Source organism: Pelophylax lessonae (genome assembly GCF_965119305.1).
Source record: "Pelophylax lessonae genome assembly, chromosome: 12".
NCBI lineage: Eukaryota > Metazoa > Chordata > Amphibia > Anura > Ranidae > Pelophylax > Pelophylax lessonae.
In genome coordinates, this window is record NC_138779.1 from 225,982,123 (window position 1) to 226,126,301 (window position 144,179).

Sequence of the window (144,179 nt, forward strand, 5' to 3'; positions counted from 1 at the left end):
CCTCTCAGGTAGGTACTCTCTGTCCTCTCAGGTAGGTACTCCCTGTCCTCTCAGGTAGGTAGTCTCTGTCCTCTCAGGTAGGAGCTCTCTGTCCTCTCAGGTAGGTGCTCTCTGTCCTCTCAGGTAGGTACTCTCTGTCCTCTCAGGTAGGAGCTCTCTGTCCTCTCAGGTAGGAGCTCTCTGTCCTCTCAGGTAGGTACTCTCTGTCCTCTCAGGTAGGTACTCCCTGTCCTCTCAGGTAGGTAGTCTCTGTCCTCTCTGGTAGGTGCTCTCTGTCCTCTCAGGTAGGTACTCCCTGTCCTCTCAGGTAGGAGCTCTCTGTCCTCTCAGGTAGGTACTCTCTGTCCTCTCAGGTAGGTGTTCTCTGTCCTCTCAGGTAGGTGCTCTCTGTCCTCTCAGGTAGGTGCTCTCTGTCCTCTCAGGTAGGTACTCTCTGTCCTCTCAGGTAGGTACTCTCTGTCCTCTCAGGTAGGTACTCTCTGTCCTCTCAGGTAGGTGCTCTCTGTCCTCTCAGGTAGGTACTCTCTGTCCTCTCAGGTAGGTAGTCTCTGTCCTCTCAGGTAGGTAGTCTCTGTCCTCTCAGGTAGGTGCTCTCTGTCCTCTCAGGTAGGAGCTCTCTGTCCTCTCAGGTAGGTACTCTCTGTCCTCTCAGGTAGGTACTCTCTGTCCTCTCAGGTAGGTGCTCTCTGTCCTCTCAGGTAGGTACTCTCTGTCCTCTCAGGTAGGTGCTCTCTGTCCTCTCAGGTAGGTGCTCTCTGTCCTCTCAGGTAGGTACTCTCTGTCCTCTCAGGTAGGTAGTCTCTGTCCTCTCAGGTAGGTCCTCTGTCTTCTCAGGTAGGTGCTCTCTGTCCTCTCAGGTAGGTACTCCCTGTCCTCTCAGGTAGGTGCTCTCTGTCCTCTCAGGTAGGTGCTCTCTGTCCTCTCAGGTAGGTACTCTCTGTCCTCTCAGGTAGGTACTCTCTGTCCTCTCAGGTAGGTACTCTCTGTCCTCTCAGGTAGGTGCTCTCTGTCCTCTCAGGTAGGTGGTCTCTGTCCTCTCAGGTAGGTGTTCCCTGTCCTCTCAGGTAGGTAGTCTCTGTCCTCTCAGGTAGGTACTCTCTGTCCTCTCAGGTAGGTACTCTCTGTCCTCTCAGGTAGGTGCTCTCTGTCCTCTCAGGTAGGTGCTCTCTGTCCTCTCAGGTAGGAGCTCTCTGTCCTCTCAGGTAGGTGCTCTCTGTCCTCTCAGGTAGGTACTTTCTGTCCTCTCAGGTAGGTACTCCCTGTCCTCTCAGGTAGGAGCTCTCTGTCCTCTCAGGTAGGAGCTCTCTGTCCTCTCAGGTAGGTGCTCTCTGTCCTCTCAGGTAGGTACTCTCTGTCCTCTCAGGTAGGAGCTCTCTGTCCTCTCAGGTAGGTACTCTCTGTCCTCTCAGGTAGGTGCTCCCTGTCCTCTCAGGTAGGAGCTCTCTGTCCTCTCAGGTAGGAGCTCTCTGTCCTCTCAGGTAGGTGCTCTCTGTCCTCTCAGGTAGGTGCTCTCTGTCCTCTCAGGTAGGTACTCTCTGTCCTCTCAGGTAGGAGCTCTCTGTCCTCTCAGGTAGGTACTCTCTGTCCTCTCAGGTAGGTGCTCTCTGTCCTCTCAGGTAGGTGCTCTCTGTCCTCTCAGGTAGGTGCTCTCTGTCCTCTCAAGTAGGAGCTCTCTGTCCTCTCAGGTAGGAGCTCTCTGTCCTCTCAGGTAGGTGCTCTCTGTCCTCTCAGGTAGGTACTCTCTGTCCTCTCAGGTAGGTGCTCTCTGTCCTCTCAGGTAGGAGCTCTCTGTCCTCTCAGGTAGGTGCTCTCTGTCCTCTCAGGTAGGTACTCTCTGTCCTCTCAGGTAGGTAGTCTCTGTCCTCTCAGGTAGGAGCTCTCTGTCCTCTCAGGTAGGTGCTCTCTGTCCTCTCAGGTAGGTACTCTCTGTCCTCTCAGGTAGGAGCTCTCTGTCCTCTCAGGTAGGTACTCTCTGTCCTCTCAGGTAGGTACTCTCTGTCCTCTCAGGTAGGTACTCTCTGTCCTCTCAGGTAGGTACTCCCTGTCCTCTCAGGTAGGTAGTCTCTGTCCTCTCAGGTAGGTGCTCTCTGTCCTCTCAGGTAGGTACTCCCTGTCCTCTCAGGTAGGAGCTCTCTGTCCTCTCAGGTAGGTGCTCTCTGTCCTCTCAGGTAGGTGTTCTCTGTCCTCTCAGGTAGGTGCTCTCTGTCCTCTCAGGTAGGTGCTCTCTGTCCTCTCAGGTAGGAGCTCTCTGTCCTCTCAGGTAGGTACTCTCTGTCCTCTCAGGTAGGTACTCTCTGTCCTCTCAGGTAGGTACTCTCTGTCCTCTCAGGTAGGTGCTCTCTGTCCTCTCAGGTATGTACTCTCTGTCCTCTCAGGTAGGTGCTCTCTGTCCTCTCAGGTAGGTGCTCTCTGTCCTCTCAGGTAGGAGCTCTCTGTCCTCTCAGGTAGGTACTCTCTGTCCTCTCAGGTAGGTACTCTCTGTCCTCTCAGGTAGGTGCTCTCTGTCCTCTCAGGTAGGTACTCTCTGTCCTCTCAGGTAGGTGCTCTCTGTCCTCTCAGGTAGGTGCTCTCTGTCCTCTCAGGTAGGTGCTCTCTGTCCTCTCAGGTAGGTAGTCTCTGTCCTCTCAGGTAGGTCCTCTCTGTCTTCTCAGGTAGGTGCTCTCTGTCCTCTCAGGTAGGTACTCCCTGTCCTCTCAGGTAGGTGCTCTCTGTCCTCTCAGGTAGGTGTTCTCTGTCCTCTCAGGTAGGTGCTCTCTGTCCTCTCAGGTAGGTGCTCTCTGTCCTCTCAGGTAGGTACTCTCTGTCCTCTCAGGTAGGTACTCTCTGTCCTCTCAGGTAGGTGCTCTCTGTCCTCTCAGGTAGGTGGTCCCTGTCCTCTCAGGTAGGTGTTCCCTGTCCTCTCAGGTAGGTAGCCTCTGTCCTCTCAGGTAGGTACTCTCTGTCCTCTCAGGTAGGTACTCTCTGTCCTCTCAGGTAGGAGCTCTCTGTCCTCTCAGGTAGGTGCTCTCTGTCCTCTCAGGTAGGTACTCTCTGTCCTCTCAGGTAGGTACTCTCTGTCCTCTCAGGTAGGTAGTCTCTGTCCTCTCAGGTAGGTACTCCCTGTCCTCTCAGGTAGGTAGTCTCTGTCCTCTCAGGTAGGAGCTCTCTGTCCTCTCAGGTAGGTGCTCTCTGTCCTCTCAGGTAGGTACTCTCTGTCCTCTCAGGTAGGAGCTCTCTGTCCTCTCAGGTAGGTACTCTCTGTCCTCTCAGGTAGGTGCTCTCTGTCCTCTCAGGTAGGTGCTCTCTGTCCTCTCAGGTAGGTGCTCTCTGTCCTCTCAGGTAGGTGCTCTCTGTCCTCTCAGGTAGGTGCTCTCTGTCCTCTCAGGTAGGTAGTCTCTGTCCTCTCAGGTAGGTGCTCCCTGTCCTCTCAGGTAGGTGCTCTCTGTCCTCTCAGGTAGGTGTTCTCTGTCCTCTCAGGTAGGTGTTCTCTGTCCTCTCAGGTAGGTGCTCTCTGTCCTCTCAGGTAGGTAGTCTCTGTCCTCTCAGGTAGGAGCTCTCTGTCCTCTCAGGTAGGTGCTCTCTGTCCTCTCAGGTAGGTACTCTCTGTCCTCTCAGGTAGGAGCTCTCTGTCCTCTCAGGTAGGTACTCTCTGTCCTCTCAGGTAGGTACTCTCTGTCCTCTCAGGTAGGTACTCTCTGTCCTCTCAGGTAGGTGCTCTCTGTCCTCTCAGGTAGGTGGTCTCTGTCCTCTCAGGTAGGTGTTCCCTGTCCTCTCAGGTAGGTACTCTCTGTCCTCTCAGGTAGGAGCTCTCTGTCCTCTCAGGTAGGAGCTCTCTGTCCTCTCAGGTAGGTGCTCTCTGTCCTCTCAGGTAGGTACTCTCTGTCCTCTCAGGTAGGTACTCTCTGTCCTCTCAGGTAGGTAGTCTCTGTCCTCTCAGGTAGGTACTCTCTGTCCTCTCAGGTAGGTACTCCCTGTCCTCTCAGGTAGGTAGTCTCTGTCCTCTCAGGTAGGAGCTCTCTGTCCTCTCAGGTAGGTGCTCTCTGTCCTCTCAGGTAGGTGCTCTCTGTCCTCTCAGGTAGGTGCTCTCTGTCCTCTCAGGTAGGTAGTCTCTGTCCTCTCAGGTAGGTGCTCCCTGTCCTCTCAGGTAGGTGCTCCTCTGTCCTCTCAGGTAGGTGTTCTCTGTCCTCTCAGGTAGGTGCTCTCTGTCCTCTCAGGTAGGTACTCTCTGTCCTCTCAGGTAGGTGCTCTCTGTCCTCTCAGGTAGGTGCTCTCTGTCCTCTCAGGTAGGTGCTCTCTGTCCTCTCAGGTAGGTAGTCTCTGTCCTCTCAGGTAGGTGCTCCCTGTCCTCTCAGGTAGGTGCTCTCTGTCCTCTCAGGTAGGAGTTCTCTGTCCTCTCAGGTAGGTGTTCTCTGTCCTCTCAGGTAGGTGTTCTCTGTCCTCTCAGGTAGGTGCTCTCTGTCCTCTCAGGTAGGTAGTCTCTGTCCTCTCAGGTAGGAGCTCTCTGTCCTCTCAGGTAGGTGCTCTCTGTCCTCTCAGGTAGGTGCTCTCTGTCCTCTCAGGTAGGTACTCCCTGTCCTCTCAGGTAGGTACTCTCTGTCCTCTCAGGTAGGTACTCTCTGTCCTCTCAGGTAGGTGCTCTCTGTCCTCTCAGGTAGGTACTCCCTGTCCTCTCAGGTAGGTACTCTCTGTCCTCTCAGGTAGGTGCTCCCTGTCCTCTCAGGTAGGTGCTCTCTGTCCTCTCAGGTAGGTGTTCTCTGTCCTCTCAGGTAGGTGTTCTCTGTCCTCTCAGGTAGGTGCTCTCTGTCCTCTCAGGTAGGAGCTCTCTGTCCTCTCAGGTAGGAGCTCTCTGTCCTCTCAGGTAGGTGCTCTCTGTCCTCTCAGGTAGGTACTCCCTGTCCTCTCAGGTAGGAGCTCTCTGTCCTCTCAGGTAGGTACTCTCTGTCCTCTCAGGTAGGTACTCTCTGTCCTCTCAGGTAGGTACTCTCTGTCCTCTCAGGTAGGTGCTCTCTGTCCTCTCAGGTAGGTACTCCCTGTCCTCTCAGGTAGGTGCTCTCTGTCCTCTCAGGTAGGAGCTCTCTGTCCTCTCAGGTAGGTACTCTCTGTCCTCTCAGGTAGGTACTCTCTGTCCTCTCAGGTAGGTACTCTCTGTCCTCTCAGGTAGGTACTCTCTGTCCTCTCAGGTAGGAGCTCTCTGTCCTCTCAGGTAGGTACTCTCTGTCCTCTCAGGTAGGTGCTCTCTGTCCTCTCAGGTAGGTAGTCTCTGTCCTCTCAGGTAGGTACTCTCTGTCCTCTCAGGTAGGTGTTCTCTGTCCTCTCAGGTAGGTACTCTCTGTCCTCTCAGGTAGGTGTTCTCTGTCCTCTCAGGTAGGTACTCTCTGTCCTCTCAGGTAGGTACTCTCTGTCCTCTCAGGTAGGTACTCTCTGTCCTCTCAGGTAGGTGCTCTCTGTCCTCTCAGGTAGGTGCTCTCTGTCCTCTCAGGTAGGTGTTCTCTGTCCTCTCAGGTAGGAGCTCTCTGTCCTCTCAGGTAGGTGCTCTCTGTCCTCTCAGGTAGGAGCTCTCTGTCCTCTCAGGTAGGTGCTCTCTGTCCTCTCAGGTAGGAGCTCTCTGTCCTCTCAGGTAGGTACTCTCTGTCCTCTCAGGTAGGTGTTCTCTGTCCTCTCAGGTAGGAGCTCTCTGTCCTCTCAGGTAGGTACTCTCTGTCCTCTCAGGTAGGTGCTCTCTGTCCTCTCAGGTAGGAGCTCTCTGTCCTCTCAGGTAGGTACTCTCTGTCCTCTCAGGTAGGTACTCTCTGTCCTCTCAGGTAGGTACTCTCTGTCCTCTCAGGTAGGTGTTCTCTGTCCTCTCAGGTAGGTGCTCTCTGTCCTCTCAGGTAGGTACTCTCTGTCCTCTCAGGTAGGTGCTCTCTGTCCTCTCAGGTAGGAGCTCTCTGTCCTCTCAGGTAGGTACTCTCTGTCCTCTCAGGTAGGTGCTCTCTGTCCTCTCAGGTAGGAGCTCTCTGTCCTCTCAGGTAGGTACTCTCTGTCCTCTCAGGTAGGTACTCTCTGTCCTCTCAGGTAGGTGCTCTCTGTCCTCTCAGGTAGGTGCTCTCTGTCCTCTCAGGTAGGTACTATACTCGGCACTGTACCCTCCCCCCTCACACACAGAAGAAGATGGCGGCGTTACCTCAGTCTCGGGCTCCTCGCTCCCGGTCCTCCCGCCAATTCCTCCGCCTGCTATTGGCTCCTGAAGTCACGTGCCGGGCTGCAGTAGATCCGCACCGAGCGGGCTGACGCTGCACGGATTCCTGTATCCAATCAGCGCCGGCAGAACAGAGGCCCCGCCCTCCCTACGTCCCAATCTTACGCCCAGCAACCCCTCAGGCTCAGTGAAAATGACCTCTGACCCCGGTGGTGGGGGATGTGATCACCTGAGAGAGGTAAGTGACACCCTGATGAGGGGAGAGCTGTATTCTACATGGGGGGATATATAATACATGGGGGGGGGATATATAATACATGGGGGGATATATAATACATGGGGGGGGGATATATAATACATGGGGGGATATATAATACATGGGGGGGGGGGGATATATAATACATGGGGGGATATATAATACATGGGGGATATATAATACATGGGGGGATATATAATACATGGGGGGGGGATATATAATACATGGGGGGGATATATAATACATGGGGGGATATATAATACATGGGGGGGGGGATATATAATACATGGGGGATATATAATACATGGGGGGGGGATATATAATACATGGGGGGGATATATAATACATGGGGGGATATATAATACATGGGGGGGATATAATACATGGGGGATATATAATACATGGGGGGGGGATATATAATACATGGGTGGGGGGATATATAATACATGGGGGATATATAATACATGGGGGTGGGATATATAATACATGGGGGGGGATATATAATACATGGGGGGATATATAATACATGGGGGGGGGATATATAATACATGGGGGGGATATAATACATGGGGGATATATAATACATGGGGGGGATATATAATACATGGGGGGATATATAATACATGGGGGGATATATAATACATGGGGGATATATAATACATGGGGGGGATATATAATACATGGGGGATATATAATACATGGGGGATATATAATACATGGGGGGGATATATAATACATGGGGGGATATATAATACATGGGGGGATATATAATACATGGGGGATATATAATACATGGGGGGATATATAATACATGGGGGGGATATATAATACATGGGGGGGATATATAATACATGGGGGGATATATAATACATGGGGGGGGGATATATAATACATGGGGGGGATATATAATACATGGGGGATATATAATACATGGGGGATATATAATACATGGGGGGATATATAATACATGGGGGGGATATATAATACATGGGGGGATATATAATACATGGGGGGATATATAATACATGGGGGGATATATAATACATGGGGGGGATATATAATACATGGGGGGGATATATAATACATGGGGGATATATAATACATGGGGGGATATATAATACATGGGGGGGGATATATAATACATGGGGGATATATAATACATGGGGGGATATATAATACATTGGGGGGGATACATAATACATGGGGGGGATATATAATACATGGGGGGGATATATAATACATGGGGGATATATAATACATGGGGGGATATATAATACATGGGGGGGGATATATAATACATGGGGGATATATAATACATGGGGGGATATATAATACATTGGGGGGGATATATAATACATGGGGGGGATATATAATACATGGGGGATATATAATACATTGGGGGGATATATAATACATGGGGGGGATATATAATACATGGGGGGATATATAATACATGGGGGGGATATATAATACATGGGGGATATATAATACATGGGGGGGATATATAATACATGGGGGGATATATAATACATGGGGGGATATATAATACATGGGGGATATATAATACATGGGGGGGATATATAATACATGGGGGGATATATAATACATGGGGGGGATATATAATACATGGGGGATATATAATACATGGGGGGATATATAATACATGGGGGGGGATATATAATACATGGGGGGATATATAATACATGGGGGGGATTTATAATACATGGGGGGGATTTATAATACATGGGGGGGATATATAATACATGGGGGGGATATATAATACATGGGGGATATATAATACATGGGGGGATATATAATACATGGGGGGAAATATAATACATGGGGGGGATATATAATACATGGGGGGATATATAATACATGGGGGATATATAATACATGGGGGGAAATATAATACATGGGGGGGATATATAATACATGGGGGGATATATAATACATGGGGGATATATAATACATGGGGGATATATAATACATGGGGGGATATATAATACATGGGGGATATATAATACATGGGGGGATATATAATACATGGGAGGATATATAATACATGGGGGGGATATATAATACATGGGGGATATATAATACATGGGGGGGGATATATAATACATGGGGGATATATAATACATGGGGGGGATATATAATACATGGGGGATATATAATACATGGGGGGGGATATATAATACATGGGGGGATATATAATACATGGGGGGGATTTATAATACATGGGGGGGATATATAATACATGGGGGGGATATATAATACATGGGGGGGATATATAATACATGGGGGATATATAATACATGGGGGATATATAATACATGGGGGGATATATAATACATGGGGGGATATATAATACATGGGGGATATATAATACATGGGGGATATATAATACATGGGGGGATATATAATACATGGGGGGATATATAATACATGGGGGGGGGATATATAATACATGGGGGGGGATATATAATACATGGGGGATATATAATACATGGGGGGATATATAATACATGGGGGGGGATATATAATACATGGGGGGGATATATAAAACATGGGGGATATATAATATTTGGGGGGATATATAATACATGGGGGAGGTTTGTGATTGTGGGGATAATTGGGGGGGGGGGTAGTGGTTTTAGATGGGGGACTTGTGCTGCGAGAGGGGGAAAAGGTTGGAGGGATTTGTGCTGCCAGAGGGATTCATGGGAGGGGGGTTGAGATGGGGGCATTTGTGCTGGGGGGGTTCGGGATGGGGGTGGTGATTGGCGATGGGGGGATTTGTATTGGGAGGGGGGAGATCTGTAAGGAAATGATTTTCCCTCTGGGGTTAGGGGGGGGGGGATTTTGTGCTGGGAGCGATATGTGGGGATTCACGATGGGGGTGGTAATTTGCGATGGGGTTTTTTGTGCTTGGAGGGGGGATATCAGGAATAAAAGGATTTTACCTCTGGGATGCGGGGGGAGGATTAATACTGGGAGGGGGAATGGGGGGAGATTTTTGCTGGGAGGGGAGATTTGTGCTGGGGGGCTCTCAGTGGCTCTCTGCTCTTCCCCTCCAGCACTCAGTGGGGCGCTGAGCTGTGGAGGGGGTGGGAGTGGCTGGCTCAGGCTCTCAGCTGCGCTCTGCTCTGCCCCTCCAGCACTCAGTGGGGCGCTGAGCTGTGGAGAGGGGTGGAGTGGCTGGCTCAGGCTCTCAGTGGCTCTCTGCTCTGCCCCTCCAGCACTCATTGGGGCGCTGAGCTGTGGAGAGGGGGGAGTGGCTGGCTCAGGCTCTCAGCAGCTCTTTGCTCTTCCCCTCCAGCACTCAGTGGGGTTCTGAGCTGTGGAGGGGGTGGGAGTGGCCGGCTCAGGCTCTCAGCAGCTCTCTGCTCTTCCCCTCCAGCACTCAGTGGGGCGCTGAGCTGTGGAGAGGGGTGGAGTGGCTGGCTCAGGCTCTCAGCGGCTCTCTGCTCTGCCCCTCCAGCACTCAGTGGGGCGCTGGGCTGTGGAGAGGGGTGGAGTGGCTGGCTCAGGCTCTCAGCGGCTCTCTGCTCTGCCCCTCCAGCACTCAGTGGGGCGCTGGGCTGTAGAGGGGGTGGGAGTGGCCGGCTCAGGCTCTCAGTGGCTCTCTGCTCTGCCCCTCCAGCACTCAGTGGGGCGCTGGGCTGTAGAGAGGGTGGGAGTGGCCGGCTCAGGCTCTCAGCGTCTCTCTGCTCTACCCCTCCAGCACTCAGTGGGGCGCTGAGCTGTGGAGAGGGGTGGAGTGGCTGGCTCAGGCTCTCAGCGGCTCTCTGCTCTGCCCCTCCAGCACTCAGTTGAGCGCTGCGCTGTGGAGGGGGTGGGAGTGGCTGGCTCAGGCTCTCAGCGGCTCTCTGCTCTGCCCCTCCAGCACTCAGTGGGGCGCTGGGCTGTAGAGGGGGTGGGAGTGGCCGGCTCAGGCTCTCAGCGGCTCTCTGCTCTGCCCCTCCAGCACTCAGTGGGGCGCTGGGCTGTAGAGGGGGTGGGAGTGGCCGGCTCAGGCTCTCAGTGGCTCTCTGCTCTGCCCCTCCAGCACTCAGTGGGGCGCTGGGCTGTAGAGGGGGTGGGAGTGGCCGGCTCAGGCTCTCAGCGGCTCTCTGCTCTACCCCTCCAGCACTCAGTGGGGCGCTGAGCTGTGGAGAGGGGTGGAGTGGCTGGCTCAGGCTCTCAGCGGCTCTCTGCTCTGCCCCTCCAGCACTCAGTGGGGCGCTGGGCTGTGGAGAGGGGTGGAGTGGCTGGCTCAGGCTCTCAGCGGCTCTCTGCTCTGCCCCTCCAGCACTCAGTGGGGCGCTGGGCTGTAGAGGGGGTGGGAGTGGCCGGCTCAGGCTCTCAGTGGCTCTCTGCTCTGCCCCTCCAGCATTCAGTGGGGCGCTGGGCTGTAGAGGGGGTGGGAGTGGCCGGCTCAGGCTCTCAGCGGCTCTCTGCTCTACCCCTCCAGCACTCAGTGGGGCGCTGAGCTGTGGAGAGGGGTGGAGTGGCTGGCTCAGGCTCTCAGCGGCTCTCTGCTCTGCCCCTCCAGCACTCAGTTGAGCGCTGCGCTGTGGAGGGGGTGGGAGTGGCTGGCTCAGGCTCTCAGCGGCTCACTCAGAGGCTGAGTCGGGCGCCAGTCCAGGGTTGTAGGTGGATCCTGACCATATTGTTGTGATTCTACCCCAGCCTGGACCGTCTCTGTGACATCAGCCTGCTGAAAAGGGGGTCACAGGAGTGCGGAAAGTACAGAAGAAGCACCGCCAAACAAACTTTTCCCGCACTTCTCATTTAACCCCCTCAATCACCCCTAGATGTTAACCCCTTCCCAGCCATTGTCATTAGTACAGTGTATAGTATTAGCACTGATCACTGTATTAGTGTCACTGGTAATGGCAATTAGCCAATCTACCCCCCCCCCCCCCCGTCAGTTAGTGTCAGATTGTTCGCCGCACTATCGTAGATTATAAGTCGCCGATCGCTGCTAATAGTACAGTAACCAATAAATAATCATTCCAGTATACATCCCATGTGACGTTCACACAAACCAATCAATACACACTTATTGAGATTTATTATTTTCAACATTTCCAGTCATTTTCTGTGTTTATAATAATAAATAACCCCCCAGAGGGGATCAAATACCAGCAAAGGAAAGCTCAATACAATACAAGTATAATGTGTGTACAGCGCTTCATGACTGCGCAATTACCAGTTAAAGTAACGCAGTGCCCAATAGCAAAAAAATGGCCTGGACACGAAGGGGGGTAAAATCCTTCCAGGGGTCAAGTGACATTGAGCCTCCTGTCTCCCAATATCACCGCTCTGACCTCTGGCCAGGGGACCACCTGTCTCCCGGTATCGCCGTTCTGACCTCTGGCCAGGGGACCTCCTGTCTCCAGGTATCACCGCTCTGACCTCTGGCCAGGGGACCACCTGTCTCCCGGTATCGCCGTTCTGACCTCTGGCCAGGGGACCTCCGGCCTCCCGGTATCACCGCTCTGACCAGTGGACCTCCTGTCTCCCGGTATCACCGCTCTGGCCAGGGGACCTCCTGTCTCCTGGTATCGCCGCTCTGACCTTTTGACTAGGGGACCTCCTGTCTCCTGGTATCACCGCTCTGACCTTTGGCTAGGGGACCTCCTGTCTCCCGGTATCGCCGCTCTGACCTTTGGCTAGGGGACCTCCTGTCTCCTGGTATCACTGCTCTGACCTCGGGCCAGGGGACCTCCTGTCTCCCGGTATCACCGCTCTGACCTCTGGCTAGGGGACCTCATGTCTCCCGGTATCACTGTTCTGACCTCTGGCCAGGGGACCTCCTGTCTCCTGGTGTCACCGCTCTGACCTCTGGCCAGGGGACCTCATATCTCCCGGTATCACCGCTCTGACCTCTGGCTAGGGGACCTCATGTCTCCCGGTATCACCGCTCTGACCTCGGGCCAGGGGACCTCCTGTCTCCCGGTATCACCGCTCTGACCTCTGGCCAGGGGATCTCCTGTCTCCCGGTATCGCCGCTCTGACCTTTGGCTAGGGGACCTCCTGTCTCCTGGTATCACTGCTCTGACCTCGGGCCAGGGGACCTCCTGTCTCCCGGTATCACCGCTCTGACCTCTGGCTAGGGGACCTCATGTCTCCCGGTATCACTGTTCTGACCTCTGGCCAGGGGACCTCCTGTCTCCTGGTGTCACCGCTCTGACCTCTGGCCAGGGGACCTCATATCTCCCGGTATCACCGCTCTGACCTCTGGCTAGGGGACCTCATGTCTCCCGGTATCACCGCTCTGACCTCGGGCCAGGGGACCTCCTGTCTCCCGGTATCACCGCTCTGACCTCTGGCCAGGGGATCTCCTGTCTCCCGGTATCACCGCTCTGACCTCTGGCCAGGGGATCTCCTGTCTCCCGGTATCGCCGTTCTGACCTCTGGCCAGGGGACCTCCTGTCTCCAGGTATCACCGCTCTGACCTCTGGCCAGGGGACCACCTGTCTCCCGGTATCGCCGTTCTGACCTCTGGCCAGGGGACCTCCGGCCTCCCGGTATCACCGCTCTGACCAGTGGACCTCCTGTCTCCCGGTATCACCGCTCTGGCCAGGGGACCTCCTGTCTCCTGGTATCGCCGCTCTGACCTTTTGACTAGGGGACCTCCTGTCTCCTGGTATCACCGCTCTGACCTCGGGGTAGGGGACCTCTTGTCTCCTGGTATCACCGCTCTGACCTTTGGCTAGGGGACCTCCTGTCTCCCGGTATCGCCGCTCTGACCTTTGGCTAGGGGACCTCCTGTCTCCTGGTATCACTGCTCTGACCTCGGGCCAGGGGACCTCCTGTCTCCCGGTATCACCGCTCTGACCTCTGGCCAGGGGATCTCCTGTCTCCCGGTATCACCGCTCTGACCTCTGGCTAGGGGACCTCATGTCTCCCGGTATCACTGTTCTGACCTCTGGCCAGGGGACCTCCTGTCTCCTGGTGTCACCGCTCTGACCTCTGGCCAGGGGACCTCATATCTCCCGGTATCACCGCTCTGACCTCTGGCTAGGGGACCTCATGTCTCCCGGTATCACCGCTCTGACCTCGGGCCAGGGGACCTCCTGTCTCCCGGTATCACCGCTCTGACCTCTGTCCAGGGGATCTCCTGTCTCCTGGTATCACCGCTCTGACCTCTGGCTAGGGGACCTCATGTCTCCCGGTATCACTGTTCTGACCTCTGGCCAGGGGACCTCCTGTCTCCTGGTGTCACCGCTCTGACCTCTGGCCAGGGGACCTCATATCTCCCGGTATCACCGCTCTGACCTCTGGCTAGGGGATCTCCTGTCTCCCGGTATCCCTGTTCTGACCTCTGGCCAGGGGACCTCCAGGCTCCCGGTATCACCGCTCTGACCTCTGGCCAGGGGACCTCATGTCTCCCGGTATCACCGCTCTGACCTCTGGCCAGGGGACCTCCTGTGTCCCGAATGGAGCCCTGAATCACTGCCGGCCCCTTGATTAAAAAGGCTGTGCAACCTGTAGAGTCCGGCTGCTGGTCTCCAGTAAGACCTGACAGAAGAGAGAGGCTTTATCCCTCCCAAGACTCTTCGAAAACTCTGAACTCCAGAACCCAATCCAGGAGTTACCAGTCCTGAAGAAAAGTGTAAAACCGGGTTCCTCCATTTTAGAGTAGCCATCCTTCTTCAGCGAGATATTATCACACAGCGTTAGGGCAGAAAAGTACTGCTGATGTGCGGCGCCTCTTTGCATACACTTACAGTCTCCATACAAATCCAGCATTGACTAGACTGCATGCCTCAGGGTGGGTTTCCTGATGGTGGACCTTGTCCATGTAATGTGTGCTGGGACTGTTTGACAACACAGGCAAACAATTGGGAGACAAGTCAGAGCGTTGTCATCCTATAACAGGAAGTGCCCAGACAAGAACCTTCCTGGCAGGATCACCAAGGATTATTATAACTAAAGCTGCAGATTAATGTGATGAAAAATTATTCACCTACGTTACCATCCCAACTACAGGAACCCGGAACCTTCTCCCTGTGACCTGTCCCATGTACACAGCCTGATATGGGACCCCGGGGTTACCAGCTGATCTGTGGAACTTTTCCAGTCAGGAGCAGCTGCCAATCAGTGAAGGGGAGGGAGGGAAGTTGTGCCGGGGTTCTGACTAAAGTCCGTGGGATCTCTGTGGTCAGGAACAGCTGCCAATCAGCTGTGCAGCGGGGGCTTGTGACAGAGTTCTGAATAAAGCTGGAAAACTTTTAAAAGTGAACCGGGACTTATTTTAGATGGAAACTTAGAAACATTATACTGGCTTTAACCATTTCCATTCCTTATTCACCACTCTCATCTCCGTGCTTTGCCCACCGCACTCATCTCCATCCCTAGTCTACCACACTCCTTTCCATCCTTCTTCCACCACACTCATCTCCATTCTTTGTATACCACACTCATCTCCATTCTTTGTATACCACACTCATCTCTGTCTGTTGTCCACCACTCTCATCTCTGTTTCTTTTCTGCCATACTCTTTTCCGTCCAATCATCTCCATCCCTAGTCCACCATACTCACCTTCGTCCCTTGTCTGCCACTCTCATCTTTGTCCACTCCTCTCCATCCCTAGTCCACCACCCTCAACTTCGTCGCTTGTCTACCACACTCATGTTCATTCCTTGTCCGCCACTCTCATCTCTCCATCCACTCTTCTCCATCCCTAGTCCACTACACTCCTCTTCGTCCTTTGCCTGCCACTCCACTCTCATCTCTGTCCACTCATTTCCATCCCTAGTCCACCACACTCATCTTCGTCCCTTGTCTACCACACTTATCTTCGTCCCTTGTCCACATTCTAATCTCTGTCCACTCATCTCCATCCCTAGTCTTCCACCCTCATCTTCGTCCCTTGTCCGCCACCTTCATCTCCGTCCACTCATCTCCATCCCTAGTCCACCAGCCTCATCTTCGTCTTTTGTCCGCCACTCTCATCTCCGTCCACTCATCTTTATCCCTAGTCCACTACACTCCTCTTCGTCCTTTGCCTGCCACTCCACTCTCATCTCTGTCCACTCATTTCCATCCCTAGTCCACCACACTCATCTTCGTCCCTTGTCTACCACACTTATCTTCGTCCCTTGTCCACACTCTAATCTCTGTCCACTCCTCTCCATCCCTAGTCCACCACCCTCATCTTCGTCCCTTGTCTACCACTCTCATCTTCATCCCTTGTCTACCACTCTCATCTTCGTCCCTTGTCTACCACTCTCATCTTCGTCCCTTGTCCGCCACTCTCATCTTGGTCCACTCTTCTCCATCCCTAGTCCACCACACTCATCTTTGTCTTTTTTCCGCCACTCTCATCACTGTCCACTCTTCTCCATCCCTAGTCCACCACACTCCTCTTCGTCCTTTGTCTGCCACTCTCATCTCTGTCCACTCCTCTCCATCCCTAGTCCACCGCCCTCATCTTCGTCCCTTGTCTACCACTCTCATCTCTGTCCCTTGTCCACCACTCTCATCTCTGTCCCTTGTCCACCACTTTCATCTCCGTCCCTTGTCCACCACTCTCATCTCCGTCCCTTGTCCACCACTCTCATCTCTGTCTCTTGTCCACCACTCTCATCTCTGTCTCTTGTCCACCACTCTCATCTCTGTCCCTTTTCCACCACTCTCATCTCTGTCCCTTTTCCACCACTCTCATCTCTGTCCCTTTTCCACCACTCTCATCTCTGTCCCTTTTCCACCTCTCTCATCTCTGTCCCTTGTCCACCACTCTCATCTCTGTCCCTTGTCCACCACTCTCATCTCTGTCCCTTGTCCACCATTCTCATCTCTGTCCCTTCCCTTGTCCACCACTCTCATCTCTGTCCCTTGTCCACCACTCTCATCTCTGTCCCTTGTCCACCACTCTCATCTCTGTCCCTTTTCCACCACTCTCATCTCTGTCCCTTTTCCACCACTCTCATCTCTGTCCCTTGTCCACCACTCTCATCTCCGTCCCTTGTCCACCACTCTCATCTCCGTCCCTTTTCCACCACTCTCATCTCTGTCCCTTTTCCACCACTCTCATCTCTGTCCCTTTTCCACCACTCTCATCTCTGTCCCTTTTCCACCACTCTCATCTCTGTCCCTTTTCCACCACTCTCATCTCTGTCCCTTTTCCACCACTCTCATCTCTGTCCCTTTTCCACCACTCTCATCTCTGTCCCTTTTCCACCACTCTCATCTCCGTCCCTTGTCCACCACTCTCATCTCCGTCCCTTGTCCACCACTCTCATCTCCGTCCCTTGTCCACCACTCTCATCTCTATCCCACCGTACTTTTCCCCGTCCCTTGGTGCCATGTGCTGAGCCGCTACTATGTTTAGAGATGCTGGCACTGCAGTGTTTGTGGGAGAGCTCAGATTTTTCTCTGAGGAGGGTTAGACTGTGCCCTGTGAACCGTGTTATCGGCCGCTTTGATCTTTCTGTCCTTGGGGGGGGGTTAGATATGACAGTGTGGGTGACAGGCGCTCCCTGTTCTGATTCCACTCTTATCACTGACAAAGGAATTTTGTCTCATCCTCCTTCCTGGAGACATCAGAAGATCTTCAAGGCTCTGAGGAACCTGGAAAGGGTTAACCAGTTTATAATTAAGCTGAAAGTTGGAAAAAAAACCAGAGCGCAGGTAAGACACCGATCTACAACCTATAGAGGACAGACCTGTGCGGCAGACACACCGATCCACAACCGATAGAGGACAGAGCCGAGTGGCAGACACACCGATCTACAACCTATAGAGGACAGAGCCGAGTGGCAGACACACCGATCTACAACCTATAGAGGACAGACCTGTGCGGCAGACACACCGATCCACAACCTATAGAGGACAGAGCCGAGTGGCAGACACACCGATCTACAACCTATAGAGGACAGAGCCGAGCGGCAGACACACCGATCTACAACCTATAGAGGACAGAGCCGAGCGGCAGACACACCGATCCACAACCGATAGAGGACAGAGCCGAACGGCAGACACACCGATCCACAACCGATAGAGGATAGAGCCGAGTGGCAGACACACCGATCTACAACCTATAGAGGACAGAGCCGAGCGGCAGACACACCGATCTACAACCTATAGAGGACAGAGCCGAGCGGCAGACACACCGATCTACAACCTATAGAGGACAGAGCCGAGCGGCAGACACACAGATCTACAACCTATAGAGAACAGACCTGTGCGGCAGACATACCGATCTACAACCTATAGAGGACAGAGCCGATCTACAACCTATAGAGGACAGAGCCGATCTACAACCTATAGAGGACAAAGCCGAGCGGCAGACACACCGATCTACAACCTATAGAGGACAGAGCCGAGCGGCAGACACACAGCTCTACAACCTATAGAGGACAGAGCCGATCTACAACCTATAGAGGACAAAGCCGAGCGGCAGACATACTGATCTACAACCTATAGAGGACAGAGCCGATCTACAACCTATAGAGGACAGAGCCGAGCGGCAGACACACTGATCTACAACCTATAGAGGACAGAGCCGAGCAGCAGACACACCGATCTACAACCTATAGAGGACAGAGCCGAACGGTAGACATACCGATCCACAACCTATAGAGGACAGAGCCGAGCGGCAGACACACCGAGCTACAACCTATAGAGGACAGAGCCGAGCGGTCAGGACTGGTTCCCATAGAAGACATGAGGTCCTACATCTGGCTGTTCCTCCTCCTCCTGTCACTTCCCGGATCCGCAGCAAAAAAAATACAGGTGAGCGATTAATCACCGTTCCATCACTGGAGGGTAAAAATTGGGGAATAAACCTCACTTATGGAGAGAGCAAAGTCTCCCCCTTTCCCATGGTGAGTCTTAGGGGCCCCAGCTATACAGATTCACTGGTTTATAGAAGTTGGAAAGGTGGTGAATTTGGTAAAAAAAAGGCAGATTTGTCAAACATTAAAATTCCTTCACAGACAAGATTCCTTCATCCATCTACGGGGGGAAATAATGATTTGATCCCTGCAGATTGTGTAAGTTTGCCCACTTACAAAGAAATGGCGGGTGTATAATTTTTATCATAGGTGTATTTTATATGATGGAGACAGAATATCAACCAAAAATCCAGAAAAACACACAATACAAATGTTATAAATGGAGTTTCAGTTCAGTGAGTAAAATAAGTATTTGATCCCCTACCAACCAACAATAATTCTGCCTCCTACAGACTGGCTACAGTAGGTGCTCATGTGGTACACAGATTAGTCCTGTCAGTGTAGGAAGGTGCTCCTTATGACAACTCTCTTCCGCAAACAGTCGTATCAGCAGGGAACATCGATAGTTTCAAAAAACTATTAGATGGGCACCTTAAAGACCACAACATACAGGGGGTATACAATGTACAACATACAGGGGTATACAATGTACAACATACAGGGGGTATACAATGTACAACATACAGGGGGTATACAATGTACAACATACAGGGGGTATACAATGTACAACATACAGGGGGTATACAATGTACAACATACAGGGGGTATACAATGTACAACATACAGGGGGTATACAATGTACACCATACAGGGGTATACAATGTACAACATACAGGGGGTATACAATGTACAACATACAGGGGTATACAATGTACAACATACAGGGGTATACAATGTACAACATACAGGGGTATACAATGTACAACATACAGGGGTATACAATGTACAACATACAGGGGGTATACAATGTAGAACATACAGGGGGTATACAATGTAGAACATACAGGGGGTATACAATGTAGAACATACAGGGGGTATACAATGTACAACATACAGGGGGTATACAATGTACAACATACAGGAGTATACAATGTACAATATACAGGGGGTATACAATGTACAATATACAGGGGTATACAATGTACACCATACAGGGGTATACAATGTACACCATACAGGGGGTATACAATGTACAACATACAGGGGGTATACAATGTACAACATACAGGGGGTATACAATGTACAACATACAGGGGGTATACAATGTACACCATACAGGGGTATACAATGTACACCATACAGGGGTATACAATGTACAACATACAGGGGGTATACAATGTACAACATACAGGGGTATACAATGTACAACATACAGGGGTATACAATGTACAACATACAGGGGTATACAATGTACAACATACAGGGGTATACAATGTACAACATACAGGGGGTATACAATGTACAACATACAGGGGGTATACAATGTACAACATACAGGGGTATACAATGTACAACATACAGGGGTATACAATGTACGGTTAACAGTAAACACACACATCATAGGTTGAACTGGATGGACTGATGTCTTTTTTCAACCTCACTAACTATGTAACTCGTTATGTGTATAGAAGACTCCCGTCCACAGAATCTCTTTCCTCCAATCACACCTCACCATCATGGGAAGACCAAAGAGCTGTCAGAGGAGGTCAGGGAAAAGATTGTAGACCTCACCACAAGGCTGGAATGGCTACAAGACCATCATCAAGAAGATTGGTGAGAGGAGACAACTGTTGGAGCGATTATTCGCCAATGGAAGAAATACAAAATAACCATCAATCTCCCTCAGTGTGGAGCTCCATGCAAGATTTCACCTCATAGGGCGAGGATGACCATGAGAAAAGTGAGGGATCCGCCCAGAACTACACAGGAGGAGCTTGTGAATGATCTCAAGGCAGTTGGGACCACAGTCGCCAAACAAACCATTGGTAACACAATACGCCTTCATGAATTGAAATCCTGCAGCGCCCACAAGGTCCCCCTCCTCAGGAAGGCACATGTACAATCATGCCAATGAACATCTAAATGATTCAGAGAAGGATTGGGAGAAAATGCTGTGGTCAGATGAGACCAAAATTGAGCTCTTTAGCATTAACTCAACTCATCATGTTTGGAGGAAGAAAAATGCTGACTATGACCCTAAGAACGCCATCCCTACAGTCGCCGTCCCCTACAATCACCGTCCCCTACAGTCACCATCCCTACGGTCACCACCTCTACGGTCACCCTCCCTACAGTCACCCTCCCTACAGTCACCCTCCCTACAGTCACCCTCTCTACAGTCACCTTCCCTACAGTCACCGTCCCTACAGTCACCATCCCTACAGTCACCCTCCCTACAGTCACCCTCTCTACAGTCACTGTCCTATACAGTCACCGTCCCTACAGTCACCGTCCCTACAGTCAAGCACAGAGGTGGATACATGATACTTTTGTGCCGTTTCTCTGCTAAAGGTACAGGCCAACTTTGCCGCATTGAGGGGCCAATGGACGGGGCCATGTATTATAAAATCTTGGATGAGAACCTTCTTCCCTCAGCCAGAACACTAAAGATGGGTCATGGATGGATCTTCCAGCATGACAATGACCCAAAACATACCGCCAAGGCATCAAAGGGGCAGCTCAAGAAGAAGCACATTAAGGTCATGGAGTGGCCAAGTCAATCTCCAGACCTTAATTCTATAGAAAATTTATAGAGGGAATCTTCGAGTTGCCAAGCGACAGCCAAGAAACATTAAGGATTTAGAGAAGATCTGTAAAGAAGAGTGGACCAAAATCCCTCCTGAGATGTGTGGAAACCTGGTCACCAACTACAAGAAACGTCTGACCTCTGTGCTTCCAACAAGGGTTTCTCCACCAACTACTAAGTCCTGTTTTGCTTGGGGATCAAATACTTATTTTACTCACTGACATGCAACTCCCTTTATAACATTTGTATCCTGTGTTTTTCTGGATTTTTGGTTGATATTCTGACTCTATCATATAAAATACACCTATGATAAAAATTATACACCCCCCATTTCTTTGTAAGTGGGCAAACGTACACAATCTGCAGGGGATCAAATCATTATTTTCCCAGACTGTATTTTTAATTCTCCTAACATAATTCTCATATCAGACACTGACAAGGTGCAGGTTTTCACTGTACAAGCTTCTCCAACTCCTCTGATAATGAGCAGGGAGGTGCCATAGGGGTATACTGTAATATAGTACATGTATTGGGAGATACCATAGAGGTGGAAGGTAGCATGGTGCATGTATTGGGAGATACCATAGAGGTGGAAGGTAGCATGGTGCATGTATTGGGAGATACCATAGAGGTGGAAGGTAGCATGGTGCATGTACTGGGAGATACCATAGAGGTGGAAGGTAGCATGGTGCATGTACTGGGAGATACCATAGAGGTGGAAGGTAGCATGGTACATGTACTGAGAAATACCATAGGGGTAGAAGGTAGCATGTTGCATGTACTGGGAGATACCATAGGGCTGGAAGGTAACATGGTATATGCACTGAGAGATACCATAGAGGTGGAAGGTAGCATGATATATGTACTGGGAGATACCTTAGAGGTGGAAGATAGCATTGTGCATGTACTGGGAGATACCTTAGGGGTGGAAGGTAGCATGGTGCATGTACTGGGAGATACCATAGGGGTGGAAGGTAGCATGGTGCATGTATTGGGAGATACCATAGGGGTGGAAGGTAGCATGGTGCATGTACTGAGAGACACCATAGAGGTGGAAGGTAGCATGGTACATGTACTGGGAGATACCATAGGGGTGGAAGGTAGCATGGTGCATGTACTGGGAGATACCATAGGGGTGGAAGGTAGCATGGTGCATGTATTGGGAGATACCATAGGGGTGGAAGGTAGCATGGTGCATGTATTGGGAGACACCATAGGGGTATAAAGTAACATGGTGCATGTATTGGGAGACACCATAAGGGTGGAAGGTAGCATGGTGCATGTATTGGGAGACCCCATAGGGGTGGAAGGTAGCATGGTGCATGTATTGGGAGACACCATAGGGGTGGAAGGTAGCATGGTGCATGTATTGGGAGACCCCATAGAGGTGGAAGGTAGCATGGTGCATGTATTGGGAGACACCATAGAGGTGGAAGGTAGCATGGTGCATGTATTGGGAGATACCATAGGGGTAGAAGGTAGCATGGTGCATGTATTGGGAGACACCATAGGGGTGGAAGGTAGCATGGTGCATGTATTGGGAGACACCATAGGGGTGGAAGGTAGCATGGTGCATGTACTGGGAGACACCATGGGGTGGAAGGTAGCATGGTGCATGTATTGGGAGACACCATAGGGGTGGAAGGTAGCATGGTGCATGTACTGGGAGACACCATAGGGGTGGAAGGTAGCATGGTGCATGTATTGGGAGATACCATAGGGGTGGAAGGTAGCATGGTGCATGTATTGGGAGACACCATAGGGGTATAAAGTAACATGGTGCATGTATTGGGAGACACCATAGGGGTGGAAGGTAGCATGGTGCATGTACTGGGAGACCCCCTAGGGGTGGAAGGTAGCATGGTGCATGTACTGGGAGACCCCATAGGGGTGGAAGGTAGCATGGTGCATGTATTGGGAGACACCATAGGGGTATAAAGTAACATGGTGCATGTATTGGGAGACACCATAGGGGTGGAAGGTAGCATGGTGCATGTACTGGGAGACCCCATAGGGGTTGAAGGTAGCATGGTGCATGTATTGGGAGACACCATAGGGGTGGAAGGTAGCATGGTGCATGTATTGGGAGACCCCATAGGGGTGGAAGGTAGCATGGTGCATGTATTGGGAGACCCCATAGAGGTGGAAGGTAGCATGGTGCATGTATTGGGAGATACCATAGGGGTAGAAGGTAGCATGGTGCATGTATTGGGAGACCCCATAGGGGTGGAAGGTAGCATGGTGCATGTACTGGGAGACACCATAGGGGTGGAAGGTAGCATGGTGCATGTACTGGGAGACCCCATAGTGGTGGAAGGTAGCATGGTGCATGTATTGGGAGACACCATAGAGGTGGAAGGTAGCATGGTGCATGTACTGGGAGACCCCATAGTGGTGGAAGGTAGCATGGTGCATGTATTGGGAGACACCATAGGGGTATAAAGTTACATGGTGCATGTATTGGGAGACACCATAGGGGTGGAAGGTAGCATGGTGCATGTATTGGGAGATACCTTAGGGGTTGAAGGTAGCATGGTGCATGTATTGGGAGACCCCATAGAGGTGGAAGGTAGCATGGTGCATGTATTGGGAGACACCATAGAGGTGGAAGGTAGCATGGTGCATGTACTGGGAGACCCCATAGGGGTGGAAGGTAGCATGGTGCATGTATTGGGAGACCCCATAGGGGTGGAAGGTAGCATGGTGCATGTATTGGGAGACACCATAGGGGTGGAAGGTAGCATGGTGCATGTATTGGGAGACCCCATAGAGGTGGAAGGTAGCATGGTGCATGTATTGGGAGATACCATAGGGGTGGAAGGTAGCATGGTGCATGTACTGGGAGACCCCATAGTGGTGGAAGGTAGCATGGTGCATGTATTGGGAGACACCATAGGGGTATAAAGTTACATGGTGCATGTATTGGGAGACACCATAGGGGTGGAAGGTAGCATGGTGCATGTATTGGGAGATACCTTAGGGGTGGAAGGTAGCATGGTGCATGTATTGGGAGACACCATAGGGGTGGAAGGTAGCATGGTGCATGTACTGGGAGACCCCATAGGGGTGGAAGGTAGCATGGTGCATGTATTGGGAGACCCCATAGGGGTGGAAGGTAGCATGGTGCATGTATTGGAAGATACCTTAGGGGTGGAAGGTAGCATGGTGCATGTACTGGGAGATACCATAGGGGTGGAAGGTAGCATGGTGCATGTACTGGGAGACCCCATAGGGGTTGAAGGTAGCATGGTGCATGTATTGGGAGACACCATAGGGGTGGAAGGTAGCATGGTGCATGTATTGGGAGACCCCATAGGGGTGGAAGGTAGCATGGTGCATGTATTGGGAGATACCATAGAGGTGGAAGGTAGCATGGTGCATGTATTGGGAGACCCCATAGAGGTGGAAGGTAGCATGGTGCATGTATTGGGAGACCCCATAGAGGTGGAAGGTAGCATGGTGCATGTACTGGGAGACCCCATAGGGGTGGAAGGTAGCATGGTGCATGTATTGGGAGACCCCATAGGGGTGGAAGGTAGCATGGTGCATGTATTGGGAGACACCATAGGGGTGGAAGGTAGCATGGTGCATGTATTGGGAGACCCCATAGAGGTGGAAGGTAGCATGGTGCATGTATTGGGAGATACCATAGGGGTGGAAGGTAGCATGGTGCATGTACTGGGAGACCCCATAGTGGTGGAAGGTAGCATGGTGCATGTATTGGGAGACACCATAGGGGTATAAAGTTACATGGTGCATGTATTGGGAGACACCATAGGGGTGGAAGGTAGCATGGTGCATGTATTGGGAGATACCTTAGGGGTGGAAGGTAGCATGGTGCATGTACTGGGAGATACCATAGGGGTGGAAGGTAGCATGGTGCATGTACTGGGAGACCCCATAGGGGTTGAAGGTAGCATGGTGCATGTATTGGGAGACACCATAGGGGTGGAAGGTAGCATGGTGCATGTATTGGGAGACCCCATAGGGGTGGAAGGTAGCATGGTGCATGTATTGGGAGATACCATAGAGGTGGAAGGTAGCATGGTGCATGTATTGGGAGACCCCATAGAGGTGGAAGGTAGCATGGTGCATGTATTGGGAGATACCATAGGGGTAGAAGGTAGCATGGTGCATGTATTGGGAGACCCCATAGGGGTGGAAGGTAGCATGGTGCATGTACTGGGAGACACCATAGGGGTGGAAGGTAGCATGGTGCATGTACTGGGAGACCCCATAGTGGTGGAAGGTAGCATGGTGCATGTATTGGGAGACACCATAGGGGTATAAAGTTACATGGTGCATGTATTGGGAGACACCATAGGGGTGGAAGGTAGCATGGTGCATGTATTGGGAGATACCTTAGGGGTGGAAGGTAGCATGGTGCATGTATTGGGAGACACCATAGGGGTGGAAGGTAGCATGGTGCATGTACTGGGAGACCCCATAGGGGTTGAAGGTAGCATGGTGCATGTATTGGGAGACACCATAGGGGTGGAAGGTAGCATGGTGCATGTATTGGGAGACCCCATAGGGGTGGAAGGTAGCATGGTGCATGTATTGGGAGATACCATAGAGGTGGAAGGTAGCATGGTGCATGTATTGGGAGACCCCATAGAGGTGGAAGGTAGCATGGTGCATGTATTGGGAGACACCATAGAGGTGGAAGGTAGCATGGTGCATGTACTGGGAGACCCCATAGTGGTGGAAGGTAGCATGGTGCATGTATTGGGAGACACCATAGGGGTATAAAGTTACATGGTGCATGTATTGGGAGACACCATAGGGGTGGAAGGTAGCATGGTGCATGTATTGGGAGATACCTTAGGGGTGGAAGGTAGCATGGTGCATGTATTGGGAGACACCATAGGGGTGGAAGGTAGCATGGTGCATGTACTGGGAGACCCCATAGGGGTTGAAGGTAGCATGGTGCATGTATTGGGAGACCCCATAGAGGTGGAAGGTAGCATGGTGCATGTATTGGGAGACACCATAGAGGTGGAAGGTAGCATGGTGCATGTACTGGGAGACCCCATAGGGGTGGAAGGTAGCATGGTGCATGTATTGGGAGACCCCATAGGGGTGGAAGGTAGCATGGTGCATGTATTGGGAGACACCATAGGGGTGGAAGGTAGCATGGTGCATGTATTGGGAGACCCCATAGAGGTGGAAGGTAGCATGGTGCATGTATTGGGAGATACCATAGGGGTGGAAGGTAGCATGGTGCATGTATTGGGAGACACCATAGGGGTGGAAGGTAGCATGGTGCATGTATTGGGAGATACCATAGGGGTGGAAGGTAGCATGGTGCATGTACTGGGAGACCCCATAGGGGTGGAAGGTAGCATGGTGCATGTATTGGGAGACCCCATAGGGGTGGAAGGTAGCATGGTGCATGTACTGGGAGATACCATAGGGGTGGAAGATAGCATGGTTCATGTACTGGGAGACACCATAGGGGTGGAAGGTAGCATGGTGCATGTATTGGGAGACCCCATAGGGGTGGAAGGTAGCATGGTGCATGTATTGGGAGACACCATAGGGGTGGAAGGTAGCATGGTGCATGTATTGGGAGACCCCATAGGGGTGGAAGGTAGCATGGTGCATGTACTGGGAGACACCATAGGGGTGGAAGGTAGCATGGTGCATGTATTGGGAGACCCCATAGGGGTGGAAGGTAGCATGGTGCATGTACTGGGAGACACCATAGGGGTGGAAGGTAGCATGGTGCATGTATTGGGAGACACCATAGGGGTGGAAGGTAGCATGGTGCATGTATTGGGAGACCCCATAGGGGTGGAAGGTAGCATGGTGCATGTATTGGGAGACACCATAGAGGTGGAAGGTAGCATGGTGCATGTACTGGGAGATACCATAGGGGTGGAAGATAGCATGGTTTATGTACTGGGAGACCCCATAGAGGTGGAAGGTAGCATGGTGCATGTACTGGGAGACACCATAGGGGTGGAAGGTAGCATGGTGCATGTATTGGGAGACACCATAGGGGTGGAAGGTAGCATGGTGCATGTATTGGGAGACACCATAGAGGTGGAAGGTAGCATGGTGCATGTACTGGGAGACACCATAGGGGTGGAAGGTAGCATGGTGCATGTACTGGTAGACACCATAGAGGTGGAAGGTAGCATGGTGCATGTATTGGGAGACCCCATAGAGGTGGAAGGTAGCATGGTGCATGTATTGGGAGACACCATAGGGGTGGAAGGTAGCATGGTGCATGTATTGGGAGACACCATAGAGGTGGAAGGTAGCATGGTGCATGTACTGGGAGACACCATAGGGGTGGAAGGTAGCATGGTGCATGTACTGGTAGACACCATAGAGGTGGAAGGTAGCATGGTGCATGTATTGGGAGACCCCATAGAGGTGGAAGGTAGCATGGTGCATGTACTGGGAGACACCATAGGGGTGTAAAGTAACATGGTGCTTGTGCTAGGCACTGGTACTTGTCATAGAAAATGCTGAGTGTACTAATTCCTCAGCTTTTCATTTCTTATATAGTGTGAATGATAAAGGGACAGACTCATGACCTCCAGAAAGATAAAACCTGATTGGTCAATGTTGAAGGCAATCTGACTTTTGCTCTGGTTTTGGTAAAACCATAGAGAGTACATTGATAACAGGACAGCAGATGATACATCCATAGAGAACCGGCGTGGACAGTGGTGTAATATTCTGGTAAATTGACCATTTTTCAGGTGGGGAAATTCATCTTCTTGGTGGAATCCGTTGTGAAACTGAAGCATTTTCTAGAAGAAGAAGGGAAGGATCCCACAGTTTCAGCCTCGGAAGCCTGCCATGACCCCAGTCTTCCCAAAGAATTCAATCCGGTGTGTGAGGAGGCGGATGCCCCAGACATCTTCATGAAACTGAGTATGTACACTCGGGTGGATAGAAGCTTGCTGGGGGTATTGATCAGTCAGAGCTCTACATAGCAGAGGAGGAAGGGGAGAGAGAGCACAGCCGTACCATGGTGTCACTGCAGGAAGGCAGTTTTCTGGTCTTAGGGAGACCCATATACATTTCTTGTGTGGTGAATCCGGTCTGTCCAGCACCATCACCAAGCACAGACATGACACCTTGGCTAAGCCTTGTGTTTGTGGTTGGGTAGGAGGTTGTTTTTAAGCTTTCAACATTGTGGTGCCACTTGGCCTGTGATGGATGGGTTGTGGTGTGTGGTCTGTGATGGACGGGTTGTGGTGTATGGTCTGTGGTGGGTGGTCTATGATGGACGGGTTGTGGTGGGTGGTCTGTCAAGGATGGTCTGTGGTGGGTGGTCTGTGATCGGTGGTCTGTGGTGGGTTGTCTGTGATGGATGGTTTGTGATAGATGGTCCATGGTGGATGGCCTGTGATCGGTGGTCTGTGGTGGGTTGTCTGTGATGGATAGTCTGTGATGGATGGTCCGTTAAGGGTGGTCCATGGTGGATGGCCTGTAATTGGTAGTTTGCGGTTGGTTGTCTGTGATGGATAGTCTGTGATGGATGGTCCATGGTGGATGGCCTGTGATCGGTGGTCTGTGGTGGGTTGTCTGTGATGGATAGTCTGTGATGGATGGTCCATGGTGGATGGCCTGTGATCGGTGGTCTGTGGTGGGTTGTCTGTGATGGATAGTCTGTGATGGATGGTCCATGGTGGATGGCCTGTGATCGGTGGTCTGTGGTGGGTTGTCTGTGATGGATGGTCCGTTAAGGGTGGTCCATGGTGGATGGCCTGTAATTGGTAGTTTGCGGTTGGTGGTCTGTGATGGATAGTCTGTGATGGGTAGTCCATGGTGAATGGTCTGTGGCGGGCGGTCTGTGTTGGGTGGTCTGTGATGAATGGTCTGTGGTGGGTGGTCTGTGAAGGATGGTCTGTGGCAGGCGGTCTGTGGCCGATATCCTTCGGGTCTGTGGTGGGTGGTATTTGACGGACCGTCTGTGGTGGGCGGTCTGTGGCAGATATTCTTCTGGTCTGTGGCAGGCCGTCTTTGGTGGCTGGTTTGTGGTAGGCATCCTTCTGGTCTGTGGTGGGCGGTCTGTGGCCGGTATCCTTCGGGTCTGTGGTGGGTGGTATTTGACTGACCGTCTGTGGTGGGCGGTCTGTGGCAGATATTCTTCTGGTCTGTGGCAGGCCGTCTTTGGTGGCTGGTTTGTGGTAGGCATCCTTCTGGTCTGTGGTGGGCGGTCTGTGGCCGGTATCCTTCGGGTCTGTGGTGGGTGGTCTTTGACGGACCGTCTGTGGTGGGCGGTCTGTTGCAGATATTCTTCTGGTCTGTGGCAGGCCGTCTTTGGTGGCTGGTTTGTGGTAGGCATCCTTCTGGTCTGTGGTGGGCGGTCTGTGGCCGGTATCCTTCGGGTCTGTGGTGGGTGGTCTTTGACGGACCGTCTGTGGTGGGCGGTCTGTTGCAGATATTCTTCTGGTCTGTGGCAGGCAGTCTTTGGTGGATGGTCTGTGGTAGACAGTCTGTGGCAGATATCCTTCTAGTCTATGGTGGGTGGTCTGTGGCGGATATCCTTCTAGTCTGTGGTGTATGTCCTTCTAGCCTGTTATGGCCGGGGATTCGATGGTTCTCCCTGTTACAGTCAGACCTGGCTCTGATTAAACTCTATTTCACAGCAGCCAAATGTAATTGGAGTATTTTCCTTTTTTATTTCAGTAGGAGCCTTAAAGGACTATGATGAATGTGAGATCTGCGCTAATCCGGCCTGTCCCGGGTGTTGATAACCAAGAACATATCACCTCAGTGCCTGACAATTCTTCAGCCTCTACTACCGTAAAGCAAGGTGCTCATCCTTCTCATCTCCCGCTGTGCTGAGTCCTCTTCCCTGACATTCTACTTATTACCAGCACTATGGAATGTTGTCTGGTTTATTAGAACAAGGCTCATCTATGCCTGAGTCTATTACCGGTCATCCAAGCGGTTCCTCTCACCCTCTCTGATTTATAATATCTCATAAGATCTATCTCTTCTGCCTATGACAGGGTCCAGACTGAAGCTCTGGTTCCTGATGGATGGTTTTCTGTTTACCCTGGGATTCACTTACCTCACCGATAGATCTCCATTTACATTATCGTTTTGATCCCTGGTGGGTCCAAGTTAGAACTCTGATTCCTGGCTGATGGACCTCTCTTCATACTGGAGTTTTGATTCCTGACAGATGTATCTCTATCCAGGCTGTAACTCTGATTCCTGCCCTTTTGGATCTCCTATCAGACAGAAGATTCACTTCCTGAATGAATACCTCTGCCCGGAACTGAAGTCTTTCATCCTTGACCGATGGATCTCTGCAAGGACTGAGATTTCTATCTTTACCGCAGACTGGAGCTCCAATTCCTGACTGATGGACCCCCTTCCAGGCTGGACCTCTAATCCTTCACTAATAGATCTCTGTGCAGTCTAGAGCACCAATACCTAACTGAAGGACTTTTGTCGAGGCCGAAACTTAATTCCCAGACTGATGGAACTCTGTAGTTTTGAGCTCCGATCCTTGACTGGTGGAACTCTCTACAGTCTGGAGCTGATAAAGATAGATCTTTAACGAAACCAAAGCCTCCTAATTATGACCAATTGATCTCTGTCCAGACTGTAGCTTTGTTCCCTGACTGATGGACTTCTGTCCAGCTTGGAACTCCAATCCCTGGCCAATAGGCTTGTTGGGACCGGAGCACTTATCCCTGACAGATGAACCTCTATCCGTCATGGAGCTCTCATGCCTGGATGATGAACCTCTCTGCAGTTTGGAGCTTCAATTCCTGACTGTTGGGGCCTCTGCCCAGACTGGAGCTCCGATCCCTGACCGATGGAGCCCTTGTCCTTGGCTGATGGATATTTGTCTAGGCTGGAGTTCCTGTCCATGACCAGTGGATCTCTGTCCAGACTGGATCATTGACCTTTAACCAGTGGACAGGACCTCTGTCCATACTGGGGCTCAAATCCCTGACCAATGGACCTCTGTTCAGTCCGGAGCCCTGGTCCCTGACTGATGTATCTTTTTATGACTGGAGTTCCTATCCATAACTAATTGATCTCTGTGTAAACTGGAGCAGTTACCCCTAACCAGTGGGCATCTATCCATTCTGGAGCTCCAACCCCTGACCAGTGGACCTCTGTCTAGACTGGGGCTCCGACCCCTGACCAGTGGGCATCTATCCATTCTGGAGCTCCAACCCCTGACCAGTGGACCTCTGTCTAGACTGGGGCTCCGACCCCTGACCAGTGGGCATCTATCCATTCTGGAGCTCCAACCCCTGACCAGTGGACCTCTGTCTAGACTGGGGCTCCGACCCCTGACCAACTTGCCTCTATTCAGGCTTGGGACTTCTTCCTCTTAAAATCCAGCAATCTTTCTCTATATTTTCTTTGCTTTATTGATGTGAATTTGGAGGGAAATGCTAAAACTGAACTAAAGAAGCGATAAATATCAATCACCTTATCTGTAGACTAGAGCCAACTGGATAACATAAAATAACAATAGCAAATAAAAGCACAGATCTGATTGGCTGTGATTTCATACCCAGGGAAACAATTTCATCTTTTGTATTTCTATTCCTGTACTTGTATTGATCACCAATCTCTTTCTGAAGGATAATCAGTGTGTCAGGCAATTCATGTACAGAAAAGTATTGATCACCTTCAACAGACTCTTCCAGCATCTTTCATCTCTGAAGTAAAATGAGATGGAAGGTTGGTATTCTGTAATCTTATGATTGTATGACTAGATTGCTGCATCATTTCCCGACAATATTATACGGAAGTAATAATGTGTGTGCAAATGTATCCTGTATCTACAGAGATTAAAAGACAGAAAGAACCAATGAGCGTGTCTATTTCCTGTGTTCGGTACGGGACATGTATCTTTCTTTTTGCTGTATCATATTAATGAAGAATAGGCGCTGAATAACTAAACCTGGAGCACTCAGAATCTGGTGCAGCTGTGCATGGCAGCCAATCAGCTTCTAACTTCATCTTCTTCAATGAAGCTTTGACAATAAAACCTTGAAGCTGATTGGTTTCTATGCAGAGCTGCTCCAGATTGTGCACTCTCCAGTCTTGCTAAATCTCCCCCCACTGTGTCTACTGTCTTTAGTTTCATCTAACAATTAACTCCATTCCTAAGTTCCCCCAATGCAAAAAACACAATCACACTGGAATCCGAACATCCCATCATCTCACACCTGGGGGTCTCCTCATCTCACACCTGGGGGTCTTCTCATCTCACACCTGGGGGTCTCCTCATCTCACACCTGGGGGTCTTCTCATCTCACACCTGGGGGTCTTCTCATCTCACACCTGGGGGTCTCCTCATCTCACACCTGGGGGTCTTCTCATCTCACACCTGGGGGTCTTCTCATCTCACACCTGGGGGTCTCCTCATCTCACACCTGGGGGTCTTCTCATCTCACACCTGGGGGTCTCCTCATCTCACACCTGGGGGTCTCCTCATCTCACACCTGGGGGTCTTCTCATCTCACACCTGGGGGTCTCCTCATCTCACACCTGGGGGTCTTCTCATCTCACACCTGGGGGTCTTCTCATCTCACACCTGGGGGTCTCCTCATCTCACACCTGGGGGTCTCCTCATCTCACACCTGGGGGTCTTCTCATCTCACATCTGGGGGTCTTCTCATCACACATGGAGATCTCATCACACACAAGGGGCTCCTCATCACACACGGAGGCCTCCTTCCTCATCACACACGGAGGTCTCCTTCCTCATCACACACGGAGATCTCATCACACACGGAGGCCTCCTTCCTCATCACACACGGAGATCGCATCACACACGGAGGCCTCCTTCCTCATCACACACGGAGGTCTCCTTCCTCATCACACATGGGAATTTCCTCATCCTACACAGGGATCACTGGATTGCCACCCTTTCCCTTACCCATGGAGAAACAAGAAGGGTGGCATAAGCTGTTACCCCACATCCCCTGAGTTGCATAGATTTTGACAGTGGGGTTTGGGGGGGGGGGGGGGTAATGGTTGGACAGATGTCTTGGTGCCCACCAGGAGACAGTTGAGGTTGGCACTCCATCTCTGCATAGCCCGTTCCAATCCCAGTCTGATCTCTGCCCCCACACTTTCTCCCAGAAACTATCTGTATCCTTTGGGTGAAGACTTTCTAATATGTTGTCAGATATTTCTATGGGACACACCCAGAACTAATAATCAGTCCATTGGGTCACTTGCCTGTTCGCAGATTGTAAATTGTCCCATGTTAGGAAAAGAAGGTGAACTTTATGGCCGGTGTGTAGAATGTTGATGGGCTCTATAAAATGTGTGACACAGCGATGCCAACTCACAGCATAGTGACTCCGTGCCACAGAAGTCAGGAAAATAAGTGAATAGGATCTTCACAAAGTTTACCAATTTCAAGAATAATAAGAGCAGGCAGGAAATAATTGGAATACAATGTAGTAATGAATATAGGATTTTACATTTTAGATACAACGGCAGGCACACAGTGTTCATTAGAAATTAACATATTTAGCATTCAGAGGCTCCATTGGATTTGATATAATCTCTTCTTCATTTGATAGATGGAAGCTGCAGACTAGGATGGTGCATCAATCTGGGGTATGAAGGGTCATAGCAGATCCAGACCTCCACCTCTACCAACAACCTGTGCAGGCTGCATTGGCACAGATCTCACACTCGTCCATACTGCCGCAGATTCTAGCTGAAGGTCAAAAACACAAGATGTCACAGTTAGGAGTGCCACAGATAATAGAGAATAATGACAATGTAATGTAAGCTGCCCTGGTTACCCCAACTGCCATTGAGTGGAATGAGGAGAAAGCAGAGTGAGAGAAGAGTACAAGACTGAGGTGGTAAAACACAAATGGTTTGGGGTGGGAGAAAAGAAGAGGGTGCAGGAATGGTGAGAAGCAGAGAGGAGGGTGAAGAAATGGGGATGAAGAGGGCAGAATGCAGGAATAGGGTGGCAGTAGAAAGAAGTAAGGGGGCTGTAGAGAGAAGGATGCAGTAATGGAATGACAGTAAAATTAAGAGTAAAGTAGGTGTGGTGGTGGGGACGGTAGAGAGGAGGGCAAGGGTGTGGTTGTGGGGACAGTAGAGTGAAGGGTAAGGATGTGGTGGTTGGAAAAGTAGAGAGGAGGGTGCAGAGATGCTGGGGGCAACAGAGAGGAGGGTGCGTGTTGGTAGTGGGGACAGCAGTAAGGAGGGTATGGTGAGGGCCCTAGAGAGGAGACTGCGGGTATAGTGGTGAGGACAGTAGAGAGGAGGGTGCGGGCCTGGTGAGGGCCATAGAGAGAAGGATCCAGGTATGGTGGTGGGGACAGTAGAGAGGAGGGCGCTCACAAATTGGGGACAGCAGAGAGGAGGATGTGGATACTGTAGGGACAGCAGAGAGGAGGGTGCAGGTACAGTGTGGGGGCAGCAGAGAGGAGGGTGCGGGTATTGTGGGGACAGCAAAGAGGAGGATGTGGGTACAGTGTGGGGGCAGCAGAGAGGAGGGTGCGGATACAGTGGGGGCAGCAGAGAGGAGGGTGTGGGGACAGCAGAGAGAAGAGTGCGAGTAAGGTGGGGACAGCAGAGAGGAGGATGCGGGTACAGTGTGGGTACAGCAGACAGGAGGGTGTGGATACAGTGAGGGCAGCAGAGAGGAGGGTGTTGATACAGTGGTGGAAGCAGAGAGGAGGGTGCAGGTACGGTGGGAGCAGCAGAGAGGAGGGTGTGGGTACAGTGGTGGAAGCAGAGAGGAGGGTGTGGGGGAAGCAGAAAAGTGGGTGCGGGGATGGTGGGGCAGTAGAGAGGGTGTGGCTATGATGGGGACAGCAGAGCGCAGGGTGCGGATACGGTGGGGGCAGCAGAGAGAAGAGTGCAAGTACAGTGGGGACAGCAGAGAGGAGGATGCAGTTACAGTGTGGGGAAAGCAGAGAGGAGGGTGCGGGTACAGTGTGGGGGCAGTAGAGAGGAGGGTGTGGCTATGGTGGGGGCAGTAGAGAGGACAGTGCGGGTACGGTGGGGGCAGTAGAGAGGATACTGTGGGTACGGTGGGGGCAGTAGAGAGGAGAGTGTGGTGGTGAGGGCAGCAGAGAGGAAGGTGCTGGTATGGTGGGGGCAGTAGGGAGGAGAGTGCGGGTATGGTGGGGAAATAGTAGAGAGGAGGGTGCGGGTATGGTGGGGGGGAAACAGATAGGAAGGTGCAGGTATGGTGGGGGCAGCAGAGAGGGAGGTGCGAGAATGGTGGGGGCAGCAGAGAGGAAGGTGTGGGTAGGTTGGGGGCAGCAGAGACGAAGGTGCGGGTATGGTGGGGCAGCAGAGAGGAAGGTGCGGGTACAGTGGGGAAACAGTAGCGAGGAAGGGGGGGCAGCAGAGAGGAAGGTGCGGGTATGATGGGGGCAGCAGAGAGGAAGGTGCGGGTACAGCGGGGGAACAGTATAGAGGAAGGTGCGGGTATGGTGGGGGCAGTAGAGAGGAAGGTGTGGGTACGGTGAGGGCAGCAGAGAGGAAGGTACTGGTATGGTGGGGGCAGCAGAGAGGAAGGAGCGGGTAAGGTGGGGGCAGTAGAGAGGAAGGTGCTGGTATGGTGGGGGCAGCAGAGAGGAAGGTGTGGTTACGGAGGGGGCAGCAGAGAGGAAGGTGCTGGTACGGTGGGGGCAGCAGAGAGGAAGGTGCGGGTACGGTGGGGGCAGCAGAGAGGACAGTGTGGGTACAGTGGGGGCAGAAGAGAGGAAGGTGCTGGTACTGTGGGGGCAGCAGAGAGGAAGGTGGGGGCAGAAGAGAGAAAGGTGCTTGTATGCTGGGGGCAGCAGAGAGAAAGGTGCAGGTATGGTGGGGGCAGCAAAGAGGAAGGTGCGGGTATGGTGGGGGCAGCAGAGAGGAAGGTGCGGGTATGGTGGGGCAGCAGAGAGGAAGGTGCTGGTATGGTGGGGGCAGCAGAGAGGTAGGTGCGGGTACGGTGGGGGCAGCAGAGAGGAAGGTGCGGGTACGGTGGGGCAGCAGAGAGGAAGGTGCTGGTACGGTGGGGGCAGCAGAGAGGAGGGTACGGTGGGGGCAGCAGAGAGGAAGGTGCTGGTACGGTGGGGGCAGCAGAGAGGAATGTGCGGGTACGGTGGGGGCAGCAGAGAGGAAAGTGCTGGTACGGTGGGGGCAGCAGAGAGGAAGGTGGGGGCAGCAGAGAGGAAAGTGCTGGTACGGTGGGGGCAGCAGAGAGGACAGTGCTGGTACGGTGGGGGAACAGTAGAGAACATGGTGCAGTTATGGTGGGGGCAGTAGAGGAGTGACTCTGTACAAGCAGTGTTTCTAGTCTCTGTATAGCTGCCTTTGGTGTGAATGTGCTGGATCTTCTGACCCGGACTATCCACAGGTGCAAGGAATGTCTTATGAAATGTAGACAGAGCTCTCTCTGCGCTCCCCGTCCTGCCCCCTATACATACACATAGAGTCGTTGTCTGCCCTTCCTGCCCCCCCCCCCCCCCATCATTCTCAGGTCATATATTTGTCAGTGTGTGGTCCAGGACTCAGGAGTGACCCATAGACTGGGCACCAAGAGCCATACCACTGCTGTTCATTATTCACTAGAGAGAATGACCACATTACCGAGTTCTCCAAATGTCTTTGTGATCTCCTTGGCGTCGGTGCCGTGGCACACTTCCTGTAATTCACTCGGCAGCTCCTTGTTCTCGCACATTTGCTCTTCAGTTTGGTGAGTTGGATCAGCCGCAACGTGACTCTTCTCCATCATCTGTTTGTACTGCTTAACAGCCTCCAGAGAGAAGGTGTGACTTCCTACCTACAATATAGAGAGCCATCATTACCAAGTGACCTCCGACCTACAATTTAGAGAGCCATCATTACCGAGTGACCTCCGATCTACAATATAGAGCCATCATCAGGGCTGCCGCTAGAAATCCTGGGGCCCCATACAGCCTACCTGACAGGGCCCCCCCCCCCATCCACCAAAAATATCAAAATTATATTATCACCCCCTCCCCCAATCCCTCTTCCTAGCAGAAATCCCTCCTCATCACCCCTAACAGCGCAACCCCCCAAATCCCTCCACAAATTCACAACCCCATCCCCGTACAGAGTGCGGGGGTCAGGAATGCATTATGTACAGAGTGCAGGGGTCAGGAATACGTTCAGGAGAATGCTAGATACAGAATGCAGGGTTCTGGAGTGCATTATGCACAGGGTTCAGGAGAGTGCTAGATAGGTAGTAGTGCCTTACTAAGCTGACCAAGATTTCCCATAGATGTAAATGTTAGAAAGGGAGCAGTGCCATACCAAGTTGACCAAGATTCTCCATTGAGGCCAATATTAAAAATCGGGAGTAGTGCTATACCAAGGTGACCGAGATTCTCCATTGAGGACAATGTTAAAAATTGGGAGTAGTGCCATACCAAGGTGACCAAGATTCTCCATTGAGGCCAATATTAAAAATCGGGAGTAGTGCTATACCAAGGTGACCGAGATTCTCCATTGAGGACAATGTTAAAAATCGGGAGTAGTGCTATACCAAGGTGACCGAGATTCTCCATTGAGGACAATGTTAAAAATCGGGAGTAGTGCTATACCAAGGTGACCGAGATTCTCCATTGAGGCCAATGTTAAAAATCGGGAGTAGTGCCATACCAAGCTGTACATAGAAGCGAATGTACATAAATGCCTCTGTACTGCACCTCTTCCCAGCTGCTACAACCTCTGCAACACACACACCTCTCCTCTGCCCTTATCTTCCCCAAAGGTCCCCCATCTTCCACATGATTACCTTTCAAAAATACCTTTCTGTTGCTGGCTGCCATATCTTCCTTTTGCTTCTTCCCTATGCACGTGTTGCTTGACACAGGGGGCTGGTCTGAGTAGCAGTCCTGCCCATTACCGACATCACAGCATGAATTTGACAGGTGCAGTCTCTCATTGTGGCTGCATAGTGCACACCCAGCTGGTTTGTTAGCCAATCCCTGGCTGTTCTAAATGTTCCCACTGCTGCAGGTCCTTCTGAGCTAGAAGGTAACATTTATCACCAGAATTATGCCGGACAAAGCCTCTGTACACGGGGGCAGCGGGAAAGTCCTGCCCAGGTTGGGAGGTATGCTGTCATCCTAGCGATCTTCCTGCTGTCCGGGCCCCCCTATGTGCCGGGGCCCCATACAGGAGTACTGGCTGTACCCCCCTGATGGCAGCCCTGGCCATCATTACCGAGTGACCTCCGATCTACAATATAGAGCCATCATTACCGAGTGACCTCCGATCTACAATATAGAGCCATCATTACCGAGTGACCTCCGATCTACAATATAGAGAGCCATCATTACCAAGTGACCTCCGATCTACAATATAGAGCCATCATTACCAAGTGACCTCCGATCTACAATATAGAGCCATCATTACCAAGTGACCTCCGACCTACAATATAGAGAGCCATTATTACCAAGTGACCTCTGACCTACAATATAAAGAGCCATCATTACCGAGTGACCTCCGATCTACATAATAGGAAGCCATCATTACTGAGTGACCTCCGATCTACAATATAGAGAGCCATCATGACCGAGTGACCAACGACCTACAATATAGAGAGCCATCATTACCGAGTGACCTCCGATCTACATAATAGGAAGCCATCATTACCGAGTGACCTCCGATCTACATAATATGAAGCCATCATTACCGAGTGACCTCCAATCTACAATATAGAGAGCCATCATTACCGAGTGATCTCCGACCTACAATATAGAGAGCCATTATTACCGAGTGACCTCCGACCTACAATATACGGAGCCATCATTACCAAGTGACCGCCAATCTACAATATAGAGAGCCATCATTACCAAGTGACCTCCGACCTACAATATAGAGAGCCATCATTACCGAGTGACCTCCAATCTACATTATACGGAGCCATCATTACCAAGTGACCGCCAATCTACAATATAGAGAGCCATCATTACCGAGTGATCTCCGACCTACAATATAGAGAGCCATTATTACCGAGTGACCTCCGACCTACAATATACGGAGCCATCATTACCAAGTGACCGCCAATCTACAATATAGAGAGCCATCATTACCAAGTGACCTCCGACCTACAATATAGAGAGCCATCATTACCGAGTGACCTCCGACCTACATTATACGGAGCCATCATTACCAAGTGACCGCCAATCTACAATATAGAGAGCCATCATTACCGAGTGATCTCCGACCTACAATATAGAGAGCCATTATTACCGAGTGACCTCCGACCTACAATATACGGAGCCATAATTACCAAGTGACCGCCAATCTACAATATAGAGAGCCATCATTACCAAGTGACCTCTGACCTACAATATAGGGAGCCATCATTACCAAGTGACCGCCAATCTACAATACAGAGAGCCATCATTACCGAGTGACCTCCGACCTACAATTTAGAGAGCCAGCATTACCAAGTGACCGCCAATCTACAATATAGAGAGCCATCATTACTGAGTGACCACTGACATAAAATATAGAGAGCCATCCTTACCAAGGGACCTCTGATCTACATAATAGCGAGCCATCATTACTGAGTGATCTCTTATCTACAATATAGGGAGCCATCATTACTGAGTGACCCCTGACCTACAATTTAGGAAGCCATCATTACCAATTGACCTCCGAGCTACAATATAGAGAGCCACCATTACCAAGTGACCTCCGACCTACAATATAGAGAGCCATTTTTTTTTTCTAAAAAAAGGAACACAATATAGAGAGCCATATCAACTGAGGGACCTCCGACCTACAATATAGAGAGCCATCATTACCGAGTGACCTCCGATCTAAAATATAGAGAGATATTACAGAGTGACCTCCGAGCTACAATATAGAGAGCCATATCTACTGAGTGACCTCTGACCTACAATATAGAGAGCCATCACTACCAAGTGACCTCCAATCTGCATAATAGTAAGCAATCATTACTGAGTGACCTCAGATCTACAGTATAGAGAGCCCTCATTACGGAGTGACCTCTGATCTACATAATAAGGAGCCATCATTACCGAGTATGGTAGGAACGAACATTATATGGGGTCTGAGGTAGTAGGAGCGGACATTATATAGGGATATGAGGTGATAGGACCAGGCGTTATATAGGGATCTGAGGTGAGGGGAACTGGCATTATATAGGAATCTTAGTTGGCGGGATTGGGCTTTATATAGGGATCTGAGGTGCTAGGACCAGGCGTTATATAGGGATCTGAGGTGATAGGACCAGTCATTATATAGGGATCTGAGGTGATAGGACCAGTCGTTATATAGGGATCTGAGGTGATAGGACCAGGCGTTATATAGGGATCTGAGGTGATGGGAACTGGCATTATATAGGAATCTTAGTTGGCAGGATTGGGCTTTATTTAGGGATCTGAGGTGATAGGACCAGTCGTTATATAGGGATCTGAGGTGATAGGACCAGTGGTTATATAGGGATCTGAGGTGATAGGACCAGTCGTTATATAGGGATCTGAGGTGATAGGACCAGGCGTTATATAGGGATTTGAGGTGATGGGAACTGGCATTATATAGGAATCTTAGTTGGCGGGATTGGGCTTTATATAGGGATCTGAGGTGGCAGGGGCAGATGATATATAGAGATCTAAGGATATTATAAAGGAATCTGAGGTGGTGTAAGCGGACATTATATAAGGATTTGTGGTGGAAGGAGCAGATGTTGCTACAAGAAATGGTCAAAGGCTACAGGCATATTATAGGAGATGGTCATAGACTGTGGACTTGTCATAGGAGATAGTCAGAGACTGGGGACATGCCATTGGAGATGTTCAAGGACTTGGTGCATGATATAGGAGACAATTAGAGACTGCAGTTATACCATAGAAGATGGTAATAACTATTGACATGATATAGGAGATAATCAGAGACTGTGGACATGCCATAGAAGATGGGTCAGAGACTATTGGCATGATATAGGAGATGGTCAGTGACTGCGGACGTACCATAGGAGATAGTGAGAGACTATGGGCATGCTATAGGAGATTTTAGAGATTATCCCCCGATATCAGTGCCCACACACAACCTGTACCCCTAATCTTCATATAACCACCCCCCTCCTCTGATATTAGTGCCCAGATACAACCTGTACCCCTAATCTTCATATAACCGTCCCCCCTCCCCCGATATCAGTGCCCGGATACAACCTGTACCCCTAATCTTCATATAACCGCCCCCCCTCCCCCGATTTACTTCCAGATACAACCTGTACCCCTAATCTTCATATAACTGTCCTCCCTCCCCCAATATTACTTCCAGATACAACCTGTACCCCTAATCTTCATTTAACCGTCCCCCAATATCAGTGCCCATATTCAACCTGTACCCCTAATCTTCATATAACCGCCCCCCCCCCCCCGATATTACTTCCAGATACAACCTGTACCCCTAATCTTCATATAACCATCCCCCCTCCCCCGATATTTCTTCCAGATACAACCTGCACCCCTAATCTTCATTTAACCGTCCCCCCTCCCCTGATATTTCTTCCAGATACAACCTGTACCCCTAATCTTCATATAACCGTCCCCCCTCCCCCGATATTTCTTCCAGATACAACCTGTACCCCTAATATTCATATAACCGTCCCCCTCCCCCGATATCAGTGCCCAGATACAACCTGTACCCCTAATCTTCATATAACCGTCTTCCCTCCCCCGATATCAGTGCCCACATACAACCTGTACCCCTAATCTTCATATAACCGTCCCCCCTCCCCCCATATAGCTTCCAGAAACAACCTGTACCCCTAATCTTCATATAACCGTTCCCCCCTCCCCCGATATTACTTCCAGTTACAACCTGCACCCCTAATCTTCATATAACCGTTCCCCCCTCCCCCGATATTACTTCCAGTTACAACCTATACCCCAAATCTTCATATAACCGTGCCCCCTCCCCGATATTACTTCCAGTTACAACCTGCACCCCTAATCTTCATATAACCGTGCCCCCTCCCCCGATATTACTTCCAGATACAACCTGTACCCCTAATCTTCATATAACCGTTCCCCCCTCCCCCGATATTACTTCCAGTTACAACCTATACCCCAAATCTTCATATAACCGTGCCCCCTCCCCGATATTACTTCCAGTTACAACCTGCACCCCTAATCTTCATATAACCGTGCCCCCCCCCCCCCGATATTACTTCCAGATACAACCTGTACCCCTAATCTTCATATAACCGTTCCCCCCTCCCCCGATATTACTTCCAGATACAACCTGTACCCCTAATCTTCATATAACCGTTCCCCCCTCCCCCGATATTACTTCCAGTTACAACCTGCACCCCTAATCTTCATATAACCGTGCCCCCTCCCCCGATATTACTTCCCGATACAACCAGTACCCCTAATCTTCATATAACTGTTCCCCCCTCCCCCATTATCAGTGCCCAGATACAACCTGTACCCCTAATCTTCATATAACCGTCCTCCCTCCCCCGATATTACTTCCAGTTACAACCTGCACCCCTAATCTTCATATAACCGTTCCCCCCTCCCCCGATATTACTTCCAGTTACAACCTATACCCCAAATCTTCAAATAACCGTGCCCCCTCCCCGATATTACTTCCAGATACAACCTGTACCCCTAATCTTCATATAACCGTTCCCCCCTCCCCCGATATTACTTCCAGATACAACCTGTACCCCTAATCTTCATATAACCGTTCCCCCCTCCCCCGATATTACTTCCAGTTACAACCTGCACCCCTAATCTTCATATAACCGTGCCCCCTCCCCCGATATTACTTCCAGATACAACCTGTACCCCTAATCTTCATATAACCGTTCCCCCCTCCCCCGATATTACTTCCAGTTACAACTTGCACCCCTAATCTTCATAAAACCGTCTTCCCTCTCCTATTATTTCTTCCAGATGCAACCTGCATCCCTGCACCCCAAATCTTCATATAACCATCCTCCCTCCCCTGATATTACTTCCAGTTACAACCTGTACCCCTAATCTTCATATAACTTTCCCCCCTTCCCCGATATTTCTTCCAGATGCAACCTGCACCCCTAATCTTCATAAAACCATCTTCCCTCCCCCGATATTACTTCCAGATACAACCTGTACCCCTAATCTTAATTTAACCGTCCTCCCTCTAATCTCTGGGTTTCGTACAGATCGCTCAGGGTCTTGCCTTCATAGTTCCTTACCGCCCAGCTGGGTGTCTGTACAATATAAAATGGGGTAAAGTTCTATAAAAGAAGAACGGGACCCCTCACAACCTCTGCAGATCTGGGGTATTAAGTGCAGAGGTCTTCTGAGAGATGAAGGAACCGTTAGTTCATATAATTTTCCAGCATCCACCAGTAGGCGGTGGTCTGCATCTTACCTTGACAGTAACACCGTCACCCAGGTAGAGGAGCCCGAGGAGACACAGAAGTTTGATCCACATCTTGAGGTTCTGAGAAGGTTCTTCTGCTGGACTCCGGTGTCGGGTTTTTATACTTTGTGTGGAATCAGGAAGAAGCTTCTCCTCCTCTCACTAGCTGCAGTGTGACTTGGCACCCTGGGAGGTCACCATAAAACTTTACTATCTCTGATAGATGGGATGACTTTTATCACCCTCGCTGTCTATTGACTGAACCTGAGCCAAGAATAAACAACGCTTGTGTGAGAGAATCTCCTGAACAAATATCAGAACATCTTCCCATGTTTGTGGGTGCCTGTAGTCCAGAATAGGCAAGGATCGTTCAGACCGGCTCCATGTTTTTGGCAGGTTAGGCGATGATGGTGTACCCACCGCATTCAGACAGAATTCAGGCCAGTTTGTTATGACGTGTGCCTATACCATCTTCCGAAGCTACAAACACGTGTATATATACCTATTGTAGGATTTAGAGGGTTACAATGACCTTCTTTGTGGAAGAAAATGAAACCATTCAATCTGTTGTATTGTTACATTTCTTCTTCTGTTTTCTCTTTCCTGGCTGATAAAGACAAAATGGAAACGGGAAGCCTGTGTTTTGCTGAGCACACTATATATCATTTTTTGTGGAGTAGGTAACTAGTAGATAACCACCTGATTTGATAAGCAGGGAACTCTGTCTATGTATCTATGTTTGGAGGCATTGGGCAGTGGATGGGTTCCAGTCTCTGGTGGCTCTGGCAGGCAGGTGTTGGGCAGTGGATAGGTTCCAGTCTCTGGTGGCTCTGGCAGGCAGGTGTTGGGCAGTGGATAGGTTCCAGTCTCTGGTGGCTCTGGCAGGCAGGTGTTGGGCAGTGGGTAGGTTCCAGTCTCTGGTGGCTGCTGCGAGCAGGCATTTGGCAGTGAATGGATTCCAGTCTTTGGTGGCTGTGGCGGGCAGGCATTGGGCAGTGGATGGGTTCCAGTCTTGGTGGCTGTAGCGGGCAGGCATTGGGCAGTGGATGGGTTCCAGTCTCTGTTGGCTGCAGCGGGCAGGCATTGGACAGTAGATGGGTTCCAGTCTCTGGTGGCTGCTGCGGGCAGTGGATGGGTTCCAGTCTTTGGTGGCTGTGGCAGGAAGGCATTGGGCAGGGGATGGGCTCCAGGCTTTGGTGACTGTGGCAGGCAGGCATTGGGCAGGGGATGGGTTCCAGTCTCTGGTGGCTGCAGGGGGCAGGCATTGGGCAGTGGATGGGTTCCAGTCTTTGTTGGCTGTAGCATCAGGCATTGGGCAGTGGATGGGTTCCAGTCTTTGGTGGCTGCAATTGGCAGTGGATGGGTTCCCATCTTTGGTGACTGTGGCAGAAAGGCATTGGGCAGTGGATGTATTCCAGTTTTTGGTGGGTGTAGTGGGCAGGCATTGGTTAGTGGATGGATTCCATTCTTTGGTGGCTGCAACAGTCAGGTATTGGGCAGTGTATAGGTTCCAGTCTCTGGTGGCTGCAGCCGGCAGGTGTTGGGCAGTGTATAGGTTCCAGTGTTTGGTGGTGGATCTATTCATTAGTATCAGGCAGAGGGGGCAGAAAGTTGTCACTTATCCAGCTTTCGTTCATTTTGATAAAGGTCAGTCTCTCCACTCTTGCAGCAGACAGCTTTGTACATCTGGGGTGGATGACACCACCTACCTCGCGGAATACTCTTTCTGAGAGGACACTTGAGGGTGGACAGGTGAGCAGCTGCATTGCAAACTGAGCCAGCTCAGGCCACTGGTCCAGTTTGCACACCCAGTAGTTCATGGGGTCGTAGCTCAGGTTGTCTGGGACCAGGGAGCAGTCGAGGTAGGAGGTGACCATCTTTTCGAAATGTTGCTTATATCTTTGGTTGGATGGCTCAGTGTGGGGTGGTGGCTGGAAGAAATTTTCCATCATGTCAAATAAACTGTAGTGGATGCTGCTGGTGCTACTGGTGCTGCTGATTTTGCTGAAGGTATTGGAGTGATGGGGCAGCGGGGAGCGGAGAGGGGCCTCATCCTCAGATGGGGAACTTATCGGTGTCTGCTCAGTGAAAGCAGCAGCAAGCTGGCTGCAGAGTGTAGACTGGTAATGCCTGAGTTTCGTTTCCCTTTCAGAAGCTTCAAAAAATTTCCCCATCTTGCTCTTATAGCGGGGGTCTAGAAGTGTGGCCACCCAATAGTCATCCCTCTGCTTAATATCCATAATATGCATGTCATTCTGCAAACAAGTCAACATGTAGCTGGCCATACCTGCCAGTGTCTCTGAGTCCATAGACGCTTCATTCCCCACCTCCCACTGGAATTCCTCATCGTGGTCACCTCCGGCACACCTGCTGGACAGGTGGTCAGCCTCATCCCCAACTGGCAATGACATTGCCTCCTCTTCCCCCTCTTTCAAAGGAATTGAAGGGCAAACTTCCTCTTTAGTCTTCAAGTGTATGAAATGTTGACCTTCCTCATCATCCTCCATTTCCTCCTGTGCGGAGGCCCCCCCAAATGTTTCCCCAACAGATACACGGCAGCCAGTCAGATCCTGAACGTCATCTTCTTCTTCACCTTGCTGCATTAATGTCAGTGCCTTTTCCAGTATAAAGATAAGTGGGATGACATCGTTCATGCCGCAGTTCTCACGACTGACAAACCTGGTGGCCTCTTCAAAGGGCTTTAGAAGGTGACACACATCCCTGATCAGCTGCCATTGGCCAGGTTCAAACAAGCATACGTTCACTGCGTTTGAGCCATGGTGGATCATGTAGTCATCTACTGCTTTGCGTTGCTCGTAGAGTCGGTCCAGCATCTGCAGGGTGGAATTCCATTGCATGGGGACATCGCAGATCAACTTGTGAAAAGGGAGGCCATTCTGTCTCTGGAGATCCAAGAGAGAGTTTTTTGCAGCGTAAGATCTGCTGAAATGGGAGCAAACTCTTCTGGCCATGCCCAAGACCTTTTCCAAACCAGGATAGTTGGTTAGAAATGCATGCACCGCTGAGTTTAGGATATGGGTGAAGCTGGGAGAATTTTTTAGTTTTCCCATGCGCAGTGCAGTGACTATGCTCTTGGAATTGTCACTGACCACATTGCCCACCTGGAGAAGGCGGGGTGAAAACCAGCGGGTAATCTGTTGGTTGATACATGCCAGTAACTCACCCGCTGTGTGACTTCTGTCCCCGAGGCTCATGAGGTGCAATATGGCACGGCAGCGCTTCACCTTACAGGTATGATAAGGAGGAAGACAAGTACTTGCTGGCTGTTTTGCTGTTGGAGATCGGGATTGATCCTCTGAAGAAGATAGGGAGGACAGGGACAATCGTCTTGTCTCAGTGCTTGACCTGGCCATTCGTGGTGGTGTTACCAGCTCCACCTCCTGCGCCTGTAAACACGATGCATTGTCACTGCTAGTTACTAAGTTGACCCAATGGGCTGTGAAAGCCAAGTACTGTTCTTGGCTGTGGCTGCTGCTCCAAATTTCGGCAGTGGTGTGCACTGAGCTACAAAGGGAGAAATCGAGGGAATGGGCAACGTTCTTGGTGACGTGAGCGTAGAGGGCAGGGATAGCCTTGTTAGAGAAGTAGTGGCTGCTTGGTATCTTCCATCGAGGCTGAGCACATTCCATTAGTTTCTGAAAAGAGTTGGAATCCACTAGCTGGTACGGCAGAGACTGCATCACCAGCAGTCTGGCCAGGTGAGCATTGAGTTGGCGTACTAGCGGATGGTTGGCAGCGTGTTTCTGTTTCCGTTCCAGACACTCTACAATGGATGGTTGGTGACTGTAGGGAGGGGAAGGAGAAGGGTTATGCTCTTGCTGGTGGTGGGAGTGAGGCTGAATGTGCATAGCGGAAGAGCTGCTGTGGTCCAACTTGCTTTTAGTACCGGCCGTGTCGCCTTCTTCATCATCGCTACAACAGACAACTGAGTCTTCCTGCCCCGTAGAGGCCTGGACACTGTGGGTAACAGCGGTAGCAGCAAACGATGAGGACGATGATGCTCTCTGTGTCTTGGATTGAAAGGTGGACTGATGACGAGGAGGAAGGGCTTGGCGTTGTTGGCCACTGCACATCTCCCATAGGATGGTATGATGGCGTCTCATGTGCTGTATGAGCGCCGAAGTTCCCAAATGGGTCCCCGGGCGGCCCCGGCTTAGCCTCTGCTCACATAAGTTGCATACAGCAACAGACACATCTTCTGGGGATGTGGAAAAAAATTGCCAGACTGCCGAACCCCGCGCTGGACCACTGCCACTCCCTGATGTGCCATGGCTGGAACTTGTCCTGAGTCTGGCCCCCTGAGAGCGAGAGGCAAGGGCAGCATCACCGCTTCCAGACCCTCGCATTGGTGTCATGGGGTCGCTGCAGCACAGAACCCTGACACTTTCTTCCTCGGGAAAGAGGAGGGGGGAAGGCTGGGATCTCGTTCTGTCAATTGGCAGCTCTCGGCAAGCTTCAGGCAAACATGGTTAGCACACACTACACTGATTGCTGAGTGTAATCCCAGACCCGCCCCTCCACCAATCACAGTGTAGATGTCTCTGCACTCTGGGCAGTGGATTAGCACAGCTATAGAAGTGTCTGCAGTGATGGGCTCCAGCAACCATTTTGGAGGTGTTAGTATTAGAAGTAACATGTGAACTATGAAGGAGATAGGGGGGATACAGAGAAAAGCTGAGAGTGGAGGGTGAGCGGACCTGGGAAGGGGCAGAGGAAGTATATATAGTTATTGGAGCCGTATTGGTGCACTTGCTACAAAACAGTTAGGTACTAGACGTGATTCTTAAATTGCACTAACAGTTACATTTTCAGGACAAGCTTACGCGGTGTTCCTTTCTTCCCGTTACAAGCAGTACTGAGCGCAGTCCCCAACCGTCTCTTCTACTCCTCTCTAAAACACGGGGGACAGTCTAGAAAAAGACACGTCAACTAAAGCCTGAAGTCCAAGTCTTATATTATTAGACAGCAGTCTCCTGGAATGCGGCACCTACTCCTAGTCTTATATTATTAGACAGCAGTCTCCTGGAACGCGGCACCTAGTCCTAGTCTTATATAACTAGACAGCAGTCTCCTGGAATGTGGCACCTAGTCCTAGTCTTGTATACGTAACTAGACAGCAGTCTCCTGGAACGCGGCACCTAGTCCTAGTCTTATATTATTAGACAGCAGTCTCCTGGAATGCAGCACCTAGTCCTAGCCTTATATTATTAGACAGCACAGTCTCCTGGAACACGGCACCTAGTCCTAGTCTTATATTCTTAGACAGCAGTCTCCTGGAACGTGGCACCTAGTCCTAGTCTTATATTCTTAGACAGCAGTCTCCTGAAACGTGGCACCTAGTCCTAGTCTTATATTCTTAGACAGCAGTCTCCTGAAACGTGGCACCTACTCCCAGTCTTATATAACTAGACAGCAGTCTCCTGGAACGTGGCACCTACTCCTAGTCTTATATAACTAGACAGCAGTCTCCTGGAATGTGGCACCTAGTCCTAGTCTTATATACGTAACTAGACAGCAGTCTCCTGGAACGCGGCACCTAGTCCTAGTCTTATATTATTAGACAGCAGTCTCCTGGAACGCGGCACCTAGTCCTAGTCTTATATTATTAGACAGCAGTCTCCTGGAACGCGGCACCTAGTTCTAGTCTTATATTATTAGACCGCAGTCTCCTGGAACGCGGCACCTAGTCCTAGTCTTATATTATTAGACAGCAGTCTCCTGGAATGCAGCACCTAGTCCTAGCGTTATATTATTAGACAGCACAGTCTCCTGGAACACGGCACCTAGTCCTAGTCTTATATTCTTAGACAGCAGTCTCCTGGAACGTGGCACCTAGTCCTAGTCTTATATTCTTAGACAGCAGTCTCCTGAAACGTGGCACCTACTCCCAGTCTTATATAACTAGACAGCAGTCTCCTGGAACGCGGCACCTAGTCCTAGTCTTATATTATTAGACAGCAGTCTCCTGGAATGCAGCACCTAGTCCTAGCCTTATATTATTAGACAGCACAGTCTCCTGGAACACGGCACCTAGTCCTAGTCCTATATTATTAGATAGCGGTCTCCTGGAACGTGGCACCTTCTCCTAGTCTTATAGTATTAGACAGCAGTCTCCTGAAATGTGGCACCTTCTCCTAGTCTTATATTATTAGACAGCAGTCTCCTGAAACGTGGCACCTAGTCCTAGTTTTATATAACTAGACAGCAGTCTCCTGGAACACGGCACCTAGTCCTATATTAGACAGAGGTCTCCTGGAACGTGGCACCTTCTCCTAGTCTTATAGTATTAGACAGCAGTCTCCTGAAACGTGGCACCTTCTCCTAGTCTTATATTATTAGACAGCAGTCTCCTGAAACGTGGCACCTAGTCCTAGTCTTATATTCTTAGACAGCAGTCTCCTGAAACGTGGCACCTAGTCCTAGTTTTATATAACTAGACAGCAGTCTCCTGGAACACGGCACCTAGTCCTATATTAGACAGCGGTCTCCTGGAACATGGCACCTTCTCCTAGTCTTATAGTATTAGACAGCAGTCTCCTGAAACGTGGCACCTAGTCCTAGTCTTATATTCTTAGACAGCAGTCTCCTGAAACGTGGCACCTAGTCCTAGTTTTATATAACTTGACAGCAGTCTCCAAAGGGGAGCATGAGCAGGCAAAGGGGGGGGGGGGGGGTTTACGATGTTTTACTATGTGTGAGTCGAGTTGTAGTTTGTACAGTTTTATGAATGTTCATATGAAAATGATTTATTCAGATGACCTTGTGATGTTACATATTTATATAGTTACATAGGTACATAGTTAGTGAGGTTGAAAAAAGACACCAATCCATCCAGTTCAACCTATGATGTGTGTGTGTGTTTGCTGCTAACCGTACATTGTATACCCCTGTATGTTGTACATTGTATACCCCCTGTATGTTGTACATTGTATACCCCCTGTATGTTGTACATTGTATACCCCTGTATGTTGTACATTGTATACCCCTGTATGTTGTACATTGAATACCCCTGTATGTTGTACATTGTATACCCCTGTATGTTGTACATTGTATACCCCCGGTATGTTGTACATTGTATACCCCTGTATGTTGTACATTGTATACCCCCTGTATGTTGTACATTGTATACCCCTGTATGTTGTACATTGTATACCCCCTGTATGTTGTACATTGTATACCCCCTGTATGTTGTACATTGTATACCCCTGTATGTTGTACATTGTATACCCCTGTATGTTGTACATTGAATACCCCTGTATACCCCTGTATGTTGTACATTGTATACCCCTGTATGTTGTACATTGTATACCCACTGTATGTTGTACATTGTATACCCCTGTATACCCCTGTATGTTGTACATTGTATACCCCTGTATTTTGTACATTGTATACCCCTGTATGTTGTACATTGTATACCCCTGTATGTTGTACATTGTATACCCCTGTATGTTGTACATTGTATACCCATGTATGTTGTACATTGTATACCCCCTGTATGTTGTACATTGTATACCCTGTATGTTGTACATTGTATACCCCTGTATGTTGTACATTGTATACCCCCTGTATGTTGTACATTGTATACCCCTGTATGTTGTACATTGTATACCCCTGTATGTTGTACATTGTATACCCCCTGTATGTTGTACATTGTATACCCCTGTATGTTGTGGTCTTTAAGGTGCCCATGTAATAGTTTTTTTAAACTATCGATGCTCCCTACTGATACCACTGCTTGTAGAAGAGAATTCCACATCCTTACCGCTCTGACAGTAAAGAACCCTTTATGCAGTTTAAGGTTAAACCGCTTTTCTTCTCATTTTAGTGAGTGACCACGTGTCTTATTGTATTCCCTTTCTCTGAAAAGTTTGTTCCTTATGCTAGAGTCACCGGTTCGGTATTTGTACATTGATATCATATCCCCCCTCAATCGTCTCTTCTCCAGAGAGAATAAGTTCAGTGCTTGTAGTCTTTCCTCATAGCTGATGTCCTCCATTCTCCTAATTATCTTGGTTGCCCTTCTCTGGATTCTCTCCAGTTCCAGCACAATGCATATTATGACTTTTCTTTGCAGCCTCGAATGGCCTTCAGTCTTCCCCTGTAATACTGTATAAATTACTTATACCTGGTATGTTGGTTCCAATACATACAGAGATCAGCCCGGGGTTCATATACACTCATTGCAATCTGCAGGTAGTCCCACCCTGCACACCCCAGTTGGTCCCATCCTGTGCGCCCTCCCCAGTTTGTCCCATCCTGCGTGCCCTCTTCAGTTCATCCCACCCTGCACACCCTCCCCAGTTGGTCCCATCCTGCGCACCCTTCCCTGTCGGTCCCACCCTGCACTCCCTACCAGTTGGTCTCATCCTGCACGCTCTCCCCAGTTCATCCAATTCTGCGCACCCTTCCCAGTTGGTTTCGTCCTGCACTTCCTCCCCAGTTGGTCCCATCCTATGTGCCCTCTCTAGTTCATCCCACCCTGCACACCCTCACCAGTTGGTTCCACCCTGCACACCCTCCCTAGTGGGCCCCATACTGCACTCCTTTTCCAGTTCATCCCATTCTGCGCACCCTTCCCAGTTGGTCTCATCCTGCACTTTTTTCGCAGTTGGTCCTATCTGGGGCCATGCGCGCCTTCCCCAATTCATCCCACCCTTCACACTCTCCCCAGTTGGTCCCACCCTGCGCTCCCTACCAGTTGGTCTCATCCTTCACACCGTCCCCAGTTGGTTCCATCCTGCACGCCCTCCCTGGTTCATCCCACCCTGCACACCCTCCCCAGTTGGTCCCACCCTGCGCTCCCTACCAGTTGGTCTCATCCTGCACACCCTCCCCAGTGGGTCCCAACCTACACTCCTTCCCCTGTTCATCCCATTCTGCTCACCCTTCCCAGTTGGTCCCACCCTGCGCTCCCTACCAGTTGGTCTCATCCTGCACACCCTCCCCAGTGGGTCCCATCCTACACTCCTTCCCCTGTTCATCCCATTCTGCTCACCCTTCCCAGTTGGTCTCATCCTGCACTCCCTCCCCAGTTGGTCCCATCCTGCACTCCCTCCCCAGTTGGTCCCACACTGCGGTCCCAACCAGTTGGTCTCATCAAGCGCGCTCTCCCCAGTTCATCCCATCCGGCACACTCTCCCCATTTGGTCTCATCCTGCGCGGTCTCCCCAGTTGGTCCCATCCTGAGCGAATTGCCCAGTTGGTCCCATCCTGAGCGCCCTCCCCAGTTCAGCCCAAGTGCCACCAGCCCATGCCCTGGACTTTCAGCAATTCCAGAGACTGGAGATTTAATAGATTTGGAAAATCTGTTATGTGATGAATATATTATGATACATATTATGTTATGTGAAAATATATGTTCAAGACTGTAGGAAGCCGTATACTGACGGAAGTCCACAAGTACAGTGTGGGTTTGAAGTCTTTTCCCATCCTGCACACCCTCCCCAGTTGGTCCCATCCTGTGTGCTCTCCCTAGTTTGTCACATCCTGCACACCCTTCCCAGATGGTCCCATCGTATGTGCCCTCCCCAGTTGGTCCCATCCTGCACACCCTCCCCAGTTGGTCCCATCCTGCGCACCCTCCCCAGTTTGTCCCATTCTGCGCACCCTCCCCAGTTGGTCCCATCCTGCGTGCCCTCCCCAGTTGGTCCCATTCTGCACACCCTCCCCAGTTGGTCCCATCCTGCGTGCCCTCCCCAGTTGGTCCCATTCTGCGCACCCTCCCCAGTTGGTCCCCATCCTGCGTGCCCTCCCCAGTTTCTCCCATCCTTTGCGCTCTCCCCAGTTTGTCCCATCTTTCACACCCTCCATTCTTGGTGTCATCCTGCATGCCCTCCCCAGTTGGTCCCATCCTGCACATCCTCCCCAGTTGGTCCCATCTTGCACTCCCTCCCCAGTTGGTCCCATCCTGCACACCATCCCCAGTTGGTCCCACCATGCACACCCTCCCCAATGGGTCCCATCCTGCGTGCCTTCTCCAGTTGGTTCCTTTCTACGCGCCCTCCCCAGTTGGTCCCATCCTGCGTGCCCTTTCCAGTTGGTCCCATCCTGCACATCCTCCCCAGCTGGTCCCATTCTGCGTACTCTCCTCAGTTGGTCCCATCCTGCACATCCTCCCCAGTTGGTCCCTTCCTGCATGCCCTCCCCAGTTAGTCCCATCCTGCACACCCTCCCAGTTGGTCTCATCCTGTGTGCTCTTCCCAGTTGGTATTATCCTATGTGCCCTCCCCAGTTTGTCCTATCCTGCACACCCTTCTCAGTTGATCCCTTCCTGTGTTCACTCCCCAGTTGGTCCTATCCTGCACACCCTCCCCAGTTGGTCCCTTCCTGTGTGCTCTTCCCAGTTGGTCCCATCCTATGTGCCCTCCCCAGTTGGTGTCCCATCCTATGTGCCCTCCCCAGTTGGTCCCAACCTGCACCTCCCCCCCCCCCCAGTTGGTCCCATCCTGCACGCCCTCCCCAGTTTGTCCCATCCTGCACACCCTACCCAGTGTGTCCCATTCTGCGTGCTCTCCCCAGTTGTTCCCATACTGTGTGCCCTCCTCAGTTGGTCCCTTCCTGCTCACCCTCCCTAGTTGGTCCCATCCTGAACACCCTCCCAATTTGCTCTTGAGGTGGGTACTATTTTTTTTGATACGGGACGGAAAGGTTAGAGCCCCTTCCAGGTCTTTATTTTTGCCTGTGTCCCCATTGGACAGATTTGTTTTAGTCTCCTGTATGGTCACCAGTACATGCATTTTCCTTTTACATAGTTACAGCAGGTCTAGATTTCCTGGAGCCTTGAGGTACCAAGTCTTTCCGGGCCTTTCAGATCGAAAGTAACAACCACCAACAGCCATAGTGAGTGAATTGGTGTCATAGTTTTATTTTGTATAAAGAATATACAGCTTATGATTGGTTTGTATGATCAGTAGACAAAGGTTTCAGAGCGCGATGAACCATTCATCGGGAAGGGGGTGATGGACAGGTCGGCACTACGTACATCGGCAGGCCGGATGGGCGCAGAGCTCACACTCATCCATATTGCCACAAATTTTGGCTGAAAAGGAAACACAAAATGTCAGGTCTCCACAGAGAACAACACCAACACTGCAGATTAGGGGGCCATAAGATAAAGAATGCTTGCCTGGTCCAGCTGTATACAGTTGTATTAAAGATTATTTCTCTGTATTTAAAATGAGCTCACCCTTACCTACTTCAAAAACAAGGTGGCAGTAGAGGAGGGTGCAGAACCACGTCGGCAGTAGAGAGGAGGGTGCAGGAACGGGGTGGCAGTAAAGAGGAGGGTGCAGGAACGGGTGGCAGTAGAGAGGAGGGTGCAGGAATGAGATGGCAGTAGAGAGGAGGGTGCAGGAACGGGTCGGCAGTAGAGAGGAGGGTGCAGAGATGGGCTGGCAGTAGAGAGGAGGGTGCAGGAATGGAAAACAGTAGAGAGGAGGATGCAGAGATGAGGTGGCAGTAGAGAATAGGGTGCAGGAATGAGATGGCAGTAGAGAGGAGGATGCAGAGATGAGGTGGCAGTAGAGAAGAGGGTGCAGGAATGAGATGGCAGTAGAGAGGAGGGTGCAGGAACGGGGTGGCAGTAGAGAGGGGGGTGCAGAGATGAGGTGGCAGTAGAGAAGAGGGTGCAGGAATGAGATGGCAGTAGAGAGGAGGGTGCAGAGATGAGGTGGCAGTAGAGAGGAGGTGTCAGGGGTTTACTGTTGTGCGCAGGTGCACTGGTAACCCTTCTGCTGCAAATTGGCGAACGCCAATGTGCATGCGTGTACGCAGAGGCGCTCCCACGCAGCGTTCTCCCATTTGCGAACGCGTATGCGCATGCGTGCACAAATACCATTGGCGCCAAATGGCCTATTTACTGTAAGTACAGGAGCCACACTGAGTCTTTGCTGTGTAATCTTCAGCTCTCCTTTCTCCTGTGCCCGTATCTACCTGCTGTTCCTGATCATCTGACCCAGCTTGCCTTTGACCTTGATTGCCTGCTGCTCGCCCTGACCCCGGCTCGTCTTGACTATGCTTTTGCCTTACCCTGATCTGTTTATCCGCTATTGGACCTGGACCTGCTCTTTGCCTTGCTGGTGAATCCTGAGGACCGCAACCTGGTGCTAGCACACAGCCAAATGCATCCCCAACATCAGAGGCCCTGGTGAATACCGGCTAGCACTTAGACTCCGCACTTCTGGTGAACCATGTGTCCTGCTAAGGTGTCCTGTCAGCATCCCCATCCTGGAATCTCACGTAGCATTCTGGGCTCTCTTTCAGGTGAGAAAACCTTCTGCACGTCAGGCTCTTCCACGACGATCCTGACAGGAGGGTGCAGGAATGGGGTGGCAGTAGAGAGGAGGGTGCAGGAATGGGAAGCAGTAGAGAGGAGGATGCAGGAATTGGTCGGCAGTGGAGAGGAGGGTTCAGGAATGGGGTCACAGTAGGGAGGATTGTGCAGAGATGGGGTGGCAGTAGAGAGGAGGGTGCAGGAATGGGAAGCAGTAGAGAGGAGGATGCAGGAATGGGTCGGCAGTAGAGAGGAGGGTTCAGGAATGGGGTCACAGTAGGGAGGATTTTGCAGAGATGGGGTGGCAGTAGAGAGGAGGGTGCAGGAATGGGAAGCAGTAGAGAGGAGGATGCAGGAATGGGTCGGCAGTAGAGAGGAAGGTTCAGGAATGGGGTCACAGTAGGGAGGATTGTGCAGAGATGGGGTGGCAGTAGAAAGGAGGGTGCAGGAATAGGGTGGCAGTAGAGAGGAGGGTGCAGGAATGGGTTGGCAATAGAGGAGGGTGCAGAACCAAGTCGGCAATAGAGAGGAGGGTGTAGGAACGGGATGGCAGTAGAGAGGCGGGTGCAAGAATGGGATAGCAGTAGAGGGGAGGGTGCAGGAACGAGTTGGCTGGAGAGAGGAAGGTGAAGAGATGGGGTGGCAGTAGAGAAGAGGGTGCAGGGATGGGGAGCAGTAGAGAGGAGGGTGCAGGAACAGGTGGCAGTAGAGAGGAGGGTACAGGATTGGAGTGGCAGTAGAGAGGGTGGGGTCATGGAAAGGGGAGCAGCAGAGAGGAAGGTGGAGGGATGTGGTGGCAGTAGAGAGGAGGATGCAGGATTGGGGTGGCAGTAGAGAGGGTGGGGTAATGGAAAGGGGAGCAGCAGAGAGGAAGGTGGAGGGATGGCGTGGCAGTAGAGAGGAGGGTGCAGGGATGGGGAGCAGTAGAGAGGAGGGTGCAGGAACAGGTGGCAGTAGAGAGGAGGGTACAGGATTGGAGTGGCAGTAGAGAGGGTGGGATAACGGAAAGGGGAGCAGCAGAGAGGAAGGTGGAGGGATGGCGTGGCAGTAGAGAGGAGGGTGCAGGGATGGGGAGCAGTAGAGAGGAGGGTGCAGGAACAGGTGGCAGTAGAGAGGACGGTGCAGTAATGGGGTGGCAGTAGAGAGGGTGGGGTAATGGAAAGGGGAGCAGCAGAGAGGAAGATGGAGGGATGGCGTGGCAGTAGAGAGGAGGGTGCAGGGATGGGGAGCAGTAGAGAGGAGGGTGCAGGAACAGGTGGCAGTAGAGAGGAGGGTACAGGATTGGAGTGGCAGTAGAGAGGGTGGGGTAATGGAAAGGGGAGCAGCAGAGAGGAAGGTGGAGGGATGGCGTGGCAGTAGAGAGGAGGGTGCAGGGATGGGGAGCAGTAGAGAGGACGGTGCAGTAATGGGGTGGCAGTAGAGAGGGTGGGGTAACGGAAAGGGGAGCAGCAGAGAGCAAGGTGGAGGGATGGCGTGGCAGTAGAGAGGAGAATGTGGGAATGGGAATCAGTAGAGAGGAGGGTTCATGGATGGTAAGAGGAAAGGAGGTTATGGGGGGGGGGGGGGGCAGAAAAATATTAAGGCTCGCATGTGGGGGGGGGGGTGTAGAGTAAGGAAGAAGTTGTAGGGGTGGATTGTTGGAAGAGAAGAGGGGTGCAGGTGTGGGGAGGAGGAAGGGTGCAGCAATGGGGGTCAGAAAGGAGGATGATGTGGAAATGGGAGGTGAGGTGGAGGCCCTGAGCATACAGACTTTTTCATTTGAATGGCGCTCAGAGGTGTCTTCTAGAACCCGAGAGCCACCACACATAACTAGAGGGCTTGTATTATGTGAACAATCTGAGTGTGCCTAGGGACATCTGGTGGGACTGTGGGGAGGATCATGGGAGCTGCAACAGTTCTATATCACTAAGAATTAGATACATTACTGATTTCTGTCAGGATCTTCATGATCAATTGGTGGTCTCCAGTCTGGCACAGCTCCTGGAACTCTTTGGGCAGTCCTGGGTTCTTACATATTGACATGCCGTGGGCTTTACGTTCATCAGATTTCACATTCTGGCTCTTATCCAAAAATTCTTTGTACTTCTTCACCGACTCCAGAGGAAAGGAGTGATCTGCAACCTACGATGAAATGATATTGTTACTGACCACAAAGATAAGACATGATCGTCTGTCCCATCAGCCTCCATACTTGTGTTATCACCCACTACTGGCTCTTCCATGATTGTGGGGCCGAGCTCACATCTTCTCCCACTCTCCAGACCTGAATAACTATAAATATACCATGGGCTTAATCCACAAACCTAACACATCAGATGGCTAAAATAAAGTTCTGCATCCTTGTGTTGAGACTTTGTGAATTGAGTTCTGTATGTAACATGTATATGGTCAGAGGATCACTAGGCACTTATAGGGTTCTATCAATCAATACAACAGCAAATCAATCATTCTTCCCCTCAGGTGCTTTCTTAGGAGGACACAGCTTCAGCCCAGAACATGAATCCTACGCTGTCTTTGTGGATGACCTAATGAAGCCCAGGAAATGTTTGTTTTGTCATCTCTTTCCCTCCCATTGTATGAAGTGGAAGGTTCATGGTGCATGGAAAGGTAGAGATGAACTTCCTATGGACTAGCTTGGCGGTATGGGCGCCATGTCTTTATTGTAATTAGTAGAAGAAGGCATGTGGTACTGTGGGTAATGGGTCTGATTAACTATCTCTCCAAACCAGCAGCAAGGTCCCCATAGACCAGTCACCCTCCACCCATCCCTCTATGATCTCCCTACGAACCTACAACACGAATATTTGGCCTCATCCATTATGGACTAGTCACCCAACCCCCCCCCCCCCCGGCCCCATGTGATCTCCCTATGACAGGAATATTGGGCCTCATCCATTATGGACTAGTCACCCAACCACCCCCCCCCCCCGGCCCCATGTGATCTCCCTATGACAGGAATATTGGGCCTCATGCATTATGGACTAGTCACCCAACCGCCCCCCCCCCGGCCCCATGTGATCTCCCTATGACAGGAATATTGGGCCTCATCCAATATGGACTAGTCACCCAACCGCCCCCCCCCCCCCCCCGGCCCCATGTGATCTCCCTATGACAAGAATATTGGGCCTCATCCATTATGGACTAGTCACCCAACCGCCCCCCCCCCCCCGGCCCCATGTGATCTCCCTATGACAGGAATATTGGGCCTCATCCAATATGGACTAGTCACCCAACCGCCCCCCCCCCCCCCGGCCCCATGTGATCTCCCTATGACAGGAATATTGGGCCTCATCCATTATGGACTAGTCACCCAACCGCCCCCCCCGGCCCCATGTGATCTCCCTATGACAGGAATATTGGGCCTCATCCATTATGGACTAGTCACCCAACCGCCCCCCCGACCCCGTGTCATCTCCCTATGACATGAATATTTGTACACCGCACCTACCCACCCCCCGTCCCCGCCCTGTGTGATCTCCCTACAACACGAACATTGGGAATCATCCATTATAGACCAGTCGATCCCCGTCCCCCTGAGATCCCACTACAACAGGAATATAGGGACTCATCCATTATAGACCAGTCACCCCCGTCCCCGTGTGATCTCCCTATAACAGGAATATAGGGACTCATCCATTATAGACCAGTCACCCCCCATCCCCGTGTGATCTCCCTATAACAGGAATATTGGGACTCATCCATTATAGACCAGTCACCCCCCGTCCCCGTGTGATCTCCCTATAACAGGAATATTGGGACTCATCCATTATAGACCAGTCACCCCCCTTCCCTGTGTGATCTCCCTATAACAGGAATATAGGGACTAATCCATTATGGACCAGTTGCCCCCGTCCCCCTGAGATCCCCTTACAACAGGACTATAGGGACTCATCCATTATAGACCAGTCACCCCCCATCCCAGTGTGATCTCCCTATAACAGGAATATTGGGACTCATCCATTATAGACCAGTCACCCCCCATCCCTGTGTGATCTCCCTATAACAGGAATATAGGGACTCATCCATTATGGACCAGTCACCCCCCCCTCCCCTTGTGATCTCCCTATAACAGGAATATAGGGACTCATCCATTATAGACCAGTCACCCCCCCCCTCCCCGTGTGATCTCCCTATAACAGGAATATAGGGACTCATCCATTATAGACCAGTCACCCCCCATCCCCGTGTGATCTCCCTATAACAGGAATATAGGGACTCATCCATTATAGACCAGTCACCCCCATCCCTGTGTGATCTCCCTATAACAGGAATATAGGGACTCATCCATTATGGACCAGTCACCCCTGTCCCCCTGAGATCCCCTTACAACAGGAATATAGGGACTCATCCATTATAGACCAGTCACCCCCGTCCCCCTGAGATCCCATTACAACAGGAATATAGGGACTCATCCATTATAGACCAGTCACCCCCTGTCCCCATGTGATCTCCCTATAACAGGAATATTGGGACTCATCCTTTATAGACCAGTAACCCGCCGTCCCCGTGTGATCTCCCTATAACAGGAATATAGGGACTCATCCATTATAGACCAGTCACCCCCCGTCCCCGTGTGATCTCCCTATAACAGGAATATAGGGACTCATCCATTATAGACCAGTCACCTCCCCCCCCCTCCCCGTGTGATCTCCCTATAACAGGAATATTGGGACTCATCCTTTATAGACCAGTCACCCCCATCCCAGTGTGATCTCCCTATAACAGGAATATAGGGACTCATCCATTATAGACCAGTCACCCCCCATCCCAGTGTGATCTCCCTATAACAGGAATATAGGGACTCATCCATTATAGACCAGTCACCCCCTGTCCCTGTGTGATCTCCCTATAACAGGATGATATTAATAATGGAGCTATGGACGAGGTAGGATCCCTATGGGGGGAGGGGGAGGCGGACCTCCTTTTACAGATAGGATTGGCAGCAAGGATGGGAAATGTCATTATAATGGGGGACTTTAATTATCCAGATATAGACTGGGCAGAAGGAACCGCGCACTCAGCCAAGGCTCAGCAGTTCCTAAATGTTATGCAGGACAATTTCATGAGTCAGATGGTGAATGCACCGACAAGAAACAATGCGGTACTTGACCTACTGATTACCAACAATACAGACCTGCTCACGGATATAGAAATACGGGGCTACTTAGGAAACAGTGACCATAGGTCAATTAGTTTCAGTATTAATCATAGTAATAGGAAACATAAGGGTAATATAAGAACACTGAATTTCAAAAGAGCCAACTTCCCAAAACTGCGCTCTCTGCTAGAAAATATCAAATGGGATAGAACCCTGGGAATAAAGAACAGAGAGGAAAAATGGGAGTGCTTCAACAGCATACTAAACAAAGGGATTGGCCAGTGCATTCCAAAGGGAAATACATTTAAAAGAGCAAAACTAAACCCTGGATGGCTAAACTCCAACATAAAAATGCATATTAACACTAAAAAAAAGGCCTTCAAAAAATACAAGACTGAGGGGTCATTGGCAGCATTCAAGCATTACAAAGAGTGCAATAAGAAATGTAAAGACGAAATCAAGGCGGCTAAAATAGAACACGAGAGACATATAGCGGAGGAGAGTAAAAAGAACCCCAAGAAATTCTTTAACCACTTAAGCCCCGGAAGATTTTACCCCCTTCCTGACCAGGGGGTATTTTGCGATTCGGCACTGCGTGACTTTAACGGACAATTGCGCGGTCGTGCGCCTAAACGAATTTGGCGTCCTTTTTTTCCCACAAACAGAGCTTTCTTTTGGTGGTATTTGATCACCTGTGCGATTTTTTGATCATGCGCTATAAACAAAAAAAGAGCGTACATTTTGCAAAAACAGCAATATTTTTCACTTTTTTTTTATATGAAATTTACCTCCAAAAAAATGTAAAAATCAAAATTTTTTAACATTTTCGGCCAATTTATTTTATGCTACCTATGTTTGGTAAAAAAAATCGCAAAAAGCGTATTTTGATTGGTTTGCGTAAAAGTTATCGCGTTTACTAACAAAGGGAAAGATTTTTGTCATTTTTGTTGTTTTTTTTTTAACGCGTAATGGCGGCGATCTACGATTTTTTTGCGGTGCTGCGACATTGCGGCGGACAGATCGGACCCTTGACTGACATTTTTGACACTTTTGGGGTTACCAGTGACATTACTGCAGTAATCAGTGCTATATATATGCACTGTTACTGCAAAAATACACTGGTAGTGAAGGGGTTAACTTTATTTGAGAGGGAGGGGCTGTGTGTGTCCCTAGGGGCGTGCTTTCTACTGTGATTGGCTGTGGCTTGAGCTGTAAGGACACTGATCAACGGATCTACATAGTAGATCCGTGTGATCAGTGTCTTTACACCGAGGAGAATGACAGGCAGCTTGTTTACACAAGCTGCCTGACTTTCTCCCTCTCCCCCGCCGATTGCAGAGTGGCCGGCGGACATCGGGTCCGCCGGTCACACGCGCGGGGGGGTCCGTGACCACGCGGGAGCGCGCCTCCGGGGGCGCGCGCTCGCTCCCTAGACCCTCACAAGCAAGCGACGTAGCCCTACGTCACTTTGCCTGTGAGGGGCTGACCGCCGACGTAGATAGTCGTGGGGCGGTCGGCAAGTGGTTAAGTATATAAACAGTAATAAAGCAAGGCCAGAACACATTGGCCCCATAAAAGACGATAAGGGAGTTTTGGCCACAGAGGACAGAGAAAAGTGTTAATAATTTCTTCTCTTCAGTCTTCACAAAAGAATTGGGGGGCTACACTAACCCAGCTTGTAAGGCCAAACTAAATAACACACCTCAGGAAGTGCCGCCATGGCTAACAGAGGATAGACTTAGAACTAAACTAGAGAAACTTAACATAAATAAATCACCGGGACCGGATGGCTTGCAGCCGAGGGTTCTTAAAGAGCTCAACCAGGTGATTGCCAGACCATTATTCTTGATCTTTAAGGATAGTTTACAGATGGGTATGGTGCCAGCTGATTGGAGAAAAGCCGACGTGGTACCAATATTTAAAAAAGGGCCGAGATATATCCCGGGTAACTATAGGCCGGTCAGCCTAACATCAGTAGTCTGCAAGATTTTGGAGGGGATGTTAAGGGACCACATACAAGACTTTAGTAATGAAAACGGTATTATTAGTAGTAATCAGCATGGATTCGTGAAAAATCGTTCTTGCCAAACCAAACTATTAACCTTCTATGATTAAGTGAGCTGCCACCTAGATAAAGGTAAGCCTGTGGATGTGGTGTATCTGGATAATGGAAGGCCTGTGGATGTGGTGTATCTGGATAAAGGAAGGTCTGTGGATGTGGTGTATCTGGATAAAGGTAAGCCTGTGGATGTGGTGTACCTGGACTTCGCAAAGGCCTTTGACACCGTTCCCCACAAACGCTTACTGTACAAACTAAGGAAGGTAGGTATGGACCATAGGGTGAGTACCTGGATAGAGAACTGGCTCCAGGGGAGAGTCCAGAGGGTGGTGATTAATGGGGAGTACTCGGATTGGGCGGGTGTGGAAAGTGGGGTCCCCCAATGTTCTGTCCTGGGGCCAATCCTGTTTAATTTATTCATAAATGATCTAGAGGAGGGGATATCTAGTACAATCTCAGTATTTGCGAATAATACTAAACTAAGCAGGGCAATATCTTCTATACAGGATGTGGAAACCTTACAAGCGGACCTGAACAAAATTAAGGGGTGGCAACTACATGGCAGATGAGGTTTAATGTTGAAAAATGTAAAGTAATGCACCTGGGTGCCAGAAACCAGAAAGCAAGCTACTCACTGGGGGGGGGGGGGGGGCTCTGGGTGAGTCTAGGATGGAAAAGGACCTGGGGGTACTGGTAGACAACAGGCTCGGCAGTGGCATGCAATGCCAAGCCGCTGCAAGCAAAGCCAACAGAATACTGGGATGTATAAAAAAGGGGATTCACTCCAGAAATAAAGAGATTATTCTCCCACTCTACAAGACTCTGGTCCGGCCAGTTCTGGGCACCGGTCCTCAAGAAGGATGTGCTGGAACTGGAGAAAGTCCAGAGAAGGGAAACAAAAAATAATTAGGGGAATGGAGGGCATCAGCTATGAGGAAAGACTACAAGCATTGAACTTATTCTCTCTGGAGAAGAGACGATTGAGGGGGGATATGATATCAATGTACAAATACTGTACTGGCGACCCTAGCATAGTGAACAAACTTTTCAGAGAAAGGGAATACAATAAGACACGCGGCCACTCACTAAAACTACAGGAAAAACGGTTTGACCTTAAAATACGTAAGGGGTTCTTCACTGTCAGAGCAGTAAGGATGTGGAATTCTCTTCCGCAAAAGTTGTATCAGCAGGGAGCATCGATAGTTTCAAAAAACTATTAGATGGGCACCTTAAATACCACAACATACAGGGGTATACAATGTACAACATACAGGGGTATACAATGTACAACATACAGGGGGGGTATACAATGTACAACATACAGGGGTATACAATGTACAACATACAGGGGGTATACAATGTACAACATACAGGGGGGGTATACAATGTACAACATACAGGGGTATACAATGTACAACATACAAGGGGTATACAATGTACAACATACAGGGGTATACAATGTACAACATACAGGGGTATACAATGTACAACATACAGGGGGGGTATACAATGTACAACATACAGGGGTATACAATGTACAACATACAGGGGGTATACAATGTACAACATACAGGGGTATACAATGTACAACATACAGGGGTATACAATGTACAACATACAGGGGTATACAATGTACAACATACAGGGGGTATACAATGTACAACATACAGGGGTATACAATGTACAACATACAGGGGTATACAATGTACAACATTCAGGGGGTATACAATGTACAACATACAGGGGTATACAATGTACAACATACAGGGGGTATACAATGTACAACATACAGGGGTATACAATGTACAACATACAGGGGGTATACAATGTACAACATACAGGGGTATACAATGTACAACATACAGGGGTATACAATGTACAACATACAGGGGGTATACAATGTACAACATACAGGGGTATACAATGTACAACATACAGGGGGTATACAATGTACAACATACAGGGGTATACAATGTACAACATACAGGGGGTATACAATGTACAACATACAGGGGTATACAATATACAACATACAGGGGTATACAATGTACAGTTAACAGCAAACACACACACACATCATAGATTGAACTGGATGGACTGATGTCTTTTTTCAACCTCACTAATTATGTGACTATGTAACTCCCTATAACAGGAATATAGGGACTCATCCATTATATACCAGTCACCCCCGTCCCCGTGTGATCTCCCTATAACAGGAATATAGGGACTCATCCATTATAGAGTGAATAGTGAAGGACTGGTGATGATATATTGTGTTGATTAGAGTATGATTCTGTCATTAGCTTCTCCTTTTCCTGACATATTAATCTTTTGTTGGGTGATTATAAATAGTGAACGGAATTTTATAGTATAATATAATTATTGCTGTTGATCTTATAGCTCTTATCTAATCTCCCCCGTGTTATGTTATGTGCCGGCATCTGAATGGCTGGTGATTGTTTCATCGGGTTTACCAGCTGCTGCCTGTGACTGACGACACGTAATGGCGCGTCCAATGCTCTCTCCAATGAGAAGTGGACCGGCTTGTCACTCCGAGGGGAATAGGATCCGCACCTTCACAGATCATTGACTTCTATAAAATATCCATATCAGTAGACATTGACTGCTTGGACCACTTGGCTTCTCTACTCTTTGGACTCTTCAGCCTTGGGGCTGACATGAAACTCTGCACCTGTGGCCCTGGTCAGGGTGTATGATACATACAAGTCTATGTGGCTGATATAGAGGAGGCAGGGTGTTGGCAGCACTCCAGGTGAGCACTTTGGGGTGAGTATAGATATTAAGAGGCTCAGTGTTTGTAGCCGGTTTATTAGCTGACCTCGGCATTTCTCACCCGAGTTTCTCCCACCAGTTGCCCTTTTTGGGTTCCACATTCTTTATCAGTAGATGGCATACTAGTATTATCAGTTTCGTTATTATTCGTAGCAGATATTTCCGGACTCTAGGAAAAATGATAAGTAGTGAAGCTGCCAGGAGGACATGTTGATTTCCATTCCCAGGCACACAGTAGGGTTTTGGTTTGTAGATATTGATTGTTGTCTGTTCCTTCTGGAGCTTCTTCCGTATGAAGTATCACTGGGGTGTTTATTCTATCTGATGTCAGTAAACCTTTTCCTGGAGGGGGGAGGCGGGTGGGCCACCATTCCGGCTTTGCTTTTAGAAATGCTGGTTGCCTGGCTGTGTCCGATAGTGCAGCTCTCTGAGTCACAAACCCTGAGCAAGCCTTCAGACAGTCAGAGAACAACCAGTAGAGGGACCCCCTAGAGGTCAGTGAAGACAAACGTTTCAGCTGGACAGACAAGAAAATAGTATTTTCAGCAGAGGACAGCGATGGGAAGCCCATGTATCTATGTCATTATGGTTTCCGTGTATGTGTTGTCAGATTGTGGTTGTCTGAGAGATGGGGATGAGTGAAGAGAACTGAGGCTCCCAGGATGCAGCTCTGGTCTATGATACCCGGGGCTCCAGTAACACCCAACATCAGGTGCTGGGCGTAAATCTCAGTGCCATATTGCTCTCTCTGTTCACATTACATGGACTGTCATTGGTGAGGATATAGAAATGATAGATGGAAGAAATCTCCACCAATGTGACTCCAGTTACTGGGCAACTGTCTGGCCTTAGTGATACCTTCCCCCCCACACTTCTCCCTGACATTAACTTCTGTGGATCTGTTGGAAAAGGCCCTCTGATCTACGGAGGTTTTGTTATAAGTGAACGAAGACATCATTTTACAGTCCAAGGAGACCAGAGAGCTAACAATTCTACAACTGATCCCAATTACAAGGTAGAGAATAAGGAAAATGTACTTCTAAAACATTACAAATTTGTTTTCTAAAGCCTATTATACTCCTAATATACTAATACCCCATGATGCCGCTCTCTGCGGATCTACTGCAGAGTCTGGGGTTTTCTTCTGCCGGTTGGTTCTTTCTTCCTTTAGTATGATGTCATAGTTCCTGTGTCATAATCTACATCTACAATTGGAGGAACTGTAACACACTATGAGAACACAAGTTCAGCAATGACACCATCTTCCCCGAGTCCTGCAGAACAGGTATTCGATTCGTGTAAGCTCCAGTGCAGCGGTCTCCAAACTGTGGCCCAGGGGCTAGATGCGGACCTTTGTTTGCCTTTATCTGGCCTTTGAGGCACTATTCTCCCCACGATACCAACAATGGAGGACTATTCCCCCCCCCCCCCACTGATACCAACAATGGAGGACTATTCCCCCCACTGATACCAACAATGGAGGACTATTTCTTCCACTGATACCATTTATGGAGGACTATTTCCCCAACAATGGAGGACTATTCCCCCCCCCCCCACTGATACCAACAATGGAGGACTATTCCCCCCACTGATACCAACAATGGAGGACTATTTCTTCCACTGATACCATTGATGGAGGACTATTTCCCCAACAATGGAGGACTATTCCCCCACTCGTACCAATGATAGAGGACTATTCCTCCCACTGATACCAACAATGGAGGACTATTCCTCCGACTGATAGCAATGATGGGGTACTATTCCTTTTACTGACACCAATGATGGGGCACTATTCCTTCCACTGATACCAATGATGGGGCACTATTCCTCCCACTGATACCAATGATGGGGCACTATTCCTCCCACAGATACCAATGATGGGGCACTATTCCTCCCACTGACACCAATGATGGGGCACTATTCCTCCCACTGATACCAATGATGGGGCACTATTCCTCCCACTGACACCAATGATGGGGCACTATTCCTCCCACTGACACCAATGATGGGGCACTATTCCTCCCACTGACACCAATGATGGAGCACTATTCCTCCCACTGATACCAATGATGGGGCACTATTCCTCCCACTGACACCAATGATGGAGCACTATTCCTCCCACTGATACCAATGATGGGGCACTATTCCTCCCACTGACACCAATGATGGGACACTATTCCCCCCACTGACACCAATGACAGGACACTATTCCTCCCACTGATACCAGCAATGGGGTAATATTCCCCCCACTGATACCAGTCATTGGACATTTTCTACTCCTGCTGGATACAGCCCCCTCAAAGCCTGAAGGACAGTAAACTGGCCCTTTGTTTGGAAAGTTTGGGGATCCCTGCTGTAGTGTATAGATGGTGGCGGGGTGTAAAGCCTGAATCTTACCTCCACAATGACGCAGTCACCCACATAGAGGAACACGAGAAGGCACAGAAGTTTGGTTCACATCTTGAGGTCCTCGGCTGAAGTCGTCTCCAAGACTCTGGTGTCAGCTTTATATACAATGTGTCTGAGCAGGAAGAAGCTTGTCCTCTTCTCATTGGCCACAACTTGTACTTTTATTAGGTGACACCAACGAAGTTTACTGACTGATGAATCAGCTGTCATTGATCGAAGGGCTTTGCGTTGACGGAGCCGTGCGCACAATCAATTAATACTGATTACAAGCAGGTTCTCTCCGGAGAGACATCTATATCAACATAGAGTACGTGTATGAGCAGCTCCTCAGAAAACCCACAGACACCCCAAATAATGACCCCCCCATAACCACCCTGATAGTATGGAGAACCTTTCACTGCTGGAACCTGCATAGGATAGGATGTAGAAGAGCCAGGCAGACGGGTAGAACCCTGCACAGTGCCATAATGATGGAGGGCCGGGGTCAATGGGCTTTCTGTAGACAGCTTCCCTTCCGGTGCAGGCCAGTAGGAATGCAGCTTGATTCAACTTTCAGGGGCTAAACCCCGAAACTAGAAATGCCACATATTGCAGCCTGCCAGTCATTAGATGTGGCGCTGGCTGCATTTGTTTTCTTTTTCCAGTTTCCCCCCTGGTGATTGGCCAGTAAAACGCCTCTATTTGAGTGTCCCACTCTGGATGAAGGATCACAGGGGGCACCTTTGGACAGCAGAATTGTCGGTCGGGGGGGGGAGTGGTAGATGTAGTAGCAGATTTAGATACACTAATAAACTGAAGCCAAACTCCACAATTCATAATCAGTTACAGTTATGTTTCTTTTGGGTTAAAGATTTTACATCAATAAATAAAAGCTGATCATTGTAAGCACTCCTGTCAGTGTTAAATGGTTTGTCCTAACTACCAAATCTACAGGATAGCTTGTTCGGTTGAAAACCAAAAAGCTTACTGGCAGGATCCCCAGGTGAAAATAAAGGGAAGAAAACCAATGCAGCCATCACATCTATGGATTGTAATGCTGCAGTATAAGAAATGTTTGCTATACCATTAGACTGGTCCTCCTATTGCATCCAAGGGACCTACGTCACGTATACATCAGAACACGTCTGTACAGTATACCAAGAGGTCTGCTCACCTGCAACCTATTGGCAGTTTTGACTTTATTGCTTTTCTTGGGTATGTTTGATGTCCCATGTTATCAATACTACATCCATAAAACTTATCTCCAAGGTGCAATATTCTGCTCTTCTGGCTCAGAAGGCTTGTTAGCCGCCATTAAAGGGAAACGTTCCAGGTCATCCTCAAATACAGTATCTGGAGTTGATCCCACAGAGAATCTCTTTCAAAGTTCAGTAAACACATCTGTAGTGATCTCAGTAAAGACACTCCTGTGATGTCTTCTGTGCTGATCTAAATAAAAACACCCCCGTGATGTTTTTTGCCGTGATCTGAGTAAAGACACCCCTGTGAGATCTTCTGTGGTGATCTAAATAAAGACACCCCTGTGAGATCTTCTGTGGTGATCTAAATAAAGACACCCCTGTGAGATCTTCTGTGGTGATCTAAATAAAGACACCCCTGTGAGATCTTCTGCAGTGATCTCAGTAAAGACACCCCTGTGAGATCTTCTGTGGTGATCTAAATAAAGACACCCCTGTGAGATCTTCTGCAGTGATCTCAGTAAAGACACCCCTGTGAGATCTTCTGCAGTGATCTAAATAAAGACACCCTTGTGAGGTCTTCTGCGGTGATCTCAGTAAAGACACCCCTATGAGGTCTTCTGCAGTGATCTGAGTAAAGACACCCCTGTGAGGTCTTCTGCAGTGATCTCAGTAAAGACACCCCTGTGAGGTCTTCTGCGGTGATCTTAGTAAAGACACCCCTGTGAGGTCTTCTGCAGTGATCTCAGTAAAGACACCCCTGTGAGGTCTTCTGCAGTGATCTGAGTAAAGACACCCCTGTGAGGTCTTCTGCGGTGATCTGAGTAAAGACACCCCTGTGACGTCTTCTGCAGTGATCTGAGTAAAGACACCCCTGTGAGGTCTTCTGCAGTGATCTGAGTAAAGACACCCCTGTGACGTCTTCTGCAGTGATCTGAGTAAAGACACCCCTGTGACGTCTTCTGCAGTGATCTGAGTAAAGACACCCCTGTGAGGTCATCTGCAGTGATCTGAGTAAAGACACCCCTGTGACGTCTTCTGCAGTGATCTGAGTAAAGACACCCCTGTGAGGTCATCTGCGGTGATCTGAGTAAAGACACCCCTGTGAGGTCATCTGCGGTGATCTCAGTAAAGACACCCCTGTGAGATCTTCTGCAGTGATCTGAGTAAAGACACCCCTGTGACGTCTTCTGCAGTGATCTGAGTAAAGACACCCCTGTGAGGTCTTCTGCAGTGATCTGAGTAAAGACACCCCTGTGACGTCTTCTGCAGTGATCTGAGTAAAGACACCCCTGTGACGTCTTCTGCAGTGATCTGAGTAAAGACACCCCTGTGAGGTCATCTGCGGTGATCTGAGTAAAGACACCCCTGTGAGGTCATCTGCGGTGATCTGAGTAAAGACACCCCTGTGAGGTCATCTGCGGTGATCTCAGTAAAGACACCCCTGTAAAGTCTTCTGCCGTGATCTCAGTAAAGACACCCCTGTAAAGTCTTCTGCCGTGATCTCAGTAAAGACACCCCTGTGAGGTCATCTGCAGTGATCTTAGTAAAGACACCCCTGTGAGGTCTTCTGCAGTGATCTGAGTAAAGACACCCTTGTGAGGTCATCTGCGGTGATCTGAGTAAAGACACCCCTGTGAGGTCATCTGTGCTGATCTGAGTAAAGACACCCCTGTGAGGTCATCTGCCGTGATCTTAGTAAAGACACCCCTGTGAGATCTTCTGCAGTGATCTCAGTAAAGACACCCCTGTGAGGTCTTCTGCAGTGATCTGAGTAAAGACACCCCTGTGAGGTCTTCTGCAGTGATCTGAGTAAAGACACCCCTGTGAGGTCTTCTGCAGTGATCTGAGTAAAGACACCCCTGTGACGTCTTCTGCAGTGATCTGAGTAAAGACACCCCTGTGAGGTCTTCTGCAGTGATCTGAGTAAAGACACCCCTATGAGGTCTTCTGCAGTGATCTGAGTAAAGACACCCCTGTTAGGTCATCTGTGCTGATCTGAGTAAAGACACCCCTGTGAGATCTTCTGCAGTGATCTGAGTAAAGACACCCCTGTGAGATCTTCTGCAGTGATCTGTGTAAAGACACCCCTGTGAGGTCATCTGCGGTGATCTCAGTAAAGACACCCCTGTGAGGTCTTCTGCCGTGATCTGAGTAAAGACACCCCTGTGAGGTCATCTGCCGTGATCTTAGTAAAGACACCCCTGTGAGGTCTTCTGCAGTGATCTGAGTAAAGACACCCCTGTGAGATCTTCTGCAGTGATCTCAGTAAAGACACCCCTGTGAGGTCTTCTGCAGTGATCTGAGTAAAGACACCCCTGTGAGGTCTTCTGCAGTGATCTGAGTAAAGACACCCCTGTGAGGTCATCTGCAGTGATCTCAGTAAAGACACCCCTGTGAGATCTTCTGCAGTGATCTGAGTAAAGACACCCCTGTGACGTCTTCTGCAGTGATCTGAGTAAAGACACCCCTGTGACGTCTTCTGCAGTGATCTGAGTAAAGACACCCCTGTGAGGTCATCTGCAGTGATCTGAGTAAAGACACCCCTGTGAGGTCTTCTGCGGTGATCTTAGTAAAGACACCCCTGTGAGGTCTTCTGCAATGATCTGAGTAAAGACACCCCTGTGAGGTCATCTGCAGTGATCTCAGTAAAGACACCCCTGTGAGATCTTCTGCGGTGATCTTAGTAAAGACACCCCTGTGAGGTCTTCTGCAGTGATCTGAGTAAAGACACCCCTGTGAGGTCATCTGCGGTGATCTCAGTAAAGACACCCCTGTGAGGTCATCTGCGGTGATCTCAGTAAAGACACCCCTGTGAGGTCTTCTGCAGTGATCTGAGTAAAGACACCCCTGTGACGTCTTCTGCAGTGATCTGAGTAAAGACACCCCTGTGAGGTCTTCTGCAGTGATCTGAGTAAAGACACCCCTGTGAGGTCATCTGCGGTGATCTCAGTAAAGACACCCCTGTGAGGTCATCTGCGGTGATCTCAGTAAAGACACCCCTGTAAAGTCTTCTGCCGTGATCTGAGTAAAGACACCCCTGTGAGGTCATCTGCGGTGATCTCAGTAAAGACACCCCTGTGAGGTCTTCTGCGGTGATCTTAGTAAAGACACCCCTGTGAGGTCTTCTGCAGTGATCTGAGTAAAGACACCCCTATGAGGTCTTCTGCAGTGATCTGAGTAAAGACACCCCTGTGAGATCTTCTGCAGTGATCTGAGTAAAGACACCCCTGTGAGGTCATCTGCGGTGATCTCAGTAAAGACACCCCTGTGAGATCTTCTGCAGTGATCTGAGTAAAGACACCCCTGTGACGTCTTCTGCAGTGATCTGAGTAAAGACACCCATGTGAGGTCTTCTGCCGTGATCTGAGTAAAGACACCCCTGTGAGGTCATCTGCAGTGATCTCAGTAAAGACACCCCTGTGAGATCTTCTGCAGTGATCTGAGTAAAGACACCCCTGTGACGTCTTCTGCAGTGATCTGAGTAAAGACACCCCTGTGAGGTCTTCTGCAGTGATCTGAGTAAAGACACCCCTGTGAGATCTTCTGCAGTGATCTGAGTAAAGACACCCCTGTGAGGTCTTCTGCAGTGATCTCAGTAAAGACACCCCTGTGACGTCTTCTGCAGTGATCTGAGTAAAGACACCCCTGTGAGGTCTTCTGCAGTGATCTGAGTAAAGACACCCCTGTGAGATCTTCTGCAGTGATCTGAGTAAAGACACCCCTGTGAGGTCAACTGCGGTGATCTCAGTAAAGACACCCCTTTGAGGTCATCTGTGCTGATCTGAGTAAAGACACCCCTGTGAGGTCATCTGCGGTAATCTGAGTAAAGACACCCCTGTGAGGTCTTCTGCAGTGATCTCAGTAAAGACACCCCTGTGAGGTCTTCTGCAGTGATCTCAGTAAAGACACCCCTGTGAGATCTTCTGCAGTGATCTCAGTAAAGACACCCCTGTGAGGTCTTCTGCAGTGATCTGAGTAAAGACACCCCTGTGAGATCTTCTGCAGTGATCTCAGTAAAGACACCCCTGTGAGGTCTTCTGCAGTGATCTCAGTAAAGACACCCCTGTGAGGTCTTCTGCAGTGATCTCAGTAAAGACACCCCTGTGAGGTCATCTGCGGTAATCTCAGTAAAGACACCCCTGTGAGGTCTTCTGCAGTGATCTCAGTAAAGACACCCCTGTGAGGTCATCTGCGGTGATCTCAGTAAAGACACCCCTGTGAGGTCATCTGCGGTGATCTCAGTAAAGACACCCATGTGAGGTCTTCTGCCGTGATCTGAGTAAAGACACCCCTGTGAGGTCTTCTGCAGTGATCTTAGTAAAGACACCCCTGTGACGTCTTCTGCAGTGATCTGAGTAAAGACACCCCTGTGAGGTCTTCTGCAGTGATCTGAGTAAAGACACCCCTGTGAGGTCTTCTGCAGTGATCTGAGTAAAGACACCCCTGTGAGGTCTTCTGCAGTGATCTCAGTAAAGACACCCCTGTGACGTCTTCTGCAGTGATCTGAGTAAAGACATCCCTGTGAGGTCTTCTGCAGTGATCTGAGTAAAGACACCCCTGTGAGGTCTTCTGCAGTGATCTGAGTAAAGACACCCCTGTGAGGTCATCTGTGCTGATCTGAGTAAAGACACCCCTGTGAGGTCTTCTGCAGTGATCTCAGTAAAGACACCCCTGTGAGGTCTTCTGCGGTGATCTCAGTAAAGACACCCCTGTGAGGTCTTCTGCGGTCTTCCGAGTACAGACACCCCTGTGATGTCCTCTGCAGGGGTCTGAGTCAAGACTTCCTTGTGAGGTCCTCTGCAGGGGTCTGAGCGATGTCTTCTGATGGCAGGGCAGTAGCCTGGTCCTTCATCAATGGTTGTTTTTTGGGGTGTGTGGACAATTCCACTCTGCTTGAGATTGAGAAGGCGAATCCCATATTCCGAATAAAGAGACCATCAAGCACATTGCAGTGATCTATACATCCAAGGGTTGTCCCCTGTGATGTGAGGTTGGATGTGAGTGGTGTCTCTAAAGTAGGGTTGCCACCTCGTCCCTTTAAACCAGGACACACATTAATTACACCGGTTCTGAAGCTGATATAATGCAGATAAAGCACCAAGTGAGTTTAATTACCACCTTATCTGCCACGGAACCTGTGTAATTATGTGTCCTGGTTTAAAATGATGAGGTGGGAACTCTACTCTGAAGGTACAGCAGGGGGCTACAATGTCTGAAGAACCCATTTGGCCAATAATCGCAGGATGTGTTGGGGATAAATCTCTTTCCTGGAGCTGCAATGAAGTCCACACCTGGCCAGGTACTTCCTGGTGGTATCTCCATTATACAGCAGGGGTCTCCAAACTGTGGCCCTTTGTTTGCATTCATCCGGCCCTTGAAGCACTGACACCAATGATGGGACACTATTTCCCCCACTGACACTAGTGATGGGACACTATTCCTGCCAGTGACACCAATGATGGGACACTATTCCTCCCACTGACACCAATGATGGGGCACTATTCCTCCCACTGACACCAATGATGGGACACTATTCCTCCCACTGCCACCAATGATGGGGCACTATTCCTCCCACTGACACCAATGATGGGACACTATTCCTCCCACTGACACCAATGATGGGGCACTATTCCTCCCACTGACACCAATGATGGGACACTATTCCTCCCACTGACACCAATGATGGGGCACTATTCCTCCCACTGACACCAATGATGGGACACTATTCCTCCCACTGACACCAGTCATGGAGCACTATACCTCCCACTGACACCAATGATGGGACACTATTCCTCCCACTGATGCTAATGATGGGACACTATTCCTCCCACTGACACCAATGATGGGGCACTATTCCTCCCACTGACACCAATGATGGGACACTATTCCTCCCACTGACAGCAATGATGGGACACTATTCCTCCCACTGATACCAATGATGGGCCACTATTCCTCCCACTGACACCAATGATGGGACACTATTTCTCCCACTGACACCAATGATGGGCCATTATTCCTCCTACTGACACCAATAATGGGACACTATTCCTCCCACTGACACCAATGATGGGGCACTATTCCTCCCACTGACACCAATGATGGGGCACTATTCCTCCCTCTGACACCAATGATGGGGCACTATTCCTTCCACTGACACCAATGATGGGGCACTATTCCTCCCACTAACACCAATGATGGGACAATATTCCTCCCACTGACACCAATGATGGGGCACTATTCCTCCCACTGACACCAATGATGGGGCACTATTCCTCCCACTGACACCAGTAATGGAGCACTATTCCTCCCACTGACACCAATGATGAGGCACTATTCCTCCCACTGACACCAATGATGGGGTACTATGCCTCCCACTGACACCAATGATGGGTAAACTCCACCAGAATGTGTCAATTCTTCCCTGTGTGGTGGGGAGAAGGAAGTGTTGTGAGGACGTATCATGCAGGCGGAGGCCGGGGTGGAGAGTGGAGTTCTTCTTCATTATCAGCTCGGAATGTCACCGAATTCTCAGATGGAAAGTTACTCATTAACAGCCGATGGAGGAGAAGTCGATGCGGGTTAATTAACAACAATCGTCTGATGAAAGGTCACATTGATGTCTTCCCCTATATCTGACTTCTTGCAGCCACTTATTACAGAGGCTGAATACCTACCTACAACCAGGGGCACAGGAGCCAATTCCTGCCTACACCCGGGGGGGACATGAGCCAATTCCCGCCTACACCCTGGGGACACGAGCCAATTCCCGCTTACATCCGGGGGACACAAGCCATTTCCCGCCTATACCCGGGGGACACGAGCCTATACGAACCTCCACCCGGGGGGACATGAACCAATTCCTGCCTACACCTGGGGGAGACACCAGCCAATACCAACCTCCACCTGGGAGACACGAGTCAATTCCCGCCTACACCCGGGTAAGGGTAACACAAGCTAATACCAGCCTTCACCCGGGGACACAGGTGAATACCGGCTTCCACCTGGGGGATACGAGCCAATACCAACCTCCAACCGGGGAATACAAGCCAATACCGGCCTCCACCCCGGGGACACGAGCCAATACCGACCTCCACCCGGGGCACACGAGCCAATACTGGCCTCCACCCAGCGATACTCGAGCCAATACTGACCTCCACCCTGGGGACACGAGCCAATACCAACCTCCACCTGAGAAATAAAAGCCAATTCTGGCCTCCACCTAGGGAGTTACAGGGCAATACCGACCTCCATGCGAGGAACACAATCCAATACCGTCCTCTACCCGGGGAACACAGTCCAATACCGGCCTCCTGCCGGGGGAAAACAATCTAATACCGGCCTCCACTTGGGGAACACAATCCAATTCCGGCCTCCACCCGGGGAACAGAACCCAATACCAGGCCTCAACCTGGGGAACACAAGCCAATACCGACCTCCAACAGGGGAACATGTGCCATCAATACCGACCTCCACCTGGGGAACACAAGCCAATACCGGCCTCCTCCTGGGGAACACAAGCCAATACCGACCTCCACCTGAGCAACACAAGCCAATTCCAGCCTCCACCCTGGGAACACAAGCTAATACCGACCTCCACCTGGGGAACACAAGCCAATTCCGGCCTCCACCCTGGGAACACGAGCTAATACCCACCTCCACCAGGGAAACACGCGCCAATTCCGATCTCCACCTGGGGGACACGAGGCCAATGCCAGCCTCAACCCGGGGAACACAAGCCAATAACCGCCTACACCCAGGGAACACAAGCCAATACTGGCCTTCACCTGGGGAACACACGCAAATATAGGCCTCCACCCGGGGAACACAAGCCAATGCCGAAATTCACCCGGGGAACACAAGCCAATGCCGAAATTCACCCGGGGAACACAAGCCAATACCGCCCTCTGCCTGGGGAGACACGGGCCAATACCGACCTCCATCCAGGAAACACAAGCCAATACCGACTTCCACCCGGGGGACACGAGCCAATACCAACCTCCACCCAGGGGACATGAGCCAGTTCCCTCCTACACTCAGAAAAAAACACGAACCAATACCGGCCTCACCTGGGGGACACAAGCTAATATCGGCCTCCACCCGGGGGACACAAGCCAATACCGGCCTCCACCCGGGGGACACGAGCCTATACCGACCTTCTACCAAGGAACACAAGCCAATAACGGCCTCCTTCCGGGGGACACAAGCCGATACCTACCTCATCCCAGGGAACACAAGCCAATACTGGCCTCCACCTGGGGAACACAAGCCAATACCAACCTAAACCCGGGGAACACAAGCCACTACTAGCCTCCAACACGGGAAACACAAGCCAATAATGGCCTGCACCCGGGGAACACAAGGCAAAAATGGCCTGCACCCCGGGAACACAAGCCAATGCCGGCCTCCACCTGGGGAACACAAGCCAATACCAGCCTACACCCGGGGGACATGAGCCAGTTCCCTCCTACACTCAGAAAAAAACACGAACCAATACCGGCCTCACCTGGGGGACACAAGCTAATATCGGCCTCCACCCGGGGGACACAAGCCTATACCGGCCTCCACCCGGGGGACACGAGCCTATACCGACCTTCTACCAAGGAACACAAGCCAATAATGGCCTCCTTCCGGGGGACACAAGCCGATACCTACCTCATCCCAGGGAACACAAGCCAATACTGGCCTCCACCTGGGGAACACAAGCTAATACCAACCTACATCCGGGGAACACAAGCCAATACCAACCTACACCCGGGGAACACAAGCCACTACTAGCCTCCAACACGGGAAACACAAGCCAATAATGGCCTGCACCCGGGGAACACAAGGCAAAAATGGCCTGCACCCGGGGAACACAAGCCAAAGCCGGCCTCCACCCGGGGAACACAAGCCAATACCAGCCTACACCCGGGGGACACAAGCTAATACCGGCCTACACTCTGGAAACACAAGCCAATACTGGCCTACACACGGGGAACACAAGCCAATACTGGCCTACACTCGGGAATCACAAGCCAATAATGGCCTACACTCGGGGAGCACAAGCCAATACTGGCCTACACCCAGGGAACACAAGCCAGCACCAGCCTCCACCCGGGGAACAGAACCCAATACCAGGCCTCAACCTGGGGAACACAAGCCAATACCGACCTCCAACAGGGGAACATGTGCCATCAATACCGACCTCCACCTGGGGAACACAAGCCAATACCGGCCTCCTCCTGGGGAACACAAGCCAATACCGACCTCCACCTGAGCAACACAAGCCAATTCCAGCCTCCACCCTGGGAACACAAGCTAATACCGACCTCCACCTGGGGAACACAAGCCAATTCCGGCCTCCACCCTGGGAACACGAGCTAATACCCACCTCCACCAGGGAAACACGCGCCAATTCCGATCTCCACCTGGGGGACACGAGGCCAATGCCAGCCTCAACCCGGGGAACACAAGCCAATAACCGCCAACACCCAGGGAACACAAGCCAATACTGGCCTTCACCTGGGGAACACACGCAAATATAGGCCTCCACCCGGGGAACACAAGCCAATGCCGAAATTCACCCGGGGAACACAAGCCAATGCCGAAATTCACCCGGGGAACACAAGCCAATACCGCCCTCTGCCTGGGGAGACACGGGCCAATACCGACCTCCATCCAGGAAACACAAGCCAATACCGACTTCCACCCGGGGGACACGAGCCAATACCAACCTCCACCCAGGGGACATGAGCCAGTTCCCTCCTACACTCAGAAAAAAACACGAACCAATACCGGCCTCACCTGGGGGACACAAGCTAATATCGGCCTCCACCCGGGGGACACAAGCCAATACCGGCCTCCACCCGGGGGACACGAGCCTATACCGACCTTCTACCAAGGAACACAAGCCAATAACGGCCTCCTTCCGGGGGACACAAGCCGATACCTACCTCATCCCAGGGAACACAAGCCAATACTGGCCTCCACCTGGGGAACACAAGCCAATACCAACCTAAACCCGGGGAACACAAGCCACTACTAGCCTCCAACACGGGAAACACAAGCCAATAATGGCCTGCACCCGGGGAACACAAGGCAAAAATGGCCTGCACCCCGGGAACACAAGCCAATGCCGGCCTCCACCTGGGGAACACAAGCCAATACCAGCCTACACCCGGGGGACATGAGCCAGTTCCCTCCTACACTCAGAAAAAAACACGAACCAATACCGGCCTCACCTGGGGGACACAAGCTAATATCGGCCTCCACCCGGGGGACACAAGCCTATACCGGCCTCCACCCGGGGGACACGAGCCTATACCGACCTTCTACCAAGGAACACAAGCCAATAACGGCCTCCTTCCGGGGGACACAAGCCGATACCTACCTCATCCCAGGGAACACAAGCCAATACTGGCCTCCACCTGGGGAACACAAGCCAATACCAACCTACATCCGGGGAACACAAGCCACTACTAGCCTCCAACACGGGAAACACAAGCCAATAATGGCCTGCACCCGGGGAACACAAGGCAAAAATGGCCTGCACCCGGGGAACACAAGCCAATGCCGGCCTCCACCTGGGGAACACAAGCCAATACCAGCCTACACCCGGGGGACATGAGCCAGTTCCCTCCTACACTCAGAAAAAAACACGAACCAATACCGGCCTCACCTGGGGGACACAAGCTAATATCGGCCTCCACCCGGGGGACACAAGCCTATACCGGCCTCCACCCGGGGGACACGAGCCTATACCGACCTTCTACCAAGGAACACAAGCCAATAATGGCCTCCTTCCGGGGGACACAAGCCGATACCTACCTCATCCCAGGGAACACAAGCCAATACTGGCCTCCACCTGGGGAACACAAGCTAATACCAACCTACATCCGGGGAACACAAGCCAATACCAACCTACACCCGGGGAACACAAGCCACTACTAGCCTCCAACACGGGAAACACAAGCCAATAATGGCCTGCACCCGGGGAACACAAGGCAAAAATGGCCTGCACCCGGGGAACACAAGCCAAAGCCGGCCTCCACCCGGGGAACACAAGCCAATACCAGCCTACACCCGGGGGACACAAGCTAATACCGGCCTACACTCTGGAAACACAAGCCAATACTGGCCTACACACGGGGAACACAAGCCAATACTGGCCTACACTCGGGAATCACAAGCCAATAATGGCCTACACTCGGGGAGCACAAGCCAATACTGGCCTACACCCAGGGAACACAAGCCAGCACCAGCCTTCACCCGGGGAACAAAAGCCAATACCGGACTCCAACACGGGGAACAAAAGCCAATACTGGCCTCCAACATGGGGAATACTGACGAATTCCTGTTGGACGTAACGCGTACGAGAGGTGGAGTCTTCGGTTCAGATCCTTGTCTGGCTGTCGAAAGCGGCTGACCCGGCTGCAATATTGTATATATCAAGGAGAGTGTATTCTATGCCTACCATTCAGCTCTTCATGTGAGTGCAACTTTTACTTATGACCAAATAAATGTGTTTAAAAACGGAGAGCACTTAGATTTGTTCTTTATATATCTGATTTATGGTGAATGATCGTTGAGAAGGGGATTAGATGTGGATCCACAGAGGCGGCTTCCTTAATGTGTCCTGGCAGTTGGAGTGTGCCACGAGTTGAAAAGTCATCCCCTGTAAGGAAAAGGTTTATTATTTTTACTCTGTTTGCGCTGATTGTACTTTTCTAAAATGGGGAACACAAGCCAATACTGGCCTCCAACATGGGGGACACAAGCCAATACCGGCTTTCAGCGTGGGGCACACGAGCCAACACTGGCCTCCATCCAGGGAACACAAGCCAATACCGGCCTCTAGCATGGGGCACACAAGCCAACATTGGCCTCCACCCGGGGACCACAAGCCAATACCGGCCTCCACCTAGGGAACACAGGCCAATACTGGCCTCCACCTGGAGAACACAAGCCAAAACCGGCCAACACCCAGCAAACACAAGCTAATACAGGCTTACACCCAAGGAACACAAGCCAATACCGGCCTCCAACACTGGCAACACAAGCCAATACTGGCCTACACCCAGGAAACACAAGCCAATACTTGCCTACATTCGGGGAACACAAGCCAATACCGACCTACACCCGGGGAACACAAAAAGCCAATACTTGCCTCCAACACGGGAAACACAAGCCAATACTGGCCTCCAACACAGGGAACACAAGCCAATACTGGCCTACACCCGGGAAACACAAGCCAATACTGGCCTCCAACACGGGGAACACAAGCCAATATAGGCCTATACCCAGGGAACACAAGCCATTACCGGCCTCCAACACTGGCAACACAAGCCAATACTGGCCTACAGCCAAGAAACACAAGCAAATACTGGCCTCCAACATGGGGAACATAAGCCAATACTGGCCTGGACCCAGGGAACACATGCCAATACCAGCTTACACCCGTTGAACACAAGCCAATACCGGCCTCCAACACGGGGAACACAAGCCAATACCGGCCTCCACCCAGGGAACACAATCCAGTACCAGCCTACACCCAGGAAACACAAGCCAATAATGGCCTACACCCAGGGAACACAAGCCAACACCCGCCTCTGTCCAGGGTACACCAGCCAAGTTCACATGCCAGAGCCAGGACTGCTGTAATAAGTGGTCTGAGGCCAGATGGAGGCCTCATCGGAGACTTGTCAGTAATGAAGGCTGGTTATTACTTCTAATTCTGTGCAGTCTACCAGACACCACCCCTAGCCATGGGCAGTATGGGACCCCCCGTTATGGGAGGAGCTTAGAATGTGTTTGCAATAGGCCAGAATCTGAAGGTGTTGTGATTGTAGAAGGCCCAGGAAAGTCAAAGGATAGGAGCAGAGTTTTCCTTTATCCCCCATATACAGAATATAGGAGCGGAGTTTTCCTTTATCCCCCATATGCTGCTGAAACAAACAGAGTTTATGAGCCATAAAGATCGGTATCTGCCGATCCCCTCCCCCACCATATGGCCCATGTAATCCATCATCACCTAGAAATCATTAATTCTCCCGCCATAAAACACATTTATTGTTGGGGAATTTATGTAGTGTACAGAGATGTCACATATTTACTGTCCTCATCCCTCAACTTCTGGGGAAACTCCAAACTCGCCTGCGTGGATTGCCAGCTCCTGGGTCTGGGTGGAGATTTTTGTATAAATCATCACAAACATACATTATATTACCAAAAGTATTGGGACGCCTTTACACACACATGAACTTTAATGGCATCCCAGTCTTAGTCCGTAGGGTTCAATATTGAGTTGGCTCCGCCCTTTGCAGCTATAACACCTTCAACTCTTCTGGGAAGGCCGTCCACAAGGTTTAGGAGTGTCTATGGGAATGTTTCACCATTCCTCCAAACTCTAAAGTTTCAGATCACTGTCTGGACATTCTGAAAACAGCTCTGTTGTATTGTATCTAGAGGCAATATCTGGGCTGGGAGAGTCTGCGGTATTGTATTTTTCTTTTATTTAGCACAGTGGTTATTCATTATTAATATTTTTTTAATGAAAGAGATACAACAAGGCCTGATATTGACATAAAGAAAAGGTGTCGATCACCTATGATATTCATAATCGCAGAAAGGATCAAAGGAATAAGTGAGGTAGTAAAAGCAGCCAAAACGTGCTTTATGCATTGGTCCAACATTTTTGGTGGACGGGGGATTATGGTGTGGAGGGTGGAGGAGAGATTATGGTGTGGGGGGGGTGTCAATTAAATGTTAACGACACCCCCCAGTTTGATCGCGTATCGCAGTGCGATCTGACAGTTCGCACAGGATCGGATCGCACAAGTGTGAACCACTGTGCGATCCGATCCTGATGTAGCTGAATAAAAGGGTCATGTGCGAGTTTGGTGCGGATACAGTGCGAATTCAGCCATACAAAGATTGCATGTAATGAAGGAGCAGTGCGCTCCGAATTACATGCAATCGCCGCACTCGCAATAATGTGAACCGGCACTAATAGAGCAGAGCTCAGGTTTATTTACCGCAAGTGAAAAAAGGGGGGGGGGGGTTACAGGGAGTGGTTTCAAGACCACCAATCACAGACGTGTATACATTCAAAAGTACAATGGAAAGGAGGTGTGAATGTCTATGAATGAACATTGCCATGTGCAGAGACTCTTAACTGCCAGGTGAACAAAGAAACATGGCTGCCACATAGATTCCCATGGACCCAGCCATGTTAATTCACAAGCATGAACTCATCCTAACCTGTTAGTGGATCCCATATAATATAGTTCATATAAACCATATCTGACAATGATCATGCTATTGTTCCAGTGATGGGACTTTAGTGTTTCAGTCATACGGATCAAATATGACAGAAAGATGCCATCCATTAATCTTGGTAGAACACTAAGAATTCCACATACATATCTCCGCAGTGAATGCCGGGGCCCCGGATGGTGGATATATATTTGTACGGTGGATCTCTCCTTGCGCTGCCATAAATCAGGCTACAAGTATTGTGCAATCCCATCTAATGGAAGATTTCCACTAACAGGTCTTTCCTCAATGCCAGTTAAAGCAATATTCTCTGTGGATAGCGATTACCGGTGAACTGATACTGGGAGACATAATGGCAATTTAACTAAAAATACATCCTAAAGAAACGTCCACATATTAATAACATTTCCACAACATAGGGGGATATGGACAGGAGGATGGGGGGGGGGATATGGACAGGAGGAGGGGGGGATATGGACAGGAGGATGGGGGGGGGATATGGACAGGAGGATGGGGGGGATATGGACAGGAGGATGGGGGGGATATGGACAGGAGGATGGGGGGGATATGGACAGGAGGATGGGGGGGATATGGACAGGAGGATGGGGGGGGATATGGACAGGAGGATGGGGGGGGGCTATGGACAGGAGGATGGCTGGGGGGGATATGGACAGGAGGATGGCTGGGGGGGTATGGACAAGGAGGATGGGGGGGATATGGACAAGGAGGATGGGGGGGATATGGACAGGAGGATGGCTGGGGGGGATATGGACAGGAGGATGGGGGGGATATGGACAGGAGGATGGGGGGGATATGGAGAGGAGGATGGGGGGGATATGGACAGGAGGAGGGGGGGATATGGACAGGAGGATGGGGGGATATGGACAAGGAGGATGGGGGGGTATGGACAGGAGGATGGGGTGGGTATGGACAGGAGGATGGGGGGTATGGACAGGAGGATAGGGGGGGTATGGACAGGAGGATGGGGTGGGTATGGACAGGAGGATGGGGGGTATGGACAGGAGGATGGGGGGGGGGATATGGACAGGAGGATGGGGGGTATGGACAGGAGGATGGGGGGTATGGACAGGAGGATGGGGGGGTATGGACAGGAGGATGGGGTGGGTATGGACAGGAGGATGGGGGGTATGGACAGGAGGATAGGGGGGGTATGGACAGGAGGATTGGGTGGGTATGGACAGGAGGATGGGGGGTATGGACAGGAGGATGGGGGGGGGATATGGACAGGAGGATGGGGGATATGGACAGGAGGATAGGGGGGGTATGGACAGGAGGATGGGGGGGTATGGACAGGAGGATGGGGGGGTATGGACAGGAGGATGGACAGTGTTGGTAAAACTTCATGTCAGGGGTAATGTTGTTCGTATTGCTCACTTGCTGGAAGGTGAATGTTTGCTGCACGGTTCCATAATAGCCTATGAGACTGACAAGATCTCCCATTTTTCTTGGGTTTCAGCTGTCTCCAATCAGCTTTCAGCTGATGGGCATATACAAGTGGAGTGTGTTCGCATGAACTGTTTTCACTCAAAAGTCATCCATTTTCCCCAATGAGGCATCCTAATGCAGCGATGAGAGCAATCCAGCCACATGCTTTTAACATTATTGGCAGGCATACACTTTAAAGAGTCACATGACAGATCTTACCGCTATCTAAAGGTTGCCCCTGAAGAAGGAGCTTTGACTTATGTCTTTGAAACGCGTTGGGCACTTACCTTCACTACAGCGGTACCTTTCTGCCATATGACCAAATTAATTGTATACAGCTTGCCAAACTTTTTTAAAACTTTTTTGTACATGTATTTCTTTCAAAATATTTATTACTATTTTGTAAATTCTTATGAATTCACAATTTATTATTTGTGCCTACAAAGTCCCACCCTAAGGGGAATTTCTTTCGGGGTAATGTTGTTAAAGCGGAGTTCCGGGCACAAAAACGATATTTTTTTTTTGTGCCCCCTTTTTTTTTTTTTGTTTACTTACCTTGCAATTGAAGATCGAAGATACTCACCTCAGAGTACTTCCTCCCTCGGAGCCGCGGCTCACCCCGTCACTTCCTGCCTCGCTATGATTCCTGGGAGCTGAACGTCACAGCTCCCAGGAATCAATGCGACGGCACCGGCCCCGCTCGTCATTTCCGGGCGACGCCACATTCCCATGCTAAACAGCTTCTGGGCATGCCCAGAAGCTGTGGAGGAATGCGGCGCCGCACCGGAAGTGACGAGCGGGGCCGGTGCGGCGCATTGATTCCTGGGAGCGATGACGTTCAGCTCCCAGGAATCATAGCGAGGCAGGAAGTGACGAGAGGGGCCGGTGCGGCGCATTCTGGGACAAGAAGACGCGGAAGAAGACACAGAAGAGGACCGCGCCGGCTTCAGCTGCCCACAAGAGAGATGGAAACGCTGTGGAAGAAATTTTCTAAGTAAGTATTTCTTCTTGCAGGTAAGTGCGAACCGGGACAGATCAGAGGCTAGCCATTGTGGAATGTATTATCCCTGACTGTCCCGGGGGTATGTTTATTGAAAAATGACATCTGTGCCCGGAACTCCGCTTTAAGCACATCCCTTCGTCTGCCTTTATAGGTCGTGATAGGATCATTACTTTTTATGCAGGACAACTAAAGCCGTGTCATCGCTGTGGTGAAAAGGGACATTTTTTAAGCTCCTGTTCTGTGCAGAAATGTTCCCTCTGTCAGGGCAAAGGACAGCAATAGTATTTGTTGTGATCTCTGTAAGAAGTTAGGTCACCCCTATAGCCTTTGCCCTGAAGCCCTCCATAATCAGTCGGGGGTGGTGGAAGAGCTGCTCAGGATGGAGGAGGAGGAACGTAGTGGTCAGTAAGGGGTTTCAGCTAGTTCTGAGAGGCCCCCCCAGGTGTCAGTTTCCCAATCTGAAGGTGTGGCCCCTCTTGTGTCTGCTCCCCATTCTGTGCTCCCTACTATGTTGGTGTCTACTTCTGTGTGTTCTTCCCCAGTAGTGCTTCAGGTGCCCAAATGTATCTAAGTCATCGAGATTGGCTGAGGCTGCCAAAGGGGCAAATCTGAGGTGACCGCTTCATCAGGGCCTTCCCTGGGGCAGCCTAAGACTTCTAGTTGAGGTCCGAAGGTGAAGAAGGGAAAATTTGCCACTAGTGATGTAGATGAGACCTTTCAGGGTAATGCTTCATCATCTGGGAGGAGAGTGGACTAAGGTGGGGAGGAGGGGGATAAGATAGTCCTGTCTTTTAACCTCCTCAGTTTCATCTTTAGAGGTAGATGATTTACCTCTGGGAAACAAGTTTGGGACTTTATCTGAGAGTGGAGGAGGAGTCTTGTAAATCCGTGTCTCCGATGGAGGAGGATGGAGTAACGTGTTCTCTAAAGAGGTCAGGGTCTCCTGTAATGGGGGAGGGAGCTCAGGCTAAGAAACGCCCCACCTCAATCACCCCGATGGCAGTTCCCACTCCGATAAAGGTGACAACGATTAATGTTACCAGCATAATGTAGCAGCATTCCCAGCCGTTTTGCTGGATGTGGGTCCTCCAGGGTTACCGCTAGCAACAAGAGCACATTTAGGCATGTTCCAGGTGTGAGCACTGAGACAAGGAACATTCCCGTATCTTTGGTTTATTGAGAACTTGGATGGGGGAAGGGATGAGTTGGACACTTCTCTTCAGGGCCCGCATCGGCACCCTCTTTACACACTTCTCTTCAGGGCCCGCATCGGCACCCTCTTTACACACTTCTCTTCAGGGCCCGCATCTGCACCCTCTTCTCTTCAGGGCCCCCATTGGCACCCTCTTTACACACTTCTCTTCAGGGCCCGCATCGGCACCCTCTTTACACACTTCTCTTCAGGGCTTAGACTCTGGCACCCCCTTTCTAAGCTTCCTCCTGGGTAGCTGGCTCCTGGATCTCTCTGACCTTGGTCCCCTATCCTAGGCAGACCCCGGGGCAGTTTACAGTACTCACAACACTGCTTTCCTGGAAACCTCTGCCCCAGCAGCTCCACTCTGTCCTCAGCACTCTGGATCCCTCTCTGCAGCTCAGCTCAACCTTCCGTCCTCTAGGCCGACCGCCAAAGACCTTCCCATACGCTGACAGGAGGAGAGACAGCCGTCACCCTCCTCCCGGGACTCTGCTTCCTGCCAAAGACCTTCTCATACGCTGACAGAAGGAGAGACAGCCGTCACCCTCCTCCCGGGACTCTGCTTCCTGCCAAAGACCTTCCCATACGCTGACAGGAGGAGAGACAGCCGTCACCCTCCTCCCGGGACTCTGCTTCCTGCCAAAGACCTTCCCATACGCTGACAGAAGGAGAGACAGCCGTCACCCTCCTCCTGCTTACCGCCAAAGACGCCCTATCATGTGCTCCCCTCAGACTTATACCACATCCCAGGATGCATTGAGGCAGATTCTGCCCTCTGAGATAGATACAAGCCCTGGTGTGCTATTGGTCAGGTTTCCTCCACTGCCCAATAAGAGCCCTCGCTGGACACAGTGGGGAGACTCCTCAAGCTCAACAGTCACACCTGGGAACACATGACAGCCTAGGTAAACAATCGGACCCTCCTGATAAGCAGGCAGAGCCCCCCCTATGGGTTATCCTAGCACCTACCTAGGAGGGGGCTACATGAAATCTGTGAGGGTAATTCGGCCTTATTTTAGCTCAGTGAGATGGATGCGGATTATTTATGTTTGGGAGAGAGCCGGTGTTCCGTGAAAATTACCTACCCGTGAGAAAAACCTACCCTCGTCACTTCTGGTGCACCCTCAGTGTGTATAACGCGGCCGTTACATGAAAACAGCTGCCCTACAATATGAATCATCTCCGCTCCTTCCCCTGACACTTCACTGATGTCGGCTACTAAATATAAAAGCGGCGGCGGGTGTATGAGAAGATACATAACGGAGCCGCCAGCCGCTTTTATATTTACTAGCCGACATCAGTGAAGTGTCAGGGGAAGGAGCGGAGATGATTCATATTGTAGTACAGCTGTTTTCATGTCACCGCCGCGTGGGTAGGTTTTTTTCACGGACACCCTAATACTTTCATACTACTGCGCATGCCCTGTATTCAGCTCCTTATCTTTTTCATTAGGTCTCCGGGGCTCTGAGCATGCGCACTGCTGCGCTGCTCAGCTGTTCATGCCCGGAAGTGACGAGGGTAGGTTTTTCTCACGGGGTAGGTAATTCTCACGTTACACCGGCTAAATAGCCGATGTCCACCTGGCAAAGAGGGAGTGGAGGCGGGGGCCCTCCTTCTGGTCTCTTGCGGCTGAGCCTTACAGCGGAGTTGCTGTACTTCTTAATGGCATGGTAAGGTGTCAGCGGGTTATGGAGATTGGACGGTGTATGGTCCTGGATGTCTCTGTGGAGGGGCAAGATCTACATTTCATAAATATTTATGGACCACAAACTCAGTGGGACAAGAAATTCCTCTCTACAAAGATTAAGCTTCCTTTTTACATCTCGCCAAGTTGTCTCTGGAGGTGATTGTAACACCATCACTAGGCCCAAAGACAGGCCCGAGCCCTACAGGCTGCCATTATATACAACTCAGTGCTGCCCCCTACAGGCTGCCATTATATACAACTCAGTGCTGCCCCCTACAGGCTGCTATTATATACAACTCAGTGCTGCCCCCTACAGGCTGCCATCATATACAACTCAGTGCTGCCCCCTACAGGCTGCCATTATATACAGCTCAGTGCTGCCCCCTACAGGCTGCCATTATATACAGCTCAGTGCTGCCCCCTACAGGCTGCCATTATATACAGCTCAGTGCTGCCCCCTACAGGCTGCCATTATATACAGCTCAGTGCTGCCCCCTACAGGCTGCCATTATATACAGCTCAGTGCTGCCCCCTACAGGCTGCCATTATATACAACTCAGTGCCGCCCCCTACAGGCTGCCATTATATACAGCTCAGTGCCGCCCCCTACAAGCTGCCATTATATACAGCTCAGTGCTGCCCCCTACAGGCTGCCATTATATACAACTCAGTGCCGCCCCCTACAGGCTGCCATTATATACAGCTCAGTGCTGCCCCCTACAGGCTGCCATTATATACAGCTCAGTGCTGCCCCCTACAGGCTGCCATTCTATACAGCTCAGTGCTGCCCCCTACAGGCTGCCATTATATACAGCTCAGTGCTGCCCCCTACAGGCTGCCATTCTATACAGCTCAGTGCTGCCCCCTAGTAATGTGTCAGTGGGACTCTTCCAGGACTGATTAACATCCCCCTCCCAGAGATCACAGTACTCCCGGACAATGCCTTCTTCTGATCTCCTCTCCAGGAGGACAGCACCATCTTTATCCAGGCATCACCCAGGGTCGCCATCTTCTTCCTGGCCTGAGATGTTCTCTCAGAGATGACAATGATGGGAATTCTTGGCCGTGTTCACAAATTTCTGAAATTTGTTCTCCCACTTGATGGCAGCAGAGCTCCTCCCCAACCTCTACTCTGGATGAGAATTCCTCCAGCATTACTCATATGAAGGGGGGGGGGGAGATTTCCATGGAGGGAGGGGGGAGGGTGAATACAATCAATAATGTGATTCACTTGCAAGGCCGTTTTCTTGTATTGTGGATGGGGAGCCTCCGCATCAAGGCCATCATCCATATCCTGGCAACCAGAGACCTCACCATTCTACATCTATAGAGACAATGGCTCCACCCCCTTCCTCTTCATAGGACAGAGAATATCAGAGACCCCAACCAATCACAGGTCAGGAGGGCAACCGCCTGGGGGCCATCCTTCTCTGGCAGTACAAAGCATTACCACCAGAGGGTGACAGTGGAGGTTCTTCCACCATAGGGGCCATTGTGTGTGTATATATATATACAGTATAATGACGCATGGGTCCCATCTGTCTCCATCTGCTGCCAGCTCTGTCACAGCCTGGCACCGGGGGAGGGGGACCGCTACTGTGTGGGTATTTAACCCTCTCTGTATCAAGCAGAGCAGGCCTGAGACTCCATCCCTCTATGTCTCCATTAATCCCTCCATATCTCCATCCATTATCCATCCATCCATATCTCAATCCATCCATATATCTATCCATCCCTCAATCCGTATCTCCATCCATCCATATCTCAATCCATCCATATCTCAATCCATCCATCCATCCATATTTTCATCTATCCATTCATCCATATCTCCATCAATATCTCCATCCATCTATTCATCCATATCCCCAACCATTATCCATCCACCCATATCTCAATCCATCCATATTTTCATCTATCCATTCATCCATATCTCCCTCCATCTGATCACTGGGGGTGGGGTGAGGCATTTCCCAGATTGGCTTCCTCAGGGCTGATCATCCAGAAAAGAAAGGATGAGCATTTGTATACGGTGTGTGTGTATACGGGGTGTGTGTGTATACAGTGTGTTTGTGTACATGGGGTGTGTGTGTGTGTATACAGTGTGTGTGTGTATACGGGGTGTGTGTGTATACGGGGTGTGTGTATACAGTGTGTGTGTGTATACGGGGTGTGTGTATACAGTGTGTGTGTGTATACAGTGTGTGTGTGTATACAGTGTGTGTGTGTATACGGGGTGTGTGTATACGGGGTGTGTGTATACAGTGTGTGTGTGTATACGGGGTGTGTGTGTACATGGGGTGTGTGTGTATACGGTGTGTGTGTGTGTGTGTGTACATGGGGTGTGTGTGTATACGGTGTGTGTGTGTGTACATGGGGTGTGTGTGTATACGGTGTGTGTGTGTGTACAGTGTGTTTGTGTACATGGGGTGTGTGTGTGTGTGTATACAGTGTGTGTGTGTATACGGGGTGTGTGTGTGTGTACATGGGGTGTGTGTGTATACGGTGTGTGTGTGTGTACATGGGGTGTGTGTGTATACGGTGTGTGTGTGTGTGTACACGGGGTGTGTGTGTATACAGTGTGTGTGTGTATACGGGGTGTGTGTGTATAAGGGGTGTGTGTATACGGGGTGTGTGTATACAGTGTGTGTGTGTATACGGGGTGTGTGTGTGTGTACATGGGGTGTGTGTGTATACGGTGTGTGTGTGTGTACATGGGGTGTGTGTGTATACGGTGTGTGTGTGTGTACACGGGGTGTGTGTGTATACGGTGTGTGTGTGTGTACATGGGGTGTGTGTGTATACGGGGTGTGTGTGTATACAGTGTGTTTGTGTACATGGGGTGTGTGTGTGTGTATACAGTGTGTGTGTGTATACGGGGTGTGTGTGTATACGGGGTGTGTGTATACGGGGTGTGTGTATACAGTGTGTGTGTGTATACGGGGTGTGTGTGTGTGTGTGTATACGGGGTGTGTGTGTGTGTGTGTATATGGGGTGTGTGTGTATACGGGGTGTGTGTGTGTATACGGGGTGTGCGTGTATACGGGGGGTGTGTGTGTGTGTATACGGGGTGTGTGTGTGTATATGGGGTGTGTGTGTATACGGGGTGTGTGTGTGTATACGGGGTGTGTGTGTGTATACGGGGTGTGTGTGTATACGGGGTGTGTGTGTATATGGGGTGTGTGTGTGTGTATACGGGGTGTGTGTGTGTATACGGGGTGTGTGTGTGTATATGGGGTGTGTGTGTATACGGGGTGTGTGTGTATATTGGGTGTGTGTGTATACGGGGTGTGTGTGTGTGTATATGGGGTGTGTGTGTATACGGGGTGTGTGTGTGTGTACGGGGTGTGTGTGTGTATACGGGGTGTGTGTGTATATGGGGTGTGTGTGTGTGTACACGGGGTGTGTGTGTATATGGGGTGTGTGTGTGTGTACACGGGGTGTGTGTGTATATGGGGTGTGTGTGTGTATACGGGGTGTGTGTGTACACAGGGTGTGTGTGTATATGGGGTGTGTGTGTGTGTGTACACGGGGTGTGTGTGTATATGGGGTGTGTGTGTATATGGGTTGTGTGTGTATACGGGGTGTGTGTGTGTGTACATGGGGTGTGTGTGTATACGGGGGGTGTGTGTATACGGGGTGTGTGTGTATATGGGGTGTGTGTGTGTGTACACGGGGTGTGTGTGTATATGGGGCGTGTGTGTGTGTACACGGGGTGTGTGTGTATATGGGGTGTGTGTGTGTGTACACGGGGTGTGTGTGTATATGGGGTGTGTGTACACGGGGTTTGTGTGTGTACACGGGGTTTGTGTGTGTATACGGGGTGTGTGTGTGTGTGTATATGGTGTGTGTGTACACGGGGTGTGTGTGTGTATATATATATACGGGTTGTGTGTGTGTATACGGGTTGTGTGTGTGTACACGGGGTGTGTGTGTGTATGGTGTGTGTGTACACGGGGTGTGTGTGTATACGGGGTGTGTGTGTACACGGGGTGTGTGTGTGTATATGGTGTGTGTGTACACGGGGTGTGTGTGTGTATATGGTGTGTGTGTACACGGGGTGTGTGTGTGTATATGGTGTGTGTGTACACGGGGGGTGTGTGTGTATGGGGTGTGTGTGTACACGGGGTGTGTGTGTACGGGGTGTGTGTATATGGTGTGTGTGTATACGGGGTGTGTGTGTACGGGGTGTGTGTGTGTATACGGGGTGTGTGTGTACACGGGGTGTGTGTGTGTATACGGGGTGTGTGTGTGTGTATACGGGGTGTGTGTGTACGGGGTGTGTGTGTGTATACGGGGTGTGTGTGTATACGGGGTGTGTGTGTACATACGGGGTGTGTGTGTATACGGGGGGTGTGTGTGTGTGTATACGGGGTGTGTGTGTGTGTGTGTATATGGGGTGTGTGTGTATACTGGGTGTGTGTGTGTATACGGGGTGTGTGTGTGTATACGGGGTGTGTGTGTATACGGGGTGTGTGTGTATATGGGGTGTGTGTGTGTGTATACGGGGTGTGTGTGTGTATACGGGGTGTGTGTGTGTATATGGGGTGTGTGTGTATACGGGGTGTGTGTGTATATTGGGTGTGTGTGTATACGGGGTGTGTGTGTGTGTATATGGGGTGTGTGTGTATACGGGGTGTGTGTGTGTGTACGGGGTGTGTGTGTGTATACGGGGTGTGTGTGTATATGGGGTGTGTGTGTGTGTACACGGGGTGTGTGTGTATATGGGGTGTGTGTGTGTATACGGGGTGTGTGTGTACACAGGGTGTGTGTGTATATGGGGTGTGTGTGTGTGTGTGTACACGGGGTGTGTGTGTGTATATGGGGTGTTTGTGTATATGGGTTGTGTGTGTATACGGGGTGTGTGTGTGTGTACATGGGGTGTGTGTGTATACGGGGGGTGTGTGTATACGGGGTGTGTGTGTATATGGGGTGTGTGTGTGTGTACACGGGGTGTGTGTGTATATGGGGCGTGTGTGTGTGTACACGGGGTGTGTGTGTATATGGGGTGTGTGTGTGTACACGGGGTGTGTGTGTATATGGGGTGTGTGTACACGGGGTTTGTGTGTGTACACGGGGTTTGTGTGTGTATACGGGGTGTGTGTGTGTGTATATGGTGTGTGTGTACACGGGGTGTGTGTGTGTATATATATATACGGGTTGTGTGTGTGTATACGGGTTGTGTGTGTGTACACGGGGTGTGTGTGTGTATGGTGTGTGTGTACACGGGGTGTGTGTGTATACGGGGTGTGTGTGTACACGGTGTGTGTGTGTATATGGTGTGTGTGTACACGGGGTGTGTGTGTGTATATGGTGTGTGTGTACACGGGGTGTGTGTGTGTATATGGTGTGTGTGTACACGGGGGGTGTGTGTGTATGGGGTGTGTGTGTACACGGGGTGTGTGTGTACGGGGTGTGTGTATATGGTGTGTGTGTATACGGGGTGTGTGTGTACGGGGTGTGTGTGTGTATACGGGGTGTGTGTGTACACGGGGTGTGTGTGTGTATACGGGGTGTGTGTGTGTGTATACGGGGTGTGTGTGTACGGGGTGTGTGTGTGTATACGGGGTGTGTGTGTATACGGGGTGTGTGTGTACGGGGTGTGTGTGTGTATGGGGTGTGTGTGTATACGGGGTGTGTGTATGGGGTGTGTGTGTACACGGGGTGTGTGTGTACGGGGTGTGTGTGTGTACGGGGTGTGTGTGTGTATACGGGGTGTGTGTGTATACGGGGTGTGTGTGTATACGGGGTGTGTGTGTGTATGGGGTGTGTGTGTATACGGGGTGTGTGTATGGGGTGTGTGTGTACACGGGGTGTGTGTGTATGGGGTGTGTGTGTACACGGGGTGTGTGTGTGTGTACGGGGTGTGTGTGTGTGTACGGGGTGTGTGTGTGTATACGGGGTGTGTGTGTGTATACGGGGTGTGTGTACACGGGGTGTGTGTGTACGGGGTGTGTGTGTGTGTGTATATGGGGTGTATGTGTGTATACAGTGTGTGTGTGTGTATACGGGGTGTGTATATGGTATGTGTGTATACAGTGTGTGTGTATACGGGGTGTGTGTGTATACGGGGTGTGTATATGGTGTGTGTGTGTATACAGTGTGTGTGTATACGGGGTGTGTGTGTATACGGGGTGTGTATATGGTGTGTGTGTGTATACAGTGTGTGTGTATACGGGGTGTGTATAATGTCAGTCGGAGGATGGTGGGAGAAGGATGGCACAGGAGATGACACAGAGTTGGTGTATTGTCAGTATGGGGAGTGCAGCAGTGTGTCAGTGAGGGGAGACGTGGAGGGAGGTGCAGCAGGACAGGACACCATCCATCCATCCATCCATCCATCCATCCAGCAGTCGAGAGTGTTGGTGAATGGGACATTACCAGAGATTTAGGTGAATTTGGAGGAGATCCCGTGAGTGTTCACTTTCCTCTATACAGCTTCCACATTGTATATTGTGTCACCGTCACCCCTCTCTGTATATTGTGTCACCGTCACCCCTCTCTGTATATTGTGTCACCGTCACCCCTCTCTGTATATTGTGTCACCGTCACCCCTCTCTGTATATTGTGTCACCGTCACCCCTCTCTGTATATTGTGTCACACTCTCTGTATATTGTGTCACCATCACCCCTCTCTGTATATTGTGTCACCGTCACCCCTCTCTGTATATTGTGTCACACTCTCTGTATATTGTGTCACCGTCACCCCTCTCTGTATATTGTGTCACCGTCACCCTCTCTGTATATTGTGTCACCGTCACCCCTCTCTGTATATTGTGTCACACTCTCTGTATATTGTGTCACCGTCACCCCTCTCTGTATATTGTGTCACCGTCACCCCTCTCTGTATATTGTGTCACCATCACCCCTCTCTGTATATTGTGTCACCGTCACCCCTCTCTGTATATTGTGTCACACTCTCTGTATATTGTGTCACCGTCACCCCTCTCTGTATATTGTGTCACCGTCACCCCTCTCTGTATATTGTGTCACACTCTCTGTATATTGTGTCACCGTCACCCCTCTCTGTATATTGTGTCACCGTCACCCTCTCTGTATATTGTGTCACCGTCACCCCTCTCTGTATATTGTGTCACCGTCACCCCTCTCTGTATATTGTGTCACCGTCACCCCTCTCTGTATATTGTGTCACCGTCACCCCTCTCTGTATATTGTGTCACCGTCACCCCTCTCTGTATATTGTGTCACCGTCACCCCTCTCTGTATATTGTGTCACCGTCACCCCTCTCTGTATATTGTGTCACACTCTCTGTATATTGTGTCACCGTCACCCCTCTCTGTATATTGTGTCACCGTCACCCTCTCTGTATATTGTGTCACCGTCACCCCTCTCTGTATATTGTATCACTGTCACCCCTCTCTGTATATTGTGTCACCGTCACCCCTCTCTGTATATTGTGTCACCGTCACCCCTCTCTGTATATTGTGTCACCGTCACCCCTCTCTGTATATTGTGTCACCGTCACCCCTCTCTGTATATTGTGTCACACTCTCTGTATATTGTGTCACCGTCACCCCTCTCTGTATATTGTGTCACACTCTCTGTATATTGTGTCACCGTCACCCCTCTCTGTATATTGTATCACTGTCACCCCTCTCTGTATATTGTGTCACCGTCACCCCTCTCTGTATATTGTGTCACCGTCACCCTCTCTGTATATTGTGTCACCGTCACCCCTCTCTGTATATTGTGTCACCGTCACCCCTCTCTGTATATTGTGTCACCGTCACCCCTCTCTGTATATTGTGTCACCGTCACCCTCTCTGTATATTGTGTCACCGTCACCCCTCTCTGTATATTGTGTCACCGTCACCCCTCTCTGTATATTGTGTCACCGTCACCCCTCTCTGTATATTGTGTCACCGTCACCCCTCTCTGTATATTGTGTCACCGTCACCCCTCTCTGTATATTGTGTCACCGTCACCCCTCTCTGTATATTGTGTCACCGTCACCCCTCTCTGTATATTGTGTCACCGTCACCCCTCTCTGTATATTGTGTCACACTCTCTGTATATTGTGTCACCATCACCCCTCTCTGTATATTGTGTCACCGTCACCCCTCTCTGTATATTGTGTCACACTCTCTGTATATTGTGTCACCGTCACCCCTCTCTGTATATTGTGTCACCGTCACCCTCTCTGTATATTGTGTCACCGTCACCCCTCTCTGTATATTGTGTCACACTCTCTGTATATTGTGTCACCGTCACCCCTCTCTGTATATTGTGTCACCGTCACCCCTCTCTGTATATTGTGTCACCATCACCCCTCTCTGTATATTGTGTCACCGTCACCCCTCTCTGTATATTGTGTCACACTCTCTGTATATTGTGTCACCGTCACCCCTCTCTGTATATTGTGTCACCGTCACCCCTCTCTGTATATTGTGTCACACTCTCTGTATATTGTGTCACCGTCACCCCTCTCTGTATATTGTGTCACCGTCACCCTCTATGTATATTGTGTCACCGTCACCCCTCTCTGTATATTGTGTCACCGTCACCCCTCTCTGTATATTGTGTCACCGTCACCCCTCTCTGTATATTGTGTCACCGTCACCCCTCTCTGTATATTGTGTCACCGTCACCCCTCTCTGTATATTGTGTCACCGTCACCCCTCTCTGTATATTGTGTCACACTCTCTGTATATTGTGTCACCGTCACCCCTCTCTGTATATTGTGTCACCGTCACCCTCTCTGTATATTGTGTCACCGTCACCCCTCTCTGTATATTGTATCACTGTCACCCCTCTCTGTATATTGTGTCACCGTCACCCCTCTCTGTATATTGTGTCACCGTCACCCCTCTCTGTATATTGTGTCACACTCTCTGTATATTGTGTCACCGTCACCCCTCTCTGTATATTGTGTCACACTCTCTGTATATTGTGTCACCGTCACCCCTCTCTGTATATTGTATCACTGTCACCCCTCTCTGTATATTGTGTCACCGTCACCCCTCTCTGTATATTGTGTCACCGTCACCCTCTCTGTATATTGTGTCACCGTCACCCCTCTCTGTATATTGTGTCACCGTCACCCCTCTCTGTATATTGTGTCACCGTCACCCCTCTCTGTATATTGTGTCACCGTCACCCTCTCTGTATATTGTGTCACCGTCACCCCTCTCTGTATATTGTGTCACCGTCACCCCTCTCTGTATATTGTGTCACCGTCACCCCTCTCTGTATATTGTGTCACCGTCACCCCTCTCTGTATATTGTGTCACCGTCACCCCTCTCTGTATATTGTGTCACCGTCACCCCTCTCTGTATATTGTGTCACACTCTCTGTATATTGTGTCACCGTCACCCCTCTCTGTATATTGCGTCACCCCTCTCTGTATATTGTATCACTGTCACCCCTCTCTGTATATTGTGTCACCGTCACCCCTCTCTGTATATTGTGTCACCGTCACCCCTCTCTGTATATTGTGTCACCGTCACCCCTCTCTGTATAATGTGTCACCGTCGCCCTCTCTGTATATTGTGTCACCGTCACCCCTCTCTGTATATTGCGTCACCCCTCTCTGTATATTGTATCACTGTCACCCCTCTCTGTATATTGTGTCACCGTCACCCCTCTCTGTATATTGTGTCACCCCCTCTGTATATTGTATCACTGTCATCCCTCTCTGTATATTGTGTCACCGTCACCCCTCTCTGTATATTGTGTCACCGTCACCCCTCTCTGTATATTGTGTCACCGTCACCCCTCTCTGTGTATTGTGTCACCGTCACCCCTCTCTGTATATTGTGTCACCGTCACCCCTCTCTGTATATTGTGTCACCGTCACCCCTCTCTGTATATTGTGTCACCGTCACCCCTCTCTGTATATTGTGTCACCGTCACCCCTCTCTGTATATTGTGTCGCCGTCACCCCCTCTCTGTATATTGTGTCACCGTCACCCCTCTCTGTATATTGTGTCACGTCACCCCTCTCTGTATATTGTGTCACCATCACCCCTCTCTGTATATTGTGTCACCGTCACCCCTCTCTGTATATTGTGTCACCGTCACCCCTCTCTGTATATTGTGTCACCGTCACCCCTCTCTGTATATTGTGTCACCGTCACCCCTCTCTGTATATTGTGTCACCGTCACCCCTCTCTGTATATTGTGTCGCCGTCACCCCTCTCTGTATATTGTGTCACCGTCACCCCTCTCTGTATATTGTGTCACCGTCACCCCTCTCTGTATATTGTGTCACCGTCACCCCTCTCTGTATATTGTGTCGCCGTCACCCCCCTCTGTATATTGTGTCGCCGTCACCCCTCTCTGTATATTGTGTCACCGTCACCCCTCTCTGTATATTGTGTCACCGTCACCCCTCTCTGTATATTGTGTCACCATCACCCCTCTCTGTATAATGTGTCACCGTCACCCCCTCTCTGTATATTGTGTCACCGTCACCCCTCTCTTTATATTGTGTCACCGTCACCCCTCTCTGTATATTGTGTCACCGTCACCCCTCTCTGTATATTGTGTCACACTCTCTGTATATTGTGTCACCGTCACCCCTCTCTGTATATTGTGTCACCGTCACCCCTCTCTGTATATTGTGTCACCGTCACCCCTCTCTTTATATTGTGTCACACTCTCTGTATATTGTGTCACCGTCACCCCTCTCTGTATATTGTGTCACCGTCACCCTCTCTGTATATTGTGTCACCGTCACCCCTCTCTGTATATTGTATCACTGTCACCCCTCTCTGTATATTGTGTCACCGTCACCCCTCTCTGTATATTGTGTCACCGTCACCCCTCTCTGTATATTGTGTCACCGTCACCCCTCTCTGTATATTGTGTCACACTCTCTGTATATTGTGTCACCGTCACCCCTCTCTGTATATTGCGTCACCCCTCTCTGTATATTGTATCACTGTCACCCCTCTCTGTATATTGTGTCACCGTCACCCCTCTCTGTATATTGTGTCACCGTCACCCCTCTCTGTATATTGTGTCACCGTCACCCCTCTCTGTATAATGTGTCACCGTCGCCCTCTCTGTATATTGTGTCACCGTCACCCCTCTCTGTATATTGTGTCACCGTCACCCTCTCTGTATATTGTGTCACCGTCACCCCTCTCTGTATATTGTGTCGCCGTCACCCCCTCTCTGTATATTGTGTCACCGTCACCCCTCTCTGTATATTGTGTCGCCGTCACCCCTCTCTGTATATTGTGTCACCGTCACCCCTCTCTGTATATTGTGTCACCGTCACCCCTCTCTGTATATTGTGTCACCGTCACCCCTCTCTGTATATTGTGTCGCCGTCACCCCTCTCTTTATATTGTGTCACCGTCACCCCTCTCTGTATATTGTGTCACCCCCTCTGTATATTGTATCACTGTCATCCCTCTCTGTATATTGTGTCACCGTCACCCCTCTCTGTATATTGTGTCACCGTCACCCCTCTCTGTATATTGTGTCACCGTCACCCCTCTCTGTGTATTGTGTCACCGTCACCCCTCTCTGTATATTGTGTCACCGTCACCCCTCTCTGTATATTGTGTCACCGTCACCCCTCTCTGTATATTGTGTCACCGTCACCCCTCTCTGTATATTGTGTCACCATCACCCCTCTCTGTATATTGTGTCACCGTCACCCCTCTCTGTATATTGTGTCACCGTCACCCCTCTCTGTATATTGTGTCGCCGTCACCCCCTCTCTGTATATTGTGTCACCGTCACCCCTCTCTGTATATTGTGTCACGTCACCCCTCTCTGTATATTGTGTCACCATCACCCCTCTCTGTATATTGTGTCACCGTCACCCCTCTCTGTATATTGTGTCACCGTCACCCCTCTCTGTATATTGTGTCACCGTCACCCCTCTCTGTATATTGTGTCGCCGTCACCCCCTCTGTATATTGTGTCACCGTCACCCCTCTCTGTATATTGTGTCACCGTCACCCCTCTCTGTATATTGTGTCACCGTCACCCCTCTCTGTATATTGTGTCACCGTCACCCCTCTCTGTATATTGTGTCGCTGTCACCCCCTCTGTATATTGTGTCACCGTCACCCCTCTCTGTATATTGTGTCACCGTCACCCCTCTCCGTATATTGTGTCACCGTCACCCCTCTCTGTATATTGTGTCACCATCACCCCTCTCTGTATAATGTGTCACCGTCACCCCCTCTCTGTATATTGTGTCACCGTCACCCCTCTCTTTATATTGTGTCACCGTCACCCCTCTCTGTATATTGTGTCACCGTCACCCCTCTCTGTATATTGTGTCACACTCTCTGTATATTGTGTCACCGTCACCCCTCTCTGTATATTGTGTCACCGTCACCCCTCTCTGTATATTGTGTCACCGTCACCCCTCTCTGTATATTGTGTCACACTCTCTGTATATTGTGTCACCGTCACCCCTCTCTGTATATTGTGTCACCGTCACCCTCTCTGTATATTGTGTCACCGTCACCCCTCTCTGTATATTGTATCACTGTCACCCCTCTCTGTATATTGTGTCACCGTCACCCCTCTCTGTATATTGTGTCACCGTCACCCCTCTCTGTATATTGTGTCACCGTCACCCCTCTCTGTATATTGTGTCACACTCTCTGTATATTGTGTCACCGTCACCCCTCTCTGTATATTGCGTCACCCCTCTCTGTATATTGTATCACTGTCACCCCTCTCTGTATATTGTGTCACCGTCACCCCTCTCTGTATATTGTGTCACCGTCACCCCTCTCTGTATATTGTGTCACCGTCACCCCTCTCTGTATAATGTGTCACCGTCGCCCTCTCTGTATATTGTGTCACCGTCACCCCTCTCTGTATATTGTGTCACCGTCACCCTCTCTGTATATTGTGTCACCGTCACCCCTCTCTGTATATTGTGTCGCCGTCACCCCCTCTCTGTATATTGTGTCACCGTCACCCCTCTCTGTATATTGTGTCGCCGTCACCCCTCTCTGTATATTGTGTCACCGTCACCCCTCTCTGTATATTGTGTCACCGTCACCCCTCTCTGTATATTGTGTCACCGTCACCCCTCTCTGTATATTGTGTCGCCGTCACCCCTCTCTGTATATTGTGTCACCGTCACCCCTCTCTGTATATTGTGTCGCCGTCACCCCTCTCTGTATATTGTGTCACCGTCACCCCTCTCTGTATAATGTGTCACACTCTCTGTATATTGTGTCACGTCACCCCTCTCTGTATAATGTGTCACCGTCACCCCTCTCTGTATATTGTGTCACCGTCGCCCCTCTCTGTATATTGTGTCGCCGTCACCCCTCTCTGTATATTGTGTCACCGTCACCCCTCTCTGTATATTGTGTCACCGTCACCCCTCTCTGTATATTGTGTCGCCGTCACCCCTTCTGTATATTGTGTCACCGTCACCCCTCTCTGTATATTGTGTCACCGTCACCCCTCTCTGTATAATGTGTCACCGTCACCCCTCTCTGTATATTGTGTCACCGTCACCCCTCTCTGTATATTGTCACCGTCACCCCTCTCTGTATATTGTGTCACCGTCACCCTCTCTGTATATTGTGTCACCGTCGCCCTCTCTGTATATTGTGTCACCGTCGCCCTCTCTGTATATTGTGTCACCATCACCCCTCTCTGTATATTGTGTCACCGTCACCCCTCTCTGTATATTGTGTCACCGTCACCCCTCTCTGTATATTGTGTCACCGTCACCCCTCTCTGTATAATGTGTCACCGTCACCCCTCTCTTTATATTGTGTCACCGTCGCCCTCTCTGTATATTGTGTCACCGTCACCCCTCTCTGTATAATGTGTCACCGTCACCCCTCTCTGTATATTGTGTCACCGTCACCCCTCTCTGTATATTGTGTCACCGTCACCCCTCTCTGTATATTATGTCACCGTCACCCCCTCTCTGTATATTGTGTCACCATCACCCTCTCTGTATATTGTGTCACCTTCACCCCTCTCTGTATATTGCGTCACCCCTCTCTGTATATTGTGTCACCGTCACCCCTCTCTGTATAATGTGTCACCGTCACCCCCTCTCTGTATATTATGTCACCATCACCCCCTCTCTGTATATTGTGTCACCGTCACCCTCTCTGTATATTGTGTCACCTTCACCCCTCTCTGTATATTGCGTCACCCCTCTCTGTATATTGTGTCACTGTCACCCCTCTCTGTATATTGTGTCACCGTCACCCCTCTCTATATATTGTGTCACCGTCACCCCTCTCTGTATATTGTGTCACCGTCACCCCCTCTCTGTATATTGTGTCACCGTCACCCCTCTCTGTATATTGTGTCACCGTCACCCCCTCTCTGTATATTGTGTCACCGTCACCCCCTCTCTGTATATTGTGTCACCGTCACCCCCTCTCTGTATATTGTGTCACCGTCACCCCTCTCTGTATATTGTGTCACCGTCACCCCTCTCTTTATATTGTGTCACCGTCACCCCCTCTCTGTGTATTGATCCCCCCCCCCCTCTGTGAATCAAGGTTTGAACCCGTGTGACAATACAGTTCATATATATCAGACACTTTGATAAACGGGGTGCATTGTTCCCAGTATATTTCCAGTATATTACCAGAGTATTCCCAGTATGTTCCCAGTATATTCCCAGGGTATTCCCAGTATGTTCCCAGCATATTCCCAGAGTATTCTCATTATGTTTCCAGTATATTCCTAGAATATTCCCAGTATATTACCAGAGTGTTTCCAGTATATTCCCAGAGTATTCCCAGTATATTACCAGAGTGTTCCCAGTATGTTTTCAGTATTTTCTTAGGGTATTCCCAGAATTGTCCCAGAGTATTCCCAGTATGTTCCCAGTATATTCCTAAGGTATTTCCAGTATGTTCCCAGAGCATTCCCACTATGTTCCCAGTATATCCCCAGAGTATTACCAGTATATTTGAACAGTATTGTTCCCAGTGTGTTCCCAGTATATTTACAGAGTATTCCTAGTATGTTCCTAGTGTATTCCCACTATGTTCCCAGTATATTCCCATAGTATTTCCAGTATGTTCCCAGTATATTCCTAAGGTATTTCCAGTATGTTCCCAGAGCATTCCCACTATGTTCCCAGTATATCCCCAGAGTATTACCAGTATATTTGAACAGTATTGTTCCCAGTGTGTTCCCAGTATATTTCCAGAGTATTCCCAGTGTGTTCCCAGTATGTTCCCAGAGTATTCCTAGTATGTTCCTAGTGTATTCCCACTATGTTCCCAGTATATTCCCATAGTATTTCCAGTATTCTCCCAGTATGTTCCCAAGATATTCCCAGAGTATTCCTAGTATGTTCCCAGTGTATTTCCAGTTTGCTCCCAGAGTATTCTCAGTGTTTTCCCAGTATATTCCCAGAGTATTCACAGTATGTTCTCAGTATATTCCCAATATATTCTCAGAGTATTCCCAGTTTGTTCCCAGGATATCCCCAGTATGTTCCTAGTATATATCCACGATATTTCCAATATATTCCCAGAGTATTCCCTGTATGTTCCCATTATATTCCCTGTGTGTTTCCAGTATATTCCCAGTATGTTTCCAGTATATTCCCAGAGTATTCTCAGTATGTTCCTAGTATGTTCCAAGATTATTCCCAGTGTGTTCACATTATATTCCCAGAGTATCCCCAGTATGTTCCCAGAGTATTCCCAGTATATTTCCAGCGTATTCCAAACATGTTCCCAGTGTCTGGGAAATGAATATACGCTTGATTCACAGATAATTCTGTTTCCCTAATAAATGCACTTTTGGATATTAATATACGCCAAGCGCAATCCATCCCTATGTGGTAATAAGTGCAGTTCTCAGCTCCGTGTATAAGGTAATGGAGCGCTCAGCAGTACCCAGTAATACAGACACACAGCCTGCTATCTCATTGGATGCTCCATAGAATGTCCTGTCTAAGGCATGGAGCTCCGTTTATTTATGGGACAATCAACAGGAAGTGATGGCTATACAACATCAGCCAATCAGTACCAAATGTACAGTCACATGACACAAGTTACTCACATAGAATCAGCCAATGACACACTTGTATACATTAAAATATGCAATAGAAAGGGGGAGTACACGATGGTGAATGAGCAGAATAGAGTGCACAGCTTCCCGCCTAACACTACACAATGAAACCAGCGTTTAGAACCGTGAACGCTGCTCTGATCACTTGTGCATGTATTCCCACCACTACTACTGGTGTGACTCCCATTCAGCAAAGCTCAGAGGACAATTACTAATAGGATGATACTACTGTTCCCATAGACGTGAGGCTATCTGCAGGGAAAGAGCCATGCTGTTTCCACTATGGTGATCAGGCATAGCAGAAAGACATGAGCATGCATCCCTTCATAGAGGCAAATAGATATCAAAACGATATTGACTCCGCACCACAATGCACATAGATCTATACCTGCAATCAGACCCGCATATGGAGTGTTCGCTGGCGGAGATGTCTATGTAGACGGAACGTGTCTACACATCTAAGGGAAGGTTTTCACTGCCAGTAGTCTTTCCTCAATGCCGGTCCGCCTGTACTAATAAGCGTATTACAAGCAAACCGACAACAGGAGCCAGAAGGACAATCTAAATAAAACACATCCTGAAAAATGACCACACTAATCCTAATAAAATTTCCACAACAGCCCCTCCTCTTTGTCATATTCTCCCACGTGTCCATGGATGAATCGTAATCTTCTTCCAAATAAACAGACCAACTCTTCTCATACATAAAACCAATCCATTTCACAAAGTTAGAAAGGAAGATAAGAGAATCAGTGTTGACACAAGAAAACAAATGTTGACACAGAGGTTCCGTTACCCGGGAGGTGACTAAGAGGGAGGACATGAGGCGGTGGGTCGTCTTGATTTTTGGTTGGTTTGGAATCCTCAGCATCTGGTGCATGGGTTAGATTTCAGGGAATCTTGTCTCAGCAATAAGGATGTGGTCGTCTGCTCGGGCTTTGGTGACTCGATCGATCAGACAACAGGAAAATCTCACCACGGCGTATAGACGGAATAGAAACAAAAACAACATAAGTATATATACTCCTATTTCCTTCAACCAAGATCCAATGGAGAACAAGAAATCCCCAAAACTTCCCAAAGCCTTAAAAGGATTCCAACCTTCACTAGCTATAGCTCTGGCTCTGCCTTGCAGTGAAGTAACCTTATCCATAAGGGCCTGAACCTTGTCACTGGTATCTGCTATCCAGGTACAACAGTCTTCTCTTATGAATTCTCAGAAACCCCCCTTGGAAGCTAACAGATAATCAAGTGCCATCTTTTCATGCAGTACAAGAGTCTTCATTTGTCGTTGTTCCTGAGTAATCTCCCTTACAGCTTCAATGGTCTCATTGAACATCTCATCCACAATGGTCGAGAAATTGTTCAATCGCTTCATAAGTTCAAACCCCCACCGGTCCAAGCTGGGAACCATGCCCAGGCCTGGTCGTGATTGGAGAACAGTTCCCTGCTAGCTCTCCCTGATGTCCCTGCCTTCCTTCGCACCAGCAGATCCTCACCATCGGCTGAAATGTAGGTACAAGCTTCACTAAAGCACAGGGACCTCTCACATTAGGAGGAATTTACTTATAAGTGGCAGAACCACATAAGAAATAATAAGGACCTGCCAGAACCGTACAGGAAGAATTTCTTTGACGGTCACGGCCACTAAGTAGTAAAATAATAGACTGGGGGATTGCTCCCTCAATCTGAACATCACACTCTTCCTTCCAGCAGATATAATCTGGTCTATTGGTGTCATTAAAGAGACCAGGGGTTTCATTGGGAAGATTGACTGTTATACCTTTCTCACAAGCGATAGATCCTACAAATCTATTCCCTTTGCCAAAACTAAGGTTGAAGCACATCTGTGGACTCCCTAGTTGTCCTGATACCTATACTGGATTAAAAAGCAAAGAGCAGGAGCCAGAGCGAACATTAAACTAGAACTGATGTTACCCTCTAGGAATGCGTCATTAAGTTCTATAGACAAGTCTCCTGATTGTCTTTGCAAGTTTCTCAGATTTCTTTACACCAATACGAACGTCGTATATAGAATGAACTGCTGCCATTGCTGGGGTGTGACGGCTCTGTGGGGATTTAGAGCAAACCCATCAATTGGTCCTGTTTGCCGCCTTAGCTAGTTGGAGATGCATTTTAAACAATAGGTTCGGATGCTTTTCATTGTTACCCTCGCTAAAATACACTAAGCTAAGAGTAAGAAAAACTCATACTCCTCATTCTTTGATGTAATTGATCAGCTTCTTGCAGTGGCTGGCATACACCCAGTTGTCAGGTTCCCAGTATATTCACAGTATGTTCCCAGTATATTCCCAGTATATTCACAGTATGTTCCCAGCATATTCACAGTATGTTCCCAGTATATTCCCAGTATATTCACAGTATGTTCCCAGCATATTCACAGTATGTTCCCAGTATATTCCCAGTATATTCACAGTATGTTCCCAGCATATTCACAGTATGTTCCCAGTATATTCACAGTACAGTATGTTCCCAGTATATTCACAGTATGTTCCCAGGGTATTCCCAGTATGTTCCCAGGGTATTCCCAGTATGTTCCCAGGGTATTCCCAGTATATTTCAAGAGTATTCCCAGTAAATTCTTAGAGTATTCTCAGTATGTTCCCAGTGTACTCCCAGTATGTTCCTAGTATGTTCCCTTAGAATTCCCAGTATGTTCCACGTATGTTCCCAAAGTATTCCCAGCATGTTCCCAGTATGTTCCCAGTATATTCACAGTATGTTCCTAGGGTATTCCCAGTATATTTCAAGAGTATTCCCATTATGTTCCCAGTATGTTCCTAGTATGTTCCCTTAGAATTCCCAGTATGTTCCATGTATGTTCCCAGTATATACCCAGCATATTTCCAGTATGGACTTTGCTGGTGGCGAAGTTCTATATGAAATGGTATCAGGGTTTATTTGTGTGACAGCAGTGCCATCTAGTGGTTGTTCTGGGGGAAGTAGTTTGGGACAGTGACATTATCCTCAGAGCTGTAATACTGTAATTCTGGTGGTGCTGCAGCCTCAGGTCAGCTTGCACCCGGTCATTGACATCATCAGAGCTCTCAGTGAATGACTGAGACCCCAATGCAGATCGCTCAGTAGCGGCAATGGGGAAGATTGGTCTTCAGGATTATTCACACCATGCAGTCCTGTAACTCATTCCCTCCCCCCCTCTTTTCATTGCAGTGATGGCTTCTGTGGATGAAGAGGACCTGTTCTACATTTGCTCTGTGGACCTGCAGCTGAAATCCTGTAATTGGACCCTGACCAATGACACGTGGAGGAGCAGCCAGAGCCGGGCCCAGGTGGTGCAGAAGCTCCTGTTCCGTATTCTAGGACCCAAGATGTCTTCATTCTTCCTGCCGGTGTCACTGACCTACCTGGTCATATTCCTGACCGGGGTGGCAGGAAACCTCCTCACCTGCACCGTCATTGCCAAACACCACAAAATGAGAACCCCCACCAACCTGTACCTCTTCAGCCTGGCTGTCTCCGATCTCCTGGTCCTGGTGTTTGGAATGCCATTGGAGTTGTATGAGATGTGGCAAAACTACCCCTTCCCATTTGGTGAAGGCGGCTGTTACTTTAAGACATTCCTCTTTGAGATGGTTTGTTTTGCGTCGGTACTAAACGTGACGGCGCTGAGTGTGGAGAGATACCTGGCCGTGGTGCACCCCCTGAAGACCAAACACGTCATGACCAACGCTCATGCCAGGAAGGTGATCAGCGGCGTCTGGTGTGTGTCGTTCCTGTGTGCCATACCCAACACAATGCTGCATGGAATCTACTATGTCTATCTACCGTCCCTGGAGAGGGTGGAAGAGTCCGCCACCTGCGCTATCCTCAAACCCAAATGGATCTACAAGCTGGTGGTTCAGGTGACAACCATCTTCTTCTACTTTCTCCCGGTCTCCGTCATCACCATCCTCTACTTGCTGATTGGCTGCCAGCTTACCCGTGAGAAGAGAATAGGCAACACCGCCAAGGCCGACACCACCTGGAGAATCGCGCTGGAGAATGGCAAGAGGCAGCAGATCACCAGAATGCTGTGTATGTTTTCTTCTAATGTCACCCTATCTTGGGAGGAATGCACAGTCCTCCATTGCTGACCTCCTTCTGAAAGTGCTCCTGGCTGTGCGTCTCAGAGCTTTGGATGTGTGATAGCACTGGACACCAACTTCGGCTCTGCCATTTTCTTGAAGTCCAGAATTGGAAGTTCAGTGGTGGTGATGGGGGGGGGGGGGGTGGTCCCGGACTTCTTGGAGAAACCAGCCAAAGTGCTGTCCTCCAGCATAGTGTTATCTGTGTGTGTATGTAGGGGGAGGAGCCCACATCCCCTAAAACATGTCAACTGTATCATTCTATGAATACCGGTAAACCCGGGACAAAGCCATTGGTCTGTATGACTCCTCCCCCCCCCCCCCCCACACACCATTCATAAAGAAGATCAGAAAAGTGAGGATTCCATATCTTCGTTATTGCTGGTCAGTCATTTGGAGTTTTTCTTTAATCCCTTCCCGCCAGCCGAACGCGGAGATTTCCACACATACACTATATTGTCAAAAGTATTGGGACGCCTGCCAGTCTCCGCTCTAATTAATCTCAAAGGTGTTCTATGGGGTTGAGGTCAGGACTCTGTGCAGGCCAGTCATGTTCCTCCACCCCAAACTCCCTCATCCATGTCTTTATGGACCTTGATTTGTGCACTGGTCCAAATCTTTTGGTGGAGGGGGGATTATGGTGGGGGTTGTTTTTCAGGGCTTGGGCTTGGGCTTGGCCCCTTAGTTCCAGTGAAGAGAACTCTTAAGACCTCAGCATACCAAGACATTTTGGACAATTTCATGCTCCCAACTTTGTGGGAGGAGTTTGGGGATGGCCCCTCCCTGTTCCAACATGACTGGGCACCAGTGTTCAAAGCAAGGTCCATAAAGACATGGATGAGCGAGTTTGGGGAGGAGGAACCTGACTGGCCTGCAGAGTCCTGACCTCAACCTGATAGAACACCTCGGGATGAATTAGAGCAGAGACTGCAAGTCAGGCCTTCTCATCCACATCAGTGCCTGACCTAACAAATGCACTTCTGGAAAAATGGTCAAACATTTCCATAGACACTCCTAAACCTTGTGGACAGCCTTCCCAGAAGAGTTGAAGTTGTTATAGCTGCAAAGGGTGGGCCAACCCAATATTGAACCCTACGGACTAAGACTGGGATGCCATTAAATTTAATGTGTGTGTGTAAAGGAGGCGTCCCAATACTTTTGAAAATATAATTTATGTGTAAGGGGATTCATTTTCAAACCCATTTATTATTATTGTCTTCTGATTGGTTCTTATTTTATATGCTCTAAGGGTGCAATAATATGGAAGGAAGAAGAGTCAGTGCTCCTGGCGCCCCCATGAACAAGTAATGGCTCCGCCCACGTTTCCCACATACGGGAGTTGCTAAAATTCCATTTCTTATTCCAAAAGCAAATAAATCTTCTCATAAGTTCATTGGCTGTGGTGAGGCCGCTCTCAGACCCACCGCCTCCATAAATGGTGGCCCAGGAGCAACTCAAAGTATCCAAATGGGTGCCAAACCACAAGGTGAAGAGTCCAGAGTGCCTTTAATTGTTCATAATACACAAGAACATCCAACGTGTTTCGGGGCCAACAAACCTTCCCCCCCCCCCCCCTTCATTAATCAGGTACAGATCTAGTTGGTTGGAGGTTCCTTTGCGACCATTCAAGTGTTTATTTTATATCTCTAAGCCCTGATGAACGGGGAGTTTACTTGCCGAAACGCATTGGATATTTGACGATATTATGAATGAATGAAGACACCTGGGACTCTTTCTCTTTGTATTTTGGTGCCTATTTGTATATGTTGACTTCCTATTTACCAAGTTACTGATCCAGAGCAAGTACAGAGCATCCAGAAAGTATTCACAGCGCTTCACTTCTTCCACATGTTGTTATGTTACAGCCTTATTCCAAAATGGATTCCATTCATTATTTTCCTCAAAATTCTACAAACAATCTCCCATAATGACAACGTGAGAGAAGTTTGTTTGAAATCTTCGCACATGTATTAAAAATAAAAAAGGAAATATTCCCATGTAAATAAGTATTCACACCCTTTGCCATGACACTCAGAATTGAGCTCAGGTGCATCCTATTTCCCCTGATCATTCTTGAGATGTTTCTACAACTTGATTGGAGTCCACCTGTGGTAAATTCAGTTGATTGGACATGATTGGGAAAGGCACACACCTGTCTATATAAGGTCCCACAGGTAACAATGCATGTCAGAGCACAAACCAAGCCATGAGGTCCAAGGAATTGTCTGTAGACCTCGGAGACAGGATTGTATGGAGGCACAGATCGGCGGAAGGGTACAGAAACATTTCTGCAGCATTGAAGGTCCCAATGAGCACAGTGGCCTCCATCATCCATAAATGGAAGAAGTTTGGAACCACCAGGACTCTTCCTAGAGCGGCCGCCCGGCCAAACTGAGAGATCGGGGGAAAAGGGCTTTAGTCAGGGAGGTGACCAAGAACCCGATGGTCACTCTGACAGAGCTCCAGCATTTCTCTGTGGAGAGAGGAGAACCTTCCAGAAGAACAACCATCTCTGCAGCTCTCCACCAATCAGGCCTGTATGGGTGTGGCCAGACGGAAGCCACTCCTCAGTAAAAGTCACATGACAGCCCGCCTGGAGTTTGCCAAAAGGCACCTGAAGGACTCTCAGACCATGAGAAACAAAATTCTCTGCTCTGATGAAACAGATTGAACTCTTTGGCAAGCGTCATGTCTGGAGGAAATCAGGCACCGCTCATCACCTGGCCAATACCATCCCTACAGTGAAGCATGGTGGTGGCAGCATCATGGTGTGGTGAGGAGCTGGGAGACTAGTCAGGATGGAGGGAAAGATGAATGCAGCAATGTACAGCGACATCCTTGATGAAAATCTGCTCCAGAGCGCTCTGGACCTCAGACTGTGACGAAGGTTCTTCTTCCAACAGAACAACGACCCTAAGCACACAGCCAAGATAACAAAGGAGTGGCTACGGGACATCTCTGTGAATGTCCTTGCGTGGCCCAGCCAGAGCCCAGACTTGAACCCGATTGAACATCTCTGGAGAGATCTGAAAATGGCTGAGCACCGACCCTCCCCCATCCAACCTGATGGAGCTTGAGAGGTCCTGCAAAGATGAATGGGAGAAACTGCCCAAAAATAGGAGTGCCAAGCTTGTAGCATCATACTCAGAAATACTGGAGGCTGGAATTGGTGCCAAAGGAGCTTCACCAAAGTATTGAGCAAAAGGTGTGAATACTTATGTACATGGGATTGTTTCCTTTTTTATTTATTTTAATATATTTGCAAAGATTTCCAATAAACTTCTTTCACGTTGTCGTTATGAGGGATTGTTTGTAGAATTTTGAAAAAAATAATAATTCCTGGATAAACTTTAGGCAGCCAGCGAAGTGTTGGGGCCCCAGATCTGCACACTGGGTAGTCTGTCCAGGCAAGTTCACTTACCTCCCCCTATTGCAGACTAAACAGCCGCAGTTTGGGAAGGCGGAGTGCCATAACGCAATGTTCTCTCTTTGGTCAGGTGTGGTCGTCGTGGTCTTCACCATCTGCTGGGCGCCATTCTACATAGACCGGCTGCTGTGGAGCTTCATAGTCCAGTGGACGGACGCCATGCACACCATCTTCCAGTACATCCACATCCTTTCCGGAATATTCTTCTACATGAGTGCCGCCGTCAACCCAATTATTTACAACCTGCTGTCCACCAAATTCCGGGAGTGTTTCCGGGAAATCGTCTGCCGTCACCCTGACAACAGCATGTCCTTCAGCAGCTCCCCGGCCTTCTCCAGGATACAGAAAAGTCCCTCACATGTGGAGAGCCTGCCGGGTTCGTCTGGGAGGGCTGTGGGCTGGGAGGAGCTCAGATTCTTACCCATAACCCTTCACTCTCAGCTGACCTGGAGACGCGATGATGAGATCTCCTCCATGTAGGCTTTGTAGAAGGGGTACTGACTGGAAGGGACACAGAAGAGGCCCTCAGCTCCAGCTCAGGTGTTACAGGAGGAAAGGAGTCACACCAGGGGCCACGGTTCTGCCACGCCCAGTCTCTACCTGGTTGTGTGTTTGGCATACAGTGAGAGTCCCTCCCTGTATTCAGGACTGCTGACAGACGCTCCTCTGTGATTGAAAGCCTTCTTTAGAAACACTTTGTAACAACATTTTACGTTAGAATTGTCCCTGATCTGCACAGAACTTCAGCTCTACCCAGCCTGACATTGTCCACATATCTAGTGTTCTTTGGGTTGTTCCTTTTTGTAGTCCGACCCCCCAGCCTCCCCCACCCCATCACACACAATTAAAACAAAAATCTGAAAATTAAGAGGAATTCTTTATTTCCTTTGTATTGAACGTCACCGGAAACGTGGTGACTTTTCTTAGAGAGACAAATTGCAGAATGGGGTCTATAGTCCAGTGGGTGGAGATTTAGGGCTAGAAGCTGCTTTATATCCCGGATGGAGGGAAAAACAAAGTTTGTCATCTGCACCCCATCACACTGTGGTGCATCAGCGGCCATTACACATGAATCGCAATGTATGCACAGTGCACTCTCACAATGCAAAGATGTAAACGCACCCCAATTCTGATTTACAGTGCTCAATGTGACCACACCCACTATAGATTAACCAAGCCTACTCTGTGATAGCATGCTGTTCCCCATTCAGTTTCCAGTGGACCAAAAGGTGGGAACCCGAGTGCTGGCAGAGGTCTGGCACCATTCAGGTTCAACCCCTTTTCTCTCAGCGGTCACCTGGGGTGAACTGTTCATAGAGACTCCAGGTGTACAGAGACAGGGCCCCCCCACAGACAGAATAAAGCAAGGGCAATATACCCACCCTCCCCACCCCCGAGGGGTCCAAGAATGGAAAGGTTCAAGTTCCCCACCCTAAACTGAACCTGTACAATCATACCCCAGATCAGATCTGAGGGGACTCTATCGCCTGACATGGACACTGATTCCCCCCCCCCCCCCCAAATTAATTGTTTGTTTTAATGATTTCGGCAGCAGCAGGTGAGTAGAATCCGCACAGTGTGCACCAATGACTCAGAGGAAATGTTCTGTTTATGAACAATAGGTGGAGTTTCCCTTTAAGAAACTCTGAGCCCCAGGCTAGGATGTAATAAGCGGCTCAGGTGTGGGGTTTCCTGTGCTGATTGGCAGGGGCTGAGCCAGGTGAGGTGAAGAGAGAGGAGCTCCTCCAGGATGGCAGGTCAGTCCAAGCTGGTGTGTCTCTCGCTGTGAGGAGTGATGGGACCTCTGTTGGTGTGTCCATGGCTGTGAGGAGTGATGGGACCTCTGTTGGTGTGTCTATGGCTGTGAGGAGTGATGGGACCTCTGTTGGTGTGTCTATGACTGTGAGGAGTGATGGGACCTCTGTTGGTGTGTCTATGGCTGTGAGGAGTGATGGGACCTCTGTTGGTGTGTCTATGGCTGTGAGGAGTGATGGGACCTCTGTTGGTGTGTCTCTCGCTGTGAGGAGTGATGGGACCTCTGTTGGTGTGTCCATGACTGTGAGGAGTGATGGGACCTCTGTTGGTGTGGCTGTGAGGAGTGATGGGACCTCTGTTGGTGTGTCTATGGCTGTGAGGAGTGATGGGACCTCTGTTGGTGTGTCCATGGCTGTGAGGAGTGATGGGACCTCTGTTGGTGTGTCTATGGCTGTGAGGAGTGATGGGACCTCTGTTGGTGTGTCTATGGCTGTGAGGAGTGATGGGACCTCTGTTGGTGTGTCCATGGCTGTGAGGAGTGATGGGACCTCTGTTGGTGTGTCTATGACTGTGAGGAGTGATGGGACCTCTGTTGGTGTGTCCATGGCTGTGAGGAGTGATGGGACCTCTGTTGGTGTGTCCATGGCTGTGAGGAGTGATGGGACCTCTGTTGGTGGTGTCTATGGCTGTGAGGAGTGATGGGACCTCTGTTGGTGTGTCTATGGCTGTGAGGAGTGATGGGACCTCTGTTGGTGTGTCCATGGCTGTGAGGAGTGATGAGACCTCTGTTGGTGTGTCTATGGCTGTGAGGAGTGATGGGACCTCTGTTGGTGTGTCTATGGCTGTGAGGAGTGATGGGATCTCTGTTGGTGTGTCTATGGCTGTGAGGATTGATGGGACCTCTGTTGGTGTGTCTATGGCTGTGAGGAGTGATGGGACCTCTGTTGGTGTGTCTATGGCTGTGAGGAGTGATGGGATCTCTGTTGGTGTGTCTATGGCTGTGAGGAGTGATGGGACCTCTGTTGGTGTGTCTATGACTGTGAGGAGTGATGGGACCTCTGTTGGTGTGTCCATGGCTGTGAGGAGTGATGGGACCTCCGCTGGTGTGACTGTGAGGATTGATGGGATCTCTGTTGGTGTGTCCATGACTGTGAGGAGTGATGGGACCTCTGTTGGTGTGTCTATGGCTGTGAGGAGTGATGGGACCTCTGTTGGTGTGTCCATGGCTGTGAGGAGTGATGGGACCTCTGTTGGTGTGTCCATGGCTGTGAGGAGTGATGGGACCTCTGTTGGTGTGTCTATGGCTGTGAGGAGTGATGGGACCTCTGTTGGTGTGTCTATGGCTGTGAGGAGTGATGGGACCTCTGTTGGCGTGTCTGTTATATTCTCCGTGTTGTGAGAGACACAGGACTCTGGTCTGGAACAACGGTTGTTTATTCAGGACTCACTGTACAGCATTACAGGACAGCTCTGCATATCAATACATCTCTACATGTGTCTAAAGATGGCCACTCTGCCCCTTGACCCTTGTCATCACTCCTGGGTGGAGCCAGCCTTAAAGTGACAGTACATGTGAAACCCTTCAGGTATAACACCTTCCATCCATACCTAAAAAAAAAACAAAAAACAAAAAAAAAAAACAACAAAACGAGAACAGGCATAAAACAGTAACTCATAATTGTCCAATACAGTCCTCCAACTCAGGAGATTTACATGGTTTCTTCCACGTCCGGATGTGAGAACAACTTCCAGGGAAGCTCCGGGGGGAAAATGGCAGCGGATCACTTTCGGCGGGCCCGTCGAAAGTCTCGTAACCGGTCTTGCATTTGAAACCGGTCAGGAGGGCGACAGTGTCGTTGAGGACGGGCACCCAGCGACTCGGGGCTGGAGGAAGCAGGGCTGGCCGGAATGGACACCGGCGGGGCCAAGAGGGGATTCCCTAGCTCAGAGGGTGAGCAGACCTCTGGACCAGGGCTGGAGGGCTCTGTTGGAGCTGAGTTCAAAAGTTCAGAGTCTCCCCAAGCATCAGTCTCAATGCCTCCTGATCCGGTAGGAGCAGATCCTTGAGACACTGGAGGTGCAGCCGATGTCAGGGATTCGGGCAGCTGAGAACGAGAACGCAATTGGTCCACATGCCTTCTGCAAATGGAACCATCTTCCAGGCAGACCCGATACATTTTGGGTCCCAAAGTCTCTGCGACGATAGCAGGAAGCCAACGAGTGTTGGAAGCGCCATAAGATCGGGCCCATACCTTTTGCTGGGCTGTAAACCGGGGAATCTCGTCGTGTTCGACCCTCTTGTCTTGGGACTGCCGTACATGTTCCTGGACCGTTTGAGGGCGGAGCATATCCAAAACAGTCCATGGCTGCCGACCCAAAAGAAGTTCAGCTGGAGTTTTCCCAGTGGTTGCATGTGGTGTGGTTCTGTAAGCAGAAAGGAAGGAGTCCAGCTGCTGGGGTGACAGGGACTGTTGTTTACTTGTAGCCACAGTAGCTTTGAAATAGCGTTTGAAGGTCTGTACAAACCTTTCTGCTTGACCATTTGTAGCCGGGTGGTAAGGTGCGGTCAACTTGTGTTTGATGTTGTGGGCAGTCAGGAAACCCTGAAACTCCTGGCTTGTGAATTGTGCACCGTTGTCTGTGACAATTTCTCTGGGGTATCCAAACGTAGCAGCGAGATGTAACAGTATGGAAATCGTCGCCTTAGTCGTTGGCTGAGTAACAGGAACGACCTCAGGCCACTTTGAATGGGCATCAATAATGATCAAAAAGGTGTGTCCTCTGATCGGGCCTGCAAAGTCCAAGTGTAGGCGAAACCAGGGAACCGTGGGCCAAGTCCAGGGCTGGACGCACCCTCGAGGAGGGTCTCTCGCAGTTTGTGCACATCCAGCACACGCATTCACATATGTCGTGATATCGGAGTCGAGGTTTGGCCACCACACATAGCCTCGGGCCTTTTGTTTCATACGTGTGCCCCCGGGATGACCAGTATGTAGCAATTCCAGAATGTGTCTCCGGAGGGTCTGTGGAACGATCACTCGGTCTCCCCATAAAACACAGTTGCCAGACACAGTTAATTCCAGACGCCTACGGAAGTAAGGCTCATAATCCTGTGTGACAGTTGCAGGCCAACCGTACCGTACCCAGGAGAGTATTGTCTTAAGGAAGGTATCTTTGGCTGTATGGGCTGCTACTTCCCCGGAAGACAGAAAGGACAGGCTAGTGTAACGACAACTCTTGACAGGTGGAGAAGAGTCTGTTAATGTCCTTGTCAGACGGGACATGGCGTCTGCATTAGCGTTGGCATCATGGCTGCGATACTGGATTTTGTAGCTATATGCTCCCAAGAATAGGGCATAGCGTTGAAGACGGGCTGCAGTCGTCTGGGAGATGCCTTTGTCAGGGCTAAAGATCTGAAGGAGTGGTTTATGATCAGTCAGTATGGTGAATTCCCTACCATACAGGTAAAGATGAAACTTCTTAATTGCCCATATGAGCGCCAGAGCCTCTTTGTCAATGTGAGAGTAATTGCTTTCTGCTTTTGTCAAGGACCTGGAGGCGAATGCCACAGGTTTCTCTGACCCATCTGGTAAAACGTGAGATAGTACAGCCCCTAGACCATAGGGTGAGGCATCACAAGCCAAGGTGAGAGGCCTTTGGAGGTCATAGTGCACGAGCATGCGTGACGCCAACAGCTTTCGCTTAGAAACTTCAAAAGCACGTTGGCATGCAGCCGACCAGTTCCATCTGGAGTGTTTCTCCAAAAGCTTGTTTAATGGAAACAAAGTGTGTGCTAGATCCGGCAGGAATTTGTGGTAATAGTTCAGCAAGCCCAGGTATGATCGCAGCTGCTGGACGTTGGTCGGGGCTGGAGCTTTTACTAAAGCATCAACTTTGGCTTCCGTGGTGTGTATACCCTCTGCATCCACAAGGTGGCCACAAAACTCCAATTTAGGTACCATGAATTGGCATTTCGCTAAGTTCACTTTTAGACCCTGCTCTTGGAGTCTGGCCAACACAAGCTCCACGTTACGCTTGTGTTCCTGGTCCGTCAGGCCCGTGATGAGCATGTCATCTAACAGGCACTGTGTGAAAGGAATGTCCGCCAAAATCTCATCCATTTTGCGTTGCCAAATGGCTGGGGCGGAGGCTACCCCAAACACCATCCGATTGTATTCATACAGTCCCTTGTGAGTGTTGATTGTTAGAAACTTGCGGGACGAAGGGTGGACCTCAAACTGTAAATAAGCTTGCCTGAGATCAAGCTTGGTGAACTTTTGACCTCCTGCAAGAGAGGCAAAAATGTCATCTACTCTGGGTAGGGGATACTGGTCTATCTCCAGTTGAGAATTTAGTGCCATGCGGAAATCGCCACAAATGCGTAAGTCCCCATTCGCTTTCTTTACTGGTACAACTGGTGATGCCCACTCGCTGTGCTCTACCTTTGAGATGACACCTTGTTCCTCCAGCCGGCTTAGTTCAGCTTCCACACCTGCTCGGAGTGCGAAAGGTACCGTCCGAGCTTTGAAGAACCTAGGCTGGGCATTGGGTTTCAGCCTGAGTCTCACACAGTCATGCTTTATTTTTCCCAAATGGTTATCAAAGACTTGCGGGAATCGCTGTTTCAGGGACTTCACCCATCCCTCTTCATCCCCTGATGGGATGGTCACGGTGTTGCAGGGGTTAATGGCGATGTCTGGCATGCCAAAGTGAGCAATCCAGTCTCTCCCAAAAAGAGGGGGTCCCCCATGTTCTAGGATATATAATGGCATTCTCTTTGTCTGACCCTTGTAGGATACCTGTACTTTCACGTACCCCAGTGGGTGGAGTATCTGCTTTGAATATGTCTGCAGTTTGATTGGTGTTGGACGGACAGTTGTTCGGATCAGAAGTTTTCTCCATTGTTTCTGGGTGATAACTGAAACTGCTGCTCCTGTGTCTACATCCATCTTGAGTTTCTTTCCTTCCACGGTTACCTCTACAGTCATTGCTGAGGGTGCTGAATGCATATGATGTATGTCCAATCTGTGGAGCACTTCCTCATCCTCTGATTCAGATGACGATGTATATCTTCCCACCATATATGCCTTTGTCCTGGGGTTCAGAGGTTGTTTATTTCGCACCTTCTTACTACGGCAGACTCGTTTCAGATGGCCTGCCTTACCACAATTATGACAGAGCTGATCCTTAAACCGGCAGACTTTGTGATCATGGTCTGTATTCCCACAACGGTAGCAAGCTGACGTCCTGGTTGGTGAGGGTCTATATTTACAGTTAGCTGCAGTTTGCTTGACTGCTGTTCTGAAAACTTCCTCTTTAACCTCTCCCCTTCTGCTCTGGGGGTTCAAAGCTTCTGTATCTTTCACAGCCATTTCCATCACTGAAGCTATCTCAATTGCCTTTGTAAGGGTAAGGTCTTTCTCTGTTAACAGTCTCTTTTGGCTAGACTCACTATTCAGTCCCATGACAAACTTATCCCTCAGTGCAGTTGGTAAATACTCCCCAAAAGAACAGGTTGAGGCTAGTCTGCGAAGGGCGAGCACATAAGCCTTAATATCTTCACCTGGCTGCTGCTGCCGCTGATAGAACCTGAATCTTTCTGCAATCTCTAGTGGTTTAGGCTGGAAGTGATTCCCTAACAGTGTCAGGAGCTCTGCCAAAGTCTTAGTTGCTGGTTTTTCAGGGAAAAGGAGATCCCTAAGAGTGTCATATGTCCTAGCACCAACCACTGTCAGAAACACTGCTACTTGCCTGTCGCCTGGGATGGCATTTGCACAGAAATATTGTTCTAATCTTTCAATCCAAGAAATCCACGTTGTCTGTTCGCCATCAAATTCACTTAATGTCCCGATCAATGACATTTTCCTGCTGGGCTCTGTGGGTGTTTGTATTCCTGACAATCCAGAGTTTTTTTTTCTTCCTTTCCTTTCTCACACGGATAGTAACCTTGTAAATCCCATCCTCGTCGCCACTGTTATATTCTCCGTGTTGTGAGAGACACAGGACTCTGGTCTGGAACAACGGTTGTTTATTCAGGACTCACTGTACAGCATTACAGGACAGCTCTGCATATCAATACATCTCTACATGTGTCTAAAGATGGCCACTCTGCCCCTTGACCCTTGTCATCACTCCTGGGTGGAGCCAGCCTTAAAGTGACAGTACATGTGAAACCCTTCAGGTATAACAGTGTCCTTGGCTGTGAGGAGTGATGGGACCTCTGTTGGTGTGTCCATGACTGTGAGGAGTGATGGGACCTCTGTTGGTGTGTCTATGGCTGTGAGGAGTGATGGGACCTCTGTTGGTGTGTCCATGGCTGTGAGGAGTGATGGGACCTCTGTTGGTGTGTCCATGGCTGTGAGGAGTGATGGGACCTCTGTTGGTGTGTCTATGGCTGTGAGGAGTGATGGGACCTCTGTTGGTGTGTCCATGGCTGTGAGGAGTGATGGGACCTCTGTTGGTGTGTCTATGGCTGTGAGGAGTGATGGGACCTCTGTTGGTGTGTCCATGGCTGTGAGGAGTGATGGGACCTCTGTTGGCGTGTCCTTGGCTGTGAGGAGTGATGGGACCTCTGTTGGTGTGTCTATGACTGTGAGGAGTGATGGGACCTCTGTTGGTGTGTCCATGGCTGTGAGGAGTGATGGGACCTCTGTTGGTGTGTCTATGACTGTGAGGAGTGATGGGACCTCTGTTGGTGTGTCCTTGGCTGTGAGGAGTGATGGGACCTCTGTTGGTGTGTCCATGGCTGTGAGGAGTGATGGGACCTCTGTTGGTGTGTCTATGGCTGTGAGGAGTGATGGGACCACTGTTGGTGTGTCTATGACTGTGAGGATTGATGGGACCTCTGTTGGTGTGTCTATGACTGAGGATTGATGGGACCTCTGTTGGTGTGTCTATGACTGTGAGGATTGATGGGACCTCTGTTGGTGTGTCCATGGCTGTGAGGAGTGATGGGACCTCTGTTGGTGTGTCTATGACTGTGAGGAGTGATGGGACCTCTGTTGGTGTGTCCATGGCTGTGAGGAGTGATGGGACCTCTGTTGGTGTGTCTATGACTGTGAGGAGTGATGGGACCTCTGTTGGTGTGTCTATGGCTGTGAGGAGTGATGGGACCTCCGCTGGTGTGACTGTGAGGAGTGATGGGACCTCTGTTGGTGTGTCCATGGCTGTGAGGAGTGATGGGACCTCTGTTGGTGTGTCTATGACTGTGAGGAGTGATGGGACCTCTGTTGGTGTGTCCATGGCTGTGAGGAGTGATGGGACCTCTGTTGGTGTGTCCATGGCTGTGAGGAGTGATGGGACCTCCGCTGATGTGACTGTGAGGATTGATGGGATCTCTGTTGGTGTGTCTATGACTGTGAGGAGTGATGGGACCTCTGTTGGTGTGTCTATGACTGTGAGGAGTGATGGGACCTCTGTTGGTGTGTCTATGGCTGTGAGGAGTGATGGAACCTCTGTTGGTGTGTCTATGGCTGTGAGGAGTGATGGGACTTCTGTTGGTGTGTCCATGGCTGTGAGGAGTGATGGGACCTCTGTTGGTGTGTCTATGGCTGTGAGGAGTGATGGGACCTCTGTTGGTGTGTCTATGGCTGTGAGGAGTGATGGGACCTCTGTTGGTGTGTCTATGACTGTAAGGAGTGATGGGACCTCTGTTGGTGTGTCTATGGCTGTGAGGGGTGATGGGACCTCTGTTGGTGTGTCTATGGCTGTGAGGAGTGATGGGACCTCTGTTGGTGTGTCCATGGCTGTGAGGAGTGATGGGACCTCTGTTGGTGTGTCTATGGCTGTGAGGAGTGATGGGACCTCTGTTGGTGTGTCTATGGCTGTGAGGAGTGATGGGACCTCTGCTGGTGTGTCCATGGCTGTGAGGAGTGATGGGACCTCTGTTGGTGTGTCTATGGCTGTGAGGAGTGATGGGACCTCCACTGGTGTGACTGTGAGGAGTGATGGGACCTCCGCTGGTGTGTCCATGGCTGTGAGGAGTGATGGGACCTCTGTTGGTGTGTCTATGGCTGTGAGGAGTGATGGGACCTCTGCTGGTGTGACTGTGAGGAGTGATGGGACCTCTGTTGGTGTGTCCATGGCTGTGAGGAGTGATGGGACCTCTGTTGGTGTGTCTATGGCTGTGAGGAGTGATGGGACCTCTGTTGGTGTGTCTATGGCTGTGAGGAGTGATGGGACCTCTGCTGGTGTGACTGTGAGGAGTGATGGGACCTCTGTTGGTGTGTCCATGGCTGTGAGGAGTGATGGGACCTCTGTTGGTGTGTCCATGGCTGTGAGGAGTGATGGGACCTCCACTGGTGTGACTGTGAGGAGTGATGGGACCTCTGTTGGTGTGTCTATGGCTGTGAGGAGTGATGGGACCTCTGTTGGTGTGTCCATGGCTGTGAGGAGTGATGGGACCTCTGTTGGTGTGTCTATGGCTGTGAGGAGTGATGGGACCTCTGTTGGTGTGACTATGGCTGTGAGGAGTGATGGGACCTCTGTTGGTGTGTCTATGACTGTGAGGAGTGATGGGACCTCTGCTGGTGTGTCCATGGCTGTGAGGAGTGATGGGACCTCTGTTGGTGTGTCTATGGCTGTGAGGAGTGATGGGACCTCTGTTGGTGTGTCTATGGCTGTGAGGGGTGATGGGACCTCTGTTGGTGTGTCTATGGCTGTGAGGAGTGATGGGACCTCCGCTGGTGTGTCCATAGCTGTGAGGAGTGATGGGACCTCTGTTGGTGTGTCTATGGCTGTGAGGAGTGATGGGACCTCTGTTGGTGTGTCCATGGCTGTGAGGAGTGATGGGACCTCTGTTGGTGTGTCTATGGCTGTGAGGAGTGATGGGACCTCTGTTGGTGTGTCCATGGCTGTGAGGAGTGATGGGACCTCTGTTGGTGTGTCTATGGCTGTGAGGAGTGATGGGACCTCTGTTGGTGTGTCTATGGCTGTAAGGAGTGATGGGACCTCTGTTGGTGTGTCTATGGCTGTGAGGAGTGATGGGACCTCCGCTGGTGTGACTGTGAGGAGTGATGGGACCTCTGTTGGTGTGTCCATGGCTGTGAGGAGTGATGGGACCTCCGCTGGTGTGACTGTGAGGAGTGATGGGACCTCTGTTGGTGTGTCCATGGCTGTGAGGAGTGATGGGACCTCCGCTGGTGTGACTGTGAGGAGTGATGGGACCTCCACACCGTCTGATGAGATATTGGAAAAAGGAGATCCTCTTAGGTTGTCTATGACAGCTGAGACTCCCAACAATTGCCCGCCTCTTGAAAGCAGTACTAGTTCTGAGGTACCTTACTGGTCTGTACTGAAACCAGGAGGGAGAATGGTTACCTCCAGTTCTAGAAGGTTCCCTGTTAACACTGGGCCACATTGAGGGGAATACATCTGAAAGGGGCCCCATTGAGTCTGTTAAAGGTCACACGTCATTCCAAGGGATCCTAAATATTTCATTGTAATGCCTTGCGGCTGACAACCTCTCATTCCACAGAGAGCGTCCAGAAAACTATTCCTAAAGTGTGACCTTCATCCCCCTGGAGGCCAGCTGAGGCCCTATTTAATTTACATCTATTAATCAGGTGGGGGCCACAAAGGAGGAACAAGAGCACTGTATAGGGACCAAAATACAATAGCGATAACATGCTGCTCCACCCAAAACTGAAACCTCCATTTTTCTTAGATATTGGAGGGCGGTACATGGTGAGACCTGCGTCCCGGGGGTTGAGACCTGCGCCCCGAGGTTGAGACCTGTCTCTCAGGGTAAGACCTTTTTTCCCCCGGGGTTGAGACTTGTCTCTCAGGTTGAGATCTGCGCTTCGGGGTTGAGACCTGTGCCCCGAGTGTGAGACCTGCGCCCCGGGGTTGAGACCTGTCTCACAGGGTGAGACCTGCGCCCGGGGGGTCAGACGTGAGTTGTGGGGTTGAGACCTGTACCCAAGGGTTGAGACTTGCGCCCCGAGATTGAGACCTGCCTCTCGGGGGGAGAGCTGCGCCCCAGGGTTTACTTACCTGATGTAGCACTTAGGATATAACTGGGGGAAAGGAAGTAATTCCTGGAGCAATAATTAAGGATGGAGTCAGGCTGGGCTCTGATTTCAGCTTCATTGAAGTGAACTTTCTCTTCACTATGTGAATGGTGTTTGCCTTCTGTAGTAAATTTACCTCAGTGTTTTATGTGGGCAGTTTTAGAGTTCCCATGAGGTGTTATTACATGTTATGAATTGTTTTGTGTGTACTACCATGTCCAGTCACTAGATGGCAGCAGAGGTGCAGCATCTTTGTGTGGTCTGCACATTTCTATCTTCAGCCACCAGATGGCAGCAGTAGAGCAGTATATGTGGAGCTGCATCATTCAATCTGGTAGAACTAAAGGCAAAGTGTTTTTTTATAACCATTTTGAATGGGGTAATGGTGGGTTATAACCTCTGTCAGATTTTTAATTTGACAACTTTATCATCTCCTGGACACATTGATCAGGTTAGAAAATACTCAGAAAAAATGGCGGACGCACAGTGAGCGTTAGACGTAGGATGTTAGATTTAGGAAAGAGTCCAGTGACTACTGTACTGGCTGTGTCTACACTTTACCAGTAGGTGGCAGCAGGGTCCCCAGTCTGTCAGAGCCTTGGGTCCACCAATGTGTGTGCTGTGCTGGTCACATGATTCCATCTTGTCTTAGCAGTAAATCAGGTTTTGGTGGGGAGGACTGGGCTACTGGTGGTATCGGGTGGGAAGGACTGGCCGCTACTGGTGGTGGCGAGGACTGGCCGCTACTGGTGGTGGTGGGTGGGGGAGGACTGGCCTCTACTGGTGGTGGTGGGTGGGGGAGGACTGGCTGCTACTGGTGGTGGTGGAGGACTGGCCACTACTGGTGGAGCTGGGTGGGGGAGGACTGGCCGCTACTGGTGGTGGTGGGTGGGGGAGGACTGGCCTCTACTGGTGGTGGTGGGTGGGGGAGGACTGGTCGCTACTGGTGGTGGAGGGTGGGGGAGGACTGCCCTCTACTGGTGGTGGTGGGTGGGGGAGGACTGCCCTCTACTGGTGGTGGTGGGTGGGGGAGGATTGGCCGCTACTGGTGGTGGTGGGTGGGGGAGGATTGGCCGCTACTGGTGGTGGTGGGTGGGGGAGGACTGGCCGCTACTGGTGGTGGTGGGTAGGGGAGGACTGGCCTCTACTGGTGGTGGTGGGTGGGGGAGGACTGGCCTCTACTGGTGGTGGTGGGTGGGGGAGGACTGGCCTCTACTGGTGGTGGTGGGTGGGGGAGGACTGGCCTCTACTGGTGGTGGTGGGTGGGGGAGGACTGGCTGCTACTGGTGGTGGTGGAGGACTGGCCGCTACTGGTGGTGCTGGGTGGGGGAGGACTGGCCGTTACTGGTGGTGGTGGGTGGGGGAGGACTGGTCGCTACTGGTGGTGGTGGGTGGGGGAGGACTGCCCTCTACTGGTGGTGCTGGGTGGGGGAGGACTGCCCTCTACTGGTGGTGGTGGGTGGGGGAGGATTGGCCGCTACTGGTGGTGGTGAGTGGGGGAGGACTGGCCGCTACTGGTGGTGGTGGGTGGGGGAGGACTGGCCGCTACTGGTGGTGGTGGGTGGGGGAGGACTGGCCTCTACTGGTGGTGGTGGGTGGGGGAGGACTGGCTGCTACTGGTGGTGGTGGAGGACTGGCCGCTACTGGTGGTGCTGGGTGGGGGAGGACTGGCCGTTACTGGTGGTGGTGGGTGGGGGAGGACTGGTCGCTACTGGTGGTGGTGGGTGGGGGAGGACTGCCCTCTACTGGTGGTGCTGGGTGGGGGAGGACTGCCCTCTACTGGTGGTGGTGGGTGGGGGAGGATTGGCCGCTACTGGTGGTGGTGAGTGGGGGAGGACTGGCCGCTACTGGTGGTGGTGGGTGGGGGAGGACTGGCCGCTACTGGTGGTGGTGGGTGGGGGAGGACTGGCCTCTACTGGTGGTGGTGGGTGGGGGAGGACTGGCTGCTACTGGTGGTGGTGGAGGACTGGCCGCTACTGGTGGTGCTGGGTGGGGGAGGACTGGCCGTTACTGGTGGTGGTGGGTGGGGGAGGACTGGTCGCTACTGGTGGTGGTGGGTGGGGGAGGACTGCCCTCTACTGGTGGTGCTGGGTGGGGGAGGACTGCCCTCTACTGGTGGTGGTGGGTGGGGGAGGATTGGCCGCTACTGGTGGTGGTGAGTGGGGGAGGACTGGCCGCTACTGGTGGTGGTGGGTGGGGGAGGACTGGCCGCTACTGGTGGTGGTGGGTGGGGGAGGACTGCCCTCTACTGGTGGTGGTGGGTGGGGGAGGACTGGCCGCTACTGGTGGTGGTGGGTGGGGGAGGACTGCCCTCTACTGGTGGTGGTGGGTGGGGGAGGACTGGCCTCTACTGGTGGTGGTGGGTGGGGGAGGACTGGCTGCTACTGGTGGTGGTGGAGGACTGGCCGCTACTGGTGGTGCTGGGTGGGGGAGGACTGGCCGTTACTGGTGGTGGTGGGTGGGGGAGGACTGGTCGCTACTGGTGGTGGTGGGTGGGGGAGGACTGCCCTCTACTGGTGGTGGTGGGTGGGGGAGGACTGGCCGCTACTGGTGGTGCTGGGTGGGGGAGGACTGGTCGCTACTGGTGGTGGTGGGTGGGGGAGGACTGGCCTCTACTGGTGGTGGTGGGTGGGGGAGGACTGCCCTCTACTGGTGGTGGTGGGTGGGGGAGGACTGGCCTCTACTGGTGGTGGTGGGTGGGGGAGTACTGGTCGCTACTGGTGGTGGTGATTGGCTGCTATCTATTAGGCTATACAGATATATTAATATTAGAGACATTGCTTTACTTTTCTTAACAATTTATTCATAAAGTTATTTCAGCAAAATTATGAACTTTAATATTGAGGTGATTCCAAAATACATCCTAACTCATCACTCCGCCCATCATTCCACCCATCACTCCGCCCATCATTCCACCCGTATATGACATTTTCAGTTATGGTTGAAGTCTGAGGGAAACTCCCTTATATCTCTCCAGAAATAAAATCTTCTTACCAAAATTCTGGCTGTGTATTCACCTATCCTGATATATTCTATCTTATAAACATCAAACAGGGATGGTAAGCACCCCTCAACAAGGGCACAGCGGGGTGTACACTTTACAGACCCGGGAACTCAGCATAGGGATGGTGGGAACTCCTCATAATGGGCATAGCGGGGGTACAGACCCGGAAACTCAGCACAGGGATGGTGGGAACCCCTCATAATGGGCACAGCGGGTGTACAGACCCGGGAACTCAGCACAGGGATGGGGGGAACCCCTCATAATGGGCACAGCGGGTGTACAGACCTGGGAACTCAGCACAGGGATGGTGGGAACTCCACATAATGGGCACAGCGGGTGTACAGACCCGGGAACTCAGCACAGGGATGGTGGAACCCCTCATAATGGGCACAGCGGGTGACAGTAGTATGTTTCAGGGATCGGTCCTGATGATATTTCCATTGCTTGTCGATTGTTCTGTCCGCCATGTCTGTCACCTTCTTGGATATTCCCCATGATGGGACTTTATTGGTCGCGCACCTCTCATCCCTCCACTTCCTGGTGAAGTCAGTTGGGTTTTGCAGAAGTTCCATGTTGGATATTTTGGGGGTTTTGCGGAGGGTGGGGTCTATGAGATGTAGACATTTGCAGTTTATCAGTTTTTTGGCTCCGCCTTTATTATAGAAGGGGGGGTTTGTGATCTAGGCGCTGGACGTTGTAGGTGTTGAGGCCTGGAGCGTCGAATGCTGGGGAGAGGCCCTGCGCGTTATAAGGGTGGAAGTTGAAAAGTTGGCGGTCTTGCATTTCTAGGGAGAAAGAGGAGGATCCAAGCCGCAGGATACATGGGAATTCCCTATCGAATACAACCTGCAGGATGCGCTCCTCCAAGAAATGAAGGCGGATTGTGGGGTAAATCTCTGGGATCAGTTCCTGAATCTGAGGACTGAACAGCTGCATCTCCAGCACGCCGTTACGCCCCACCTTAATCTCATAATATGTCAGGTTCTTGTAGGTGTAAAATCCTACGTAAGGGGTGGGATTGGGGGTGGGGTTAAGCCTCTTTTCCGCCTCTCTGAAGGCCTTTTCCATCGCTGGAATCAGGAAGTGATATGTCTGTGACACAATGTCGTCCTCCTGGGGTCGCGTCCCCGACATCAGCACGATAAAACTCAGCCGCAGTTTGGGAACGATGGAGAAAGTGGAAAAATATCCGTCAAGGTCGCCATCTTTGCGAACAATGTCGTAGCCGAGCTGCTCGTTCACCTCCCAGGGGGTTCCCGTCTTGTTGGCAAAATAATCTGAAGAACATTTGAAGAGTGGTGTCAGCATGGTCTTCAGTGTGTCTGCCTCCAGGATGCGGCGGTGGAATGTCCCCAATAGCCCCATAGCCAGCTTAGCCATGTCTGCTGCTGTGGAGTACATCTGTCCCGATGGGCGATACCAGCCCAGATCGTAGAGCTGGGCCACCTGTCCACTGCTGTAGAAGCCCACCGCCATCTGGGACACGATTGGAGGCGTTAGGTCAAAGCCTGTGTCCTCCATGCCAATCCGGTCCAGGATGTTGTCTGACACCCAGCGCTGGTAGTCCCCCTCTGATGTCTGCTCTGCCAGGACGTGCGCCAACAAGGAGAAGGCCAGGGTACTGTAGTGGCACCTGAAAGGCAGAGACAATAAGAATGTAAACCAGCCCATTCCAGCATTATATCGTATATGATGTGCTACTTGCCACCCTGAGAAGCCCTTTTATTGGTCTGAAGGGGCGCTGGTTCCGGGACCAAGACCGGACTGTGTGCCCTGGAACCAGCACTGCCTCTGGACCAGGCCATGGTAGGTTCCAGCATAGGATGGGCACACCGGCTATGCCAGATAACAGCCCATCTGCCAGGTTCTCACGTGAGGCACTGGTTGCTATTGGTGGACACAGATGACAATCCCAGTGGCAGTGACGGTTATATGACCCCCAATAGCCACTTGCTGACCCCGCATTTTTGGGCACGTTTTGTTTACAAGTTTAAATCAGTTTTTTTTCTTAGAACATTACTTAGAACCCCCAACATTCTACTTTTTTTTTTTCTTTTAGCAGAGACCCTAGGGGAATAAAATGTCGGTCGTTGCAATATTTTGTGTCACACAGCAGTTTTTCAAACACAATTTTTTTGGAAAAAAATTCTCTTTAATGAAATTCAATGCAAAAAAACAAAATAAATATCCTAATTTCTTTGGTAAAATATAAAAGATGAAGTTACTGCGAGTAAATGGATACCCGGGTCACACTTTAATCTGCGCACACTCGTAGAATGGCGGCAAACTGTGATCCCTAAATTAGGCGATGCTTTAACATTTAGCTTTAAAGAGGAGGCCTTGCACTAGAATTATCGATCGCTGCGATTCCTCACATGGTGCGATCACCTTTACATATGTGTGTGCGACTTATATATGCGATAGCTTCTGCTCACAGAGGGACGGGCGCTTTCATTTTCTTTTTGTTTTTTTACACTGTCCCTTTTATTCCTATTACAAGGAAATAAGGATGACAGGCCCTCGTTATGGAAAGATCTGGGGTCAATAAGACCAAATCTCTTCTTTATCTTCTAAACAACAAAAGATAAAAAAAAAAAAGACTTCCGCCCTAGACTGGAAGTGAGGTCATGACGTTGCTCTGGTCAGAGGCGATCTGGTCTCTGGTAACCTCTAGGGCCAGCTGCGTGAACCGTCCGATCGTTTCTCAGGCGTGTCGGTTAAAACGCTAAGTCTTGAGAAACACCGGTGAGCAGTGGGGACAAACCCCTCCTGCTGCATCTGAAAGCAATCCAGCAGCTAATTAGTTGCTTGGACCTCTTTCATGAGAGAGCCAGCCATCAAAAAAAGTAAACCTCTTGCAACCCGCAACACATCAATACGTATTGCAGTCAGCATTGATCACCCACCTTGTGCCTGGATCCGCTACCAGGACGTCATCCCTCAGCAGGCGGAGGGCTTCCTGTGTGCTGCCATTCCACAGAAGGCCGGTGGAACGTAGCCTGCGGGGGAGACCTGCAGAGACACAGCACAGGTCACAGGAGAATGATGCACCCCCTACACTCTGCGATACACTGCGATATTTCCAGTAACCTGGACTGGAAATCAGTACTGATTCTATCACAATGGTAACAAGCGCGTGCCCCCCCTCTCCCCCCCCCCCACTCTCTCTCTTTCTCCCCCCCCCATTCTCTCTCTCCTCCCACCTCTCTCTCTTCCCCCTCCCCTCTCTCTTGCTCTCTCTCCCCCTCCGCCTCTCTCTCTTGCCTCCCTCTCTCTCGCTCTATCCCTCCTTCCTCTCCCTCTCTCTCCCTTCTTCCTCTCTCTCCCCCTCTCTCTTTCTTTCTCCCTCTCTCTCTCTTCCCCCCCCTCTCACCCTCCTCTCTTCCCCTCTCTCTTTCCCCCCTCCCTCCACCTCTCTCTCTCTTCCTCTCCCCTCTCTTGCTCTCTCTCCCCCTCCGCTTCTTTCTCTCTCTTGCCCCTCTCTCTCTCGCCCCCCCCCCGCTCTCTCTATCCCTTCCTCTGCCTCTCTCTCTATCCTTCCTCTCTCTCTCGCACACCCCTCTCTCTCTCTCTATCCCACTTTCCTCTGCCCCTCTCTCTATCCTCCCTCTCTCTCCCCTCTCTCTCTCTCGCCTTGCCCCTCTCTCTCTCGCCTCGCCCCTCTCTCTCTCTCGCCTCATCCCCCTCTCTCCTTCTACTGAAGGGAATCAGTTTTCTCAGTAATAAATGTTGGTCAGTGCGGAGGTTTGGCGCAATGGTTGCCGATCAGCCTATAGTCTAGATGAGTCTGGTCCTTTACCTGATAGCTGGCCCGCCATCCTGCGCAGGGTGACGGCGGTGGGCTTCACTGGCTGCGCCCCTTTCTCCATGAAGGCCAAGCCATCCGCCATGTACCTCTCCTCAGGCTGGCGAGTCCTCCCTAGGGGGTTCTTGATGGTGAAGTTGGAGACGTAGCGCTCCAGGGGGTCATCCAGTGAGTGTACCTCTCCCTCCTCCCACAACTTGTACAGCATGAGTGCCGGGAAGAGTTTGGAGATGCTGCCAATTCTGTGGAGGAAAAGATGGCGGTTGTGTCATTCTGATATGAAACCGTCACCCTGCCCTGGTGCTCAGCCTGTGGCCCTGTACAGCTTTCAGTGTGGCCCTCGGCTCCTGCAGCTAAAGCATTGATTTGTAAATTCTAATGCATATCTCCAGCCTTCATCTCCTCCTGTAGCCTCCAGTCTCTGGCAATCTGTAGCACCATCTATACTGAATACTATGTGTGGCCCCCCTAGAGATATCAGGGGCTGCAGCTATTACCCCCTATTTCTAGTAAGTGGACCACCATTGGTCTAGAAAGTTGACTGGCATGGATGGGAGAGGACATGAAAGTCCCACCAATCCTCTACCTACACCTGGCCCCATGGTTACAGAAGCTTCACATTCCGACCTGACAGCTGTGGAGATAAATTGGGGCTCCTATGTACTCTCTGCGACCCAAAATATTGCCCGGACAAAGAAGCTTGACCTCAACATCTGCCTACCTAATTCACTTATAAATGAATATATTATACTGTATAGTCCAATCCAGCCACTAGGTGGAGCTCTTGGCTCAAGTTTACAGAGCTCAAAAGCTCAAGCAGACATTTACAAACATGCACAGTAAATGAGTAACAGCAGGGAAATCATCCCATTTCTTCATCTGAGATGTCAATCAAAGACAGATGATGGTGTGAAGCAGACATTTTCTGCTGTGCACTCTAACTATCACATAGTGCTCTGGGAATCCTTTGTCTTGTGAAACAAAGCTTGTGTGTGTTCTGTAGAGTTTCCCATTACTAAGAATGTTGTGCTCAGTATGGGTTCTCACCGGTAAATGGTGTATTCGTTGGGCGGGGGCGAGGACGGGTCAGATCCGTTCTTCCTCCCGAAGTTTCCTGTCCAGAGGACGGTGTCATTATAGGTGACAATCGCAGACATGGCCGGCAGGTTGGGAGATCGGATCTTACCCCTCAGGAACTTGTCCACCTGTGGAGAGACAGCCAATAGATAAAGTCCTCTCTGGGAGTCAGTCTTACAATTTATATTTTAGAGAGGGGACTCCAATCTCTCCTCTGATTGGATGAAGATGGGGGTTATCTTATTACAGGAGGCTGAGTAGTCCTGATGGTGGGTTTGCGGCACTCAGAGGGGGAAGTAGGCGGCTTCCTCTGAGCACCAGCTGGGATATGAGAACCAATCAGCCGCCATAATTCTTCTTGTCTGACTCTTCCGTCCAACCACACTGACCTTCTCCAGCGCCTCCTTAAGGATAGGGACAGGGTGCTCCAGGGGCACAGGCTCCGGGTATCGGGGGCACATCTGTACCACGTCCTGAGTATTCTCCTCAACCTCCGAAGCTGTGGACACAAATACACCATCAGAACCATCCTGAGTTCACCCCCAACCCCCCCCCCCCCGATTCACCAGACCAGATTCAGGGGCAATTCACTGCAGGGTAAGAAGAGAATCTCACTCTTACCCCCCCCCCAACTCAGGGGCAATTAACTCCAGGGTAAGAAAGGGGATTTCTCCCTACACCCCCCCCCCCCCAACTCAGGGGAAATTCACTTCAGGGTAAGAAGAGCATTTCTCCCTTACCCCCCCCCCCCAACTCAGGGGAAATTCACGCCAGGGTAAGAAAGGGCATTTCTCCCTTGCACACAACCCCAAAATTCAGGGGAAATTCACTCCAGGGTAAGAAGAGCATTTCTCCCCTACACCCCCCCCCCCCAACTCAGGGGCAATTCTCTCCATGGTAAGAAAGGGCATTTCTCCCCTACACCCCCCCCCCCCTAACTCAGGGGCAATTAACTCCAGGGTAAGAAAGGGCATTTCTCCCCTACACTCCCCCCCCCCCAACTCAGGGGCAATTCACTATATGGTAAGAAAGGGGATTTCTCCCCTTCACCCTCCCCCCCCCAACTCAGGGTCAATTAACTCCAGGGTAAGAAAGGGGATTTCTCCCCTACACCCCCCCCCCCCAACTCAGGGGCAATTAACTCCAGGGTAAGAAAGGGGATTCCTCCCCTACACCCCCCCCAACTCAGGGTCAATTCACTACAGGGTGAGAAAGGGGATTTCTCCCCTACACCCCCCCCCCCAACTCTGGGTCAATTAACTCCAGGGTAAGAAAGGGGATTTCTCCCCTACACCCCCCCCCCCAACTCGGGGGCAATTCACTACAGGGTAAGAAAGGGGATTTCTCCCCTACACACCCCCACCCCCCAAACTCAGAGGCAATTCACTCCAGGGTAAGAAAGGGCATTTCTCCCTTGCACACTCCCCCCCCCCCCCCCTAAACTCAGGGGTAGTTTAATCCAGGGTAAGAAAAGGCATTTCTCCCTTACATCCACCCCCCCCCCAATTCAGGGGCAATTCACTCCGGGGTAAGAGGATAATAAGAGCATTTCTCCCAATACACCCCCCACCTTCCCCCCTAACCCATCAGACATGCTCTGGGAATCCTTTCTCTGGCTGATAATTGTATGTCCACCTGCAGCTCCTCGCCGCCCTCTAGTGGCCCCTCCCCCTCTGGCACTCACCCGCCTCCAGTTTGGGCAGCTTGTACTGCCAGATGAAGCACGTTGTCATGGCGATGGAGAAGAGGAAGAGGAGGACCAGCACCAGGTGAGTCCATGTCAGCTTTATTTTAGGAGAGCGCCTTCGCCTGGACGGCTGAGGGGAGACAAAGAGGTCAGTGCAGGTAAGTGGACGATTCTTCCACATTAAAGCAGAACTCCAGCCCAAAATAATACGATAAAATGAATAACCCCCCAATAGAGCAAAACCAGCACATCCTGTAATTTTCACCTTCATGTCAGAGATGCCCCCGTAGTACTGATTTCCTGCCACTAGATGTCCTCAGCTTGATGGTCAGCATCATTCAACCCACTTCCTCTGAGCCCATGTTGAATCCACCCCAAGTGTGTGTGAGTTGTGCTCCCTCCTCCTATCAGCATTGGGGGGGGGGGGGGGGTTGACTTTCCACCAAACACCAAAGAATGAATTCTGGGTGAAGAGGACCTCTTTCTGTCGGATCCCCACCTTTTATCAGTGATGGGACTTCCCATGATTCCGAGGGGCAGACAATGGAGGGAAGGGCTCAGGGTTTGGTGGTCACCCTTGTGTTGGAGTAGAGATCCCCTTTATTGGAAATCAGAGTGTCAGTCAGGTTATGGGTTGGTGCCGGCATGTCGGAGGTTACAGATCTCAGATAATTACTGGGAATCAGAATCTTCTTTGTGTTGCAGAGAATGTAAAATCATTCCAATGTTAGAGGCCTTGGGGTGGAGGATGGGGTTGTCGGGGGCCCCGGGGGCAGAGGAGGGGGGTTGTTAAGGGTCCTGAGGTGAAGGGGGGTTGTCGGGGGCCCTGGGGCAGAGGAGGGGGGTTGTTGGGGGTTCTGAGGTGAAGGGGGGGTTGTCGGGGGCCCGGGGCGGTGGAGGGGGGTTGTTGGAGGAGGGGGGTTGTTGGGGCCCCGGGGTAGAGGAGGGGGTTAGTCAGGGGCCCTGGGGTGTAGGAAGGGGGTTAGTCGGGGGCCCTAAAGGGGAAGGAGGGGCATTGTCCGGGTCCTGAGGTGAAGGGAGGTTGTTGGGTGTTCTGAGATAGAGGGGGGTTGTCGGGGGTCCTGAGGTAAAGGAGGCGCGTTGTCGAGGGCCCCAGGGCGGAGGAGGGGGGTTGTCAGGGGCCCCGGGTGGAGAAGGGGGTTTGTCGGGGGCCCCGGGGTGGAGAAGAGGGGTTGTCGGGGGCCCCGGAGCGGAGGAGGGGGTTTGTCGTGGGCCCGGGGTGGAGGAGGGGGGTTGTTGGAGGAGGGGGGTTGTTGGGACCCTGGGGTAGAGGAGAGGGTTAGTCAGGGGCACCGGGGTAGAGGAGGGGGCTTAGTCGGGAGCCCGGGGGTGGAGGAGGGGGTTAGTTGGGGGCCCCGGGGCGGAGGAGGGGGTTAGTTGGGGGCCCTGGGGTGGAGGAGGGGGGTCCTCAGGGTAGAGAGGCTGTGGCGGAGCTCCGGGGAATTATCTGGGTATAATCTCTAATCCGCGGACCTCATTCACTCCAGATTACTGCGCTCAGCCATACAGGAGATTAACCCCGAGACTGCTGTCAGTGTGATGAGGAGTGCAGCACTGGGGTCCTGTGTGCCGGAGAGGTGACCGCACACTATGAGCTCTGTATGGAAAGGGATCCGAGTGTAACCCCATATACACATGGGGAGGGGGGGTTCTATATGTACAGGGGGGTGCCATTCTATATGTACAGGGGGGATAATATATGTACAGGGGGGTGCCATTCTTTATGTACGGGGGGGATAATATATGTACAGGGGGGTGTCATTCTATATGTACAGGGGGGGTAATATATGTACAGGGGGGTGCCATTCTTTATGTACGGGGGGGGGATAATATATGTACAGGGGGGTGTCATTCTATATGTACGGGGGGGATAATATATGTACAGGGGGGTGTCATTCTATATGTACGGGGGGGGATAATATATGTACAGGGGGGTGTCATTCTATATGTACAGGGGGGGATAATATATGTACAGGGGGGTGTCATTCTATATGTACAGGGGGGGTAATATATGTACAGGGGGTGTCATTCTATATGTACAGGGGGGGGGGGGGGATATTCCCATGCTCAGGGTCCTGCATTTAAATACTGCACTGGTCTGCTCACACTGACTGGGAGGGGGGGGGGCACACTCTGCGGGTTACTAATTGCTCTTATCTCTGCAGTTGTTAATCAGTGTGCAGACTGCACTGTCTGATACAGGCTAACAATACCGATAACCTCACAGAGGCTCCTCTACCGCCCTCTGCAGGGCAGATATTGCCTCCAGTGTACAGCGCTGGCCTTTACCTGGATCGGTAGTCCTTCCATCCTGGCTAACAGGCAACTGCCGGCATCAGTGCGGAGATCTGAGGGGGCTTCCAGCTCCTCCCGAGACAGAGGGAACTGTAGACACATGGACAGAAGTGACAACATGTGATTGGTCATTCAGGGTCACCACCCACCACACAACTGAGTTATATAACCCCATCCTGCCATCACCAGTAGGGGGTGCCGTGCTGAAGGCCTTGGCTGATCGCAGTGATTAGGCCTTCCTCTTCCCTCATCTACAATCTGTGGGGGGTAGTTTGGGGTCTCCAGAGGGACAGAAGGGAGCCCCCGGAGAAGGAAATGTGAATCATGGTGGCCATACACCCTTCAACAATGGAATCGGCAAACATTCCAACCGCCATTAATTCAGTTCTTCCTCTCCGGAATGATGGATTGTGTTTGGCCACCATCGGAGTCCAGCCTTTCCTGGGACCTCTAATCTTTCCTACTATTACTAGCATGCTGGGACTTGTAGTTCCTCTGGCCAGAGTTTATAATGGAAGAATTCCTCTTCCTATAACCGATCGTTACCTGACCGCGGAAGGTTCCCCTTTATCGGTGTGTTATCGGCCAATAGGATCAGAGATTTATCGGTATAGCTCCTCCCACCTCATATTCTATATCCAGCAATCACATTGCAACTTTCCCGGGACAATGACGGTTCTCACACCTGAAGAATGTCAGTCGCCATGACACCCGACCGTCACCAGGATCCTCCCACTAGTTCCCAGGCTCCTCCCTTTGGACTGTCTGCTACCTGAACTCTGAATGGACTTGTCTGTCCCTCCTCCATTCCTATGAATGAAGAGTACTGAGCACCCCCAGATCTTCCTCACCAACCAGAGTCACACCTAGAAGGTCTACCCCCCCCCCCCCAAACCTCCCCTCCCCCGTCTGCATTATCTACTAGACACAATATTGGCCCCGAAGTCTTACCTCCTCTTCCTGGACCTCTATGCTTCCCTGCTCCTCCTCTGTCTGGTCCTGGTCTTCTCCTATCCAGTACTGGTTCTCTCCTCTCAGGGTTTGGTCCCAGTTTTCTTCTCTCTGGTTCTGATTTTCTCTGATTTGGTCCCAGTTTTCTCCTGTACAGTCCCAGTTATGGTTTCTTTGGTATTGATCCACTTCTTTCTGGTTCTGGGCCTCTACTATCTGGCAATGGTCTCTCCCTACCTGGTGATGGTCCTCAACTTTCTGGCTTTTGTCTCCTGTCTGTTTCCGGTCATCTGTCTGGCTTTGGTCTTCCCTTGTCTGGTCCCTGTTTCCTCCTATCTGGTCCTGGTTCTCTCCTTTTAGCTCTTGGCCTCCTGTTTGGTCCGGGTCTTCTACCTGGTATTGACCCCCTTCTGTCTGGTCCTGGTCTCCCTCTATCTGGTTCTGGTCTTCCCTTGTATTGTCCCGATCTCCTATCTTGTCTTGGCCTCCTGTCTGGTCACAGTCCTCTATCTGGTACTGATCCCTTCTTTTCTGGTGCTCATCCTCTCCTGTTTGGTCACGGTCCTCTATCTGGTACTGATCCCTTCTTTTCTGGTGCTCATCCTCTCCTGTTTGGTCACGGTCCTCTATCTGGTACTGATCCCTTCTTTTCTGGTGCTCATCCTCTCCTGTCTGGTCCTTTCCTATCTCTTTGTGGTCTTCCCTTGTATTGTGTTGATCATCTATCTTGTATCGGTTCCCTTCTCTCTGGGTCCAGTCCTTTCCTAGCTGATCCTCTTCTATTTGGTTCTGGTCTTCTTTTGTACTGACCTGATCCTCTCCTGTCTCGTCCTGGTCCTCTCCTGTCTGGTATTGGTTCCCTTCACTCTGGGCCTGCTCCTTTCCTATCTGGTCCTGGTCTTCTCCTATCTGGTTCTGCACTTCCCTTGTATTGTTCTGATCTTCTCCAATCTGGTATGGATTCCCTTCTCTCTGGGCCAGGTCCTTTCCTATTTGGCCCTCTTCTATTTGGTTCTGGTCCTCTCCTATTTGGTTCTGGTCTTCCTTCGTATTGACCTGATCCTCTCCTGTCTTGTTTTGGTCCTCCTCTATCTGGTTCTGGTCTTCTCCTACCTGGTCCTCTATCTGGTTGTGGTCCTCTCCTATCTGGTTCTGATCTTCGTTTGTATTGTCCTGGTCCTCTCCTGTCTCGTCTTGGTCCTCCTCTATCTGGTCCTGGTCTTCTCCTACCTGGTCCTCTATCTGGTTCTGGTCTTCGTTTGTATTGTCCTGGTCCTTTCCTGTCTCGTCCTGGTCCTCCTCTATCTGGTCCTGGTCTTCTTCTATCTGGTCCTCCTCTATCTGGTCCTGGTCCTCTCCTATCTGGTCCTCCTCTATCTGGTCCTGGTCTTCTCCTACCTGGTCCTCTGTCTGGTTATGGTCCTCTCCTATCTGGTTCTGATCTTCGTTTGTATTGTCCTGGTCCTTTCCTGTCTCGTCCTGGTCCTCCTCTATCTGGTCCTGGTCTTCTCCTATCTGGTCCTCCTCTATCTGGTCCTGGTCCTCTCCTATCTGGTCCTCCTCTATCTGGTCCTGGTCTTCTCCTACCTGGTCCTCTATCTGGTTGTGGTCCTCTCCTATCTGGTTCTGATCTTCGTTTGTATTGTCCTGGTCCTTTCCTGTTTCGTCATGGTCCTTTCCTATCTGGTCCTGGTCTTCCCTTGTATTGTCCCGGTCTTTTCCAATCTGGTATGGGTTCCCTCTTCTCTGGGACCGGTCGTCTGGTTCCTGGTGTTGGTCCAGGTCCCTATGGTTCTGGACCTGTTTACTTGCTGTGATTGTGTTTCTCGATGGTGTTGGAAAGAGAGAAATCTCAGGATTAATTCCCAACCTCTGACAGCAGATTAGAGTCCATCCCCCCCCCAGGAGGATCTGAGAGCCGTCACACGGGATGAGGGGGCTGGAAGCTGTCCAGGGACTGAGGATAATGGACTGTCACCGGGTGATTGAGGAAAATTCAACGTAAAACTCCAACTTCATCCTCTTCTGTAGAACTTCACTGAGACCACAACGCGGCTCCCCCTCCCGCAGATAGAGTCATTTTCTCTGCTTTCTGCTCTTTGGCTTTGAATGATGTTCATTGTCAGTTGGGATTCTGTCTTCAGTCTTCTGTAGACTTACTTCCTCTATGTGGTATTTATCTGGGCGAGGGATCTATGGGACCACATTTCTTCCCAACATTCCCTGCATACAGTATCTGTCAGATTGGCCATAGACCAGCAGATCTCCCTGACGGGTATGGAGGCCACCATTGTTAGAAGTGCAGGACCGGCCAGGGTCAGTCCTGTACGCCATCATAGGGAGAAGGGCAGGGATTCCTAACAAGAGGTAATGAGCATCTCTCCGCACTCAGCGCCTCCTAGAGATTCTCTTTATCCCGCATCCCTCCTCTGCCAGTATCAGATTGAGTATAGTAAGTTCGGAAGACAGCAGGCCCAGGACCAATCGTATGGGGGGTTAGGATGACTACATGGGCAGATCAGAGGACCTATGAGAGGGTCAGAAAAACCATATGGGCAGATCAAAAGACCATATGGGGGGTCGGAGGACCATATGGGGGGGGTAGAAGGACTGTATGAGGGGGTTGGAGGAACATGTGTGTGGGTGGGGGGGGGGGTAGGTTGAAGGATGGTATGGGGGGTTTGGAGGGCCATATGGGGGGGTAAGTCAGAGGACGGTATGGGGGGGGGGGTCAGAGAACCATATGGGAGGGGGCGAAGGACGGTATGGGGAGGGTCGGAGAACCATATGGGGGGGGTGGGATAAAGGACAGTATAGTGGGGTTGGAGGACCATATGGGGGGATTGAAGGATGGTATAGGGGGGTTGGAGGACCATATGGGGGGGTTGGAAGACCATATGGGGGGGTCGGAGGACCATATAGGGGGGTAGAAGGACTGTATGAGGGGGTTGGAGGACCATGTGTGGGGGGGGGGGATGGTATGGGGAGGGTTGGAGGACCATATGGGGGGGTGGGATAAAGGACAGTATAGGGGGGGTTGGAGGACCATATGGGGGGATTGAAGGATGGTATAGGGGGTTGGAGGACCATGTGGGGGGGGTGTGGGTTTGAAGGATGGTATGGGGAGGTTGGAGGGCCATATGGGGGGGTCAGAGGATCATATTGGAGGGGGGGCGAAGGACGGTATGGGGAGGGTCGGAGGACCATATGGGGGGTGGGATAAAGGACAGTATAGGGGGGTCGGAGAACCATATGGGGGGGGGTGGGATAAAGGACAGTATAGTGGGGTTGGAGGACCATATGGGGGGATTGAAGGATGGTATAGGGGGGTTGGAGGACCATATGGGGGGGTTGGAAGACCATATGGGGGGGTCGGAGGACCATATAGGGGGGTAGAAGGACTGTATGAGGGGGTTGGAGGACCATGTGTGGGGGGGGGATGGTATGGGGAGGGTTGGAGGACCATATGGGGGGGTGGGATAAAGGACAGTATAGGGGGGGTTGGAGGACCATATGGGGGGATTGAAGGATGGTATAGGGGGTTGGAGGACCATGTGGGGGGGGTGTGGGTTTGAAGGATGGTATGGGGAGGTTGGAGGGCCATATGGGGGGGTCAGAGGATCATATTGGAGGGGGGGCGAAGGACGGTATGGGGAGGGTCGGAGGACCATATGGGGGGTGGGATAAAGGACAGTATAGGGGGGTCGGAGGACCATATGGGGGGGGTGGGATAAGGACAGTATAGGGGGGTCGGAGGACCATATGGGGGGCTGGGATAAAGGACAGTATAGGGGGGTCGGAGGACCATATGGGGGGGGTGGGATAAAGGACAGTATAGGGGGGTCGGAGGACCATATGGAGGGCTGGGATAAAGGACAGTATAGGGGGGTCGGAGGACCATATGGGGGGGGGGGGGTTGGAGGACCTTCAGGATATTGATGGAATCCATGTTAAAGGGGAACTCCACTTCTGTGTATAATCGCATGTGCGCTGTTTAGAGAACACTTCCTAGAAATTACAATGTTGGAACTGATCATGTGACTGACCGTCAGTTCCGCCCACTTTAGCCTAGCTCAGTACCTACGGGGCGGAAGCGGGTCAGGCTTGGCAGTGAAATTTCGTTGATTTCTTTGGATAGAACCCATAAACAGCCAATAGGAGTGTTGATTGTCTCTCACAGTGGGCGGTGACCTGGTGTCAGTACTGCCCCCTATTGGAGGGATGAGACCTCAGACTGTCCCTCTTTATTCTGGTATTCCTCCATATCAGTAGGGAGGGGGAGGGGGAGAGATATGAGGAACCTCCATGAAGAGGAAGGATCAGGATGGCAGAAATCCTCCTCTGGCCCTTTATGAAGAGGCCCTTTCTGATCAGAGCAGAGGCGGCTGTGTGGTCAGATGCCGCCCTCTGCTGGAGGAAATGTGGTACTGCACCCAGTGTTACCTCTTCCTGCACCACAGGATGTAACCCCAAATCCCTCATTAGAGGAGGAGCCTGTGTGGGCCCCCCACCAAATCTGCATTCCTATATCTGTAATATTTCTTTCTGTTACAAATCTTCTTTATAATATTGGAGACATTCTATCCACACATCTCCTCCAACCTCTTCACAGATACTTCACTTCAAACAACTTTCTATAGAAAATGTGCAACGATAACAAACCCAATTCTATTCCGTACATTGTGTGAATATACAACATAGCGGATTCACCGCTACTTTCCCTTCAATCACCATAAAAGTGACCAAAAACTTCATCCAAAGATCAGTGCTGATCGACCGCCGCCTCTTAGCAGCTACTTCCATGGACCTCGATGGAGCCTGCAGGCCCCGAATACGCTTATCCAGTGACACCGACTTCCACTGAACTCTGCCACGGGCGATCCGACCTGTGAAACGATCGTTTGGGGGTCACACAACGAGCCGCCATCACATCCACACCCGTAAGGAAAGATCCCCATGGTGCAGGAATCCATGTGCCCAACCCCCCGGACTTGTCTGGACTCCGCCCATTCTGATATCATGTACAGTGTCAGCGAGGAGCAATTCCTGGGGAGACCTCCACACATTCCTACCGCTTCAACCGTAAAGATTCCTTCCCACCACAGGAAAGATGTTATTCCCTGTAGGTGGCGCCCTCGTGTCTCCTCTGAGATTGCAATGTGAACATCATAAAGGGTGTCCCCCCCCTCTTCTCTCCTGCGTCAGCAATGGTTCCGATCATTTCCTTCTATAATTGATCGTCATTTATTTTACATGTGTGTGCGATTCTCTGTCAATATTCATCTTGCCTGGTTCATAGCTGCACCAGATTTAGAAATGCCCCCCCCCCCCCAGCTCTTTGTTTGTTCTGTTAATTTCCTTCTCTGCCCCCTGTGCGCTCTCTCCACCCACTGCGCTTCCTCCCCTCCCACTGCGCTTCCTCCCCTCCCTCTACACTTCCTCCCCTCCCACTGCGCTTCCTCCCTGCCCCTGAGCAACCTTCCCACCCACTGCGCTTCCTCCCTGCCCCTGAGCAACCTTCCCACCCACTGCGCTTCCTCCCTGCCCCTGAGCAACCTCCCCACCCACTGCGCTTCCTCCCTGCCCCTGAGCAACCTCCCCACCCACTGCGCTTCCTCCCCTCCCACTGCGCTTCCTTTCTGCCCCTGAGCAACCTCCCCACCCACTGCCCTTCCTCCCCTCCCACTGCGCTTCCTCCCTGCCCCTGAGCAACCTCCCCACCCACTGCGCTTCCTCCCCTCCCACTGCGCTTCCTTTCTGCCCCTGAGCAACCTCCCCACCCACTGCGCTTCCTCCCCTCCCACTGCGCTTCCTCCATTCCCACTGCGCTTCCTTTCTGCCCCTGAGCAACCTTCCCACCCACTGCGCTTCCTCCCCTCCCACTGCGCTTCCTTTCTGCCCCTGAGCAACCTCCCCACCCACTGCGCTTCCTCCCTGCCCCTGAGCAACCTCCCCACCCACTGCGCTTCCTCCCCTCCCACTGCGCTTCCTTTCTGCCCCTGAGCAACCTCCCCACCCACTGCGCTTCCTCCCCTCCCACTGCGCTTCCTCCATTCCCACTGCGCTTCCTCCCTGCCCCTGAGCAACCTCCCCACCCACTGCGCTTCCTCCCCTCCCACTGAGCTTCCTTTCTGCCCCTGAGCAACCTCCCCACCCACTGCGCTTCCTCCCCTCCCACTGCGCTTCCTCCATTCCCACTGCGCTTCCTTTCTGCCCCTGAGCAACCTCCCCACCCACTGCGCTTCCTCCCTGCCCCTGAGCAACCTCCCCACCCACTGCGCTTCCTCCCCTCCCACTGCGCTTCCTCCATTCCCACTGCGCTTCCTTTCTGCCCCTGAGCAACCTCCCCACCCACTGCGCTTCCTCCCTGCCCCTGAGCAACCTCCCCACCCACTGCGCTTCCTCCCCTCCCACTGCGCTTCCTCCATTCCCACTGCGCTTCCTTTCTGCACCTGAGCAACCTCCCCACCCACTGCGCTTCCTCCCCTCCCACTGCGCTTCCTTTCTGCCCCTGAGCAACCTCCCCACCCACTGCGCTTCCTCCCCTCCCACTGCGCTTCCTCCATTCCCACTGCGCTTCCTCCCTGCCCCTGAGCAACCTCCCCACCCACTGCGCTTCCTCCCCTCCCACTGAGCTTCCTTTCTGCCCCTGAGCAACCTCCCCACCCACTGCGCTTCCTCCCCTCCCACTGCACTTCCTCCATTCCCACTGCGCTTCCTTTCTGCCCCTGAGCAACCTCCCCACCACATCCTCACATTCGTTCCAGGAGCCAAATCCACATCTGCACATTCGTTCCAGGAGCCGAATCCACATCTGCACATTCGTTCCAGGAGCCGAATCCACATCTACACATTCGTTCCAGGAGCCGAATCCACATCTACACATTCGTTCCAGGAGCCAAATCCACATCTACACATTCATTCCAGGAGCCGAATCCACATCTACACATTCGTTCCAGGAGCCGAATCCACATCTACACATTCGTTCCAGGAGCCGAATCCACATCTACACATTCGTTCCAGGAGCCGAATCCACATCTACACATTCGTTCCAGGAGCCGAATCCACATCTACACATTCGTTCCAGGAGCCGAATCCACATCTACACATTCGTTCCAGCCACCACTGCCACCACCACCGCCGCCGAATCAACATCTGTACATTCGTTCCAAGCGCCATTGCTGCCGCCGAATCCACATCTGTACATTCGTTCGTCCTTCTCTCCCTCTGCACATCCCCAAGGGAGGGAGGGGGGGGGTTCACTATGTAAATATACATTCCTCCCATTCATATACTGTCTTCTCTATTGCTGTATATGGCTCCGCCGTGTGCCATTCTCTGGTGGTCGGGGTGATATCAGGACGGAGATGAGACCCCCCCCCCCT

General features: G+C 50.7%; 3 protein-coding genes across 5 annotated transcripts; 1 reads left to right on the forward strand and 2 right to left on the reverse strand.

Moving 5' to 3' along the window:
• The first annotated feature begins 18,042 nt into the window (after nt 1–18,042).
• Nucleotides 18,043–112,708, forward strand: LOC309568468 (neuromedin-U receptor 2-like). 3 transcript variants are annotated; one of them, XM_082274139.1, is made up of 4 exons: nt 18,043–18,144; nt 27,609–27,783; nt 107,849–108,712; nt 112,260–112,708. In XM_082274139.1, exons 1-4 carry the CDS (start codon nt 18,076–18,078, stop codon nt 112,667–112,669), a joined length of 1,518 nt encoding a protein of 505 aa, XP_082130265.1. In that variant the 5' UTR covers nt 18,043–18,075; the 3' UTR covers nt 112,670–112,708. The 3 variants fall into 3 exon arrangements, with proteins under 3 accessions (XP_082130265.1, XP_082130266.1, XP_082130267.1); XM_082274140.1 differs by lacking the exons at nt 18,043–18,144; nt 27,609–27,783 and adding an exon at nt 47,757–47,941; XM_082274141.1 differs by lacking the exons at nt 18,043–18,144; nt 27,609–27,783 and adding an exon at nt 94,985–95,058.
• On the reverse strand, nt 33,310–43,897 carry LOC309568677 (guanylin-like). The gene is made up of 3 exons (XM_082274415.1): nt 43,243–43,897; nt 36,460–36,652; nt 33,310–33,574 (listed from the first exon to the last, which is right to left on the reverse strand). Exons 1-3 carry the CDS (start codon nt 43,303–43,305, stop codon nt 33,507–33,509), a joined length of 324 nt encoding a protein of 107 aa, XP_082130541.1. The 5' UTR covers nt 43,306–43,897; the 3' UTR covers nt 33,310–33,506.
• Nucleotides 112,709–127,598: 14,890 nt separating the features above from the next.
• On the reverse strand, nt 127,599–135,933 carry LACTBL1 (lactamase beta like 1). The gene is made up of 7 exons (XM_082273751.1): nt 135,838–135,933; nt 133,525–133,657; nt 132,230–132,339; nt 131,811–131,968; nt 130,758–131,005; nt 129,865–129,970; nt 127,599–128,591 (listed from the first exon to the last, which is right to left on the reverse strand). The coding sequence occupies exons 1-7, from the start codon at nt 135,856–135,858 to the stop codon at nt 127,616–127,618; spliced, it is 1,752 nt and encodes a 583-aa protein (XP_082129877.1). The 5' UTR covers nt 135,859–135,933; the 3' UTR covers nt 127,599–127,615.
• Between the last annotated feature and the right edge of the window lie 8,246 nt (nt 135,934–144,179).

Coding starts and splice junctions, on each gene's coding strand:
- LOC309568677 (XM_082274415.1), bottom strand. CDS start 43,305: ATGTGGATCAAACTTCTGTGTCTCCTCGGGCTCCTCTACCTGGGTGAC. Junction 36,653..43,242: donor GTGACGGTGTTACTGTCAAG/GTAAGATGCAGA, acceptor TCTATATTGTAG/GTAGGAAGTCACACCTTCTC. Junction 33,575..36,459: donor AAAGACATTTGGAGAACTCG/GTAATGTGGTCA, acceptor TTTGACCTTCAG/CTAGAATCTGCGGCAGTATG.
- LOC309568468 (XM_082274139.1), top strand. CDS start 18,076: ATGAGGTCCTACATCTGGCTGTTCCTCCTCCTCCTGTCACTTCCCGGA. Junction 27,784..107,848: donor AGACATCTTCATGAAACTGA/GTATGTACACTC, acceptor TTTTCATTGCAG/TGATGGCTTCTGTGGATGAA. Junction 108,713..112,259: donor GCAGATCACCAGAATGCTGT/GTATGTTTTCTT, acceptor CTCTTTGGTCAG/GTGTGGTCGTCGTGGTCTTC.
- LACTBL1 (XM_082273751.1), bottom strand. CDS start 135,858: ATGGAAGGACTACCGATCCAG. Junction 133,658..135,837: donor TGGAAGGACTACCGATCCAG/GTAAAGGCCAGC, acceptor GTCTCCCCTCAG/CCGTCCAGGCGAAGGCGCTC. Junction 129,971..130,757: donor GATGGCGGGCCAGCTATCAG/GTAAAGGACCAG, acceptor GTGTCTCTGCAG/GTCTCCCCCGCAGGCTACGT.